Source organism: Panthera tigris, chromosome B3, assembly GCF_018350195.1.
Source record: "Panthera tigris isolate Pti1 chromosome B3, P.tigris_Pti1_mat1.1, whole genome shotgun sequence".
Taxonomy (NCBI): Eukaryota; Metazoa; Chordata; class Mammalia; order Carnivora; family Felidae; genus Panthera; species Panthera tigris.
In genome coordinates this window covers 49,061,532-49,205,710 of record NC_056665.1, presented here as the reverse complement: position 1 = coordinate 49,205,710, position 144,179 = coordinate 49,061,532, and the positions used below count along the sequence as shown (strand labels likewise).

General features: G+C 38.2%; 2 protein-coding genes and 1 non-coding gene across 7 annotated transcripts; 1 reads left to right on the top strand and 2 right to left on the bottom strand.

Moving 5' to 3' along the window:
* Positions 1 to 45,533: 45,533 nt before the first annotated feature.
* RSL24D1 (ribosomal L24 domain containing 1) lies at positions 45,534 to 61,730 on the bottom strand. The gene is made up of 6 exons (XM_007081863.3): positions 61,577 to 61,730; positions 56,991 to 57,104; positions 55,183 to 55,255; positions 49,739 to 49,802; positions 47,895 to 47,980; positions 45,534 to 46,487 (listed from the first exon to the last, which is right to left on the bottom strand). The coding sequence occupies exons 1-6, from the start codon at positions 61,655 to 61,657 to the stop codon at positions 46,414 to 46,416; spliced, it is 492 nt and encodes a 163-aa protein (XP_007081925.1). The 5' UTR covers positions 61,658 to 61,730; the 3' UTR covers positions 45,534 to 46,413.
* A 3,886-nt stretch (positions 61,731 to 65,616) lies between these two features.
* On the top strand, positions 65,617 to 65,722 carry LOC122239799. Its single transcript, XR_006219185.1, has one exon. It is a non-coding gene; the product is annotated as a U6 spliceosomal RNA (small nuclear RNA).
* Positions 65,723 to 67,937: 2,215 nt separating this feature from the next.
* RAB27A (RAB27A, member RAS oncogene family) lies at positions 67,938 to 142,575 on the bottom strand. Of its 5 annotated transcripts, XM_042988810.1 has the most exons (8): positions 142,491 to 142,575; positions 125,812 to 125,926; positions 107,378 to 107,543; positions 97,582 to 97,756; positions 89,497 to 89,582; positions 87,205 to 87,308; positions 80,811 to 80,934; positions 67,938 to 69,391 (listed from the first exon to the last, which is right to left on the bottom strand). In XM_042988810.1, exons 4-8 carry the CDS (start codon positions 97,732 to 97,734, stop codon positions 69,193 to 69,195), a joined length of 666 nt encoding a protein of 221 aa, XP_042844744.1. In that variant the 5' UTR covers positions 97,735 to 97,756; positions 107,378 to 107,543; positions 125,812 to 125,926; positions 142,491 to 142,575; the 3' UTR covers positions 67,938 to 69,192. The 5 variants fall into 5 exon arrangements, with proteins under 5 accessions (XP_042844744.1, XP_007081926.1, XP_042844743.1 ...); XM_007081864.3 differs by lacking the exon at positions 107,378 to 107,543; XM_042988809.1 differs by lacking the exons at positions 107,378 to 107,543; positions 142,491 to 142,575 and adding an exon at positions 126,502 to 128,363.
* Between the last annotated feature and the right edge of the window lie 1,604 nt (positions 142,576 to 144,179).

Here is a 144,179-nt window from a genome sequence, read left to right as displayed (position 1 = left end):
CAGTTCATGGGTTTGAGCCCCATGTAGGGCTCTGTGATGACAGCTCAGAGCCTGGAGCCTGCTTCAGATTCTGTGTCTCCCTCTCTCTATGTGTCTCCCTCTCTCTGTGTCCCTCCCTGTTCATGCAAGTGCGTGCTCTCTCTCTCTCTCAAAAATAAACATTTTAAAAAATGTACCCCTACTTCATGCCCTTTTCTGTCTACCATCTCTCAGCCTGTGTCTGTAGCTGTGGGCCCTTATTTTCTGCACAGAACACACGAACTTTACTATTCTCCTCCCAGCAATGGAACAAATATAAGTTGCCATATTCAAACACTATTCCTATAGATCAGATCTAAGGAATGTCTAATATTTCCAGTAAATCCTTCTTCGACCAATGGAAATTACTCACTTTGGGCTGGACCAGGCCCTTTACAGAGCTTGGTGATCCAACCTTGCTAATGATTGGGAGTAGGGAAACTGAGGTAGGGGGCAGATTCCTGAGTTTGCAGAGGGATAGGTTTAGTCCAGCCCCCCAAAACTCCTGCACTAAGCTGTCCAGGTGTGTGGTAAGCAGGAATCAAGCTGCTGAGGATGGGAAACAGACCCTGTCCCTTCTAGTGTACCTTTCCCCTGTGTTTTGAGGATCCTTCCTGCCTGTGAGCTTGTTCTTCACGGTGGCCACAGTTAAGTTCTCTCACCCCACTAGCTTGGTTACAGGGTCCTCACTTGGGGGAAGGGGAAACTTGCCCCACCTCCTCCCCATCCCTCTGGATCTGTCACCATTTTGAACCTTTAACACCTGCCAGTAAAGATTGTCTACACTAAAAAATAGAAAAGAAAATTTGCTGTAGCAATTATTACTGCGAGAGAGTCTGAAGGTTGGGGAAATGAAGGGGTGTTGAACTGGGAAGACCATAACTTGTGACAATGGGTGTAAATTTAGGGAAAATATTTTACTTAAAAAAAAAAATACCTGAAAAGTGGGCTTTGCAGACAAGAAAACCCAAAAGCATTCTTTTTTCCAGTCTGTATCAACCAAAGTATAAGTCCTTGAGTTCTGGCTAATGCCCAGGTGGTGAGAGGCTCCATGCTGTTTTTTGGGGGGAAGGAGCCTGCATGCTTCTGACTAGTAGCTGTGGAAAGGTGGAATGTACTGCCTTTTTCCAGGACAATTCCAGAAGTAAAGAAAATACAAAAATTTGAAAAAAAAATTTTGAGGAAAACTGCATCACTCGTGAGCATCATCCTTGTTGGAAATCATTTCTGTCCTCAGTTTAGGCAAAATAAGAATAGCAGCTGAAGGCTTAATTTCTGGATCTTGTACTTGGATCTTGTACAACTCTGGATCTTGAACTGGCTTCTATTTTACTTGAATGGTAAACTCCTCTCCTAAACCAAGTTCAAATGGAACCTTAAGTCACCTTTCTTATGACAACCCTCTTGGTAGCTTGGTTTGGTCTGGGTCATCCTTGCTTTGTACAAGATTGTTCTTTGGAGGCAGGCTTGATTTCAAAGGCACAGATTCTTCAATGAGTGCAAGCAAAGTAGGAATGTTCTGTTGTTTCCCTGAGGCACCAGATCTTACAGCTGGGATTCCACCTGCTGCATTTATTTCAGTATCTAAGCTGCTGGACTCAAAGCCATCCCAAGCCACCTCTTCGATGTTCAAGTTAGGGGGGACATGGAGGCATCATAGGGTTCCATGGGACAAATCTGTATGTTGACAACTTTGTTTTCAGGTTCCTCAGGCTCACTCCCATCAGACCACTCCTCAAAGTTTTTAGAACTTGATGGGGAGTTTTCACTAACTCCTGAGGTACTTTTCACCCCTGAAAGTCCATTCATGGGAAATTTCATAGGCTGAGAAAATTGATCACCTTCTGGGGATAGGTCCGCAGTTTTAGTAAAACTTGGGGCAGTGAGTTTGAAGATCTTGGTTCTTTATTCTCCCACAACTACTTCTGGTCCAAGTAAAGACACCAGCACTGCTAGGCTGTGAAGAGTAATCGACACAATGGAATAGCTGGTATCACACAGGCCCAGTAACACCTGTGGCAAGATGACCCCATTGGATGAAACAGGATTTGAATTGCACTTTGGGGTTTTGGGGGGCTTGGGGGAGGAGAGTTTCCAGCATTATTGAGATATAATTGGCATATTCTGTAAATTGAAGGGGTACAACATGTTGATTTGACATACTTACATATAGCAAAATGATTACCATTGTTAGCTTTATGTAATCTTCATTGCTTCTTTGTGGTGAGAACACAAGACCACTCTTTGCTACTTTCAAATAACAATGCAGAATTACTAACTACAATCATATCAAGTTAAAACTGGATGTTGGTACCCTTGGACCTCCAGCCTACTATTCTACTTCTATGAGTTTCACTTTTTAAGATTCCCTATGTAAGCGATACCCATACAGTATTTATCTATGTCCGACTTACTTCACTTAGCATTATGCCTTCAAGGTCCATCCATGTTGTTGCAAATGGCAAGATCTCCTTCTTTCTAATGGCTGAAATAAATTTCTGTGTGTGTATGTAACTATCTTCTTCACTCATTCATTCATTAGTGAACACTTGGATTGTTTCCATATATTCACTATTATCAATAATGCTGCGATGAACAGGACAGTGCAAATAACTCTTTGATAACCAATTGTCCTTTCCTTTGGATATATACTCAGAAGTGGGATTGCTGGATCATGTGGTAGTTCTAATTTTAATTTCTTGAGGAACCTCCATAATGTTTTCCATTGTGAGTGCACCAGTTGACATTGCTACCAACAGTACATACCAGCTACCTTTTCTCCACATAAAACACTTGTCATTTTTTTCTTTTTTTTAATTTTTAATGTTTATTTTTATTATTTCTGAGACAGAGAAAGACAGAGCATGAATGGGAAAGGGCCAGAGAGAGGGGGACACAGAATCTGAAGCAGGCTCCAGGCTCTGAGCTGTCCGCACAGAGCCCGACACGGGGCTTGAACTCACGGACTGTGAGATCATGACCTGAGCCGAAGTCGGATGCTTAACCGACCGAGCCACCCAGGAGCCCTTTGTCATCTCTTTTTCGATGCTAGCCATTCTCCCAGGTGTGTGGTGACACCTCATTGTGGTTTTTTCTTGAATTTCTCTGGTGATTAGTGATGTTGAGCATTTTGTCATGGGTCTGTTGACCATCTGTATGTCTTCTTTAGAAAAATGTCTATTCAGTTCATCGGCCCATTTTTAATCATACTAGTTTTTGGCTAGTGGCTTCAAAGATTTCCTTATAGATATTGGCTCTTAGCCCCTTATTCCAATACATGGTTTGCAAAATTTTTCTCTAGTTTGATAGTATGCTTTTTCATTATGTTACTAGTTTGTTTTATTGTGCAGAATCTTTTAAATTTGATGTATTCTTACTGGGTTTTTTTCTTACTGTTTTGCTGTCTGTGCCTTTGCAGTCCTATCCAAAAAGTCTTTGCCAAGACCAACATTGGAGAGCTCCTTCCCTGTTTCTTCTAGGAGATTTATAGTTTCAGGTGTTATATTTAATTCTTGAATCTATTTTGAGTTATATATTTTTCTTTTTTTCTGTATCCTAGGAGACCTCATAATGACCAAATCTCAAGCACATGAAATAGGTAGTTCTGTGTCAAGCTGAGGGGCAAAAGTAGAAGACCAGAGTCTTACTTCTTTCCATGACACCTTTAACTTCAGAAGCTATACCAGCAAATTAACATTGCAGTCTTTGCCAGGTTAGGAGTTGAGAAAGGGGGAAGACAAGAACCCAATTTGTCTGTTTGCTACTTAGGATTAGGGTAATCTTAGAGGCAAGAATAGGAAATAAAAATAGAACAGAATGTACATCTACATTTCCTCTTCTTGTCTTTTTTTGCCCACAGTATATCTCTCTTGCAGCTTCCTTGATGACAGAAAGTTCCTCACTCCCTCCCTTTCTTCCTTATCCATGAGGCGTCACACCAGTTTTCTAACTGTTGACAGTCCAGGGGAAGGAGGAAAGGAGAGTAGGTGGAGGAAATGCAGTCTTGGGATTAAACTCTGGGAAACAAAAAAAGCATCCCACTAATTACCTATGTATGGGGTTTTTCCTTTTTACTTTTTTGACATTCCCCCCTTCACCCATCTGTCTTGAAATAATTTTTTGAGTGATATAAGACAGGGATCGCATTTTATTTTCCTGCGTGTGGTTTTCTATTGTTCCTAATACCATTTGTTGAAGAGACTGTCTTTTCCACAGTGGATGTTGCTGGCTCCCTCATCAAATATAACTTAACTATATATGTGGGATGATTAATTCCACTTTCTCTATTCTGTCCATTGGTTTCTTTGTCTTATTTTTATGCCAGCATCATACTTATTTAATTACTATAGCTTTGTTTTATAGTCTGAAATCAGGAAGTGTGATGCTTCCAATTTTGTTCTTTCTCAGGATTGCTCTGGCTATTTCTGGTCTTTTTTGTTGATGTACAGATTTTAACATCTTTTTCTATTTCTGTGAAAGAAACGCCATTGGAAATTTTATAGGGATTGTGTTGAATCTATAGATGGCTTTGGATAGCATGGATATTTTAACAACAGTAAGTTTTACAATTCACAAACATAGGATGTCCTTCCATTTGTTATGTCTTCTTTGATACCTTTCCACAAAGTCCTCTGGTTTGTCACTTCTTTGGATAAATTTATTCTTCACTATTTTATTGTTTTTATGCTGTTGTGAATGGGATAGTTTACTTTAATTTTCAGATGTTTCGCTGTATAGAAACCCAATTGATTTTTAAAAATTTTTTTAAGTTTATTTATTTTGAGGGAGACCGAGAACAGCAGAGTAGGGGCATAGAGAAAGGGAGACAGAGGATCTGAAGTTGGCTCTATGCTGACAGCAGAGAGCCCGATGAAGGGCTCTAACTCATGAACCATGAGATCATGACCTGATCCAAAGTCAGACACTTAACCTACTGAGCTACCCAGGTGCCCCAAAAAGCTATTGATTGTGTGTATTGACAATTATATCCTGCAACATTACTGAATTTACTGATTAGATCCAATCCCAAAAAGCTATTGATTGTGTGTATTGACAATTATATCCTGCAACATTACTGAATTTACTGATTAGATCCAATCTTTTTTAGTTGAATCTTTGGGACTTTCAACATAAAACATCATAACAGCAAATAGTGAAAATTTTACTTCTTCCTTTCTGATTTTGATACTTAATATTTTCGGTCTTGCCTGATTACCCTAGCTAGGACTTGTTCTTCATCTTAAAAGAAACGCTTTCAATTTTTCTCCATGAAATATGTTAGCTGTGGGTTTATCATATATGCCCCTTAATATGTTAATACATGTTCTGTACTTAACTTGTTGAGGGTTTTTGTCATGAATGGGTACTGTATGTTGTTAAAAGCCTTTTCATAGCTACTGAGATAATTATGATTTTTATCTTTTATTCTCAATGTGGTCTATCACATTTATTAATTTGTGTAACTTGAACCATCCTAGTATCCAAGGGATAAATCCTACTTGGTCATGGTATGTATTCCTTTTTTTTTAAACTGAAATGTAGTTGACAAACAATATTAGTTTCAGGTGTACATATAGTGATTCAACATTTACATACATTGTGAATTACTGCATAGATCTTAGCTAGCATCTGTCACAATGAAACGTTGTTGTATGTTATTAACCATATTTCCTATGCTGTACATTGTATCCCTGTGTCATGTTTAGTTTATAACTGGAAGTTTGTACTTTTTAATCCCGTCTTTATTTTCCCCTTCTCCTCAACCCCCACCGCTCTGGCAACCACTAGATAGTTCTTTGTATATATGAGTCTGTTTCTGTTTTCTCGTTTGTTCATTTTATTTTTCAGCTTCCACATGAGTGAAATAATATGGTATGTCTTTCTGTCTGATTTATTTCACTTAGCATAATACCCTCTGGGTCCATCCATGTTGTCACAAAGGAAAAGATTTCAGTCTTTTTTATAGCTGTGTAATATTCCATTACACACACACACACACACACACACACACACACACACACACACAAACACACACACACACTCCACATCTTCTTTATCCAGTCGTCTATCAGTGGACACTTAAGTTGCTTCTCTAACTTGGCTATTGGAAATAATGTGGCAGTGAACACAAGAGTGCATATGTCTTTTCGAGTAAGTGTTTTCATTTGCTTTGGATAAATATCCAGAAGTGGAACTGCTAGATTATATGGTAGTTCTATTTTTAATTTTTTGAAAAACCTTCAATGTTTTCCATAGCAACTAAACCATTTTGCATTCCCACCAACAGTGCGTGAGGGTTCCTTTTTCTCCACATCCTCACCAACACTTGTTTTTTGTCTTTTTGATAACAGCCATTCTGAAAGGTGCTGGGTGATAACTCATTATGGTTTTGATTTGTATTTGCCTGATCATGAGTGATACTTAGCATCTTCTCATGTGTCTTTCGACCACTTGTATGTCTTCTTTGGAGAAATGTCCATTTAGGTCCTCTGCCTATTTTTTAAGTTAGTTTGTTGACACTGAGTTGTGAATACCTTATATATTTTGGATATTAACGCTTTATCAATTATGTCATTTGCAAATATCTTCTTCGATTAAAAGTTTTACCTGTTCTTTCTGTTGATGCTTCCTTTGCTGTGCAAATCTTTTCAATTTGATGTAGTCCCATTTGTTTATTTTTGCTGGTCTTGTCCTTGACTGGGGAGACAGATCCAAAAAATACTTGGTAGACTGATGTCTAAGAATTGACTGCCTATGTTTTTTCCTAGTAGTTGTATGGTTTCGGTCATATTTAAGACTTGAATCCATTTTGAGTTTATTTTCACACATGGTATAAGATTTTTTATATATGATCCAAGGTCACCTGAGTGGCTCAGTCAGTTGAACATGTGGCTTCAGCTCAGGTCATGATCTCACAGTTCATGAGTTTGAGTCTGACATTGGGCTCACTGCTGTTAGTGTGGAGTCCACTCAGATCCTCTGTACCCCTCCCTCACTTGCACTCTCTCAAAAATAAACATTTTTAAAAAAGAATTTTTATATGTGGTCCAGTTTCATTCTTTAACATGTCATTGTCCAGCTTTCCCACGATAATTTATTGAAGAGACTGTCCTTTCTCCATTGTATGTTCCTGCCTTCTTTATCGAAGATTAATTGACCATAAAATTGTGGGTTTATTTCTAGATTCTCTGTTATGTTCCATTGATCTGTTTTTGTGCCAGTACCATACTGTTCTGATTACTACAGTTTGATAGTATAGTTTTGAAATCAGGACATGTAATAACTTGAGCTTTGTTCTTTCTCAAGATTACTTTGGCTATTTGGGGTCTTTATTCTGTACAAATTTTACAATTATACATTCTAGTATTGTGAAAAAGGCCATTAGTATTTTCATAGGGATTGCATTAAATCTGTAAATTGCTTTGGGTAGTATAGGTATTTTACAATATTCCTCAAATCCATGACCATGGGTCATTTATTTGTATCTTCAATTTCTTTCATCAATGTCTTATAGTTTTCAGAGTACAGGTCTTTGCATCCTATTGGTTAAATTTATTCCAAACTATTTTATTCTTTTTGGGGCAATTGTAAATGATATGTTTTCTTAATTTCTTTTTATGATAGCTCATTATTAATGCATAGAAATGTCACAGATTTATGTACATCAACTTTGAATCCTGCAATTTACTGAAATAATTTATTAGCTCTAATAGTTTTTGTGGAGTATTTAGGATTTTCTATATATAGTATTGTGTTACCTACAATTAGTTTTATTCCTTCCTTTTCAATTTGAATGTCTTTGATTTCTGTTTCTTATCTTCTTGCTAAGACTTAAGGCTAAGAGTTCCAATATTATGTTGAATGAAAGTGATAAGAATGCACCTTGTTGTCTTATTCCTGATCTTAGAGGAAAAGCTTTAAGATTTCATCACTGAGTTTGATATTAGCTGTAGGTTTGTCTTTTACAGCATTTATTATGTTGAAGTGTGTTCCCTCTTTACCCATTTTGTTAAAAGTTTTTATCACAAATAGATTTTGAATTTTACCAAATGTTTTTTCTGCGTCTATTGAGATGATCGAATGATTTTTATCCTTTTAATTAATACAGTGTATCCCATTGACTGATTGGAAGATAGTAAACTATCATTACAGTCCTGTAATAAATACCAGTGGTCATGATGTACAATGTTTTTAATGTATTGTTGAATTCAATTGGCTAGTATTTAAGTATTATTGCATCAAAGTTCATCAGAGATAGTGGCCTGTAATTTGGGGGATAGGGGTCTTTCTCTGGTTTTGGTGTCAGGGTAATGCTAGCCTCATAAAATGACTTTGGAGGCATTCCATTCACTTGAATTTTTTGGGACTAGTTTAAGGAGGGGACTAGATATAATCCTTGCTTAAATGTTCGGCAGAATTGACCTATGAGGGCTCTTATTTATTGGGATTTATTATTATTATTGATTGAATTTAGTTAGTACATATCAGTCTTTTAAGATTGCCTTTTTCTTCCTGATTCAGTCTTGGAAGATAGCGTGTTTCTAGGAACTTATTCATTTCTTCTAAGCTATTCCATTTGTTGGCATATAGTTGCTTGTAATAGGCTATTATGATCTTTTGTATTTCTGTGGTGTGACTTATTTATCCTCGATTTATAATTTTATTTGCACCTTCTTTTATTCGTAATGACTCTAGGTTAAGTGTTACCAATTTTCTTTTCAAAGAACCGGTTCTTAGTTTAATTAATATTTTCTTTTTTTTTCTTTTAGTTTCTATTTCACTTATATCTGCTCTGATCTTTATTCTTTTCACTAACTTATGGCTGTGTTTGTTTTTCTTTTTCTAGTTAATTTAGGTGTAACTTTAGATTGTTTGAGATTCTTCTTATGTCTTGAGGTGGGCTTGTATCACTATAAACTGCCTCCTTAGAACTGCTTTTACTATACCCCATAGATTTTGGACTGTTGGCATTTCCACTGGTTTCAAGGTAATGTTTTATAAATTATTATAGATTGAAGGAGACTATAAAAGGAGGGCAAGGCATTTGATGATTAATTGCACAGCTAAAGGACGATAATATGTTGAACAATTTTTTTTTCTTAACAGCAACATGTTTAGATTTAATTTCTTCTCATAAGATGGCTACATTTTTTGAGTATAGTTGGCAGACAATGTTACATTAGTTTCAGATGTACAACTTAGTGATTTAACAAGTTTATACATTATGCTATGTTCAACACAAGTATAGCTACCATCTGTCCCATTATATCATTATTACAATATCCTTGACTGTATTCCTTATGTTCTGCTTTTTATTCCTGGGACTTATTCATTCCATAACTGGAGACCTGTATCTCCCACTCCTCTTCACCCATTTTCCCCAACCCTGCCCCCAGCAACCATTGGTTTCTTCTGTGTATTTATAGTTCTGATTCTACTTTCTCCTTAGACATTTTTTACATTCCATTTATGAGTGGAATCATATGATATTTGTCTTGCTCAGTCTGACCTATTTTGCTTACCCTGTAGGTCCATCAACGTTGTCTCAAATAGCACAATATCATCCTTATTATGGCTGTGTAATACTGCATTGTGTGTATATGTGTGTGTATACCACATTTTCCTTATCCATTTGTCTAATGATGAACCCTTAGGTTGTTGCCATGTCTTGGCTATTGTAAATAAAGCTGCATAAATACAGCGATGGATATATCTTTTGGAGTTAATATTTTCCCTGGATAAATACCCAGTAGTGGAATTATTGCATCTCGCAGTATTTTTACTTTTTAATTTTTTGAGGAACTTCCACACTATTTTCCACAGTGGCTGTACCAATTTACATTGCCACCAACAATGCACAAGGCATCCTTTATTGTCTACATGCTCGCCATCACTTGTTTCTTGTCTACTTTAGCCATTACAACAGACGTGAGGTTAATAGCTCATTGTGGTTTTGATTTCCATTTCCCTGATGATAAGGGATGTGGAGCATCTTTTCATGTGTCTGTTGGCCATCTGTATGTCTTCAGAAAATATCTATTCCAGTCCTCTGCCCATTTTTTAATCAGATTGGGGTTGTTTTTTGTGTGTGTGTGTTGAGTTGTATAAGTTCTGAATATAATTGGTATACTAACCCCTTTATCAGATATGTAATTTAGAAATCCCTTCTCCCATTCAGTAGGTTTTCTTATAGTTTTCTTAATGGTTTCCTTTGCTGTTCCAACAAATAATTTTTGCTTTTGTTTTCCTGGTCTTGGGAGACCTATCTAGAAAAACGTTGCTATGGCTGATGTCAGAGAAATTACTGTCGGTGTTCTCTTCTAAGATTTTTATTTTTTCAGATACCATATTTTGGTCTTTAATCCATTTTGATTTTACTTTTGTGTATGGTGTTAGGAAGTAGTACAGTTTCATTCTTTTCCATGTAGCTGTCCAGTTTCCTCAGATCCATTTATTGAAAAGACTGTCTTTCCCCCCATGGTATATTCTTGCCTCCTTTGTCATAGATTAATTGACAATATAAATGTGACTTTATTTCTGGGGGGGGTCTCTATTTTGCTCCATTGATCTAAGCATCTAATTTTTGTGCCAATACTATAGTGTCTTAATTACTACAGCTTTGTAGTATATCTTGAAATCTGGAACTGTAATATCTCCAGCTTTGTTCTTCTTTCTCAGGATTACTTTGGCTGTAAAAAGTCCTCTGGGTTCCATTCAAATTTTGATATTACTTGTTCTAGTTAGTTTTATGGGGGAAAAAAAGCTATTGGTATTTTCATAGGGATTGCATTGAAACTGTAGATTTCTTTGGGAAATTTGGGCGTTTTGACAATATTCTCTGAATCTATGAACACGGAATTTTTTTTTCTGTCATCTTCAATTTATTTAATCAGTGTTTCATAGTCTTCAGGGTATAGATCTTTCACTCTCTGATGAAGTTTGTTTCTATGTATTCTTTTTGGTGCAAAAGTAAATAGTGTTCTTAATTTCTCTTTCTGTGACTTGATTATTAGTGAATAGAAATGCTACTGATTTCTAAGTATTAATTTTGTGTCCTTACACTTTAATGAATTGTTTGATATCTTCTGGTAGTTTTTTGGTGGAGTCTTCAGGATTTCCTGTGTATAGTATTATGTCATCCACAATAGTGACACTTTAACTTGTTCTTTATCGGTGTGGATGTCTCATTTCTTTTTCTTTTTTTTTTTTTTTAATTTTATTAACCTTTACTCACTTTTAAGACACAAAGAGAGAAAGAGCACGCTCATGTGCGCCTGAGTGGGGGAGGGGCAGAGAGACAGGGAGACACAGAATCAGAAGCAGCACAGAGCTGTCTGAACAGAGCCCAATGTGGGGCTTGAACTTACCACAAGATCATGACCTGGGCTGAGGTCGGATGCTTAGCCAACTGAGCCACCCAGGCTCATTTCTTATCCTTGTCTGATTGCTGTGGCAAAGACTTCTAGGACTATGTCGAATATAACTGGTGAGGGTAGACATCCCTGTTTGTTCCTGACCTTAGAAAAACTGTTTTTCACCATTGAGGATGATGTCAGCTGTGGGGTTTTAATACATGGCCTTTGTTATGTTGAGGTGTTCCCTCAACCTTATTTTGGTGGGTTTTTATCATGAATGCATGTTGAATCTTGTCCAGTGCTTTTTCTGAAAATAGTGAGATAATGATTTTTGTCATTTGTTTTGTTGATGTGGTGTATCATCATGATTGATTTGCAAATATTGAACCATCCTTGCACTCCAGGAATAAATCCCACCTGATAGTGGTGAGTGATCCTTTTAACTTACTGTTGTATATGGTTTGTTACTAATTTGTTGAGGATTTTTGCATCTATATTCATTAGAAATGTTTGCATGTATCTTAATCAGAAAAGAAAAATTTCTCTTTTGTAGTGTCTTTGGTTTTTGGTATCTGGGTAATGCTGGCCTTATGGAATATATTTGGAAGCTTTCCTTCTTTAGTTTTTGGAATAGAGAAGAATAGGTATTAACTCTTGTTTAAATGTCTCATAGAATACTCGTGTGACTCTATCCGGTCTTGGACTTTTATTTTTTGGTAGGTCTTTTTTTTTTTTTTTTTTTTAATTACAGATTCAATTTCATTACTTGGTATCAGTCTGATGAGATCTTACATTTCTTCCTGGTTCAGTTTTGGAAAATTGGATGTTTATAAGAATCTATCCATGTCTTCTAGGTTGTCCAATTTGTTGCCATATAGTTTTTTGTAGTATTCTCTTATAATCCTTTGTATTTCTGGGCTGTTAGTTATTCTTTCTTGTTTCTGTTTTTATTTTTGAGGGTCTTTCTCTTTTTTTCTTGATGAGTCTGGCTGTTTGTCTTTTCAAAGAACCGGCTCTTGGTTTCATTGGTCTTTCTTTATTATTTTTTTTCCCTCTACATCATTTAATTCTGCTCTGATCTTTATTATTTCCCTTCTTCCACTCACCTGGGGCTTTGTTTGTTCTTTTACTAGTCCCTTTTGGTTTAAGGTTAGATTAAGCTTTTTGTTTGTTGAAGTAGGCCTGTATTCCTATATACTGCCCTCTTAAAAATGCTCTCACTGTGTCCGAGAGATTTTAGATTGTTGTTTCATTTTCATTAGTCTCTATGTACTTTTTTATTTCATGTTTGATTGTTTAATTGACCCCTTTGTTGCTTAATACCATGTTTAATCTCCACGTGTTTCTGAGATATTTTCTAGTTTTTGTGATTTATTTCTTGTTTCATACCACTGTGATCAGAAAAGATGCATGGTACAATTTTAATCTTCCTAAATTATCAAGGCTTGTTTTATGGCCTAATAACTGATCTATTGTGGAGAACATTCTATGGCACTTGAAAATAATGTGTATTCTGTTGTTTTTTGATGGAGTGTTACATAAATATTTGGTCCAATGTGTCATTGAAAGACCTTGTTTCCTTACTGATTTTCTGTCTGGATGGTCTATCCATTGATGTGAATGGAGTGTTAAAGTCCTCTACTATTATTGTATTACTATCAATTTCTCTTTTTATGTCCATTAATATTTGCTTTATATATTTAGGTGCTCCAGTGTTGGGTGTGTAGGTATTTGCAATTGTTATATCCTCTTGTTGGCCTGATCCCCTTATCATTATGTAATACCCTTCTTTGTCTATCATTAGAATCTTTGTCTAAAAGTCTATTTTGTCTGCTAAAAGTATTGCTACCCTAGATTTTTTTTCTGCTGCCTTTGCATGGTGAATATTTTTCCATTCCTTCACTTTGAGTCTGTATGCCTCTTTAGATCTGCAGTGAGTTTCTTACAGGGAGCACGTATATGGGTCTTGTTTTTTTTATCCATTCCACCACTCCATGTCTTTCGGATTGGAGCATGTAGGCCATTTACATTTAAAGTAATTATTGATAAGTATGTACTTAGTGCCATTTTTTTAAATTTGTTTTCTAGTTGTTTTTATAGTTCTTTGTTCCTTTCTTGTCTTGCTCTCTTGGTGATCAGTGAGTATCTACAGAGTTTTATTTGGCTTTATTTCTCATTTTTTGTTGATCATAGGTTTTGGGTTTGTGGTTACATGAGGTTTGTGTATAACATACTAAGTAAAGAACAGTCTATAATAATTTGATCATTTAAATTCAAACACATTCTTTAAAAAAAAAAAAACTTCTTCTTCCCCTTCTCTTGCCTTTTTACTCCCTTCTCCACATTTCATGTATATGTTGTTAAATTTTATATCTTTTTATTCATATTTTCCTTAGGTCTAATTATGGCCATTTCGACTTAAAGAAATCCCTGTAATATTTCTTGTAAGCCTGGTTTAGTGGTGATAAACTTCTTTATCTTTTATTTGGTGGGAAACTCTTTTTCTCTCCTTAAAATCTGGGTGACAAGCCTGCCAGGCAGAGTACTCTTGATTGTAGGTTTTTCCTTTCAGCAATTTGAATGTATCCCTTCCTTGTGGCTTGGAAAGTTTCTGCTGAAAAATAGGCTCCTAGTCTTACAGGTTTTCCCTAATACGTAAGTTTTTGTCTCTCTTTTGCTGCTTTTACGATTCTCTCTTTGGGGGCGCCTGGGTGACTCAGTCAGTTAAGTCCCTGACTTTGGCTCAGGTCATGATCTCACGGTCTGTGAGTTCGAACCCTGTGTCAGGCTCTGTGCTGACAGCTCAGAACCTAGAGCCTGCTTCGGATTGTGTGTCTCCCTCTACCTCTCTGTCACTACCCCGCTCACACTCTGTCTCTCTCTTAAAAATAAACATTAAAAAAAATTTTTTAAGATTATCTTTATTTTTTCACATTTTGATTATTAACATTTTTAATTATCATGTGCTATTGTGTTGAGCGCCTTGGGTTCATTTTCTTAGGAAATCTCTGTGCTTCCTGGACTTGAATGTTTATTTCCCTCCTAAGGTTAGGGAATTTTCAGTTATTATTTCTTCAAATAACTTTTCTATACCTTCCTTTCTGTTCGTCAGGAATCCCTATAATGTGAATGTTCATTTGATATGGCCCAAGAAATCTCAATCTATCCTCATTTTTAAAAATTCTTTTCTCTATTTCCTTTTCAGTTGTGTGCCTTTCCTTACCCTGTCTTCTAGATAGATGAACCATTCTTCTGCATCCCCTAATCTATTGATTCCCACTAGTGTGTTTATTACAGTTATTCTTAACTCTTACGGGTTCTTTTTAATATTTGTCTCTTTTTAAAAATTTTTTAGGGTTTATTTTAGAGAGACACCAAGTGCAAGTCGGGGAGGGGCAGAGAGAGAGAGGGAGACACAGAATCTGAAACAGGCTCCAAACTGAGCTGTCAGCACAGAGCCTGACATGGGGCTTGAACTGAGGAACAGTGAGATCATGACCTGAGCCAAAGTTGGATGCTTGACTGAGCCACCCAGGTGCTGTGTGATGCTGTCTCTTAATTGAAGGTCTTACTGAGTTCTTCCATTCTTTTCTTCAGCCAACTATCTTTATGGTCAGTACTTTAAATTACTGTGATTTAAATTGTGATGCCTCCAGCTTTGGTTTTCTTTTTCAACGTGACTTTGGCTACTTGGAGTCTTTGTGGTTCCATACAATTTCTAGAATTGTTTGTCCTACACCTGTGAAGAATGCTGGTGTTATTTTGATAGAGATTACATTCAATGGATACATTGTTTTCATAGACAGTTTAAAAATATTTGTCTTATCCATAAGCATGGAATGTCTTTCCATTTCTTTGTGTCTTCTTCAATTTCTTTCCATGGTTTCTTCTTGCTTTCGTGCCTTATAATTTAGTGACTTTCCTTATTGTTATATTTTTATTCATTTTTTAAATTTTTTGTGTACCTTTGTGATTTGTGGTACCATAGGGTTCATACATAACATCCTGTGTATTTAACAGTCCATGTTAAGTTGATGGTCACTTAAATTCAAGCACATTCTTGTTTTTTAATGTTTATTTACTTATTTCGAGAGAGGACACGAGCAGGGGAGGGGCTGAGAGAGAGGGAGAGAGAGAATCCCAAGCAGGCTCCATGCTGTCAGCACAGATAGAGCGCTTGACCCCACAAACTGTGAGATCATGACGTGAACCAAAATCAAGAGTCGGATACTTAACCAACTGATCCCCAGTTCGAGAATATCCTAAAAGCATAATATTGTTACTTACCCCCCCACACACAACGTTTTGTTTTTGATGTCATATTTTACGTCTTACTTTGTGAATCTCTTGACCTATAAGTCTAGATGATTTTGCTACATTTTTCTTTAACTTACATACCAGCTATGTAGGTGCGTGTACCACTACCTTTACTACATTATCTTTTGCCAGTGAGATTTTTTTTCTCTCATAATTTTTTATTTCTATTTATGGCCTTTCTTTTCCTTTTAAAGAAATCCCTTTAACATCTCTGGTATAGCTGGTTTGTTGTTGACAAACTGCTTTAGTTTTTATTTGTCCAAAAAATTACTTACCTCTCCTTCATACTGCATGATAACCTTCCCAGGTAGAGAATTCTTGCTTTAAGTTTATTTCTTTCAGCACTTTGAATATATAATGCCACTCCCTCCTGTCCTGAAATTTTCTTCTGAAAAACAGGTCTTAGGGGGTTCCCTTGTATGTAACCAGTTTTTCTTTTGCTACTTTTCAGATTCTCTTTAACTGTTAGCACTCTGATTATAATATGTCTTGGTGTGGGTCTGATTGGGTTCATCGTATTTGGGATCTCTGTGCTTCCTGCACTTGAACAGTTGTTTCTTCCACCAGGTTAGGGAACTTTTCAGACACTATTTTATCAAATGAGTTTTCTGTCCCTTTTTCTTCTCCTTCTGGGCCCTTAAGATATAAATGTTAATATGCTTGATATTGTCCAAAGGTCTCTTAAATTATCTTCATCTTTCTTATTCTTCTTTTTGATGTTCAGGGTAGTGATTTCCACTACCCTATCTTCCAGATCACTGATGGCTTCTTCTGCATCACCTAATCTTCGGTTGATTCTAGTATAGTTTTCATTTCGATTATTGGGTTCTTCATCTGCGATTGGTTCTTTTTATATTTTCTATCTCTTTGCTGAAGTTCTCACTGTGCTCTCTTAGTCTCTTGAGTTTACTGAGCATCTTTATAACCATTACTTTGAATTCTTGATTTGCTTATCTCCATTTTATTTAGTTATTTTTCTTGTGTTTGTCTTGGACTTTCTGTTTGGAGCATATTGCTCTGTCTCATTTGGTAGCTCTGTTTCTACGTGTTAAGTAAATCAGTTACATCTCCTGATCTTAAAGAAGTGGCTTTATGTATAAGGTATCCTGTGGGGCCCAGTAGGATAGTACCCCCCATTCCCCCAAGCTAGGTGCCCCAGGAGTGGCACTTGTATGAGCTGCATGCACCCTGCTGTTATGGCTGGGCTGCTATTTTTCAGACTCAGTGATGTGTAATGTTGTCCCACAGCAGAGGAAATATGGCTGCATAGTCTACCTGTGACTGACAACAGCTCTATACTGATAAGCAGGAATGGATTCCACCCTGAGAGGCCCAACTTTGTTACAGTGGTACTGGTGTGTAGTGCTGGCCCCTGGCTTGACTTTCTATAAAGCCTGGCTGCAAGAATTGTAGGCATATGGTGGATAGGGCAGGCCTCTGGCATGGCTTGCTGTGAGGCCTGGCTGTGTGTGTTAGGTGTTCTGGTGGGTAAAGCTGGCCGTTCCAGACCAGAGGCACTTGAGAGTGTCTCTGGTACTGGCAGAGGCCACCCAGCAGGGCAGTGAGCTCCCTGGTGAGAGGGGCCCTGAGACAGGTGGGCAGTGTGTGCATGGTATGGCATGGGAAAACCAGGGCAGAGTAAGCAGTGCAAGCACAATAGACAGTGTCAGAAAAGGTACTGCTAGCACTAGTCCAGCTAGTTAGAAGGAAAGTGACAAAGGTGCCCACCAATGCTTCCATGCCCAGAGTATGTTCCAACAGAACCCTAACCCTCTAGCCCACATCCTTAAATTAGTCACTGGATCCTCTTCACATGTAACCCAGGTGATTTTCAAACTGTAGTCTCTACACAAGGACTTGGAGAGAGTAAGATTGTGTGTACATCCTCTAAAAGCAGTCTCCATTTCCTATTGACCTCTGGCTCTCTCAAACAAAAGCCCTATTAGTTTTCAAACCCAGAAATTATGAGGATTCATCTTCCCTGTACAAGACTCCCAGGTGTGGAACTCAATGTAGAGTTGGGAATGCTTGTTCCTCAAGGAGGGCCTCTATGGTTGTGCTATGCCTCCCACTTGTGTATCACATGCTGGAGAAGCGGGTCTTGACTAAACCACTCCTTTGCCCCTTCTACCTGGCTTGACAATTTTTTTCTTTATATCCTTAGGTGTGTATGATGTGTGCTGCTAATCTTCAATTTGTTGTCAAACACCGTTCTATGTGTAGTTGTAGATTTTGGTGTGTCAGGTAGGGGGAAGGAAGGAGCTCAGGATCTTTCTACTCCACCATGTTGATTTTGCTTCTCGTCTGTGGTCTTTTAATGAGTCCTTAAGTTCAGTCTGCTAATATTTTATTGAGAATTTTTGCATCTATGTTTACCAGGGATATTGATCCATAGTTTTCTTGTAGTGTTCTTATTTAGCTTTTGTATTAGTGTAATGCTGGTCTCATGAGTTTGGAAGTGTTCCCTCCTCTTCAATTTTTTGGAAAATTTTGACAAGGATTGGCAATTATTTTTTGAATGTTGAGCAGAATTCACCTGTGAAGCTATTTGGTCCTGGGGTTCTCTGTGTTGGGAAGTTTTTGATTACTAATTTAATTTCCTTACTCATTATTGGTCTGTTCATGCTTGCTATTTCTTCCTGATTCTTGTAGATTATCTATTTTATTGACACATAATTGTTTTTAATTGTCTCTTATGATCCTATGTGTTTCTGTAGTGTCAGTTACTGTTTCTCGTCTTTCATTTCTGACTTTGAGTATTCACCTCCTTTTTTCTTACTCTTGTTAAAGGTTTATTAACTTTTTTTATCTTTTGATAAGCCAGGTCTTACTTTCATTGATCTTTATTGTTTTCCTGGCCTCTATTTAATTTATTTCTACTCTGATCTTTATTATTTACTTCCTTCTAACTCTGGGCAATTTGTTAGTTTTCTAGTTCTTGAGGTATAAAGTTAGAATTTTTTTTAACTTGGGTTTTTTTAAATTTCTTAATGTATGTATTTATCACTATGAACTTCCCTTCAGAGCTGGTTTTGCAACATCCCATAATTTTGTTAAGTTTTATTTCTATTTTCATTCGTTTTGATTTCTCTTTTTATTTCTTCTTTGATCCAATGGTTGTTCAGGAATGTATGGTTTCCACAGATTTGTAGATTTTCCAACTTTCTTCATGTTGTCAATTTGTGTTTGTTTTGTATTTCCACTGTTTTTTCCCCTCTGTCTCTACCTACTTTCATATGTTAATTCCCATGGTGGTATGCTCAGTTTCCCCTTTATTTGTCTTTTGTGGATATACCATAAGATTTTTGCTTTGTCATTACATTGTAAGTTACATAAAACAGTGTATTTTACACTGATAGCAACATATCTTTGAAGACCTAGAATGGCTCCACCTTTTTGCTCCTTCCTTTTATACTAATGTTGTTACAATTTACCTCTTCTTAGGTCATGTATTTGTTAACAATTTACAGTTATTTTTACTAGTTTTTGCCTTTAACTTTTATACTACAGTTAAGTGATAAACACACCATCCTAACATAGAGGTACATTTTTCTATTTTCACCTTTACCAGTATTTTGTGTATTTTCATGTTTTCATGTGGCTGATGAGTGTATTCATTTCATCTTAAAGAGATCCTTTAAGCATTTCTTACGTGGCAAGCCTGGTAATGAATTCCCTTGGTTTGTGTCTGGAAAGGCCTTTTATTTCTCTTTCAGAGCAGAAGGATAACTTTGCTGTATAAAGTATTCTTAGCTGGAAGTTTTTATTTTCCCACATTTTGAATATGTTACTCCACTCTCTGCTGAGTTGTAGAATTTCTACTGAGAAGTCTGCGATATCCTAATTGGGTTCCTTTGTAGGTTACTTTTTTTTTTTTTTTTTTTCCTCTGACTGCCTTTAAAATTCATTCTTTATCATTGATTTTTTACAGTTCCTATATAATGGTCTTGGAGAAGTTTTTTGCCCTGAATAATTTTTGCATTGAATAGGATGTTGTATTAGTTTCATCAACTTCTATGTCCACTTCCTTCCCCAAGTTTGGCAAATTGTCAGCTATTATCTCTTTAAATAAACTCTGTCACCTTCTTTTCTTATCTTCTCTTCTGGAACCCCAATTACTCAGAATTTTCCCATTCTGATGGAAACTGATGGCTCTTGTAGACTTTCTTCACTATTTTAAATCTTAGTTCCCTTTCTTCTTCCAACTGTATTTGTTCTATATTCCTTCCTCCACGTTACTTTTTTGTTCCATCTGGTCTGCCCTGCTGCACATGCTCTATATTGCATTCTTCATCTCATTCACTGAATTTTTCAGCTCTGTAATTTTTGCAGTTTGTGTGTACATAAATTTTACATTTATGTTTTAATGGGTTTATATATATTTATATAAATTTTCATATTTTATATATTTATAAAAAAATATAAAATTTCAGTCCCATTGGTAAAAAACTCCTTGAGTTCATTAATTTTATTCCTGATTTCATTGAATTGCCTTTGGATTTTCTTGTCACTCAGTGAATTTTTTAATAGCTATTTTGATTTCATAAGTTAGAACACATTATCCCATGCCTTTGAGTTCAGTTGCTAGAGTGTTATTTTTTGTGATAACACATTTCCTTGATTTTTCATATTGTTCATAGTTATGTGCTGCTGCTTTTGCATTTAAAGTAGCAGACACCTCCTTAACAAAGCTTTTACACTTTGGTTCTTACATTCATCATGCTGGCTATTAGAAACATATCTTGTATATTCCAAGAGGTGGTGCTATAGCTCAAGTTTGTGGTTTCTCCCTTTCCAATTTCTTAAGCACATTCTGTGTCTGTTGGAGCTCACTCTGACATACAAGGATGCAGAGAGTAGAGGGAGGTGTGCATTTAGTGTCTGAGGCTTTGGGGGTTCCCTGCCCAAGCCCTTTAAGAACTGGTTCTCCGTTCACTATAGCCTTGTGAATCTTGTGGGTGCAAGTCCCATTGGCTTTCAAAGCTAGGTGTTTGGGCGCCTCTCAGTTGCAGGTATTAAAAATTGTGGTTCCAACTTCAAACACTTCATTCTCAGGGAAAGTCTCAAAGTTAAGAGTTCATTCCTGATTGTGGGTCACCACGCCAGGGATGGGGTGTATGGCAAGTTTGTGTCATACTCTCCTACTTATTTCAATGTGTTTTTTTTTTTTTTCCTCATTCACTTGATATGTAGGAGTTGGAGTTTTATTCTACAGGAAACTATTATATATGTAACTGTAGACTTGGTATCTCCATGGCAGGAGGTGAGTTCAGGATCCTTCTACATTGACATCTTGGTCTACAACTCCTTCATTCCTTTTTTTTTTCCTTTTCCTTTTTGCTCCTGTGATGGGATGTTTTCAATAGATACTTTCAATTCGTCTGTTTTCAAGCTCATTGATTCATTCTTTTCAAGTATGATGTTGAAACTTTCTATTGAATTTTCAGTTCAGTTATTATATTCTTTAGCTCCAAAATTTATGTTTGGAACTTTAGTTTCCCTTTGTGGAACTTCTCATTTTGTTTTTGTATTCCTGATATCATTGAATTGTTTATCTGTGTTCTCTTGTAGCTCTTCGAGCATCTAGAATAATTATTTTGAATTCTCTATTAGAAAAACCCTGGATCTCCACTTCTTTGGCACCAGTTAGTGGAGGTTTACTGTAATCTTTTGATGGAGTCCTGTTTCCCTGATTGTTTTTGAACCCTGTAGCTTTGCATAGGTGTCTGAACATTTGAAGCAGTCATCTTTTCCAGATTTTCTCAACTAAGTCTTTTGTAAGGGAAGACTTTCACCTGTGGGTAAGGGCACACTGGAGCATGTTGTGACCCTGGCTCTGGTGGTGCAGAGTACCAAGTGCAGGGGCATGTGGCAGCACTGGGTCTGGGGGAGTGTGTTGTCCCTCTACTGAAGCTGCTAGGGTGCAGATCATCAAAAACTGCATGGTTTTATAAGCATTATTGGTGTCTGCACTGGCTGCAAGGGCTATTAGAGTCCTCAGTGGTACCTCCTGGTCCACCAGCTATGGATCAGAGTAGGCAGCAGTGGTGGCTGGAGCTGGTGATGTGCACACACTGAAGTGTGGAGGCCAACTGCAGGTGCCTATATAGTGTCAAGGGCAAGTTGCAGACACACATATGGTACTGGGAGCCAAGGAAGGCAGCAAAGGCTAGGGCCAAATGTGGGCATGCTAGTAGCTGCAGGTGCCCTGGATATCATGAACCAGCTGGCTGCTGGGTCTCAAAATGTGTGCATGGCAGTGGAGACCAGTTATGAGGTGTCTGGCCAGGCCCATGCAGGTGTGCAGCTGGACAGACTAGGTACAGGTGCAAGCTAGTAATGGAAGATAGCATTTTATCTGAAACCACAAGTGTCTGGGAGACCATGACTGTTGGTGTGCTCTCCCCTGGCTGCACAGTCTCCCCTGCAACCTGTGTCCTGCACTGAAAGACAATAATGGGGGTCAGGCCGGTGCATAGCTAGAAGGGCTAGCCCTGAGTGTGCACACAGCAGTGGGGAGACATTCACAGGAATCTAGGCTGGCTTCTTGCACTCACACAGCCACCGAGGTCTGGAATGGCTGCCAGTACAGCTTCTGGACTCCAGAAAGGGCTAGGGGAGAAGTTAAGAGTAGAGAGGGACTCAGGCAGCTGGAACCAGTGAGGGGAAATATCTGTGAGACAAAAGGCAGTGAAATCTTCAAGGAGTCCATAGCAGCTGTGCTGGCTATTAGTTTCTTTGGTGGTGAAAGCTACCAGATTTGTCTGCAGAGCAGGTCTTGGGGAGTCACCATCACTCGTGCTGTGTAGCTTGTACATGCAGCTTTTGCTTTTCTTCCTTGTTCCTAGCCATCTCTATACATTTCAATTTTGCCAGTTGGGAGTGGCAAAACCAATGCAGGATCTTCTTGTGGTGCCTTTGAAAGGCTGGGGAAGCTGGTCCCTCACTCTCTAAGGGAGGAGAACTCTTCCTAGCTGAGAAGTTGACTCTTGGTGCTAAGCAATGCCACCTTAGGGAATAGGGTGATGCAGGCAAAATGAAGCTGTTGTCCTGCCTCCTTTTCTGCAGTTAGTCTCAAATTTTTATTGTACTGTGTTGGTAATGTTTCTTAAGTGGGTTCCAAAGCTTTCTCAGAGCTGTTGGTATTCATGAATAACTGTCTAATTGTTGATACTTGTTAGGGAACAGAGGCTGGGGTCTCCTACACCACCATTTTGGTGACATCACTCTTGAATCCTAATATTGAACAATGTCACATCACCTGCATTATTTTCAATTTATTCAGTCTTTTCCACCTTGGTCAGTGCCTGGACTGAGGGACTGCATCTGTAAGTACTGGATCAAGCTTCCTTGCCCCTAGTGGAATCTTTCCGATCTTCAAAAGAAGTCCAAAGTGACTTTGGTTGTAGTCAGTAATAATTAGCCCAAAAATTACCAACTTGATTTGTCTTTTTTACTCTCAAAATCAAGGTGACAGGTGCATTTTCTTGGCAGTTAGCCAGCCCTTCCAGTATCATTGTTCTGTCTCTGGTAAGCATGCAGTTTGGGGTCTGAGATGAAAGCCCTGATGATTCCATAATAACTTTCTGAGGCTGGAATTCTGACAGTATTTTGGGAAGGTTCCATTTTGTTTTCCTGTGGGTAAAAGCTTCCAATATGCCAGATTCTTGGGCAAATAAAGGTGATCAAAAATGAGTTTCTCATCAGTATATGGGCAAATGTATACCACTTTACTCTCCATCACTACTTCCCAAAAGAACAGCCTGTCTTTTTAAATAACTGTTTTCCATGGCAACTGCTTGCACACTACCAATGTCATGGTAGTCCAAAGTTGGGCTGAGAAAACTCACAACCCTTATTCCCAAATTATTCTCTCAAGCAGCACACACAATCCCTGGCCACATCAGCCTTTTTATCCCTTCCATAGTGGGGAAAAGCCTATGAAAAGTCAATGAGAACAGTTCATTCAGGGGCTTTTTGTGCTAATGTTGGGGGAAAAAAGATCAAAATATTTTTACAAAGCAGTAGAATAATCCCTGAAAAATTCTATACTTAAGCACAAAGCCACTTAAGCACAAAGCCAGTGCTGAAATCCCAGTACAATGAAAAGTTTCCCTGTAATGTTGGTTCACACATCAGAAGCTAGAGGAAAAACACTGAGAGATAGTTTTTTTGTTGAAAGAATAATTTTTCCCTTGGTAGAGCTGAAAGTCCGAGCAGCATTTCGTAATAGAGCCTTTGGGAATGATTTGAAACAAAATAAGCTAACTTCATAAACTCATTCATCATTCAACAGTATTTATTGAACATCTACTGCATACCAGACTATATGGGGATTTATGGAATTTCTAAATATGAATCAGCCCTGTATCCTTAACTATAGCAATCTGGCCAAACTGTTTGAAAAGGAAAACAATAGCATTAGCAGCATCAATATAATAGTTCCTATTTATTAAGTACTAGGAACTAAACTACATACTCTAATTCCCAAACAAAGATTATGCCAAGAAAGTACAGATGATAAGAGATTCTGACATTTGTCCAGCATATACACAGCTAGTGTGGAGTAGAGTCAAGGTGAAAACAAAGCCACTCTAACCACAAAGCCTATAACTTAACACCCTAAGACACACTCAGAGAAAGCACACTGGCAGCTCTAAAGAAAGAGAAATTATTTCTCTGCCTTTTTGTAACTTGGGGGTATTAGAAACTATGTTTGCCTAGCCTTGGGGTCATTTTTATGTAAATTTAACGTAAAACTTTCCTCAGCTGAAGAATGAGCCCAACACCTTACTTGAGTTTCTCAGGGCTGCTTACAATTTTAGGAAAAGTTACCCTTTGCATGAAACCTGTCCTGAAGTAATCAGTCTCACCCTAATCTAGGCTGCTACGTGTCCTATTTGCCCACTGCTCTATCTCCTTCCCCGTTGATGGGGTTAAACCTTTACCATGTGATTCCCATGGAAAGAATATTCTATTCCCACTGACCTCAATGATTGGTCTGGTTGGTTTCTGTATCGATATATGAATGAATCAGTCTACTCTGGGCATTTTCTCTACCTCAGAAAAGTACTTTCCTACTAGGCATTAAGTTGGAATAGTGTGAATGTAGTATTTACCATCTTGTCCAACACAAAGAGCTGAGAAACAGAGTGAAGGCACTCTTAATATCAGTGCAGCGTGGACCCCACATACTGAGACTAACTACACACCTGGTCTTTTCAGAGCTCCAATAAATGACCTCTTCACAACCTTAGTGTAAGTTGGGTTTCTTTTACTAAAAAAACACAAATTATGAATAATACATTAGTTGTCTATAGATGTCTTTGATGATGTGTACCTCATCACTAAATTTTGCTCAATATCAAAATATGCATGTTTGTTACTTATATTGCTGTACTAATTGTGTAGTTATAAAGAATACACAAAAAATACATATTATAAAAGGTTGATTAAAAGCTAAATATAAATAAAAGCTTTAATGTTTTCTTTCTGAACCCCTTTGAACTGCAAAGCAAAGCCCCCAAATCGACATATTCCACATTAGAGACCACTGCATGAATGAAGACTGGTCAAGGTTGGACAGTGCTGTGAAGAAAATCAGAGCTCATGTCTTGAAAATGGAGCATTTTCTATTGGCAATGTGCTCTGTGGTGATATTTTGATGGTGGGTGATGGAGATCACTGGTAAAGATCAAGGATACTGAACCTTGAGAGACTGGGGAATTTATCGAATAGAATAATGACTAGCTCCATAATGTCCTCCACTTTTCAACACCATCATGGAAGCCCTCTGCACTCTCCACATGGAATTAATTACTTTCTCATAAATCAACTTTGGTTCCCATCACATTGTATCCTAGCTAAGTAACAGCCCTCTATCTCTTTCACCTAACTTTAAGTATTTTAGTCACATTTCACTAATCTCTGCATCCCTAATGATTGCTTAACACAGAACTGGGAAACTTCTGTGGTGAACAAATGTATGCATTACACCAGCTTCAAGCGAGAAAAAGAAATGAATTTAAGGCTCTTGCCTGGCAAGAGATAAGATAGTAAGAACTGTAATGTATCACTTCTCAGATGAGAGAAATTCATGTTGAGCTGTATATAGGTAATTTTAAACCTTTGTATGGTAATACCTACAGCCTGAGTCTACTGCTTCAAAAAGAGATACCATTTCCTATGCTTTCTCAATGACTCATTAAAACAGATGATGATAATAGCAAACATGCAGTGTATGTGATAAGCTCTTTACATGGACCAACCAAAAAAATAAGTGCTATCATCCCCAATTTACATATGTGAGAACTGAGACTTGCATAAGTCAAATAACTTGACTGAGTTCACGGAGTCCGGTGCCCAGTAGAACTGTGACTTCAAAGCTGTGCTATATTAGAGCTTTCATTTTTAAAGCAGCTCTGTGTCCTCTAAATTGACTTGGCTGCAATCCCTCTCAATCTGGGTCCAGAATCTAACCCCTGGATCCTTACTGGCTTTGGCTCCATTTAACCCTTTTGCAGACAGTTTGTCTGAGCTGCTCAGCCTGACAGCACAGCACCTCTATGCAGTGCCACTCTACCCAGAATTCTGATTCTAGCAACTCTCTACTGCCTCCACCTGGCACCTAGAAGTACAGATTCCACTTTAGCCTAAGTAATTGCTTACCACCACTTGTCCAATAGCCATGTATGTAATTAAATTTCCTAGAAGCCAAGTCAATAAAGTAAAAACAGAGGAAATTAATTTTTATATATTAACTTAACCCAATGTATCTAATGTATCCAAAACACTGGAATGCCCAAAATTTGTTAACGAGGTAGTGTACATTCTGTTTTCGAGCAAAATCTAGTAGGTATTTTATACTTACAGCACATCATAATTTGCACTAGCCACATTTCAAGGACCCAGTAACTACATGTGGCTAGTGGCTACCGTACTTCTACATTTTAGCCTTAGACATTAAATCCATTAGCAATGTGTGCTACCGCATCAAATTGCATTATAACAGAAATCTACTTGAGAGTCAATCTGATATAGTGAGGAAAGCACAGGCTTCATAGACAGTCTCAAATTCATATCCCAGAAAAATGATACAAACAATTGGTAAAGTTTTTTGTAATAATGAAAAGTGAACATTTGTTTAAATTTCCCTCAATAGGGTAATGGATAACAAATTGTGGTATATTTCCTCAATGGTATATTATACATCATTTAAATCAACTAAATCTACATGTGTGCAGAACATGGATGTAATAAAAATGTTTAGTGCAAAAATGTATTATATAATAGGATGCCTTCAGTATGAGACCACTTTTAAAAGTTTAAAGACGTGTAAAAACCATTGGGAATAGTGGTTCTCTGGGGATGGAAGGAGGGAAATGGGGTGACCGTGTGAAAGGGGAGACTTCAACGGTATTTGCAATGACTTGAGGAGGAAGAGGAAAAAAATCCTAAGACAAAAACTTCAGCAGTTAACAAATGTCTACATATCAAGAAGTCCCTTAAATGAAGAACACTATATGTATATCCTCTCTCTCAGCAGTTTTAAGAAAGCAAACCCAGTAACTACAATTCTTAATCCAGAAACTTTTGTAGACAGGCTTCTATCTGAAAATCAGTTTTCCAAGGTAGCCCATCTTTCCCCAAGGGAAACCCATACTTCAACACTGGCTTGGAGAGGCACAGAGAGACAATCACTAACTATTGAACTTAGCATCTAGACAAATTTAGGAAGAAACGCCTTTCTAAACTAATCATTTAAGTTAAATGCAGCATGACAAGAAGTGCCTTCACGGTTGCTCAGTCTGTAGGATTTCTACCTGGATCTGTATAAAGTATAACAAAACTTACAGTAACTAATGCAAAATTGTCATGAAGCCTTGGGAATTAATACAGTGCTTACAGAGGATTTATTCTTGGACACATTTTTGTTAACATCTCCTAACCCATCTGTGCTTCTACAATGAGGCTTCTAATGATAAAGTCCTATGACTTTTCCACTTGCTCCTGTATTATACAAAACTGTGTTGTTGTTTTTCTGCCTGATTCCAGTTCAATTTAAACACTGATTAAATGGGAAATAAATTACTGTGTTGAAAGTATTGATGAAATCATCAAAAACTGGCACTTACCCATGGAAACAAATCATCTACTAATGAATTAATTGTATGCTTTATTTGGGGGTGAGAACGTTTGATGTGATCAAATGAAGTGCATACACATTCTTAGGCCCTCAACAAGCGGTTATGTTACAAGAACGATAAACTAATTTCAAGACGCTTTTTATAGCATGTAGGCTCTAGTTGGAAAATAAGGAGTCCAGTGAAAGAGAAAATACATGCTCTACCTTGCCTACTTGATAATACTTGTCCTGCTAAGGTAATATGACTTTTAATTAAAAAGAATGGAGACAGTTAATTCCCTGGTGCATAAAACATGCACATTCAAAGTAATAAAAATCTTGAGAAAGTTTCTGAAAAGATCACAATAGCTTTCCACAAACCAGCATGCCACTGGCCGTGGGTTCTTTGTAGATAAAATTCGAGCATTTCTTAGGTATTTTATGGTCAATCTTTATTTCCATGGTGGGCTAACAAAGAGGTGGCTAAATTAGTAAGCCCATTTAGATCCTTAAATATATATTAAAACAAAAAGAGACCATTAACCATACCCCAGCTTTTCTGGACATGAGCCTAGATTGGATATGCCAGAGTAGAGTTATGAAAGTTGAGGCATTCACTGTGCACCCTCATTTTTCTGGGACCTGTGCTGAGGGATGACAGACTCCTCTGACTTACTCAGAACATAACCCATGGATTCTAAGAACATGCTATTAAAAACACAAAACAGATAAATTCCCTGGATGGACAAAGCCCATTATTAAAGCAGGCGAGTATATCAACCCTTGTAGTGGGAATAAACCAGGACCAAACATAACCTGGGTCCATCAGAATCAAGGCCTCACAGATATAGGCAGCCAGGTGTGCACAAGCCAGAAGAACAATTAGAAATAACAAAAATACCCTAATTTTTAAAGAAAAGCATCCCCAGGCAGAGATAATAAATCCAAACTTCATCACATTTTAGAATACTTTGTTTTCTAATTATAAAATTAATACATTCTCATTGAAAGCAAAATCCAAAGAAACAAAATAACATTTAAAAACATCCATGACCCCGGGCGCCTGGGTGGCTCAGTCGGTTGAACGTCCGACTTTGGCTCAGGTCATGATCTCACAGTCTGTGAGTTCGAGCCCCGCATGGGTCTCTGTGCTGATGGCTCAGAGCTTGGAGCCTGCTTCGGATTCTGTGTCTCCCTCTCTCTCTGACCCTCCCCCGCTCATGCTCTGTCTCTCTCTCTCTCTGTCAAAAATAAATAAAACATTAAAAACAATTAAAAAAAAAAAATCCATGACCCTATTTATCCAAAAGGTACTTGTTCTTTAAATGCTGTATATAATTAAAAGCACAGTTTCTCAACTTGAGCACTATTGTCATTTTGGACCATATAATTCTTTGTTGGGGGTACTGGTCCTATGCACTGTAAGATGTTCATCAGGATCTTGGCCTCTACTCACCAGATACTGGCAGCACCACCCCAGTGTGGCAGTCAAGTGTCTCCAGGCATTGATAAATGTTCCCTGAGAGGCCAAGTAGCCCCCAGTTCAGAACTACTTTTAGGAGAATCACATAAAATTGTGAAATCAGCAACTTTCACTTAATATATTGTAAGCATCTTTCTGTGTAATTAGAAACATTTCTGTAGCATCCTTTTTAATGGCTTCAGAATAGTCTATTACATGATATACTATAATTTATTCAACTGAGATTTAATTGATTCAATTAGTCCTTGTTTCCAATGTTGTGCTATAATATGATGAAGGTCTTTGCACATACATATTTTGTCACATAACTATTTCCTTAGAATATATTTCTTAAGATTTTTGGGTCAAGGTTTTTTAATTTGATTTTTTCAACTTCATTTTAAAATTTTTGACACACTTTGCCTCATTTTGTTTGAGATGAGTGTCAGCCTTTACCTGGGACACTTTTTCCCACCCAACTTCATGAGTATAGGGATTGATTTCCATCTATTCACTACAATACACAGTGCCTTGAACAGTGTCCAACACATAGTACTAGCTCAATATTTTTTAAATAGATAAGTGAAAGAATGGCAGTTAAAACTTCAAACACCATGTAAATTACTAGTTTTGAAAATTACGTTGTCCAAAAAGAGCAAATTTGAGGTTTATCCTTAAATAACAAATAAGTGATAGGTGTATTTTGGCTTCAGAGAAGAAGGAAGAATATTAAGAAGAGGCAGATTAAAAGTCCAAGACTTGAACCCTTTACAGATCCAAGTTTACAGTGGGAGAGAAAAGATTTTTGGTGGAGGTAGGGAAGTAATGAATTATTTATTGAATCCCCCCTAGTTCTGGATGTTCTTTAGAAGACTGTTCACTGCCTTCATGACTATACAGCTTCCTTCCTGGGAAGGAAAAAAAAAAAAAAAAAAAAAGACAAACTGGTTTCCTTAAATATTTTCCTAAGACTAAGAAACTTGGAAAATGTTACTTTAACTAAATATTTGTCTTGTGATGGAAACATTCCAAAATAAGATAGAAGAGTTAATCTGAATTAATACCCTGTACTTGTTTGTATCTAATTAGTGGATCTTGAACCCCAAAACCATTGGAGAAAAAACAAATCTAGTTATGAAAGCATAAAAACTGTTTCAAGTAATAGTCCATTTTGCAGCTATGTCCACCCACAGATGGTATAATAAACTTCTCTTAGAATAAAAACCCCTCAAGGTGCCTGGGTGGCTCAATGGATTAAGTATCTGACTTTGGTTCAGGTCATGGTCGTGGTTGGTGGGTTTGAGCCCTTCTTTGGGCTCTGTGCTGACAGTGCGGAGCCTGCTTGAGATTCTCTCTCCCTCTCTCTCTGCCCCGGCCATGCTTGCTCTCTCTCAAAATAAATTTTAAAAAAATGTACAATAAAAATCCCAACTCTCTCCACTTTTACATCCCCTTCTCTTTGAAGTAGGTGAGTTTTATTTTTTGTGATAAGCTACACCATGACAGAAGCACAAATAGAAGGGCAAGAATATGGTGTGTGCCTCATTTAAGATTCAAGGAGTCCTAGCCAAGATGTTCATAATTGGGAGAAGTAAAGAAGATAAAATATGTACATCCTGGCAAATGGACCATACCATCTATACCATCTTCACTGCTTTATTCCAAGGTCCAAGGTCACATTGGTCTAACAGGATATTGATCAAACTCAGTAAAAAAAAAAAAAAAAAAAAAAAAAAAAAAAAAAACCTAAGATGATTGTTGTTAAAACTTGGTGTAAAACTTGGTGTAAAAACTTACGTAATTTTTCAAGTACATACATTTCTTAACTGTTGATGAACTTATACAAACATCATGCTAAGAAATACCTCTTATTTTGGAGACCTTTGCATTAATTGCCTAAACAAAGAATCCTAGATGTTATAGATGGTAGTTCTCAACTTTGAGAACATTAATATCACCTGGCAGTCTTTTTTTTTTTTTTTATAGCTGGTGAGTTATAATTAACAAAATTGTAATATATTTAAAGGGTACAACCTAATAGATTTGATACATGTATACACTGTGAAGACTCCCACCCCCCCCATGGAATTATTTATCCTGTTTTGTGTGTGAAAACATTTTAAGTACTACTCTTCTAGCAAATTTCAATTAAATAGGGTTATCAACTATAGTCACCATGTTTTACATTAGACTCTCAGAAATTACTCATCTTAAAACTGAAACTTTGTACTTTTTGACAGACTTTGCCCTATTTCCACCCCACCCCACCCCACTCCCACCCCAGCAACCAATTTTCTACTCTGTTTCTAGGAGTTGAAACTTTTTGTATTCCCTTACTGTTAATATTAGATTCCACATATAAGTGATACCATGCAATATTTCTCTTTCTTAGTCTGCTAATTTGACTTAGCATAATGTCCTTCAGGTCCATCCATGTCGTCACAAATGTCAATACTTCCTCCTTTTTATGGCTGAATAACAACACAGTGTATATAGATACATGGTTACGTTTTCTTTATGGAATTTCTCTATGGATAAATTTTCTTTATTCATTCATCATCCATCAGTGGACACTCAGGTTGCTTCCATGTCATGGCTATTGTAAATAATGCTTCAATGAACATGAGAGTAGGTATCTCCTCAACATAATGACTTTATTTCCTTTGGTATAGACCCAGAAGTAGAATTACTGGATCACATGATAGCTCTATTTTTACTTTTTTGAGAAACCTCCATAATGTTTTCCATAGAGACTGCACCAATTTACATTGCTACCAACAACGGTTGCCTTTACTCCACATCTTCACTGGCATTTATTATCTCTTTTCTTGTTTTAGAAGAGCCATCCCAGTTGGTGTGAACTGATACCTCATTGTAGTTGTGAGTTGCAGTTCCATGATGAGTAGTGATTTGAGCATCTCATCATGTTCCTGTTGGCCACCTGTATATCTTCTGTTGAGAAATGTCTATTCAAGTCCTCTGCCCATTTCTTAATCAGATTTTTTTCCATTGAGTAGTATGAATTCTTTATATATTTTGGATATTAACCCCGTATCTGATACATGATATACAAATATTTCCTTCTTTTCAATAGGTTGCCTTTTCATTTTGCTTATGGTTTCCTTTGCTGTGCAGGAGATTTATACTTTGATATACTCCTGCTTGTTTTATTATTGGTAAAATAATACCAATCAGTATTGGGTGATTGCTTTGGGTGTCAAATCCAAAGAATCATCACCAAGTCCAGAAGCTTACCGCCTAGGTTTTCTCCTAGGAGTTGTATGTTTCTGCATCTCTTGTTCAGACATTGAATTCATTTTGAGTTGATTTTTGTATGGAGTGTAAGACAATGGTCCAGTTTCATTTTTTGCAATGTGGCTGTCAAGTTTTCCCAACACCATTTATTGAAGAGACTGTCTTTTTCCTAGTGTATATCCTTGGCTCCTTTGTGAAAAATTAATTGACCACACAAGCACAGGTTTATTTCTGGGCTCTCTATTCTGTTCCACTGATCTATATGGCTTTTTTTTTTTTTTTTTTGTCAATACCATACTGTTTTGATTACTATAACTTAGTAATATAATTTGAAATCAGAGCATAATGTCTCTACCTTTATTCTTTATTCTCAGGATTTTTTTGATTATCCAAGTATTTTAAAAAATATTTAAATATTTTAGGATAGTTTATTCTATTTCTATGGAAAAATGCATTGGAATTTTGACAGGGATTGCATTGAATCTATAGACTGCTTTTGTTAAATTAACATTTTAACAATATTATTCCAATCTGTGACTATGTAATATTTTCCTATTTACTTAGGTCTTTTTAATTTCTTCATTCAACGTCTTATAGATTTCAGTGTACAGGTTTTTAATCCATTTTAAGTTTATTTTTAGGTACTTTAACCTTTTTGATGCAATTGTTTTCCTTCTGTGACAACTTCATTATTAGTGTATAGAAACACAACTAATGTGTATACTAATTTTGTTTTCTGCAAATTTATTGAATTCATTTATTATACCAGTGTTTGGGTGGAGCCTTTAGAGTTTTCCCTATGTTCCATGTCATCTAAAAATGGTGACAGTTTTAATTCTTCCTTTCCAATTTGGATGCCTTTTATTTCTTTGCCTTGCTTAATCACAGGCTAGGACTTATAGAAGCATGTTGAATAAATGAGGTGACAGCAGACATCTGTCTTGTTCCTAATCTTAGAGAAAAAGCTTTTAGCTTTTCGGTGCTCAGTATGTTGTTAGCTGTACACTTATCATATATGGCCTTTATTATATTGATGTACTTGCCCTCTGTACCCAGTTTGTTGAAAGTTTTGTCTTAAATGGATGTAAAATTTTGCCAAATGCTTTTTCTGCATCTATAGAGATGATCGTACAATCTTAATCCTTCATTTTAGTAATGTGGTGTAAGCATTTACTGATTTATGGATAATGAACCATTTCTACATGTTTGGGATAAATTCCATTTGATCACAACATATAAACCTCTTAATATATTATTGAATTCAGCTTGCTAATACTTTATTGAGGATTTGTATGTCTATGATCATTAGAATTATTGGCCTATGATTTTCTTTTCTCCTGGTGTCCTTGTTGGCTTTTGTATCAGGGTAATGCTGGCCTCATAAAATGAATTTAGGAGTGTTCCCTCTTCGTTTTTTATTAGAGCTTAAGAAAAATTAGTATTCTTTAAATGTTTGGTAGAATTTAGCAGTAAAAATATCTGTTTCTGGGCTTCCTTGTGTCAGGATTTTAATTACTAAATTAGTCTCTTTACTCACTATTGGTCAGTTCAGATTTTCAGTTTCTTCATCATCAGTTTTCATAGGTTGTGTGTTTCTAGAAACTCACCCATTTTCTGTAGGTTATCCAGTTTTTTTGGTAGATATTTGTTTATAGTATCTTTTATAATATTTCATATTTGGTGGTTTGTATGTTACTGCATCTTTCATTTCTGATGTTGTTTGTGTATTCTCTCGTGTTTTCTTAGTCTAGCTAAAGGTTTGTCAGTGTATCTTTTCAAAACACCAGCTCTTTGTTTCACCTCTTTTGTTGTTTTTCTGATCTCTATTTCATTTATTTTTTCTATGATCTGTGTTTCCTTCCTTCTGCTAACTTTTGGTTTTGTTTGTTCTTTTTCTGGTTCCTTCAGGTATAAAGTTAGGTTGAGACCTTTGTTGTTTCATGATACAGGATTTACCACATTGAACTTCTCTCTTAGAAGAGCTTCATGCTGCATTCCATTAGTTTTGATATGTTGTATTTACATTTTTATTTGTCTCTGGTATTTTTGTTTGTTTTCTTTCTGCTTTCTTCTTGGGCATATTCATTGTTCAGTAGCCTGCTATTTAATCTCCACATATGAATTTTTCCAGTTCACTTGCTGTAATTGATTTCTAGTTTCATACCATTGTGGTCAGAAAACATGTTTTGTCTTTCTATTCCTGAAATCATTACACTATATGTTCACTAATCGATTTAAATTTTAAAAATATTTTTTTGATCTGATTTCAGTCTAAAATTTATAAGACTTGTTTTGTGGGGAATCTGGGTGGCTCAGCTGGTTAAGTGTCTGACTTTGGCCCAGGTCATGATCTCATGGTTGGTGAGTTCGAGTCCCTCATTGTGCTCTGTGTTGACAGTGTAGAACCTTGGGATTCTTTCTCTTTCCTTCTCCCTCTCTCTCTGCTCCTCACTTGTGCTGTCTCTCCCTCTCTATCAAAATAAATAAATTAATAAACTTTAAAAGCAAGACTTGTTTTGTGGCATAACCTATATAATATTTCCTGTAGAATCTTCTATGTGCACTTGAGAAAAAATTTGTATTCTGTTGCTTTTGAATGGAATGTTCTGTGTAAGTCCATCTGATCTAATGTGTTGTTTAAGGCCAATGTTTCCTTATTAATGTTCTGTCTGATCTATCCATTGGTGAAAGTCCCCTAGTATTACTGTATTGCTATCTATTTTTCTCTTTAGCTCTCCTTATATTTGCTTGATTTATTTAGGTGCTCCTATGTTGGACAATTAGATACTTCAAATGTTATATCCCCTTGGATTGACTAGATAAACATTATATAATGATTTTCTTTGTGTCATATAACAGTGTTTATCTCTAAGCCTATTTAGTCTGACTATAAGTATAGCTACCCCAGCTTTCTCTTGGTTTGTTTGTATAGGATATCTTTTACCATCCTTTGACTTATAGTCCATGTGCGTCTTTACATCTGAAGTGAGTCTCGTCTTGTTTGGATGGGTCTTGTTTTTTATCCATTCAGCCCATCTATGTCTTTTGATTAGAGAATTTGGCCTGTTTACATTTAACTTCTAGGTATTTATTGTCATTTTGTTCATTGTTTCTGCTTTGTTGTTCCCATAGTCCTTTCTTCTCTTTCTCTCTCCTTCATGATTTGGTGACTTTGTTTACTGGTTTGCTTAATTCCTTTCCCCTTAACTTTTTGTATCTAATGGAGATTTTTGTTTTGTGGATTTGTGCATCTATGATTATTAGGATTACATAAAAAAATTTTAAGTCCATTTTAGATTGACAACTTAAGTTCAAACACATTCTAAAATTCTTTACTCCCCATACCCCTACAATCCATTTTTGATGTTGAAATTTACATATTTTGATTATGTGTATCTATTAAGTTATTGTGCTTATGGTTATTTTTGTCTTTTAAACATACTAGCTTTATAGGTAATTATCCCCCACTGCTACATGAGATCTGAATTTTGCTGTGTACTTACCTTTACACATAGATTTATACAGATAGAGATTCATACTTTGATGTTTTCCTGTTAGTAATTAGTACCCTTTCATTTCACCTTAAATAAGTCCCTTTAATATTTCTTATAAGCCTGGCTTAGTGGTAATAAACTCTGTCAGTTTTTATCTTTTTCTTTATATAGGAAAATCTTTACCTCTCCTTCAGTTCTCAAGGTCAGCTTTGCCAGGTAAAGTATTCTTAGTTGGTAATTTTTTCTTTCAGCACTTTGAAAATACTATGCCACTCCCTTCTGGCCCATGAAATTTCTGCTGGAAAATCTGCTCATAGTCTTGTACATAACAATGTTTTTCTCTTGATGCTTTTAAGATTCTCTCCCTGTTCTTAACTTTAGGCAATTTAATTATACTGTGTCTTTGTGTGGTTCTTTGAGTTGATCTTATTTGGAGCTCTCTGGTCTCCTTGCCCTGGAGGTCTATTTCTTGCCCTGGATTATCAGTCACTATTTCTTGAAATAACTTGTCTGCACCTTTATTTTCTCCTTCAGGGACCATTATAAATGTGAGTGTTGATCCATGTGATGTTCTTCTGTAAGTCCCTTAAGCTATCTTCACTCTTTTCGATTTTTTTTATTGTAGTATAATTAACATACAATGTTATATTAGTTTCAGGTACACAACATAATGATTCAACACTTTTATACATTACTCAGTGCTCACCGATAAACATAGTCAACATCTGTCACCATACATTATTGCAATATTACTGACTACATTCCCTATGCTGTAGTTTTCATCTCTCTGACTTGTTTCATAACTGTAAGTTTTATACCTCTTAATCATTATCTTTTTAACCCATCCCTACCACTCACCTCCCCTCTGCCAACCACCAACTTACTCTACTTAAGAGTCTGTGTGTCTGTTGGTTGGTTCAGGTGTTTGGTTGTTTAGATTCATAAATAAAATCATATGGTATCTGTCTTTCTTTGACTTCTCTTAGATAATGCTCGTTAGGTTCATTCATGTTGTCAATAATGGCAAGATCTCATCCTTGCCTATGACTGAGCAATGGTCCACTGTATACACATACCATGTCTTCTTTATTGATTCATTTATCAATGGACATTTGGGTTGCTTCCAAATATTGACTATTGTAGATAATGCTGCAATAAACATAGGGGTGCATATATCTTTTGAATTAGTGTTGTCATTTTCTTTGGTTTATATCTAGTAGTGAAGTTACTGAATCATATGCTAATGCTATTTTTTGAGAAACTTTCATGTGGCTTTCCACAGTGTTTACAACAATTTACATTCTAACAGTGCATGAAGGTTCCTTTTTTCCCACATCCTCACCAACACTTGTTTTATCCTGTCTTTTTAATAATAGCTATTCTGACTTGTAGGAGGTGGTATCACATTGTGGTTTTGATTTGCATTTCCCTGATGGTTAGTGATATTGAACCTCTTTTCGTGTTTCCATTGGCCATCTGGGTCTACTTTGGGAAAATGTCTTGATACTCTGTCCATTTTTAAATCAGATTATTTGATTTTTTTTTTTTTTTTGGTGTTAAATTCTTCATATATTCTGGATATTAATCCACTGTCAGGTATCATTTGCAAATACTTACATTCACTGAGGCTCCCTTTTTGTTTTGTTGATGGTTTCCTTTGCTGTGTGAAAGCTTTTTATTTTGGTGTAGTCTCAATAGTTTGCTTTTGCTTTTGTTCCTTTGCCTGAGGGGACATATCCATATTCTGAGGGGTGGGTTGTTTTGGAAGGGCGTCCGTGTATGGTATAAGAAAGTGGTTTGGCTTCATTCTTTTACATACAGCTGTCCAGTTTCCCCAGCACCACTTATTGAAAGTCTGTTTTTTCCTCATTGTATATTTTTGCTTCCTTTGTCATAAACTAATTGACCATATATGTGTAGGTTTATTTCTGGGCTCTCTATCCTTTTCCATTGATCTATTTGTTGTTGTTGTTGTTGTTGTTTCCTTTAAGCACTTTGAATATATCATGCCACTATCTTCTAGCCTGGAAAGTTGAGCTGAGAAGTCAGCTGATAGCCTTATGAGGTTTCTCTTGTGTTTTCTTTTGCTGCTTTTAAGATTATCATTACTTTTTGCCATCTTAATTATTATGTCTTGGTGTGGACATGCTTGGGTTAATCTTAGGGTCTCTGTTATTACCTGGATCTGGATATCTGCTTCCTTCCCCAGATCAGTTTTCCACTGTTAATTCAAATAAGTTTGCTGCTCCCCTCCTCTCTTCCCCTTCTAGTGTCCCTATAATGTTACTGTTAGGGTGGTGTTGCTGAGTTACCTTAACCTATTCTCATTTTCTTAATTGTTCAGCTTGTTTGCTTTCCATTACCAAATCACTGATCCATTCTTCTGTATCCTCTAATCTGCTCTGAATTTCCTCTAGTATATTTATTTCCATTACTGAATTCTTCATCTCTGATTCTTTCTTATATTTTCTCTTTGTTGAAGTTCTTACTGAGCTCATCTACTGTTTTCTTGAGTCCAGTATCTATATGACCATTACTTTGAAACAGAGATGAGCAATATGCCGTATCAAGAATTCATTTGGCTCCCTTGCTGTGACTTTGTCTTGTTCCTTCATTTGGGACATATTCTCGGTCTCATTTTGTCTGTTTCTATGTATTAGGGAGATCAGCTATGTCTCCTGGTCTTGAAAGTAGTGACCTTGTGTAGAAGTCCTCTGGTTCCTAGTAGCACAATCCTCCTTAGTTACCAGGACCAGCACTCCGGGGATGTCTTCTATATGGGCTGCATGTTCCCTAGTGTTGTGGCTAAAGCGTCTGACTTCAGCCCAGACTGCTGCAAGGACCTGTTTGCCTGATGTGGGTGCACTCATCAGTTTGGGCACTGGGCAGGGTTTGGTCCCTATGCTGTTGAGAGCCCCGAATGAGGTGGCCATGGGCTTGTAGGTAGGTTGGGCTGCCATTCAGGCTACGTGTCTGCAGTTAGCCTCTCTGCCACAGTTCTGGGGCACTGAATGGCAGGACTTATTTTCTCCACAGCCAGCTAGGAGGCTCAGCTCCTGGAATAGCAGGCACATGGGTGTGTGAGGTTGGTTCTCCCTCTCCCCAAGGCAGGAGTCCCTTGGAGTAGTGCCAGCCTCTGCCAGGGCTGCCTGCAAGATAAGGCAGACAGAGCAGGAGCTACTTCAGGATTATTCAAAATATATTTGTCTGTTTTCATTTTCATTGACAATGTTGATTTCTGCATCTTAGGTAAAATAGCCACATCTCTCAATCATGACAGAGTATCCTTATGTAGGAGATGAACATCTATCAGCCTCACCTCGGATGCTTTCCTAATTGTCCAAGCTCCCTTCTTCCTTGTTGGTAGCCTCCAGCTGAAGCGGGACCAGAACCTATCCCAGTGTGTCCCAGAGTGAAGATCTCAGTCATTCCTTAGATGCAGGCTGATGAGAAGTCAGACCCTCAGGCAATAGATGAGCAATATGTGATTAAGCCCCTTCCAGGGAGACATTGGGAGCTGGGCATTTTTGCCTGCTTCCTCTACTCTGGGCCCACATGTATGTATAGCTGCAAGTGACTACTCCTGTGCCTGTGAAACTTGAGAATGCAAGTCGCAATACTAGTTGATCCATGGGCAGGTCACTTGGACAGCAGTGCAAAAGCTGGGGCACAAATGTGTGTACAAGTTTCTTCCACAATGACATTAGCAACTTTGGACTGTGGGGAGACAACAGGAGAGGTATCCACCAGTTTCCTAGATGTGTGTTAAAGGAGAAGTCTGACCAGCAGTCAGCAGTTTTCAAAGTACGCAGTTGGGTCCCCTTTTAGTTAAAAAAACAAAAAACAAAAACGGGGAGATGGAGTGGGGGGCACCTGGGTGGATAAGTTGGTTGAGCATTGACTCTAGATTTCAGCTCATCATGATCCCAGCCAAGTTCATGGGATAGAGACCTACGTCAGGTTCCACACTGAGTGTGAATCTTGGTTAAGATTCTCAGTCTCCCTCACCCCTCTCCTCGGCTCATTCTCTATAATTAAATAAAAATCAAAAATTTGAATATGGGTAATTCTGCCTGCTCCCTTTATACTGGGCCCAGGAAGGGCAGCCCTTGTTAAGTGTTCACATACCAGTAACTACTCTTTTGTTTGCTACAGTCTTGTACCCAAGTGTCACTGGTGTTCAGTGCTAGGTGTTGTGGGGACCTGTCCCTTGGGTGAGCATCTTAAAAGCTAGGGCACCAGATGTGCATTCCAAACCCTTCACTCCTCAGGGAGAAGATAGGAGTTGTGGAGTTATTTCCTCGTTGCATGGTCTTGGACCAGGTTTACTGGAAATGTGTCTCAGCCTTTCCTACTCATTTCAATGTGGCCATTTCCTCATTCAGCTAAGGTATAAGTCACCTAGCTAGTTTCTGGATTTTCTTCACTAGTAACTGCTCTGTATGTAACTATACATTGTGTGTGCATGGGAGTAAGAAAGTTGAAGAGGCTACTATGGTGCTGTTATTGGTCAACCCTTAACTTGGTAGCTTTTTAAAAAATACCAATGTCTGGGCCTAATCCCAGAGATTCTCATTTAATTGGCCTGGGACAGGGCTCTGGCATTGTTAATTTTATGGCTGGCCCATATAATTCTAATGTGCCAACAAGTTTAAGACCCACTCTCTGCATGCTACTATAGCTGTCCTTTAACAGATTTGACCCAAACCTTCCTGGATGCCTAATCTCTAGTGGGGATTTCCCATCTAACCAAAGGAAGTAAAATCACTTGATAGGACCCACGTTATTTCTGAGATTCCACTTAAAAGTGGGAATGACATGTTACCATGTATGCTGTACATTTTGAGAAGATGATCTGAAGATTTTTTTCCCTTTCAGTTGTTAAGACAGCTCAAATAGCCTCCTGGGTATCTTCAAAAGCCACCTCTCACCTCAAATGAACCCTGAAGCTTATCAGCATCATAACTTTCACTCCCTAGGACTGTTGGCAATAATCCCAACAGTCCTGGAGAATTTTAAGAACTGGCAGAAGAATAAATACCTATTAAATTTTCAAAGTCCTATAAACTGTAACTAGATGAAGACAATTCCCAATGATTCAAATTTCTCAAATATAACATAAACTAATTATTTTGTTGCTAAATGAGGCAAACAATGCCTCATACACAGCAGACACAAACATTTCAAAACCTAATTGATGAACACTGAAATCGCTCATAAATAAAAGCAGGTGTTGGTAAAATTTCAAATTTTTTAGATAGGATTAGCATACATTTCAGGGCCAGGTGAATATTTCCTTCAATAATTAGAAATTACACTAATTACAGGCATTACTATCCTAATTTACTTTAAGACAATAAATTTCAAAAACATTTCATTAGATTTGCTGTCTTAATTACACTCAAGCTGGGACAAATGATCACCTGTCAGTCCTACACACAAAAAAATTAAACTCCATAAAAACCTATCCAGTTCTCCAGAACCCCTTCTCTTACTTGATAGATTTTTTGTTTCCCTTGAATTAGTAAACATATATTGAGCACCAACCATGTGCCAGGCATCATACTAGATGCTATTCAGAATACCAGCAGGTGACTGACTCAGTCAGACTGAGCTTAATTCTAAGCTCTGCTAGTTGTTAGTGACATGGATCACACTATTCAATCTCTCTTAACCTCAGGTTCCTCATCTGCAAAATGAGGACAGACTTAAAGGGTTGTGAATATTCTAAGATAAATGCAATGTACCTGTCGGTAATAACTGGCACTAGATTCTCACAACTCTGGAACTAGGTAGTACTACATGTTTGTAAATGTGAGAACAATGGTATTGAGAGGTTATTACCTGCATATGTTCTCCTTTGAGATGTTTTTCCCTACACAATTTTTATTTCCGTTGTCTATTCTTCTAATGTATTTTCTGGTAGTTCTTCTTGTGTACATTCTAAGAAATGGGGGAAACTGTATTAGTACAAAGTCAAAAGCTAATAGCCGTGGTGTTTTGTCAGCATTAAGAATCTGAGGGCTGAAGAGAAACTCAGTGAACCATGCAATGTAAACACCTAAAATTTAACAAATAGGAGTATGTTGTACTATGCTTCTGAATGGCAAATTCTTTGAATCAAGTAAACTGCCTTTAATACTTGCTCACTCCCTCCCTGTACTGCATTCCTTGCTATCAGAAGAGGAAATATGGAAGTCTCATTAAATGCACACTAGAAAACTGTGTGGAATAACTGACTAGAATGGCATACTTTTCACTGGTGTTCCTAAGAGTCCACAGCTTGCCACCAAACTAAACATATTAGCACTTTACTGTAATAGACTAAAGCAAGTATTTAAAAGCTGTCATTCTGAAAACTGAGTTCCTCAAAATACTAAAGAGCCTGTCTCTTATTTTTTGTTTGGTTAACATTACTTTGGAACAGTACTCTTGAGGTATTAATAGATTCTTCCCAATTCATTGTCCTTATTTATGTTTTTATACTCTATGACTGCCATAACAATAACAGCTTATGTTCAGTCCTTCGTAGGATTTCCTGACATGGGAATGCTCCAGCCAAACCCAGAAATGCAGGTTGATCTATCGCCACTAAAGAAGTAGACCTAAGCAAAATCTGGTATGCCACCCAAGGCAAACACTGCTCTTAAGCAAGTCTTCCTAACAGATTTGATTAATGCTGAAGTCACAGAATGCTTCCTTTCTTAATGCAGCTCACTGCTGGTAATTTATCTTTTGTATCTTTGAAGTTACTGGTTATTTAAGAAAACAAAAAACAAAAAAAACCGTCCAGTAAACCTAGCATGTAGCTACACACTAATTTTCCACTTAGTCACAACTATCAAGCATCTTCCAGGCACCAGGTACTTAATATGTGCCTGGGATAAGATAGAAACCATCCCTGGACCCTTGGAGATTATGATAAAATGAGCTGCCTGGATTTGCTGAACAGGATGGAGATGTCTATTAGTCAAGCCTTTATCACAAATGTTGAAAAGGAATCTATTAGCAAGATCAAAGGGCAGCCACAAAACTAGAGGTTACAGAATGAGATACAGTAACTGATACCTTAGGGAAGGTTACAAAGCACAAATATCACCTTCAATCCCTATATGATGGATTCAGTTAAGTTATAAAAGCCAAGAAAAATTTTGGAGCAGGACAGCTTAAGCCAAAGGCTCACCAGTGGCACCAGAAAGTAGAGATTCTTACATTCAGAACATGAGAATATATTCTTAAAAAGTCACTTCTTCACAAAGAAATTCAACTGACCAAAAAATTCAAATCAACGTAAGGCTAACTGATACTCAAAACAAAAACATGCAGGGCAAAATGTGTGAGTTATATTTTCAATTCTGTTATATGTAAAAAAAAAAAGAATATAGAAAGAATTTTCCAAAAGCAAAAGACTTTGAAACTGTGTTCTCTTTTTTGATAGTGACTTTTCCCCCTTATCTTTTGAACACTTTTAATTCAGCAGGCTACTGTGCTAATTTTTACCAGGTAGCATTCATTCAATATTACAATGTATACTATACATCTGTATAATTAAAGTCTGATTTTTTTCAATCTCCTTTTAAAATGTAAGAAGGATTAGTGGGGGGGATAAACTGTCTTACATAAATTAACCCTTGATATTATGGGTGACAATTCACTGTTTAAATCATGAGCTGACAAATCGGAAATGGATTTCCCCCTCCCAATCTTCCTAACAGAATGGGGAATAAGATGCTCTAAATAACTGATTTTTCTAGGTGAAATTAAAAGTTAAAATTAACATTTTAAGCCCTACATAACTCTGGCTTTGTGGACTAAGTGCACTGTACCCAATTTAATGACAGCTATCCCCAAACCCTAATACCCTCCACCTTTCTCCCAAGGCAAAGCCCATTGCCTGTAAGTTTTGTGTGGTCACAAAGCCAATCCTAACAGCTAAGAATTCAATACTACCTATTATGGGAGTGGCCTTGAAATGATTATTTTGCATATATTACCTGGATCCTCATAAAAAATCCTGTAGTCATACTATCATTTCCATTTATTCAATGAAAAAACCAACACACAGGTTGAGCATCACTCAAGTAACTTGTACAGTCCTCTCTTAGAGCAATCACTGGGACTTAAGACAGTATCTGAAGCTCCAGGTAAATCCCTTCTACACATAGGCACTTGCATGAATACAAAACACTGCCTACTCCATCTATGTGATAAGAAGGCAAGTTACCTAAAAATTCTTCCAACTAGAAAAGAAGACTGCTACTTTGTGGAATGTTAGGAAAGAGGCCAGTCCTTATGGAACTTATTTCTATAACATAAACATCTTTCAAGGTTTTCTATTTTTAAGAAATAAGACTTAATGAGTTTAAGTAAATTCTACTCCCAGGGTGGAGCTCGAACTCACAACCCCAACATCAAGAGTTGCATACTCTACTAAGCCAGCCAAGTGTCCCTTAATGAGTTTTTTCTGCTATCCTACAAGGTTTTATAAGGCAAATGTGTAAGCAAATTCTTTTCTATGACTTCCAAAGTTATATTACCCTTAAACAATTGAAGAATACATAAGTTCTATGAAGCAAAAGTCAGGAAAATTTTATGCTTTTGTGTTACACTAACTGCCCAGCAGAGGTCTCAATCAGACAAACAGAAACAGCACTGTACCATGCCACTTCTCAGGCAACATTTTAAAGGGACAACTCAGTCATAGAACCGTACTTAAAGAGCTGCAGAGGAGGGAAGGGGGGAACGGTGGCATCTGCATCCATACAGTTTATAAAGATATCTGGGATCTCAAAATACTATGAATTCCTGACAGTTAGGAAGAACTGATACTGCATCTCAAAGTTTAATAACCAAACAGTTCTCTTTTCAGCTCAATTTCCCAAATTGATGGTCTCAGGGTAGGAAATCTGACAGTATGTGATCTTAAACATGTTGATTTTTTTTTAATTTTTTTAATGTTTATTTTTGAGACAAAGCATGAGTGGGGGAGGGGCAGAGAGAGAGGGAGACACAGAATCTGAAGCAGGCTCCAGGCTCTGAGCTGTCAGCACAGAGCCTGACATAGGGTTCAACCCATGAACTGTGAGATCATGACCTGAGCCAAAGTCGGATACTTAACCGACTGAGCCACCTGGGCACCCCTTAAACATGTTCATATTAAAACAAACATAAATCTAGTATGGAGTACAAACTTCAAATAATTTAACAAATGTCTTTGAGTTCATATATCAATTCCCCTAATTGTTTTATCAATAATGTTGTCTACCAATGACCCATATTTAACAAATAAGAACACAAGGGCAAAAATCACACTGGAATTCAGATCTTTGTCCTGAACATTTGTCCAGTGATCACTTTTTCCCTAATACTGAAGTAAAAATTTAGCCATTACTTTATAATTTTATAACCCTAAGATTATAATTTATTCTAAGTTCTGTCCTTAAAAATGTGAAAAGTGAGTTACTTAATATCCTTAAAGTTGCAAAAAATGTATAAATATAAAAACATTATTCAGTATATATTTTTCTTTAATTGTATTTCCTACTTCAGTACTATGTGGGAGTTATTTTCTTCCTGCTAACGAATAGTTTTTTAGTAGCTTTTAAACAAAAAATATGAACTTAGGTCCAAATAATTTGTGACACAAAAACCGTAAATTCTATTATCCAAAAACAATTAGGAGCTTTTTAAATGGAACCACACAACATCCTAAAAGGCACTGGGATTCTTCCACTTTTAAACCACTGCTAAGCTGGGAAAAAAAATCTGGTTCTATCAGGAATCTCAGAATTGAGTGTTCTCCAAAATGAAAGTATAGAGTGCCATTTCAGGAAAAAGCTATTCAGCTCTCACCTCCAACATAATTAGGCTTCATATACTCTTCTAAGAAACCGAAACAAATACTGAAATCAAAATAAAAGATTACTTAAGGCTAATTATCATACATACAGGTTGTTTTAGTTCCTTGTTTTAAGCCCCCTTCTATAATATTAATAAAGTAAAATTAATATTTTACTGCAAAGAAAATTTATGGCTAGGGATATGTAAAATATATTTTTGTCATTAGTTCTTCCGTAGTGCCATAATGGCACTGCATAGTGCCATTACCCAAATGGCAGGAACATTTTATGTCTACACTTCACTTCTGTATTTACAAAGAGAAGTTGCATGACTTACATAAATGTAAGTATCAGTGAAGGTTTAACAATGGAAATGCAATCTAACATCCATAATATCTGATATTTTACAGACAGCAATGAGCAACGTAGAAGAGATGTATTTTTAAATACCTTTCATTTGAGTGACCTTATGTAAAATATAAAAGATCATTTAGAAGTTCTTGGTCTCCTAAGGAGATTTTCAAATGCACTAATAGAAATAGTGAGATCTTTAAGAAATATCTTCCATGTCCACATCCTGTTGTAATTTCTGCACCATTTTTTCTTCCAATTGCTTTCCTTTGCCTTTAAAAATAAATTAAAAAAAATATATCAATCCACTGTAACCTTGCAGAACACTTACCAACATTTTATAAAGGATCTTAGATGGTTTAAAATAGCCAATTCTAAGAAATTTAAGAATAGTAACCAAACCCACACAGGTCTTATGATATGTCATACATAAAATAAGCATTCCATACACATTTATTCATTTCACCCTAACATGCATTTTAAATATGAGAGAACACAGACCCAGAGACGGATAAAATTGTCCCATATCATTCAGTAAGCCCAGTAAGCTCAAGAGAGAATTTGAACCCTGGCCCTCTGGCTCCAAGGTCTCTGTTCTTTATAGTGTACTTACCTACCCTAAGAGGGTTACCTAAAAAGTTACATAACAACAGTTCATTACCGTTGTTCTGGGTGTAAGTTCACATCGTCTATATGTGAAACAAATGCTCCAAGATTTTGCCTATTTTAATAAAAGTTGGTACAACAATTAACTCGTTAAATACTTATCTATTCAACATATAGTTACAGAATTTGACCTTAGTAAGGTTTCGACATGGAATCATTCACAGGAATTAACTCTTGAACTAAATCTCACCAAAATTTCTCTCCCTTCAGGTAATCTGCATAAGTAAATCATATAACAGATGGTATTTGGTGCCAGCTGAGTGAAGACTGGTTTTCTAGCACCACAAAAGAAACTATGCACACAAACAACTGCCCAAATGAGTGACTATAGGCAAGTTATATAAACTTAAAGAGAGGGGCGCCTGGGTGGCTCAGTCGGTTAAGCATCCGACTTCAGCTCAGGTCACGATCTCACGGTCCGTGAGTTCAAGCCCCAAGTCAGGCTCTGGGCTGATGGCTCGGAGCCTGGAGCCTGCTTCCGATTCTGTGTCTCCCTCTCTCTCTGCCCCTCCCCCGTTCATTCTCTGTCTCTCTCTGTCCCAAAAATAAATAAACGTTAAAAAAAAAAAAAAATTTAACTTAAAGTTTTAATACAAACAGTAGTATCAGAACCCAGAAAGCTAAGGAACAGAAGCTCAGACTCAAAAGGCCTGGGCCTCTGTATTTATCCTAAGCTGCACAATTCCCATACCAACCAAAGTTGGAAAACCACTAATAAAAAAACACTTATTTAATAAAAAGTATGAAATAGGCAAAAATCTATTACATTAATACTCAAATATGACTAGCTTATGGAATACAAGATTTTTCTGAAGGGAAGAAAAACACCATTTGCAATAAATTAGAACTGGGCAATACAATGAATAAATTATAAACAAAGTCATATCATAAATGTGATATTTACATGAAAAAATGCCCATAAAAAGTTGACTAGCACCCACTTAACCCGACCACAACAATCCTGACTCTTGATTTCTCTACTGAAAGAGAACTTCTGTGTAATACAGCACTTACCGGCAAGAGGGGCACGGATAAGATGAATGTTTTGCTTGACTTCTTTGATGTCCTGAACTTTCTGTAATTCTTTATTTTTCTTTAATCTAGGACACAACACATAAAAGCCAAAACTAGTTACTCAAATTTCTTTAAAAGACATTAATTCCTAATTTATCAAAATAATTTTAGCCAGGGATTAGCAATAAGAACTCAAAATTATTTTCTAGCTCCTAATTAGCTTAAGAAATTCTTACACTACCACTGATTCATTGACTGTATCCCTAGTACTTAGGAATAAACTGGGGATTAATATATATTTGCTTAGTGAATGAAGAAATGTGATTGAAGAATTAAATGTCAGACATCAATGTCTATTATACGGATATAGTGCAAACCTCTCAAATGCTAAAGTACCTAGATCTTTTCTCCTCAAACGAAATAGTCTCTGTGCTAATTTTTCTGATCAGTAATACAAGAACACAAAACACATGTATGTGAGACAAACATGCTAACAGACTAGTTCTCAAACATTTAGCTTTTGTTTCTATATCACTTTAACATTTTTTTAAAGCCAGAAAGCTGTCGACACATGCTTTTCTATGACAAACTAAATAGTAATGTGATCAAAAACAAATGCTCCTGGGACACCTGGGTGGCTGTCTGTCAAGTGTCCTACTCTTCATCTCATGGTTCATGGGATCTAGCCTGGCGTGGGCTCTGCATTGATAGCATGGAGCCTGCTTGGGATTCTCGCTCTCCTCTCTCTACCCCTCCCCTGCTTACACGTGTAGACCCTCTTAAAAAAAAAAAAAAAAAAAATCCCTGCTCTAAAGAAATAGCCAATTCCAGGCCAGGTAAGTATAAGATGAGGCCACATCTTCTTAGCCATCAATCAAGAAAGCACCCAAAGATGAGGAAATTGACAATGAAATGGGACCCTGCCTGAAGGGATGCCCAGTAGCCTATATGGAGCACTTACAACATCAAAATAAATAATGACAATTATCACCCCTTGAATACCAGAAGAATCAATGAATACACACAGATACATGAATAAAGGAATACATTTTGAAACTGGAAAAGGGAAAAGCTCCTTTATATGAGAAAGACAACTAATAAAAGAAAAAATTACTGAACCAGGTACCAGTTTGAGGAACTTTGCAGAGGGTCAATGTTTTCCCCTAAGATATGTACTGATCAAAAAGAAAGAAAAGAGCTTTTCAATGGAGTGGAAAAAACTGGCAGACACCCCCTTAACCGAGTGATCAATCACTTGAAACAATATGTGGCTCCTGCTATATGTGTCCTTATGTATAATCATTTCTATGATACTCTGGCCAAAAGTACCTAATCTGAATCTAATCATGAGGAAAACATAAGATAAACACAAACTGAGGAAGATTCTATAATATTAACTGACCTGTATTCTTCAAAAATGTCAATGTCATTTAAGAGGAGAAACTGTCCAAACTAAAGGAGCTTGAGGAGATAGGACCACTAAATGCAATGCAAGATCCAGGGTTTTCTGTTGCTACTGGAACTGGTGAAATTTAAATAAGGTTTGTAGGTTATATAACCATATCATTCAATGTTAATTTTCTGATTTGGGTAATTATATGATAGGTATCTAAGAAACATGTTCTTATTTTTAGAATATATACATAGAAATATACTCAGAAAAAGGGTATCATGTCTTCAACTTACATAGAGACAAGGACAGAGTAAATGTGTCAAAATGCTACCAGAATATACAAGAGTTCTTTATACTATTCTAGCAAGTTTTCTGAAGTTATGTGAGAAAAATTTCCCTGGATTTCTACTAGTAATTATTTTTTCAAGAGTTACTCTACACATGTTCATACCTGTTCATTATAAATTTAGCTTGGCGTTTCTGTTTGATCTCTTCAACTCTCTTCATTGCATCAACTACAAAAAAAATAAGAGTTACATATTTTTGCACATTCAAGCAAGAACTTTAATAATCACTTTATTCTGACTTAGAAATGGCTTAAATGAAACCCTCACTGCACAAACAATCCCTACTAAAATAGCTGAAGAAGGTAGGTACTCTTAGAGTTAACAGTGATGTCAGCTATCTTTCAAAAATACAGCTCTAATTTTTATTTTACAAAAGTCTTTACTGCTACTAAATTTTCCTTCTACTTTAAACCAGCCCAAACTTTAAGAATTTGGATTAAGGGCAACAAATCTCATTCTTACCTTGTCCTCTCCGTTAATAAAAAAAAAAAAAAAAAAAAAAAAGGCACCATTCTGGTAATAAATACTACTTTTTCCTCTAAGTGCCTGGGATATGATCTGCACATGATGAATACTGGTAGAATGAACCAATCAATTTGCCATGTTCTCAACCACTAAAATCCAATAGTTTTGGGAAATGTGTGGAGGGGCTAAATCAAACTATGCTCTACAATCTACATTAGCACTAAGATTAAGACAAACCATACATGTAATTTGACATTTTCTAGCAGCCACATTTAAAAAGTCAAAATCTAGTCATGTATCTTGTTTTTATCCAATATATCCAAAATACTGTCATTTCAACATAATACAAAAATTACTGAGGAATTTTATGTTTGTTTTCATATAAAGTCTTCAAAAACCACATATTTTACATTTACAGCAAATTTCAGGGCACCTGGGTGACTCAGTTAAAAGCATCCCACTTCGACTCGGTCATGATCTCACAGTTCATGAATTCAAGCCCCGCATCAGGCTCTGTGCTGATAGCTCAGAGCCAGGACCCTGTTTCAAAATCTGTGTCTATCTCTCTGCCCCTCCCCTGCTCATGCTGTCTCAAAAATAAATGTTAAAAAACAAAAAAAATTTTTTTTAAATTTACAGCAAATCTCTATTCAGAATAGCCACATTTTAAGCGTAACCCCTGTGGTCAGTGGCCGCCAGACTGGGCAACACACTCCCAATCTAACAACTTCTACTCTGTGGATCTGAAGAATAGCAGGATATTCAAGTAATCTTAAAACATCACCAATATACTTTATAAAGGATAAAATACAGTAAAAAAACCTGTAAGATGCCACCTTAAACAATGATCAAAGTTAACACAGCCAGTAATAAGACCAATGGACAGCAGGAGGTAGCTCCTAATAGGACACAACGATAAGAACTCAGCACCCCATCTATGGTATTCCAGCCAAACGTCCATTACCCAAATCTAACACTGAGGCAGTATCAAACAAAAGTCAATTAAGGGACTTTATACCAAACACTTGACCCATACTCTTCAAAACCATCAATATCAGTGCACGTGGGTGGCTCAGTTAAGCATCCAACTTCAGCTCACGTCATGATCTCACAGTTTGTGGGTTCAAGCCCCACATTGGGCTCTGTGCTGACAACTCAAAACCTAGAACCTGCTTCAGATTCTAGGTCTCCCTCTCTCTTGCCCCTCCCCCACTCATTTTCTGTCTCTCTCTCCCCCAAAAATAAACATTAAAAAAATTTTTTAAATCTGTCAGTATCATAAAATATAAAAACTTGGGAACTGTTTCAAATTCATAGAGACCAAAGAGACATGACCTGTACTATTCCTCCACAGGTCTAAGATTAAATGATAATACTGTACCAATGTTAATTTCTTAATTTTAAAAACTATGCTATGGTTATTTACAAGAATGTTCTATTTTTCAGGAAATACTCTTTCTACTAAACTACTTAGGGATAAAAACATTACATATGCAACTTAAAAACTTCAAAATATTATAAAAGGAAAACAAAGGACAGAGAATGGTAAATTTAATAACATTTGAGGAATCAAAGATGAAGGATATCAGAATTCTGCAGCTTTTCTGTTCAGTCTAAAAATATGTCAAAATAAAATCATTTAAGTGTAATCTGGGGACCAGCCAACATTGATACCACCTGAAAGCATGTCAGAAATGCAGAATCTTAAGTCCCACCGAGACATGCTATATCGCAATCTGCATTTTGACAAGATCCCCCAAAGGTCTCATGGAGCCACTGGTATTAAGATAACGTCTACATGAATAATCTAAGACAGAGTCAACTTTAAATCTGCTCATGCTAAATATATAACTATTTTCTTTCTTTACTTTCAACAAAAATATGGCCAAGTTCTGGTACTCAAAAGTATTTCTATACCTTAAAGCTACTCAGAAGGGAAATAAAGAGCAGTGGCAGGTAGGGGCACCTGGGTGGTGCAATCAGCTAAGCGTCCAACTCCATTTCATCTCAGGTCACAATCTCAGGGCTCATGAGAACAAGCCCTACTTCAGGCTCTGGGCTGACAGCCTGCTTGGGATTCTCTCTGCCTCTCCCCCTACACACACATGCATGCTTTCTTTCTCTCAAAATAAGTAAACTTTTCAAAAAAGTGGCAGGTAAATCCTCTCCAAAGAATAAGACACTACCTTTCCAAATATTGCAGAAGACTGAAAAATTTTTAATGTAAGAAACACCTGATTTTTTTTTAATGTTTATTTTTCTGAGAGAAAAAGAGACAGAGAATGAGCAGGGGAAGGGCATAGAGAAGGAGACACAGAATCCAAAGCAGCCTCCAGGCTCTGAGCTATCAGCACAGAGCCTGACATGGGGCTAGACTCATGAACAGCAAGATCATGACCTGAGCCAAAGTCGAACACTTAACCAACTGAGCCACCCAGGTGCCCCAGGAAACACCTGATATTAAAATTGACCTGCAATACAAAGACCTGAAGGATAAAATACAAACTTTTCTTCCTAGGATTCTTGTTTTTGAAGTTCTCCTGCTGTTTCTGTGGACACCAGCATCTTAACAAAAGTTGCTCAGTCCACACCTTTCCACAATTCAAAAACGTAAGCAATGAATATAAAACTGCCAACAGATTAGCTTCAGACCTGATGATACTGAAATAGAGGGTGTGGGGAATCAACAAACCTTTTAGAAGAGTAACATATTTTTTTGGAATACTACTAAAAGTTTTTATTAACTGTGCAGTAGGAAATAGTTTTAAGTTCCAAAAGACTCATACTGTCTACTGAGAAAGTTTTCTACGAAAAGTCTACTTTTAGGATCTCAAAAGGAAAGGATAATAGAATCTATGTGGGGGGTGGGGGGGGGTGGGGGGAAAGGAACCCTCAATAGAGCACTGCTGCTTATAGAATTTACTTATGTAGGGGTGCCTTGGTGGCTCAGTAGGTTAAGCGTCCGACTTTCTCAGGTCATAATCTCATGATTCGTGGGGTCTGTGCTGACAGCTCAGAGCCTGGAGCCTGTTTCAGATTCGGCATGTCCCTCTCTCTGCCCCTCCCCTGCTCGCACTCTGTCTCTGTGTCTCAAAAATAAATAAAAAATTTTTTAAAAATTTACATATGTATAAATAAGTGGGGCAGTGACTGATAACATATGAACCAGTTACTGTGTAAGAGAAACAATAAAATAGGAATACTCAGTGAAGTGCATCAGAAGAGCAGGGACTATATGTGCCCTCTTCATCTTTGTATGCAAGACTAAGTACTTATTGTTAAAATACATGAAGTCTTACGATACACAATTGTATCTTTCAGGAACAGTGTTAATAACAGGAAACCAGCACAGAGGGTCATAGTAACTGAATATCCACAGACAACTAAAATATTCACCTGTTTCAACATCAAACTGAATCTCCACCAAGTAATAGTTATAAAATATGTAAAAATGATCTGGAGCTGCTATTCTCAAATAGTAACAAAGAAAATAAAGTCCAAAATTAAATAAAATTCAATGGGATATAAAAATGCTTTCGGACCTTCTAATAACATCTCTGACAAGTTTGTCTTTTAGAATCATTTTAAGAATTCTTACCAAAAATTTGTAATAATGCATGGTGATGGATACCTAGACTTTGTCATTTCACAATATATATAAGTATCAAATCATTATTACACTGTATACCTGAAACTAATATGTTCTATGTCATTTATACCTCAATTAAAAAGAATCCCATTAATCTCTTTAGAAATCCTTGAGTTTAAATCAGCATTATTTCCTTATCAAATAAACCCAGTATATTCAACTGCTTTCCAGAAATTAACTCTTCCTCTAATTGCAAAACAGAGGGAAAGACCTTATTTAAAAGAAACAAAACACCAAGGTTATATGGAAAGGCAATTCCAAAACTGGAGTCTAAATTCTTCACATAGTCCAGAAAGATAAAGCTTTAGAGAGTGTCAAATACTACTACAAAGGCCCCAATTTTTCAATTCCTCCCCTGAAGTGTTGTGACTGGGCAAAAGGTGATGAAAAGGATGCCCTGACTATGATCCATTCAAGACTGATAAAGTCTACAGGACCCCAAGCCCTGGAGACTTCTAAATAACAAACCAACTATATCACCTCCACACCCAAGACTATATAAATGGTTAAAGAACACGTAAGACAGGCATGGGGAGAAGAAAAGTCAGGGACAAGGACCTCAAACATACGCAAAGGGTCATCTACAAGCTAACTTAAGAAATTTAGTTTTACTACATATGGCATTTTTTTTTTCACTAAAGTCTCTGCCTACTTCAGGAAAAAGAGGGGAAAAAAAAGACAAGGACTAGTTACCATTGCTTTTAACTTCAGCAGCCTATAGCTCCACTTATACCTAAGTCATGCACTTAGAAGTTCTGTTAGAAAATGTAATTATCACCTTAGGTGCTACACTTTTTAATTTTACAGAAGCATTACATTTTGTAAAGTATACCAAATGTTTATATCCCTAAACTAAATTATCTAAACTTATAAAGTGTGTTAGGTTGGGGCACTTGGGTGGCTCAGTCAGCTAAGCATCTGCCTCTTGATTTTGGCTCAGGTTTGATCTCACAGTTCGTAAGTTCAAGCCCCACATCAGGCTCTGTACTGACAGTGCAGAGGCTGCTTGGGATTCTCTCTCTCTCTCTCTCTCTGCCCCTTTCCCCACTCAAGTGCACACAGCATGTGCACGTTCTCTCAAAATAAATGAAAAAAAAAGTGTTAACTTTTGTGTATATTTTAACTATGCCACACTCACCCCAAAAAACTATTCTCCACTTCTATTTTTTCTCAGATTTTTAGGTATTTTTATATCTGTGTAGGCACTTCAAATCATATCTAATAATTACATTATTTTTATAATGCATGTATCAGCCAATTCTGAAAAGGATTTGGGGCAGTTTATAACAAAAGATGCAAGTACAACAGAACTAGTAAAACAAAGATAAAGAATAAAAGCTAATCAATGAAAACATTTAAGCAACATAAAACATTAAATTCAAGGTAATATCCCAAACAAGTCTCTAAAATTCCCGGTATTCCTTTGTGACTTACTAGTTTTATTCCATAGCTCTCGCTGGTATTTAACAGGTTCATTTCTACGTTTTTCAAATTCAAATGAATTATCCTGTAAGAGAGGGAAAAATAATGGTTTTAAGGGAGATACAGAGGAAGCATTACTTAAAACTTTATTCTCCTTTTCACAAGGGTTCCAAGTATTTCAAACCATGGACACATATTAAGATTTCCCCAGGGTGGCCCCAGCAAACCCAAGTTTTCATACTTTTTCTCCTTTTCACACCAGATGTATAAGACAGCCCTACTGAAAATACCAATCTGTACACCAGTGATTCTTAAGAGGACATCGGGAGGAAGTAGTATTAGCCCCATCCTTCAGAGGGGCATATAACAATCAAGGAGATTATAAAAAAACTGAAGAGGTCTCCCTAATTTCCAGTTCCTAGATGAGACTCACAGGCAGAAAACTTTCTATGAGGCTGAACCATATGAATTACTACTTTTCAAGGATCAAAATGAGTCAAACATTGAGAATTTCATATGGTTCAACCTAAAAACCTATCATGTATGTTCATATATCTCAACACTTATATACCTTTGTTATAGCATAAAGCTATATAACTACACATCTTCAAATAAATGTGGTGCTACTCTGCATGACATAATTCTCTCCCAGAAATTCTTCAGGTGCCCTTTAAATGTACTTGGTATTTTGACAGTTAATAATCCTATTTACCTTAAAACATGAGAAACAATTTTAGAAAAGCTATAGTTCTCTTAGAAAAACTATAGGTATGTTTCTTAGTTTTCAAATTTATGTGAGATAGGCACATGGAACAGCATTAACTCTGTATTTACCTATTTCATTTATATACACGTGACCTACTCAGTCACAATAACCTCAGCAATGACAAGGTAACTGGTCACCAGCAGATGACTGTGACTGGCATCCACTCTTCATTCATGCAGTTGTCACTTGCATTTGAAGTGCTAAGTTTATTCTCATCCATACCAGAAATCATTTTTGTGACAATAATTGTGATTTGGCTTTGCATCTTGTCAAAATACATCCTCCTCATTCATGGAAAACGAGGAGTATTAAGGAAGCCAGGAAAAGGCTTCACTGCAATTGCTTAGACACTGCCCTTAAGGAGTAGAGAGGTGGGAAAGTCAAACAAGGAGGGAAGGAACAGTTTAAAGGTCTTCCTCCCTCAAAGGAGGCTTATGCAGCAGCTTTCACCTCCTCCTTTATATGGGTCATATGTGAACTAGCTTCACCAGGCCCTTATACCAACTCAGTACCAACAACCTGATGATGGCTGACTCATGCATGATATTCTCTCACCCTTGATTATCCACTATTCCTCCTTCTACCAACACTATTAACTAATTTCTCTGTTCTCAAAGTCCTGTAAGGAAATCCAGAAACTGATAAATGAGTCTACTACAAATCTTTTCAGAACCCTTAATGTTGGTGATGAATCCTTTAATTAATCTCTTGGCTTTGTCTCAAAATCCTTGAGTAGCAATTTTCAACTTCATCTCAATCTATTTAAATGATTTTCCTTTTTGTTTGCAGGAGCTAAAAAATGGTTTTCTGAGAACAAGGAAAATCACGTTCAAAAAATGAATTAGGAATTTTTTTCCTTTTCAAAATTCTACCGATTTATCGTTTTTAGGATCATGTGAGAATTAGATTATTAACAGAACCAAACCCAAATAAATCACTTACCAATTCTCATCACAGGAAGCCTTGTTATAGTTAATTAAATTATATGCCCTCCCCTGTAAAAGTTAAAATTTTAAAAACCGTAAAAATTCCATTGAAAGCTAACTATACTCACCACTGTAAGCTCTTTACCAGCTGCTTTACGGAATGCTTTAGTCCACCTGACCTTGCGAGGATTGCGCTTCTTTTTAAAGTTTTTATGACACTTGGATTTACAGAATCTGAACACCTATAAGAAAAGTTAAAATAGTGGAAAGTCAACATTACGATTTTTTCTATCGTAGGATGTTACCCCTGCCCAGACAAAATATACTGCAAAGTCTGAAAAATGACAATGGTTGTACTCACAATTTCTTCTTACAACACCACTTAGAAATACATGTAGACATGTAAGATTAAATGTAAATTGAACTATTTTTTGACTAAAACCTGACTATCAAATATCACAGCTAAAGGCTAAGGGCCCCCAAAATAATATGGTTAAAAAACTACCAGTCATGTTTATAGATTAACAGTAAAACCTTACAGTCATCTTAAATAAAAAATGGTATTTGCAAGGAAAGTCACTTATTTAAATCCCTGCCCACTTAATAATAATTCTCAAAATTCACTTTCTATATACCTCAATGTGGGAGGTGGGGGTAGTTTCAAACAACTCCTGTGAATCCCTTTTTGTTCTTTCCATCCTTTTTGTTAAAACCACAAAATAATTTCAAAAAAGCAACTAACTGGCTACAGATTTGTTTTCTAAAATATGTATTCATAGTAGGAAATTCTTCAATACTCTAATTCTCCACCTTCATCCCAGAAGATATTATCCTTTAACAGTGCTAACTTAAAGTTTAATGATGCTTCAATATGCCCGTGAAATGGCTAATTAGGACTCATTATAAGTCTAAAATGCATATTTTGTTACTTTGTAATGTCTCCAAACACAATGCAATTTGTATGTGTACAGGAAATCTGAGAAGAAAAAGTACTACTTAGGAGTATATGGATCTTGGCAAAGAAAATTAAGGTGAATCATCACACCTAGAAGATGTGACCTATCTTCTAGGTCTAATTAAGCATAAAAAAGGTCAAAATGAAGTATAAACATTTCAAATTTTGTGTATACATCACAAACCTGCATATATATCACAAGCCAAAATACTTTTCTTTTTTTTAATCTTTATTTATTTTTGAAAGAGAGAGAGAGCGCAAGCAGGGAAGGAACACAGAAGGAGACACAGAATCCGAAGCAGACTCCAGGCTCCAAGCTGTCAGCACAGAGCCCAAAGCGGGGCTCAAACTCATGAACCATGAGATCATGACCTGAGCCAAAGTCGGATGCTTAACTGAGCCCCCCCAGGTGCCCTGCCAAAATACTTTTCATTTTATGTACACTTTGTTCTATGGGGAAATTCAAGCAGGTCCCTATATACACTAGAACACAGTTTTCTTAGAAATAGTCAATACTAGGGTCGTCTGGGTGGCTCAGTCAGTTGGGCATTCAACTCTTGATTTCGGCTCAGGTCAGGATCCCAGGGTCATGTGATGGAGTTCCACACTGGGACCGAGCATGGTGCCTGTTGGGATATTCTTTCTTTCTCTCTCTCTCTCTCTCTCTCTCTCTCTCTCTCTCTCTCTCTCTTTCTCTGTGTGTGTGTGTGTGTGTGTGTGTCTGTTCCTCTGTTCCTCCCTGTCCCCTCCTGGCCCTCCCTCTCCCTCCCTCTCACTCAGAAAAAAAAAAAAAAAAAAAAAAAAGCCAATACTAATTTAATCTGATCTGGGTCAGTACCTCCTTGAGAGCCCTCTCCTAAGAGACATGGGTCAAAACATGCCTGTATTATTGAATAAGTTTCAAAGCAAGTAGAAATCTAAGAATACAATGGATCTCCTGGAGTACCCCACCATGAATTCATATCAGTAATTTTGTATTTTTAGCCCAAAGGACTTTTACAGTAAAATCCTCCTACATTTAATGCCTACTAGATAACTCCTAGACAAGTCCCCATTTCTGAGATACACCTAATGAGAGGTTTGAACTTGTCCTGGATCTCCTCAATTCCAAACTGAGCCAATGGAAAGTTATACATAGAGAAGTCTATTTGAACTCTGTATCTAATAGATGTTAACTGAAAAGCACAATAAAGTACCTGAAAAGACTGGAATCAATGGAGCTACGAAGGGAATTCAACCAATAAGAAAGATCTACTATGTGTCTGATATTACCAGGTACTAGGGATACAAGAATAATTAAAACATCATACTCTATCTTGAGAAGGTTAGGACAGCATTGGAATAAAGTCTCACTTTACAATGAAGAGATTGAGATCAGGGTAGGGCATAAACAATGGGATAAAACTATATACAATAGTCATACGTAAGTAAAATGGAAATATAAAAAAAGGAAGTGGTGGGTGAGTAGTGGATGGATTGTGAGGCAAAGCTTCATAGGCTCAAGTTTCCCTCTTAAGATACTCCTCTATCATCCTCAGTCTTCAACAGGCAGATTAAATGATCTAATACCTCAGCTTCAAAGTTCTTCAACTCTTAAACTCCACTGACTGAATACTTATTAAGCACTCATTAAGGGTGCATGTATTTTTTATGTTTGAAAAGTATATAAAAATATGGAATATTAACACTAATTGTACCCTTAAGAAAATACCTAAGAAGCGTAAAAGGGGAGGTCTCTATGAAAAACAGTCCCAGGGAGCCTGGGTGGCTCAAGTCGGTTGGGCCTCCAACTTCAGCTCAGGTCATGATCTCACTGCTCATGGGTTTGACCCCTGCATCAGGCTCTGTGCTGTTATCTGGGAGCCTGGAGCCTGCTTCGGATTCTGTGTCTTCCTCTCTCCCCCTCCCCCATTCACACCTCTCTCTCTCAAAAATACACAAACATTAAAGAAGGAAAGAAGGAAGAGAGGAAAGAGGATGGAAGGAAGGAAGAACAGTCCCAAAAGCTAAGAGAAAAAAGGCAGAAAAACTATTAGAAAGCTATAAAAGTAACAAGTGCCTAATATGAAACCAGAGTGGGAGGCCAAAAAGAAAGCAAAGACCACTAAACTTTGCAGAGCCAGGTTAAGACTTGGTAACTAGACTTGGTAACTAGATTAAAAAAAGGTAAAAGTTTCAAAGATGACTCTCACATTTCTAGCAAAACTGTCTAGGCATATGACAGTAGTATTAAATGAGAAAGCAAAAAAGATGTGAATTAGGAACTCTCAGTAACCTCACTGTTTGGTACAAACAGGATTTCCCTATCCAGTGGAAAATTCAGACTAAAGCAAAGAAGGTACAGATTTGGACATCATAAACACAGAAAAAACGAGATTCCTATCTTCCTTAGTGCTTCAGGGCCTCTGAGTCTTATATCCCCAGCCAACTCTGTTCTTGTCTTCCCTAGAGTAAGCTGGCTCGCAGCCAATTCAATACTGTCCTTGCTAGCAATACAGACTTCATCACCATGAACTTCCACTGTGTCTGCCAAATCAACACACAACTCTAGATAGCTCCCATGGTCTTTTGTTCTCATTCCTATACCCACCCGATAAGCCCTGCGGGGCAAAAACCGTAAAATTATAATGACCAGATGATCTACAAAGCCATATTGCCCACTCTGAATTAAACGCCAACCTAACGATCATTAAGTTAGTTGCTATAAATTTTTTATCATGTTCCTGAGAGCAGGTATTCAAAATCTTCTACACGTTCTTTCAAGTTCCCAAACCTAGTTTTGGTCCCACACTTTCAGCAAAAACCCCTTGCTCCTAATTAATGACGTCAATATCTTCCATCTATAATAGATACAAGGTGATGAAGCAGAAAGTGTAATTCCTTAGCATAACAAAGTCACCTGTTAAAATATAAAGTCCTAGATCCAAATGCTGAGAAATAATATGTTAGAGGAAAGAGATTCATTCTGATGTAAGAAAGCAAATTCATGTATTATTCACAAAGTCTTTCACAACCAGGTCTCATAATTATGTTTGTATTTTATGTTTATAGATATATCTTCTTATGTAGACTTACATATATGTGTATTTATAGCCTTACCCCAGGCCTGGATCACCATTTACAAGTCACTTCCCTAAAGAGATTGCTTCGCTGTGCCTCTCTTCAACTGTTCACTCTTCCACCACCTAGAATTCCCTCTTCTCACTTTTTTATGCAACATTCAAGATCCAAGATAAATGTCTTTCTGAGCCTTTTCAAATACGACCCTCCCCAACTCACCTCCAGCAACTTCGTAATACATAACTACTACTAGGCCATATGCAGCATTTCTATAGTGTTACGGACACTCCCAACTCTTATTCATCTCTAGGGGCATAGACCCTAGCAATGATGCTTGACTGGGCATACATTCAACAAAGTTTACTTAATTCAAGAACTCCACCCAAGTACAAGAGTGACCAAACAGCCCCCACACACCCCCAGACTACATCCGAAGCTGTCTAAAATAACTCGGGGACCTCACCGCAGCCAGCCTCGGTCAAGGGTCGCCTGGTGTCCAGCTCGGTTCGGGACACCAGGAAGGAGAAACTCCGCAAGCGGGAGGTCGAGGCCGGAAGTCCTCACAAAATCATCCCCTTGTGAGGGCAGCGCGGAAAACGCGAGCCAAACGCCCCAGGTGCAAAGGAACCACGCGCTGAAGCGGCGTTCCTCACGCCCGCGGGAGCGTCGCAGAGCGCGCGCCAGTCTTGCCGACCTCACCTTGCAATCATTGCGGACAAACATCATGCCGTGGCCGGGGTAAATGGGCCCCGAACAGAAATAACACTTCTCAATACGCATGTTGAAACCGCGTGAGCTCTCACAGACGAAACGCCGAACTCGAGCGGAAGTGACGCAGCCCGTCACAGGAAGTGGTTCTCTTTAGTACCCGACCCCGGAAATAGTGAGCATGCGTCGGCCCTGAGGGCCCTAGGAAGCGATCCGAACGTGACAGCGCCTCTCAGCGGCAGCGTGAGCAAAAGCGCTGCCGTTTTGCGCAGGCGCAGAACTGCAAAGTCGGCTTGGTAGCCTTCACTGTGGGAGGTGGAACGTGGCGGTACGCCGCCTTAGAAACGCTGTTCTCACAGCGGGTCGTTTTCCTCTCTACCATACCCTGTAACGTCAGCATTTACTCCTATCTTATGTGATTTGTTCTTTGTCCCTGGCCGACTCTCCACACACTGGAATGTCTTTAGGAACTCCTTAACACTGGGACACTGCCTGCCCCAGACCTGCCACTGACTGGCTTCCCCAGAGTACTTGCGCTGTGGCAGAGAGAACCTGCGGCCTCAACGCTAGGACCCAAGCGGTCGAGTCTCTGAAGCTCAGAGAACGTTACCAACAATTTTTGAAAGACTTGTGGTGATTTAAACCTTTTCTCCTCCCTACCCCCTTTTAATTAATACGCATGTGGTAAAAACATTTTAATAGGAAACTAAGGTTCCCTCCTCAGACCTCGAGACTTCTCCACAGTGGCAATTGGTTTCTTTTCAAGATTTTCTGTGCATAAACATGTTTATTTCTGTGTGCGTGTGTCTCTTTCTTCTTTTGAACACTAATGAGCATCCTATTCACCGTTTTCTGCACCTCGTTGTTACCTGTCTCCCATTATTGGAATAAGAGCTCCATGAGGACAAGGGTTCTTGTCGTTTTGTTTACAGCTATAGCCCACAATGATGAAGTCTTGGGGTGATGGTGGGGTGATCCGGAGACAACGGCCAAGAAAGAATTCTTGAAGATGTCTTTGGTGCAAAAAGGTGATTTTATTATAAAGCATGGGGACAAGACCCATGTGCAGGAAGGGCTGCACTGGGGTGATAGGTAACTGATTAGATACCCTCAGGTTGTGAAGAGGTTAGGGATAGAGTAAGTCTCCAAGGTATTTTGGAAACAGGGTTTCCAGGATCTTGAGGGATTAGCTGTTGCCAGGGAAATGCCATTTATTACCGGTTAGTAAAACCTGAGTCACGGAACCATGGAAATGTGTATCAGAGGGGCATAAGCCTGGAGTATGATTGACAGCATGTATCTTGGGAGTTGAGATAAAGGAAGTTTTCAAAGGAATTTTTATATGTTAAAGTAGACTTACAGGATCCTCAAGGTTGGAATAATGTTAAGCTAAGATTCTCTTTTGCCCCTAGCAAAGTGTCATCATCAAGGCAGCTGAGCTCCTACTGGGAGGTCACTCTGCCTGTTTCAAGAACTAGTCAATGGGAATTTAATTTTTCACTTGCCTTAGTTTCCCACATTACCATGTCAAGTAGTTAAACCCTTTCCTTTGTTCTTGGGTAGCCAGGAGTATCCAAGAAATATCACATACTCCACCAGTGAACAGGGGGTACTGTTAGCCTTTATTTTGCCCTCAGCTTGCCCCACACTCCTCATTAACAATACCTAGAAGAGTTCCTGACACATATATATTCTATTATCAATGAATATTTAACATTCTTTTTCACCATTTTGTATAATATGCAATTATATGAAGATATCATTTTAATTGGTTGCTTATTGATAGACATTTGTTTCCTACCTTTTGGCATAACAAGTATCTTTATATTACTGGTGGGAGAGTCAGCATTGTGTGAATGGAGGTCTCGGTTCTTGGACTCTCCTCGAGAAATATTTATCTGAGGATCTGCACTCCAATAAAGATAGCCTGGAGGAATGTAGTGAGAGGAAAGCAGTTTATTAAGGGCAGCAGTTTATTAAGGTGGGAGAGCAGTATGGCCCAGAGGTGGCAACTGCACTGAGGCTAGAGGGGTCCTTTCTTTGTGTATAAGCAGTCTTAGGTCACAGAGGGAGAGGTCTCTAATGGAGGCTGCTTCCAATCAGTTGGGAAATTCCTCCCACAGGTTGTGAGGGGGAGTTTTTGACCCTACAAGGTTTGTACCAAAACATTCATTGCAGCCTCCCCCCACGCCCCCCCCCACCCAATACTTCACTCTCAACCAAGAGACTGAAAATTATTTTATCCTTATTTACTCTTCTGCTCTTATTCCCATCAACAATTATAGAAGAGCCTCACCAGTCCTCACAAGCTATTTACACAATTCCTTCCCAACTCTCAGTTTTATCCTGCTATTTGAACAAGAAAATTCCTGCCCTTCTCACTTACATGGTCACCCAGCTTCCCCTTCTTACCTTTAATGTCAGAGGCCACATCCCTCATCCATGTTCTTAATACCATACCCTAATGTTTCCTCTGAGACTTGTTTCAACCTATGAGCATATTCAGTGTTTCACATTAGATTGAATGGACAAGTAGCCAGTCTCCAAAGTTTTTTTTTCTTTCAAATTATAACAACAGAAAATATGAGAAAGGAAAGATATGTATTCTACATCCAATAAGTTGAGCTAAAATCTTAAAATACTTCTTTACATTTATCAAGCTTGAGACCTATGATTCCTGAATCTGAAAATAGATGTCTTTTATCATTACTGAAAACTCCTCAGCTCTTTTCTTTGCATGTATTGCCTCTTCATTTATTTTCTCTAATTTCTTCTTCTAGAATTCCCATTGGACATAAATTGAAGCTTTTATCTTTCCTCTATATCTCTTCTCTCATACTTTATCTCTGAAATCTATATAATTTTCTCTGACCTGGTTTCTAGTTCAATAATTCTCTCTCCAACTGTGTCAAACTTGCCATTTAACTTTTGACCATTAAGTTTTCAGTATCAATCGCTACATTTTTCACAATGGAAATTTTTTTCATTCAGATCAATATTGTAGCTATAATAATGACTTCTTTTTCCAGATGTTTCAATTCCTTTTATGTTTGTAATTATCTTACACATTTTTACTTTGTGGTCCACATCTGATTACTATATTATTTCAAGTCCTTAAGTGTAAAATATTGCTGTTTTTGGTTTACTGACCCTGGGTCATGATTGAGGATGAGGGAGTGGGCAAGGAATGGGTTTTTATTCATAATTGTGAGTTCATCCTTAGTAGAGTGTTTTCTGTAAGAGTCCTGTAAAGTGTGGGTGGAGATGTTCCCTCTGAAAAGATTTTGCTTTGCTTCTACCAAGTAGTCCAGAGGAATTACCAACCAAAAATCACATTTTTATGTTAATTTCTTAGCTTAGCCATTCTGAGACAAAAAATAGGATAAACTTGAACCGCAAACCTGTGTAAAAGGTTATAAATTTTTCAGGAGATACTAAAACATAGACTGGGCCCTGGCTTTCTGTGTGTTTGGGGATGGGGGCATTCTCCATTCCAGTGCCCTACCTCCACCATACCCAAGGCTTTCTCTCCTAATGGCAAGTAGTCATTAAAACCAAGCACCTTACTTGGATCCTGAGAAACAACAGAAGACCATGGAGGAGGGGAAGAGAAAGGAAAAAAAAGTTAGAGAGGGAGGGAGGCAAACCCTAAGAGACTCTTAAAAACTGAGAATAAACTGAGGGTTGATGGGGGTTGGGAGGGAGGGGAAAGTGGGTGATGAGCATTGAGGAGGGCACCTGTTGGGATGAGCACTGGATGTTGTATGGAAACCAATTTGACAATAAATTTCATATAAATAAATAAATAAATAAAATGTAATAATAAAAAACCAAGCACCTTGACTACTAATACTGACAAAATGAAACCAAAAGCAAACCACACTCAATATCAGGTTGTTCTAAATTCTCTCTGTTGCTGCCATTGTTGTTGCCATTGTTTTTGTCAGTTTTGTGGGGGAAAGGGAAAGTTGCAGGATATTTCCCTTACTTTGAGAGACCAACACTGTATTTAAAAAAAAATATGTTCATTAGTCCTCTCTTCAGCAGCACATATAGTAAAATTGGAACAATACAGAGAAGATTAGCATGGCCCCTGTGCAAATCAACACGCAAATTCGTGAAACATTCCATATTTTTTATAAAAACAGGGAGGGGGACAAAACAGAAGAGACTCATAAATATGGAGAACAAACTGAGGGTTACTGGAGGGGTTGTGGGGAGGGATGGGCTAAATGGGCAAGGGGCAATAAGGAATATACTCCTGAAATCATTGTTGCACCATATGCTAACTAATTTGGGTGTAAATTTTAAAAAATAAAAAATAAAATTAAAAAAATAATAAATTATAAACCACAATACTCTGAAAAAATATGTTCATTATATTTTATACAGCATTATTTAAATGTTTTAGAGTGGAAGAATTTCCCAGTTATATAGTCACCAATGTTGCCAAAAATAGAAGACCTGGAAACACCATACAGAAATTTCCATTTTATAAAAATGCCAATCAAAACACTCCTTCTGGAACATTTCTTGGATTGTTAGTGATCTTGACATCAACTCCAAAAGATCAGAATGTACTTCTCAGATTTCCTAATTTCTCATAACCAATATAGACTTACAGATGAGCCTAAACATTTTTGAAGCTGTTTTTATTTTCAAATTCTACTCCTCTGTTTTTGAACATTGACTCCTTTTTGAAAACTTGTTCCCTTCTGCCGCTGCTTAAGTCCTTTATGCAGTCCACCAATAACCTACTATGTGCCAGGCCCTTTTCTGTGTAGTGACAACACAATTTTGAAGAAAGCTGCCCGAGTCCCATTTGTCATGGAGTTTATGTCTTAATGGATGGAGACAAACATGTAACTGAATCAAGTGGTGCTGAGTGACATATATAAAATCAAAGCAGGTAACAAGGAAGAAAGCAACAATCTGGTTGGGGCCATGAGGACAAGTGACTGCTATTTTACAGAAAGTGGTCATTAAAGTCCTTTGCACAAGGTGACACTTGAACCGTCTTAAAGGATAGGAGAGTCACACAGATATGTGGAAGACTAGCTATTCCAGATCAAGGGAACAGCAAATATTCCTGAAGCAGGAACACACTTGACTGCTCCAAGGAGACCAGTGTGCCCACAGGATAGTGAATGAGGGGGACAATGACAGAAAATAAGGTCAGAGTCCATCTCCCCACATATTCTTTCCGTATCCAATGATGATACCCCCTTCCTGATGTCTCTTGCATCCATCTCTCAGGTATAATATTAATTCAGGCCCTTACCATCCTTGTTTTGCTCACCAGAGACTGGCCAGTACAACACTGCCTGCACTGTAGGTGTTCTATAAATGTTTGGTGATAATGTACTTGAATTACCTTCTCCAGAACCTGTTGTCTTGGCTGGCTCCTCATCAAACATCTAATGAAATTTGTATCCCTGAATTTAGTTTTCTCTAGTATTCTAACTTCTTCTTTGAAACTTTACTGTGATAGGAAATGAAATTATATTCACACACAAACTTGACTAGACTACTTTTTAATTATAAGCTTAATTGGCACAAAGTTCACTTAAGATACACTTCACTTTTACACAATCTTATAAATAGAAAAATACATTGATGCAAAAAAATATGTTACTTCAATAGCAAATTCAAACAAGTGATTTCCCAAGAGAATACAGGTTATTTATTTCAATAATTAAAGATAGTTCCTGCATGTGCACTCTATCATGTATATGTTTAATTGTGTATTATAGATAAGGCCAATGGGATATGTAGCTAATTGCTCATTTGGTTCTTGAAAAAGTGAAACATACAAATATTGTCTTCTTTTTAACTATATATAAAATGCTGCCTGATACGTAGCAGTAAAATTATAATTCACCTCACTGAAGTCTTACGGCAACTTTAAAAGGCACTGCTTGTGATTATGACCCTGCCCTTGTAATGTCTGAATCTTCGTCTCACTGAAATAACACAGTTCAAATGCACAGGACTCAATGACTTCTTCAGTATTTAAAAGAAGTCTTCATTTCAAGACTAGAAATATGTAAGATGTTAGTAACCACAGCTAGGTGTTTTAAAGGAGCTGTGGGAGGGAACTGGCAAAAAAACAGGATACTCAATAAAAAACTATTTGAAAATTACCATATAAAAGTAATTACTTTCCATCACTGCTGTATTTTTATCATTACAGTTCTTCCAAGCATTTGCCACCACAAAATACATTTACTTTTATTCTTTGTTTAAATTACAATGAGTGATATTTCTTCCTAAATAGCGACTAAGCTCTTTGGAACTTTTAATCTAATTTCTTTAAACCACTTTAATAAATAAGAATTTTCCCCTATTGACCTTTATAAACACCTGCCATAAGGCATATTTTAAAACTACCTTGAATTTGATATGAAGACTGTTAAGCATTACAGAGGAATCCATGAGCTTGGCAAGACCCAGCAAGTGCAATAAATGCCTGTGATCTCAATAAAAAATACAGGCTATAGAAGGCTTCATTTTTCTTATATTCAGCTATAGTATAACTGCTTAAATACAAACATCTTTTATCTACCAAATAGCAAACAAACATTTTATGTAATTAAAAACTAGTTCCTTCAATTCCACCAATGTAAAAAATAAAACAAATTGCAAATATCAATGACATAAAGCATGATGGTGAGACAAAAGATTAGTAGTTCATAAGCTAATTAAAACTACTGTCTGAGGATGCCAGAACAACATTATAAATATGAAGAAAAAGCAGCTAAATGTTTACTTATCACAAATAACTTCAGCATAAGCACCAGCTATGTCCAAATGTGGCCAGCACATAAGCCAAATATAAATGCACAGGTCACAGTGAAATAAAGCCATAAAAATCTAATTCCCTGATCCTTCGATCAACCCTTCAGAGCAGTGGGAATATAGCAGGGAGCTAGAAGCCCCACTTCAGTTGCTCATGCTATATTAAGACACCCCTGACCTCACCCCCAATTCCTTACCTACCAAGAGTCAAAGCGAGTGTATAACTGGTCAATCCAGTTTATCCAGAGTCTATAGACATAACCATAATTTATCCTATATTCATTTTAAAGATAATATTTATATAAATACTCACAGATATTGAACTGACATTTGTATATATTCTTAGTTAACATTCAAGTGGTTTAGATGGCATTCTACAAGGTCACCTACAGTACAAGTATGGTTTTTTAAATTTGGATTAATTGTTTTATAATTGTACCTAAGATTTTAAGAGTTGGACTCTGGACTGATCTATATTAAGGCAGGTGATGGCATCTTTAGTCATTCTACTTAATAAATGCACTCTTCTGTAACCACAGAATCCTCAATTCTTGACTGATCTACTGTCATGGGCTAAAGTTTTATAAGGCACTTTTGGCAATGTGAAACATTCTCACAACTCTCAGGCTGAATCTTAAATATTTACAAAGCTGAAGCAAATTAATTTTGAAACCAGATGCTTTAATTGACAGCTCTAATTGGGACGGTGAGAAGCAGTTTGTACACGTCGGTTCATCTCTCTCTGTGCCATGTATTACACACAGAGAAGATCACAGACCCTTGAGTTATTGTGTAGCTCACTGGACTCTTCAGCAGCCACATATCCCCTTCTCCTTTTCTTCATTCAAGTGATCTGTGGAGGTGTGACCATTGGATCGTACCACTCCTTCAGGAATCCAGGATTTGTCTACACACCGTTCCATTCGCTTCATTATCAGGTCCAGGAGCATCTCGATTGCTTGGTTTATGTTTGTCCCGTTGGCAGCACTAGTTTCAAAGTAGGGGATTCTGCAAGACAGAGACAATTCAGGTAAAAACATGTGGAGGGAAAAGAAAGTGACCTTTGCACTTTATAATTCAACTTCAAAAATAAGTGGAACATAAATATACAAGAAAATAAAAATGCTTTATCACAACAGAGTACATAAAAAAGCAAAAGAAGACAATAATATAATTAACACTGAATTCCTAACAGAGAAGAACCTCTGGAAATTTTTATTCACATTTCACAGATGATTTTTTTTATGTTTATTTTTGAGAGAGAGAGACAGAGAGAGAGACAGAGAAGACAGAGTGCAAGTCGGGGAGGGGCAGAGATAGGAGACACAGAACATGAAGCAGGCTCCAGACTGAGCTGTCAGCACAGAGCCTGACATGGGACTCGAACCCATGAATTGTGAGATCATGACTTGAGCCAAAGTCAGACACTCAACTGACTGAGCCACCTAGGTGTCCCCCACCCCCCATTTCACAGATGATTAAACAGAGGCTCAGAAAGATGAAGTAATTTTCCCAGTTTCATAAAAATACAAAGTAGAAGAGTCAGGATTTAAATCCACAGCTGCTTGATTCCAGTGAAACCAACTCAACCATTATGTTTAACTGGTTCCAAATTAATCTGCTTTGTATGAGGATTTCCAAAACAAATCCCTTCGACTGCATGCTGCACATGCACTGACAGTGGAGAAAAATGCACGCTCTCTGGCTGTGTTTGTCAAAGGCTTTGCCACTTGTCAATTCTAGCCTGTATTCTCTGGTCACAAACTTGAAGACATTCTGATTTCTACATCACCTCAGAGTTTCTCAAGGACATCAGTCTTTGTTTACCCAAGGACCTGTGATATATGTGAAATTTTTAAATAATTCACAAAACATAGTTTCTAAACTATTAAGACTGCTTTTCATATAATCTTGAGAAAGGAGTCTTCTTTTTTCTTTTTTTATTTCTTTTTTAAATTTACATCCAAGTTAGTTAGCATATAGTGCAACAATGATTTTAGGAGTAGATTCCTTAATGCCCCTTATCCATTTAGCCCATCCCTCCTCCCACAATCCCTCCAGTAACTCTCTGTTCTCCATATTTAAGAGTCTCTTATGTTTTGTCCCCCTTCCTGTTTTTATATTATTTTTGCATCCCTTCCCTTATGTTCATCTGTTTTGTAACTTAAAATCCTCATATGAGTGAAGTCATCTATTTGTCTTTCTCGGATTTTGCTTAGCATAATAACCTCTAGTTCCATCCACGTAGTTGCAAATGGCAATATTCATTCTTTTTGATTGCCAAGTAATATTCCCTTATATATATACAACACATCTTCTTTATCCATCCATCCATCAACGGACATTTGGGCTCTTTCCATACTTTGGCCATTGTTGATAGTACTGCTGTTAAACTTTGGGGTGCATGTGTCCCTTTGAAATAGCACACCTGCATTCCTTGGATAAATACCTAGTAGTGCAATTGCTGGGTTGTAGGGTAGTTCTATTTTTAATTTTTTGAGGAACCTCCATACTGTTTTCCAGAGTGACTGCACCAGTTTGCATTCCCACCAGCAGTGCAAAAGAGATCCTCTTTCTCCGTATCTTCGCCAACATCTGTTGTTGCCTGAGTTGTTAATGTTAGCCATTCTGACAGGTGTGAGGTGGTATCTCATTGTGGTTTTGATTTGTATTTCCCTGATGAGGAGTAATGTTGAGCATGTTTTCATGTGTCAGTTGGCCATGTGGATGTCTTCTTTGGAGAAGTGTCTATTCATGTCTTTTGTCCAGAGAAATGAGTCTTCTTTCAGTGGCCACCTTGTATACATTTGAGTTAGTTCTTGAAACAGGATTAATCAACTGCCAAATTCTTCCTGCTTCTTAGTAAAGCCATGAAAACAGTGATAAAACTGTATTTCCTCAAACTATCGATTCCATTTCCACCATTTAGTAAGGAACCTGACCAAAATGCTCTGAGATATAACAACTGCAAAAGAAAGTTGTTTGAGCACCTCTGTGGGTATTGCAATTGAGTCTAGTTAAATGTTCCTTACATTTAGAGGGACTTTACAATTCTCCATCAGTATTACTTTTTTTGGAGAATATCTTTGTTTTCCTGTGTTCTCCTAGTATGTTAATGCCACATCAGTGACTCTGATTACAATTTCAGTTCCTCTTTTATTATTTCTTGGCTAGGAGCAGCTTCCACCTGAGAGCTTTTATAAATATATATATTTTTAAACTTCCTAGTGCTTTTACATCAAAAATCAAAAGAAGACAATAAAATAATTGACACTGAATTCCTAACAGAGAAAAACCTCTGGAAATTTTTATTCACATTTCACAGATGATTAAACCGAGGCTCAGAAAGGTGAAGTCATTTTCCAAGTTTCATAAAGATACAAAGTAGCAGAGCCAGGATTTGAATCCACAGCTGCGTGATTCCAGCTTGATTCCAGTTCTTCTCACAGCTGCTTTGCTTCTCATGTCACTAAGATGCCATAGTGGGGGAGGGGGGAAGCGCCTGGGTGGCTCAGTTGGCTAAGCATCTGACAACTCTTCACCTTGGCTCAGGTCATGATCTCACCATCCTGAGATCTGAGATCGAGCCTGCATGGGCTCCTTGCAGGGGCTTCTCTGTCCCTCTCCCCCAGTCCCTCCCCTCCCCCTCTCCCTCTTCCCCACCTCCACCACTGCCCTCGCAATGTTGCATGTACCCCCTCTCTATTAAAAAAAAAAGGGCAGCAGCAGTACAGTAGGGGGTACATGTATAGGAATGGAAGGCTATTTCTCCATATGATTCCTCATGAGGCTGTCTTGTTATCTGCACACTTCCTGTAGGAGCTGATAGGACTTGCAACTGGACCTCTGCACTTCTCTCCTGCTCCAGGCTAGCTCTTAAAAACTGGTTGAGGAACTCTCCAATGAACATTTATCCATCCATCTGTGAGTACTACGAGACACAGTTGCTCTACTGATTCAACCATGTCCATGTTCATACCCCTCTGTATCCTGATGCTAACATACCTTAATCAGGAAACAGTATGCTGGGCAAATTACATGTTCTTAGTGTTTTTAAACCTGCCTGGCAACACCTTTGCTTACTGTCAGTCTTCTTAATTCCATCTTCATCTGTTGCCTTATCCATAAAATGAAGATAATGCGTCTCTCTTTCCCACTCCCCTGGTCACATGCAATATTTGATGACCAAGTGGGAGGAGTGCATCCTTTGTGGGGATTCAACAAATATTTATTTATTGAGCACTTATGTTATTGAGCTGAATCACGGGGACAGTGTGTGATGCTGCCATTGTTGTAAGAATGGAATATAGGTTGAGAATTCTCAAAATTTAAATATTTACATTTTCTTCATCATGCTTCTTCTTAACTACACCATGAAGAATCATTTAATGTCTACAGAAAATTTCTCATACTTAAAAGAAGGCTTGGGGCACCTGGGTGGCTCAGTCGGTTGGGCGTCCGACTTCAGCTCAGGTCATGATCTCACAGTACGTGAGTTCGAGCCCCATGTCGGGCTCTGTGCTGACAGCTCAGAGCCTGGAGCCTGCTTCAGATTCTGTGTCTCCCTCTCTCTCTGCCCCTCCCCTGCTCATGCTCTGTCTCTCTCTGCCTCAAAAATAAATAAAAACATCAAAAAAATTAAAATAAAAATAAAAGAAGGCTTAATCATTCTACCACCATTCAGAAATATACTGTTTCATGGAAAAGCAACTGAAAAATTCATCATTCCCCCCAAGAATAATGAGCTGAAATTGGAAATACAAAAAGAGAAAAAGAGAGAGAGAAGGAGGAGGAGGACGAGGAGGAGGGGGAGGGAGAGAGGGAAAGAAACAAAGAAGGGGGAATAAAACTGGTTGAACAGAAGAACTTTCTTGTCATCATAATGCACATCTAATTTTTTGAAATCCCCTCAAAATCCAATGTAAATAGCTTTCAAACTCAGGTCCTGAGCTCCAATGAATTCAACTGAATCTCTTAAGCTGTTTCTACTTTCCACAGTTTTTCCCTCTTGCTCCTGAAAATTGCTTCACAGTTATTTTTGAGGCATACATGAAAATCATAGTTGAAAATACTTTTAAGAACTATAAAATCTATGCATGGAAGTTGCAAACATCTTTGACAATGGTTAGGAGCCATAACCTCTGAAGCCAGCCTGCCTGGATTCGAATCCTAGTACAACCTCTTACCAACTATGGAACCCTGACAAGCCATTAAACTCTGTGCCTTACCTGCTTCATCCATAAAACTAAACACTATCAGCATTGTCTTATAAGGATTAAATGAGTTAACATTTAAAGCATCTATATCATAATCTGACACACAAGAAATGTGTCATTTTTGATATATGTGTCCCTGATAAATGTTTCTTATTTCTAAGGCAGAAATAGGTTAGGTTACAAAAGTTTGTTTGTAATTTTGTTGTTTAACACTAAGAACACATCATCCCATAGAAACACTGTCACTGAGTCATGAGACAGTCATAACTCCAAGAGACCTGAGCAGCATTATCAACATTAAACTCTCAAACTATCTTAAAACTACTGATTTAATCCACAATGTACCTGATCTACAGAACTACCCTAAATCCTAGTACCTGGGACCATGCTATGCTTCCTTCCTACATCAAGGATGGCTCACTCGGATCCATCCTTGCCGGAGTTCTTCATGCCCCAAAGCATCTGCCTACCTTGAGTCCTCATCAGATCCCTAATTCCCCCAAGTGATATTCACCAAATGCAGAGAGAACTGGACCTTATTTCACTGATTAATACTAAGATAGAAATGATTGATGCCTCTAGCAGATCAATAAGCTATTGTCTAATATAGTTGCTAACTTAAATATTTAATTGGTAGAACTTCAAGGTATATGAATTAGGTTACAAACTTTCAAGTCACTCATGTTGATATAGTACATCTTTTAATAAGATGTACTTTAAATTTTAATTCCAAATTCAAGCAACACCATCTCAGTCAAGTATATTTTTTTGCCATTTGTGAAGCTCCAGGTCATGGGACCAGGAGTCTGGTTAACAACCTTAATCTTTAGACTAATCATTCAGAGTCTTCCTTAGAAGACTCTGGGGCAATGAGGTTTTTGTTTCTACAGGAATAAATGACTGCTAAAATTCACTCCTCTCTGCTCTCTGATAGTTACGCTGCCAGAGAAGCAAATGAGATCCACAGAGAAGACCCTGAAATAAGACTATCTTTCCACAATAAGTGGTGCTCCAGAAACAGAAATGTGCCTTTGAGTTCACATTTGAAAACTGGACTGTCTTGCTTGTCCTAAGGGCAAAGATGAATCTAGTGGAAGCAGTTAGTACTGTTTTTATGTCCGTATCTTCTTGATGTTCACTTTTAGAAGGCATTCAGGCTACATTATCCAAACACTTCTCTATATCTGAAAAAAGGATAACCGTGGTTCATGGGGTCATTGCGGTAAGGAGAAATTGAGATAATACATGTAAAGGGCTTACTTAGCACAAGCCTAGCATCCAAAAAGTGCTCAATAAATGATGATCTAATGGGTTTTTTCTACTCTAAGAATAATATTCTGCTTTTCCGAAAACTTATTAAGCAAAAAATTTTAAAAATTAGCTTAAATTCAAGAGTATCAATTCCCCTTTTAACCACAGAAATAGTGATATTGTCCCTTCTCTCCACATGGTGGTGCTAATGTAGCATTACTAGAGGCAGTATTACCAAACTTCTGAAAAAACCCTGTGCAGCTACCTGTGATATCAGTCCAAAAATAACCACTCAATAGTCATTTGGAATGCATGCAGAATCCAATTTTGGTATATTTTTTAAAAGAAATAGATTAATCACAAATTTTAAAATAAATAAAATGAGCAAAATGGCTAACTACTTCAAATCAATGAGGGAGGGTATTATGATCATTTACAGTTGTTCACCAGGATATCAAGATCCTGCTCATGCCATAGATCAGGATCCACATCAGGCTGGTTTCCTTTCTACTACTTATTTCCACAAAACTAGAAGACCCTAGATTACAGTTAGAGGTTGTCAAAAATGAAAGCAAGTATATTTGAGGGTTCTTTCAAATGGTTCTAGTTATTTGGCTCCAGTATGGATCCAGATATTATGGAGAAATTTTTTACTAAATTACATAATTAGTCTCACTACTTTTCAAAGTCTGTTGAATGCTAAATGAACAACCATGTATAAGAAAGGGCTGGTTTATGGACTGTTTCAAACTAGGAGGTTGTGCCAAATAAAATCTAGATCCTGTAATGAGTTGTGTGGGGTTCTGAAAAAGTTTGCATGTTTAGTTTCAGCTTATGTGTGTGGTTTTAAACATGCCCAATAATACATCATTATATCTTGTATAAAGGAAGTATGTCATTAAGTATGCAAAGAATCAAATTATTTGACATCAAGCTATTCATACCACATTTCATCTAGTTCAACGCACAAAGGACACTAAGTATGCTCCTGAGCTAAGCCACTTGAACCCCAGAAATAGCCTGTACTCAATAATGTTGTAAATAAATGTTTTTAACACATCTTTTAATCCAGAAACTCTTCAGCAACTTCCTCATCAATAGCTCACAGCCTCCAGTGGGGAAAAAGTTGTCTTAAATTTGCTGCCTTTAAGGAAGTAGATCTTAAAAGTTCTCATTAGATGAAAAAAATTGTAATGATATGTGGTGATGGATGTTAACTTATTGTGGTGCTCATTTTGCAACACATGTATCAAATCATCCCATTGTACACCTAAAACTAATACAATGTTATATGTCAATTATTACTCAATTTCAAAAAATTGCTACCCGTTCCTCTGTAGGACACATGAAATATGTACATTCAATTTTCACTCCTTCCTTGTAGTCACATTTTTTTCTATTTCTTTCAACTCTGAATCACGAACAAAAGGGTTGTAATGACCACCAACTAACCTGTGTGAAAAAAGAAGAGTCTGGGAGGGTATTTGGATGCAGCCATTTTTACTCACAAAGTCCTTGCCTGCCCACTTGTGGTGGATACTCTCTCAGTACCAACCCCAGAGTCCCTTCCCAGTCTATACCACAGCTGATTTAATCAACTGTGAAAGAAAAACATTCCTCTCTAAAACATGGATTTTCCAATGATGCGTCATTGAGCACATTTCCCTCAACCATCCATGGTACAGTAGACAACTGCTTCACATTCTGTGCATAATGATTTGTCCAACTATACTGTCAAGGAAAATATCCACCAGCATGCACGTCTGATAGTAACCTGACATCTACGCCAGTGGTTCTCAAAGTGCTATCTTCAGCCACCTGCAGAAGCAGCATCGGGGGATCGGAAACAAATTTCTGGGTTCCAGCCCAGATCTACTGAAACAGAAACTCCTTGTTGGGGGTGCCTGGGTGGCTTAGTCTGTTAAGCATCCGACTTCAGCTTACATCATGACCTCAGAGTTCCTGAGTCCAAGCCGAGCATCAGGCTGTCAATGCAGAGCCCACTAGGGACCCTCTGTCCCCTGTTCTCTCTGCCCCTCCCCCACGCGCGCACGCGCGCGCGTGTTTGTGTGTGCGTTGTGTGTGTGTGTGTGTGTGTGTGTGTGTGTGCGCGTGCACGCACAAGCTCTGTCTCCCTCTCTCTCTCTCTCTAGCTCTCCCTCTCTCAAAAATAAAAAATATATATATATTAAAAAATAAAATAAAGAAACTCCTTGGGACCCCAGCATTCAGGTGATTCTGAACCGCACTACACTAAGGCTTGAAATCCCATAGTATCACCTCAAAGAGAATGTTGCCAATACTGGATTCTGCTTCCTCTTCTAACATATTTGACTTTGTAGCTATTTTTTCAAGTGTTTCAGCAACTGTAGACTGTAATTGTTTTGACTGGCAGCAGTACAAGTTTGAGCAAACCTGCTTTACTCTTTTCTCTGACTGCATTGACAATTTTATTCAATATAACATACTAGAAAGTATTATTTTGCATTTGTTCTAGACAAACCTAAATATTATAGGGAATTACAGGTAAACGGATTATTAATCTACTAAAAATAAAACTTCTGATATTCTTCATCATGCATTCGATTCACCCTTTCCATTTTTGGCTACCCCATGAAATCCTTATTCTCAGATCTACTGTCCTCGCAGACACAGACTTATGTTCCATATTTGTACTGTAACATGGTCTTTATTACGTTTTCAAAGTTTTTCTAAGACAAAGTCTTTCTCCAAATGCATGTATATTTAAGAGAACCATTTGTGAGCCAATGATCCTTTTTCAGGAACTGGGGAGAAAAGGTAGCACAATAGGAACAGAAAATGCAAATTTATCAAATATACAAATGATATCAAGATGTATCATAAACTGTACCCTATTTTATGACTTTTAGCATAGAGATAAACTGACCAACATAGCCCTTTAGTACAGCCAATGAAAATGTTAATGATTAAAAATGAAAAAAAGATTCTGTGAAAATAATCATTAAACTTAGATGTCAAATTTATGAAATGCATATGCACTAAACTGTTTCATTATAGCTCCTCCTGAAATTGCCAAAAAGCCTACAGAACTACATTTTATGCTTCCTAATTCCTAAGAAAATTGTTTCCATTCCCTTCCATTCTTCTCCAATAGATTCCATAATCTTATGTGCTAATCCCTTCTCTCATTTTAACTTAATTCAGAAACTTTAGACTGAGTCCCTCTTATGAAGTACTCCCCAGAGCTTGTGAGCTGGACACAGATGAAAGACAATCCCTGTCTCCCTACAATCCCAGATTCCCCCTACAGACAGAAGGCAATGTTGGGCTCTTTGATACCAGGGAGGATGTGGAATCCTGAGAACCAGAACAGAGGAAATAAACAAAAGGCTGAAAAAGCCCAGAGGGGGGAGAAGTCAATCCTGGCTCCCCTCCAGTACTTGAGAACATACTTGTTGGATCTAGCTAGCTCCCCTAGATGCCCTACCTCTTTTGGCTTCATTCACATACTTCTCAAGAGCATGGTCTAGGTCCATGGTTTCCATTGCTTCATCGCTCACTTCCTCCTCACCTACTTGCAACATAGCTTCCAGGTCCCAGTTTCGACACTTCAGTATTCTCATTGGTATCTGGCCCTCCCCCTTTCCTTTGCACTACATTCATTACAGGAGTGCCTCTCAAGAATAGATGAGCATATCAGAATCTCCTGTGGGGCTCTGCCAGCCTCCACCTCAGAATCGCTACTCCAGACCAAGTGTGTCAGAAGCTCAGAGGTGAGGCCCAGATCTGAGTATTTGTTAATAGCACCAGAGGTACTTTTAACATGACAATTAAGTGGAGAGCTTTTAAAAGACATCAATGTCCAGGCCCCTGCCTGTGGTGGTTTTGTAACAGGTCAACTTGGTTAGGCTGAACATTCCCCAGAATTTCCTTTCTAGTTAGGGTAGATCACAGGAGAGATTTGGGGGATATTGGGGGGTGGAAGTAAAGCAGCTGCCACCCCATAGCTCTCATACATTGTTGCTCACCTTCTGGCTCATCTCGTTGGCGTAAACCAGCAAACACACCTCTACCTGCTTCACCTTCCCCAAGATCCTCTCAGTTTCTCCAGCTCCTGGGCCAAGTGAGTGTGCCTAGCTCTGTGCCAAAGGTCCCTGGCTTCTCTAAGCTATCCACACCATCCAGGTCAGAGGCAGCACGTACTGACATGGGTTTCATGTGTCATTATGGGTCCTAGATGGTGTTTCCTGGTGCTCTCTCTCATCTTAGACCCACCTTCCCTTCCTGACTTCCTGTCCTGTGGACTTCAAGCTTCAGCATTAGAAACAACACTTTACAGAAACTGTTTAACCAGCTCCCACAAATCCCTGTAACAAATTTTTTAGGTATAGTTTTCTTCGATTGAATCTTGCCTAATAAACTGCTCCAGGTCAATTATTTCAGAAGCTCAGAGGTAAGGCCCAGACACAAGCATTTGTTAAAAGCTCCTCAGATTTTTTTTTTTTTTTTGTATCTAAATAAAGATTTTGAGAGAGAAAGAGCATGCGCACAGGAAGGGGGGAAGGGCAGACAGAAAGGATCCCAAGCAGGCTTTGTGCCAGCAGTGCTGAGCCCAATGTAGGGACTGAACTCACAAACCCATGAGATCATGACCTGAACCAAAACCAAGACTCAGGATACTTAACTGACTGAGCGAACACAGGTGCCTGGCTCCTCAGGTGATTCTAACACAGTTAAGCACCATCTATCCTACAGTGAAAACCTCCACACCCTACTGCAAATCTGTGCCAGGGTAAGCTAATATAGTTGATGGGAATACACACAGCTCCTCAGCCCCACCCTGCCTTGCCCCACCCCTAGAATTAAGAAAGACTTAAAATCCTGCTCTGCCCCACCCTGTCTCTAGTCTTTCCTCCCTCCATTTCACCCCACCCACCCACCACCCTAGACTGATATAGACAAGTACTTATCACATGCTTCCATGTTCAAAGGCTTTCAGCAACTTCCTGTCCCCCAGGAGATTAAGTCTACTCTCCTTATCTGGTATTCAAAACTGTCCCCAGACTCTGGCTTCTTCCCGCCTGGCCAAACTATCCTTCTACTCCCTTCCCAATGTGACCCCTATCCTCCAGTGTTTTCTGGTCCTCCATCAATCCAAGGAAGAACAAAGCAGTTGTCACAAGTAAAAAGAGAAAGTGCCTCCTCTGGCCTCCTTGGAATCTGCCTAACAACCAGGACCAGTAGCATCTCCTGCACACCACACCACCTCTCTCTCTAACCTCCCTTCGTTCTCAACTCCACTTGCTGCCTCCTGCTTACATTAAGGGTAATTAATGCATACACATTTGAGTTCTCATTGTATTAGAGGGAGAAACAAAGTAGAGCACAAATTCCTTTGTAGAGGTGCCCTGACATGTTTAACAAGCGGAGGCTAACCCCTTCTTTCATGGCCAATTAATGCTGTTGCTACTGTGATCCTATTCCGGAGCTCAAGGAAGACAGTATTTAGATGATTCTCTACAACAAAACCACAACCTAAACCAAGGGGATCCTCACACTCCTCTCCCAGCATAGAAATTTCAAAGCCAATAGGCCTGCTTGTATTCTGGGGCTCTCTACAGCAGCACATGAACTGGCTTTGCAATTTTTTTGCTGAATAGAGATAATTTTCTTATCCCATGCATCTCCTACTTGCATCTTGGGAAAGCAGCCTTATAGAATTAGGGCATTTGCACTCAAATGTGTCTTTCTTCAAACACTATGAGATTGAGAAAATGGTACGGAAAGAGTAAATTAAAGCCCTCACCCAGTGTTTTTCCTATATTTTCACATATTAATATGCAAAGTAGGTATTTATACCTCCCAAGGCTTACATCCGAGTGTGCTGATTTTTTGCTTTTGTATTTTCTATTACCCATTCATGTGCTAATGTTTGAATTGGAAATGTTTTCTCTAGATTTCTCCACAGAAACACTCACCCATATTTCTCTGCAAGTCCTCTTGCTTCTTCCTCTTTTACTACTCTCTGGTCTTCTAGATCACTCTTATTTCCACATAACACTATATCTGGGTTTTCACAATATGCATGCATTTGTAGCTGGCCTATAAGAAAAATTATTATAGGAAAATAAGTGTACGGTCAATGGAAAATATATGTAAGAGTGCTTCAAAACTGTAAATGGATAGGGAGACATAAATGATATAATGCTTTCAAAAGCATTAATAACCTAATCAACAAAACCGAATGGATGGGACAGATATGTAAAACTTATCCTTAAGTTCATACCTCACCTTATTTAAATATCAGAGAGGAGTGGGATAAGTTGCTAACCCTCCAAAAGTATGTACGTGCATGTGGCAACCACGGGCATACACCCATGAGGCTATCTTTCTGTTGAAGGCCATTTGAAAAATACTTGGAAAATTTTAGTACTTATTGCTAATCTTAAAGCTCTGTTTTTCCTATGGTTTCTTTCCATGCAACAACATTTTTAAGAGAACGGTCTTCATACAAACTAGCTTGTTTCTCTCTGAAATGTTTTTCACATTTTTCTATTATCCTAAAGCAGAATCGATTCAATTAAAATAAACAAGATACAAGATTGAGAGAAAATTTAGAATAAATAATAAATGATTCTGTCACCAGAACCAAGAGGAAGCAGGAGACTATAATTCTTATTCCATAGCTTTTATTTCTTTTCACCTGAAACCCGTAAATAGGCATAATTTTAAAAAGCAATTAAACAAATCTTATTTCTTATTCATCACACCCCATAACAAAATTAAAGCAGCCAAAACTTTCACATTAAGACATACCTCAAAGTTGGTATGGCCTATTTTTATCATGGTTAACCAGAATAGTGTTGACATTTTAGTTCCTCATTACAAAGTCATGTTCATTATATCTTATCAAGAGAAAATCTAGTCGGCAAGCATTCACTGATCATTAACATAGGCCAGATACTTGGTGCAGAATTTCAGAGCCCTGGCCTTTGCCTTCAAGGAACAATCGGGCAACAAGGCCTATACAGGCAAAACCAAACTGTGTTTCCACTGACTGCCATGCCCTTTCTTTCCTCCAGGCTGGTACACATTCTGTCCCCATGTGCTTGAACACCCAGCCACAACCTTCCTTCCAGGAATCTTGACCATTCTTTTAAGACTTGACTCTCAGTTACCTCTACTGTGAAACCTTTCTGGTCTCCAGAGAGTCTCTGTGTTCTATTAACCCATGTGTCCAGTGTCATGATTACGAACATGAACTCAGAACAGACTGTGTCTAAGGTTGAATCCTGGCCCGCCATTTACTAGCTGTGTGACCCTGACCAAGTTGTTTCCCCATCTGTAAATGGTAATAATAATGGTACTTACTTCATAGGGTTAAGGTGTGGATTAAATGAGTTAATTCAGTGATTCTCCAAGAAAGGTCCATGGACCAGCAGCCTCACCATCACTAGGGAACTTACTACAAATGCAAATTCTCAGATCCCACCCCAGATCTATTGAATCAGGAATGCTGGATCTGGGGCCCAGAATCCGCGTTTTCATAAGCCCTCTGGGTGATCCAGATGCACATTTGAGAACCACTAAGTTAATCTTTAAAGCATTTAGAAGTGCTAGGTGAGTATTACCAGTAATGATGTTTAATAGTGTTTATTTTGGAGACTCTGGTAAGTGTGATTATTGGCGATTTTTATTTCTTCCTGATTTTTCTACAAACACTGACTTACTTATATAAAAAGTAAAGTTATCAATTCTTTTAAAAATCTCACTGAAGAAAAAGGCAAATACATAAAAACCTACTACAACCTACTATGCTAAAAATCCTCAAAGTAGTACAAAATAGAAGCTAAGAGGAAAAAAGTTTAATACAACTACAGTTATCACAGAAAATTTCATGGAGGCCATAATTTCCCAGATTTTAAAGAGTAAGTAGAACTCCAACCAGTTTAAAAAAGGGTGGAGTGGGGGGGGGGGGGGTAGAAGGGGCTTTTCCCTGAGGTCCAGGAAGACAGATGAGTGAATCCAACACTGCCTGATTCCTTTCAGATTTCGGATTTAGGCTTAGAGGACTCAGCTCTCTGTTCAGTCTCCTGATTCAGCAGGGCTCACCTTTGTATGTATCCCCTTCCCAAAAGGGCATGGAGAGAATCGGAGTCAAAAGAAAAGGCACTGCCAGTACAGGTCTGGAGAATCAAAGGGAGGACACAGACCTCCTCTCCCCAGGCTAATCAGAGTCCAGGAATCAGCTGTTTAATGCAACAGTACCTTTGTTCTGATATGTACCCCACCCCCCAAAAAGAAGAAATGAATGATCCGTGTAATACTCAAAATGCTAATGGAGGAAAAATAAAACGTATACATAATAAATTTTTATTCCCAATTAAGATTTGATACTATTACTTCTGACCCTGAACATTATAACTTTCTTTTTTTTAAAGATGGGTTGGGGGGGGGGAATATTTTCCATCGAAGATATGAAATCCTCAAAATGTATATGTTTTCTTTACCTGTAAGAATTCTTTTACACTATAAGGAAAACAAAATAACATGCATACATTGCACATAATTTCACATAACTTTGTTATTTACCTAATTAGCTAAAAAATCCAGATAGACAAGATTTATCTGTCTCAGAGTTTCCATTTCTATCAGTGAGCAGGGGCAGAGAGAGAGGGAGACACAGAATCTGAAACAGGCTCCAGGTTCTGAGCTGCCAGCACAGAGCCCGACGTGGGGCTTGAACTCACTAACCGCAAGATCATGACCTGAGCTGAAGTCGCATGCTCACCCAACTGAGCCACCCAGGCAGCCCCAGAATTTGTTCTAACGATACTGAAAAGAAGATGAGAAGCAAGGTCTGAAAATAAAGGACTAAAAATAGCCACCATCATTCAGCTGTAAGAGAAATAATGAGGTATGCAACACGGGCATTAACAAAGTCAAGTCCAGGAAGCATAACTAAATTTGGGGAAACTATACTTAAAATATTAAATAGCTCTTCAACTGGTAATGATCAATTTAGTTGAGAAAGTGCATAAAAGGCTACTGAACTTGGGGCGCCTGGGTGGCTCAGTTGGTTAAGCGTCTGACTTGGGCTCAGGTCATGATCTCATGGTTTGTGAGTTCCAGCCCCTCCACCCCCACCCCGTCAGGCTCTGTGTTGACAGCTAGGAGTCTGGAGCCTGCTTTGGATTGTGCGTCTCATTCTCTCTGTGCTCTGTCTCTCTCTGTCTCTCAAAAATAAATAAATGTAAAGAAAAAAATTTTTAAAAGCCTATTGATCTGAAAGCAAAAATTCCATGTCCTCAGAGAAGTCAACTACTATTTAAGGCCCAGAGTCCTCATCCTAAAATAAAGACATGCCACCTGCCTGAATCTTCTCCCAGAGCTTGTGAGGACCAGATACAAAGTATGGGAAAACCTTTTAAAATCACAATACACCACAGAAATTACTTATTTAAAAACTGGTTCTTAAAAACAAGGTTTTCTACTATCAAAATCACAGCCAATGACCCTTTTATAATACCAAAACACCAAGTTGTTTTTAAATGGTAGGTATTTTTTTTTTGTATTCTGATTTAATGGTCATGTTGTATTTTTTAACATTTAGAAACATATTTAATAACCTCCTCTAAAACTCTGCTATATTCAATATTAAAGACATTGATTTATATTTCCAGAATTCAGTTCATTTGTTCCTTGCTTCCTTCCTTCCATAAATACATAAAAAGCACATTTAATTTCTACTGTATTCTAGGCAACATGCTTGGTGCTAAAAAGACATACACAAATCAGAGTTTAACAGATTCATGTAAGAAAGACATGTTAACAAGTATAGCAATTTAGCATACATCATAATAAAAATATGTACAAACTATTATGGCAATTTAAAGAAGAAATGCATAATATTGCATGGGGGTCATGAAATTTACATTTAAGCAAACACTCTGAAAATAAGGAGATGCTTCCTCATGAGACATAGGAGAAGGGCAACTCAGTGGTAAAAATGAAAGTAAAATTACAGAAGCAAAGATCAGTGAGCCATCAGCTGAAGATGAGAATGACAGCCAGTGGCACATTTTGAAGCATCTTGTAATGCATGTAAAATATCTGGTACTTTATCATGGGCCACAGGAAGCCATTGAAACATTTTAATGAGATCATATTTATCTTCTAGAATAATAATTCTGGCAGCCATGTGGAGAGTAGATTTGAGGGAGATGAAACTAGAGTTAAGACAACAAATTACGATATTAGACTAGGTCAGGTAAGAAATAATGAAAATCTAGTCTAGAAACTGTCAGAGATAGACTTGTGAACCATGGGTGTCATGCTTAAGAGCATGGTCCCAGGAGCTATACATTCACTTACTAGCCACATAATCTTGGATAAACCAGTATCTTTCTGTCTCATTGTGCTTGTCTGAAAATGGAGCTAAAAGTGTTAATGTATATTAATGATTTAGGATAGTATTCAAGAGATCTTATTCATTAATATTAATGTTAAGTACAAGGATCAGGTTTTTTTGTTGTTGTTGTTTTGGTTTTATTTTATTTTATTTTAACTTGTTTTTTTATTTTTTTAAATTTACATCCAAATTAGTTAGCATATAGTGTAACAATGATTTCAGGAGTAAATTCCTTAGTGCCCCTTACCCATTTATCCCATCCCCCCTCCCACAACCCCTCCATTAACCCTCAGTTTGTTCTCCATATTTATGAGTCTCTTTTGTTTTGTCCCCGTCCCTGTTTTTATATTATTTTTGTTTCCCTTTCCTTACGTTCATCTGTTTTGTCTCTTAAAGTCCTCATATGAGTGAAGTCATGTGATTTTTGTCTTTCTCTGACTAATTTCACTTAGTATAATACCCTCCAGTTCCATCCACGTGGTTGCAAATGGCAAGATTTCATTCTTTTTGATTGCTGAGCAATACTCCATTGTGTGTGTGTGTGTATGTATGTATGTATGTGTGTATGTATATATGTGTGTGTGTGTGTGTATATATACACACACGTGTGTGTGTGTGTGTGTATATATACACACACACACACACACACACACACACACACACACACACACCACGTCTTCTTTCTCCATTCATCCATCGATGTACATTTGGGCTCTTTCCATACTTTGGCTATTGTTGATAGTGCTGCTGTAAATATTGGGGTGCATGTGTCCCTTTGAAACAGCACACCTGTATCCCGTGGATAAATCCCTAGTAGTGCAATTGCTGGGTTGTAGGGTAGTTCTATTTTTAGTTTTTTGAGGAACCTCCATACTGTTTTCCAGAGTGACTGCACCAGCTTGCATTCCCATAAATGGTAGGTATTTTTAAGTAACCATTTTTATTTTAAATATTTGGATGTTAAGAATTTGACATCACAGTATTCTTTAATAGATTTTTCTAGTCTAAATTTACACTAATACCATCAACAGATAAAAGTGTACATTTGCAAACTGTTATTTGATCAAGTAGCAGGATTTTAAGTGGCTACTAACCAATCATTTAAGAGATTAGGATCTCTGCAAAGAGCCAAGATGAAGGTGTGTGTGTGTGTGTGTGTGTGTGTGTGTGTGTGTGTGTGTGTAGTACTGGTGACCATTTTTGCAAATGTAATTCTAGAGTCTTCCATCATGGGTCTTCCTGCCCAGTGCTCTGGCCCTAAAGGCAGAAAAGGGACCTCGGAGTACAGAAGAGACATGGAGCTGGGGGTATGATCTGCAAAGCCTTCAAAACATATTTATATCTATGTGATGTATGTGTTAAGCCCTGGGATGATACAAGTCCTCACAGTATACGACAGGCAAGCAGTACTTAAAGATTTATCTTCTCTGGGCTTCTGTCTCCTTATCTATCAAATGGGGCTAACAGCACCCTCTGTGGAAAAGCCAAAGTGATTACATGCAAAGTGCTGCCATGTGCCTATAGGATAAGAAGTACCCAGCAAAGGGGTGCCTGGGTGGCTCAGTCAGTTAAGCCTCTGGCTCTTGATTTCAGCTCAGTCATAATCTCACAGCTTGTGGGTTTGAGCCCCCCGTCAGGCTCCACATTGACAGAGCTTGCTTGGGATTCTCTCTCTCCCTCTCTCTCTCTGCCTCTCCCCGCCTCTCCCCTGCTTGCTCTCGCTCTCTCTCTCTCAAAATAAATAAACATTTCTTTAAAACACTTATAAAAAAAAAAAAAAAAGAAGTGGTGAGCAAATCAAAGTTAACATTACCAGGAAAAGCACAGAATGTTAGTTATCTTTGCTCCTAAAGTAAAACCTTAGGAGCTTCTCCAAAACAACTTGCACCAAAAGTAGAATATAAGAGGGCATTTTATTATGGGAAGTGGGCAGTGGGAGACAGGGAAACAGTAACACTTACTTATCCAGTTTCTGACATTGAGGAAACTTTGCTCATTTGTCAGATCAAAAAGCAGAAGAAACCCCATAGCATCTCTGAAGAATGCTGTTGTCAAGCTACGAAACCTAGGAACATAAAAGCAGATTGGTCACCTAAATCATGGCCTCACTCCTGAAATATAAAACTAGCAGCAATTCCCTCAGCTCTTCCAATAATTCATCAACAACAAATTAGGTGTTTAATAATGTGCCATAATTTCTAATAACTTCACATTATACATGTATATGGTACCTCTTAACTATACAAGATTTAACAAAGTGTGCTATAATAGATCATTTTATCAGTATAAAGGTATATATATATATATAATCAATGATATTGGGTATCTTATAAAATATGGTAAAGAGATATCTAGAGCTAGAAAGAATATTTCAAAACATACTGATACTTTCCAAAAATTATATTTGGAATTTTCTTTTAAAATAAAAACAATCTTGGAGCACTTAGGTGGCTCAGTCAGTTAAGCGGCCAATTTCAGCTCAGGTCATGATCTCACAGTTTGTGAGTCTGAGCCCTGCAACAGGCTCTGTGCTGACAGCTCAGTGCCTGGATCCTACCTTGGATTCTGTGTCTCCCTCCCTCCCTCTCTCTCTGTGCCTCCCCTGCTCGTGCAGTCTCTGTGTTTCTCTCAAAAATAAATAAACATTAAAAAATTTAAATAAAAACAATCTTATAGAGAACTGATCGTTACCTGAGGGGAGGTGGGGGAAGAGATGGGTGAAATAGATTAAGAAATTAAGAATACATTTCTCATGACGAGGACTGAGTAATGTATCGAACTCAGTATAGTGTATTGCTGAATCACTATATTGTATACCTGAAACTAATTTAACACTGTATGTTAACTATGCTGGAATTAAATGAATAAAAATAAATAAAATAAAAACAATCTGTTTAAGTTTTTAAAAATTAAAAAAAAGATAATGATATTCCAAAAGTGTATACTACAGTTATTTATCACTTACATAAGTTTATGTGTTAATGGAGCATGTGATTTGAAAAAAACAGTCTGCTGGACAGGGACCACAAGAACTAGCTCATGATACATTAGTCTGAGCCAAGAATGCACAGTACAATTAAGACTTAATTAGGCCAAAAGCAATGGTGCCTGCTGTGTAGGTTTTCCTTGTCCTGAGAAAGTTCAACTTGACCTGACATTGCAATGGGTTCCATAACCTTTTAATTTCAGTGTCTACAGAAGTTTAATAACTGAAAAACATTTCTTTGGCTTCAAGATGGGAGTACTATTGACTCAGTCCCTAGCCTTTCTTGGTGCTCTCTTCCAAGGTTCTATCCAGCTGTATCCTTTCTCTCTCCGTTTCAAGTCTGTTTCCATTTTACTTTCATGCAAAGCCTGCAACTGACAGGCATAGGCTCTACAGAAAAGAATACTGACATGAATTTGTCATCTAATATATTTTAAATTTTCTCAAATATTTCTAGTGAACATTTTTACAAAAAAAAGAGTCCTTATCTTTTAGAAATACCTACCAAAGTAGTTATAAATGAAAAAATCTGATATTTGGAATTTGCTTAAAAATAATTTAGGAGTGGGGGTAAAAAGAGGTAGAGGTATAAATTAAATGAGATAGGCCATAAATCGATGGCTGTTGAAGCTGGGAAATGGGTACATGATTTTATTATACTATCCTTTCTAGTATATATTTGAATATTTCCAGAATAAAAAGGTAAAAAACAAAAGAATACTTCAAGAAAACTAGAGAAAACAGCAGCTTTTAGCTAACTTAAAGAAATTTTTATCAAGATTTCATGTGACTTATCTTGATCAAGCAACCTCTGACCATATGAGTTAATTCCAATCAGATTTTCCATGAGGTTTGAACAATCAAGAATAATGCATGCAATTCTACAATTGTCTTTGTGGCTGAGTAAACAGCAAAAGTAAATGGTGGAAAGTGTCTAAGCAAATGAGTAGAACGAGAAAGGAGGAGGAAGAAAGAGAGAGGAGGGAGGAAGAGGAGAAAGCAGGAAGAGAAAGAAGAAGAAGAAAGAAGAAGAAAGACCGTAAGTAAGATGGTCTATTTTGAAAAGGATTCATTTTTCTTCTGTCGTTGTATAAAGGACACATCATTACCATCTCGGATTGATAAATTTCCTGCTAATTTGGAAGTATGTCTTATCTAAGTACAAATCAACCAATCAGCTGGCCTTTTCCTGCTCAGGCACTGTATGAAGAGCATAGCTGGTTTTCCCTTTCCTCCAGTAAGAAACACATAACTGAAGGTCTCATACCTCTCCTGCCCTGCTGTGTCCCATAATTGCAGGTGGATTCTCTGACCTCTGCCAATGGCTCCATCTGGCCCATTGGCTCTGTACACCTAAAATAGCAAAACGAAAAAGAAAACTTTTGAGGACACTACTCTTCTTACTTTTCTATTCAGTAAAACTCCCATAAGCATCTAGACTCAAAAAAAACCCCTCTGGAATACAACCTTGTTTGTATGTTATTCCAAACAATTATCTTTGGGTAATACAGTAATTTGTAATAAAACATAAATATACACGTTATATATTTTTATAAGTATATTATGAAATATATATAAACATCACATAATATGTATAAATGACAATAATCTGGGGAACTTGGGTGGCTTAGTTGGTTGAGCGTCCGACTTCAGCTCAGGTCATGATCTCACCGTTCATGAGTTTGATCCCCGCATCAGGCTCTCTGCTGTCAGCACAGAGCTCACTTTGGATCCTCTGTCTCCATCTCCCTCTCTCTCTCTCTCTGACCCTCCCCCACTTGTGCATGCACGTGTTCTCTCTCCCTCCCTCTCCCTCTCTCTCTCTCTCAAAAATAAATATTAAAGAAAGAAACAAAACATTAATCCACTCACCTTTCCTCAAAGTTCCCTCAGGTCACTAGTTTCAGAAAATATTACCTTTCTATGATTTTTCCCTATCCCATCTTTAAAAAGTACTCTAAAGCAATTTTATAGGAAGGACATCTTAAGATCTCTTCCTCCATTACAGCAATGAAACACTGGCCAAAAATGTCAAAATCCACTTTTTCTAAACTCTGAGAATTAACAAAGGCTTGCAACATCCCAAGAATAATCTATTCCATAAAAATGGCTGAATATCAGTAAAAACAGTAAACTTTGTGCTGTGTCAATTTATCTTATTCCCATCCCAATCTCCCCAGCTCCTTAGTAGCTTTGAAAACCAACAGATGCATAACTATGGTGGCTGTGAAAACCATTAGCATAGTAGCCACTGAAAGGAGGCAGAACAGGTTTGGAGCTCTCCAAGTCTCATCCCCAGAGAACCGTCTGAAAGTTACCTGTAAATCTCCATTCCCAGGCCTTCACTTGACTTTGCCTGACTCAAAGCTTGCTCTATGATGATAACCTTACCCTTAGGACATTTGTTGAAAACAATCAGCAGCAATTATTTAACATCACAGCTACCAAAGGCAGCAATACCAACTGGGGCTAAATCTAACAACAACAAAAAAAAAAACAAAAAAAAAAAAAACAGGAAATGAGATGTCCATAGGGAGACTTGAAAAGCTCCAAAATGTTCCTTGGAATCTACTAGGCCACTTTCATGTATAGGACCATACATATGCTTGGAAAAGACTTGAAAAGACCCAATTCTCTATGGCTGACTTTGAGACTCTCTCAAGCAGGAAATGAAGGCTAAGGCAGAGTTGTAAACTGCCTGCAGGAACATTAGGCACATGTCCCACAATGGGTGCATGCATGCATATACACAATCTGTTGGAAAAGGCTGATAGACTTACTGGTTCAAAGAAACCTGTCCACTCATTGGCTTATCACTAAGTTAACTGAACAGAGACTTCAGTTAACTTCAGCACTAGAATTAGTGCTGGGATAGAATTAGTCCCGGGATGTCACTAAATAAACAGCAGGAACAACAGCAACAAAAATAAAGAGCAAAAACAAGAAACTCTTAGGAAAGGGGAAGAATTTGATTGCCAGGTTTTATCATTTAAAATGTCCAGTTTTCAACAATGTTTATGAGACACACAAAGAAACAGGAAAGTATGGCTTATACACGGGGGGGGGAAGGGAGTGAAAAAATCAACAGAAGTCATCCCTAAGGAAGGCCAGATGTTGAACTTACTAGACATAGACTTGAAATCAGCTATTATAAACATGTTCAAAGAACTAAAGGAAATCTTATCTAAAGAAATAAAGTATGAGAATAATGCCTCATTGAATACAGAATGTCAATAAAGACATAGATACTATAAAAAGTAAATAGAGATTCTGGAGTTAAAAATACAGTAAGTGAAGTGCAATATTCACTAGAGGGGCTCAATAGCAGACTTGAAATGGCAAAAGAAATAACCACTGATTTGAAGAGACAGGTCTGTTGAGATTATCTAGGCCATGGCACAAAAGGAAATAGAGTAAAGAAAAATGAACAGAGTTACAGAGACCTATGGAACCATCAAACATACCAACATATGCAAACTAGCAATCATATCCAAAGAAGACAGAGGCAGAAAAAATATTTGCAGAAATAATAGCCAAAAACATCCCAAAATTTGATGAAAAACATTTGTCTTCACATTCAAGAAACTCAGTGAGCTCCAAGAAGGATAAATTCATGGAGACTGACTAGACATATCATCATCAAACTGTCAGAATCCAAAGACAAAGAGAGAATCTTAAAAGCAGCAAGTAAAAAGTGTTTCATCACATACAAGCAATAGAGGCCAAAAGGCAGTAGGAGGACATAATTAAAGTGCTGAAAGAATAAAGACTAATCAACCAACAATTCTATAGGCAACAAAGCTTTCATTTAAAATTGAATGATTAATTAAGACATCACCAGATACACAAAAACAGAAAATTCATCACTAGCATACTTGCCCTATAAAAAATAATAAAGATAATGCTTCAGGCTAAGATAAAAGGACATTAGGAAGCAAATAAAGTCCATAAAAAAGCAAACAGCACCAGAAAGATAACTACATAAATATAAAAGAAAGTATAAATGCTTTTTTGTAATTCTTTTCTTCCATCTGATTTAAGTACAACTTCATAAATAAGTACAAACCTGTTGATAGGCACACAACATATAAAGTTGTAATTTGTGTGACAATAACAGTGCAGAGGAGGGAGTAGGAAATGAAGTCCTATATAAGAACAGTTTCATTATAATATTGAAATTAAGTTGGTATTCATCAAAACTAGATTGTTATAAATTAAGATGATAATTGTAATGCTTAGTGGAACTATTAAAAAATAATTCAAATATAGTAAAAATAATGGCAAGGGAGTTACAATAGTATACTAGTAAATATAGAACACAAAATAAAGTAGTCATGAAGAAATTGAGTAACAAGAAGAGAAATAAGACATGTAGAAAACAGGGACACCTGGGTGGCTCAGTCAGTTGAGTGTCTGACTTGGGTTCAGGTCATGATCTCATAGTTCATGAGTTAGAGCCCCGCATCAGGCTTGCTGCTGTCAGCACAGAGCCCACTCTGGATCCTCTGTCCCCTTCTCTCTCTCCTCCTTCCCCGTTTGTCCTCTCTCTCAAAAATAAATACATAAATGCATAAACACATAAATAAATACCAGAAAAAGATACATAGAAAACAAGTAGCAAAATGGCAAACATAAATGCTACTTTTTCAGTAACTATATTAAATGTAAGTGGATTAAATACTCCAAATAAAAGGCAGATATTGGCAAAATGGACTTGAAAACATGATCCAACAACGTACTGTCTACAAGAGACACATTTTAGATTCAAAGACACAAAGAGGCTGTAAACAAAAGGATGGGGAAAAAATACCATGCAAACAAAAACTAAAAGAAGAGCTCGAGGGCTATACTAATATCAGAAAAAAATAAAATTAAAGCAAAAATTGTTATTTATCATTTTATAATGATAAAAAGGTTACTCCATTAAGAACATATATGAAGAAAAAGGGAGAAAAACAAGCTGACAGTAATATTGAGATATTCCAATACTCTACTTTCTGTAATGGACAGAACAAGTAGGCAGATGAACAAGGAAATACAAGACTTGCACAACACTATAAATCAAAGACATGACAGACATCTACAGAATGCTTCACTCAACAACTGCAGATCATACATTCTTCTCAGGTACACACAAAACATTCTCAAGGACAGGCCATATGTTAGATCATAAAACAAGCCTCAATAAATTCAAAAGTCAAATAATACAAAATGTGTCTCTAACCACAATGGGTAAAATTAGCAATCATTAACAGTAAACCAAAATTTGGAAAATTCACAAATATGTGGAAAATAAACAACACAGTCTTAAATAACCAATAGGTCAAAGAAGAAACACAAGGGAAACTAAAAAATACTTTTAGTATTTTTACTAAAATACTTTTTTACTGTAGTTGTAGCACAACTACAAAAAATGATCAAATGAAGCTAAAGCATTGCCTAGAGGGAAATTTCTAGCAGTAAGCACCTATATTAAAAAAGAATAAAGATTTCTAATAAATAACTTTCAACTCTAAGAAACTAGAAAAATAAGACAAACTAAACCAAAAGCAAACAGAAGAAAAGAAATCACAAAGATTGGTAGAAATGAATTGTCTTTTCTTTAAAAAGGTCAACAAAATTCATAAACCTTTAGCTATATTGACCAAGAATAAAAATAGAATACTCAAACTCTTAAAATCAGAAAGTTTTTTAAAGATCTCTGTATCTCCAGATACACTAAAAAATAATAAAAATTTAAATAATTAGAAAAATTTTTAAAGGACAAAACTACCAACTTTACATTTATAAAAAGATTATAAAGTAATACTCTGAACAATTGTATGCCAAAAAATTAGATAATCTATAATTGAGAAATTCTTAAACACAAATACCAGAAATTAACTCAAGAAGAAATAGAACATCTAAATAGACATATAACCAATAAGGAGACAAATAGAGTTTTTGTGGAATGGCCAGGCACAAATGTCTTCGCTGATGAATTCAACCAAATGTTTAGAGGAGAATCAACACCAATCTTTCCCAAACTCTTCCAAAATAGATAAAAGGTGGAAATACTTGACTTATTTTATAAGGCCAATATTATACTGATACCAAAACCAAAGATATCATGAGAAAAAACAAAAACGATAAACTACAGACAACATCCATTCTGAGTATAGACACGAAATATTAGCAAACAGAATCCAACAAAATATAAAAAGGATTATATGCCATGACACAGTGAAATTTATCACAAGGACAGCAATGTTGATTGGCCTTACAAAAATCAATCAATACAACACAATACACCATAGTAGTATAAAGAACAAAAATCACATGACCATCTCAATACGTGCAAAAAAAACCTTTGAAAACATCCAACGCCTTTCATGACAAAAACACTCAACAAATTAGAAATAGAAGAGAATGTCCTCAACTTGAAAAACTGCATCTATGGAAACCCCAAGAACTCACATTATACGTAACGGTGAAGGTCTGAATGCTTTCTTTCTCCCTGAAATCAAAAACAAGATGAGGATGTTCTTTCTCATCAGTTCTATTCAACATTTTACTGAGGTTCTTGCCAGGGTAATTAGGCAAGAAAAAATTAAAACTTATCCAAATTGGAAAAGAAGAAGTAAAACAGAAGATGACACAATCTTGTATATAAAAGATCCTAAGGAATAAATACATACACACACACACACACAATTAGAATTAATAAACAACTTCAACAAGTACCCAGTGTACAAGATCAGTTTACAAAATAAATTGTATTTCTATACACTGGCAATGAACAATTCAAAATGAATTAAAAAATTATTTCAATTTACAATAGCATAAAAACAATCCATTGAGCGTCCAACTCTTGATTTTGGCTCAGGTCATGATCCCAGGCACAAGCCCCATGTCAGGGCTCCATGCTGAGCGTGGGGACTGCTTAAGATTCTCTCTCTCTCTCTTCCTCTACCTCTCTCCCCCACTCATACTCTCTCTCTAAAATTAAAATAGTAATAGTTTTTAAAAACAATAGCATAAAAAATTAAAATGCTTAAGAATAATATTAACAAGGGGCGCCTGGGTGGCGCAGTCGGTTAAGCGTCCGACTTCAGCCAGGTCACGATCTCGCAGTCTGTGAGTTCGAGCCCCGCGTCAGGCTCTGGGCTGATGGCTCGGAGCCTGGAGCCTGTTTCCGATTCTGTGTCTCCCTCTCTCTCTGCCCCTCCCCCGTTCATGCTCTGTCTCTCTCTGTCCCAAAAATAAATAAAAAACGGTGAAAAAAAAAAAAAGAATAATATTAACAAAAAAATACTTAGAAAGCTGCAAAACATTGTTGAAAGAAATTAAAGAAGATCTAAATAAATGGAAAAACATCTCATGTTCATGGATCAGAAGGTGTAATATTGTTAAGATACCAATATTCTCCAAATTGATCTGCAGATTCAGTGCAATCCCTACCAAAATCTCAGCTGGCTTCTTTGTAGAAATTGATAAGCTGACCTTAAAATTCAAATGTAATTGCAAGGTATCCAAAATAATCTTGAAAAATAAGGACAAAGTGGCTAGACTTTGACATGCTTCCCAATGTCAAAACGTAGTACAAAGCAGAAGTAGTCAAGATAGTGCTGGCTTAAGGATAGACATCTAGATGAATGGAATAGAATTTCAAGTCCACAAATAAGTATTTTTATTTATGGTCAACTGATTTTCAACAAGAGCACCAAGATCATTCATAAGAGAAAGAACATACATAAGAGAAAGAACTTTCAATAAATGCTAATGGGACTAGATACCCATATGCAAAAAAATAGAAGCTGGACCCCTATTCACACCATACACAAAATTAACTCAAAACCTATGGAGAATGAATTAATGCCTGAAGGAGGGTAAACTGGAAAAGACTGCTAAAGGGCATGAGGTTTCTTTTGGGGTGGTGAAATGTTCTAAAATTAGATAGCAGTGATGGTTTGTACAAATGTGAATGTACTAAAACACTGAGTTGTACACTTTCAATGAGTGAATTTTATGTTATGTAAATTATATCTCAATAAAGTCATTTTTAAAATACAAGGTTATAAAATGGGAATTGATAGATATAATCACATATACACATGCTGATTCTACCAATTACATGTCAATACTAAAATTTTTATAAAATCCTGTTCTTACTCAGTGGGCCTTTAAGACTCTAGCAGTGGAAAAAAAGACCTAGGGTGACTAAGAGGGAATGAATTCATTTCCTCTGGAAGACAGAGACCCTGTATCTTTTCCAGGAAGAATATTCCCCATTGAAAGATCTTTGTTATTAATCTCCTGACCCCTTGTGGACCTGCTTCATGGTAAGGGTTGATTTTTCAGCAAGAAATGTAGTTCACAGAGAAGACCATCTTCTCTCTGCAACTCTAACACAGTGACTTCCTGCCCTCCTCTCCATCACCAGAATAATTTTCAGTCCTGTGGTTCCTTAAATGAAAGAGCCCCCTCCTTCAGTGTTCTGTAGAACCTCCCTGTTCCCTTGGTTACTTCCCAGATCAAAACGCAATACTGGCATTCTCACTCCAACTCCAACCTCACCCTTCTGGCAGCAGTGATGAATTCTGCCACTTAGTGGGGTTGAATTAAGAAAAAGGCCATTAAAAATGACATCAAAGGGGGAAGAGCATAGCTCACAAAACAGGAGTATCAGGGTCAGGGTGGTTTGTAGGTTTCATAACAAAGTTAGACAAATGACTGTGAAGGTCCAGGGAAAGACACAAGCCGAAAGGGTGTTCAAGGGAAAATTAAAAGAAATCTTCACTTTCGTCTCCTTGGTTTTGTTTTCAGAGAAAGAGGTTGAGTGCATGAATGTGGGAGAGGAGTGGAGGGGAGGGAGGGGGGGGGAGGGGGAGAGGGGGAGAGGGGGAGAGGGGGAGAGGGGGAGAGAGGGGAGAGAGGGAGAGAGGGAGAGAGGGAGAGAGGGAGAGAGGGAGAGAGGGAGAGAGGGAGAGAGAGGGAGAGAGGGAGAGAGGGAGAGAGGGAGAGAGGGAGAGAGGGAGAGAGAGAGAGGGAGAGGGAGAGGGAATCTCAAGCAGGCTGCAAGCTCAGCACAGATCCTGACATGTGGCTAGCTCCCAAGACCCTGGGATCGAGATGGGAGACCAAATCAAGAGCCAGATGCTCAACTGACTGAGCCACCCAGGCGCCTATCTCCTTGGTTTTATATTAAGTGTTTTTCAGCACAACCTTCTAAATCACGTTGCCTAGATTGAACATAATGCATTTTCATATGCACCCTTTACTGGTATATTCCAAACTTTGTCTTTCTAATTCCTAACAAGTAGACTAAACAGAAAGGCAAATGTTGACTCAGATATTTTTATATAGAACTTACCACTCTCTTTTCCCTGAAATCAATGCCCACTGTTGTGATAAATTTGGAGTTAAATTTGCCATCTGTGTACTGGTAAAGTACACTGGTTTTCCCCACTCCAGAGTCTCCCAAAGCTAAAAACTTGATGAGGTAATCATAATCTCCATCAGACATAATGAAGAACTCAGTGGTTCACCTGCAAAATACAAACAAATGCATATTTACGAAAAAGCCATTAGGAAATATTAGAATCTTCCATGAATAAAGTGAGTTACTTTAATATCCAGCTCAATAAGTACTATGTGACACCTATATGCCTAAGGGTTCTGTGAAGAGGATTAGATATTACTGCCCCCAAGGACCTAATATTTTGCTAGATGAGGTGCTACTGAAATAACATTTTAATTTAAATTTAACATGCACATTATAGTACTATCAAGACAAAAATTCCAGGTGAGAATGAAAATCAAGATAACCACTACCAAGTCTTTTTTTTTTTTAATTTTTAAAATATTTATTTTTGAGAGGAGAGAGAGTACAAGCGGGGGAGGGGCAGGGAGAGAGGGAGACACAGAATCCAAAGCAGGCTCCAGACTCTGAGCTTTCAGCAAGAGCCTGACGCCGGGCTCAAACTCACAAACTGCAAGATCATGACCTGAGCCAAAGTCAGACACTTAACTGACTGAGCCACCTAGGCGTCCCCAACCACTCAGTCTTACATACAGATCCTATAAAACAAAAATTTTAAAAAGAAAAGAGAAAGGAGAATGTTACAGAAATAATAAAAATTAGGAGTGCACATGATTCTAACCACAACCACCCCCTTCTTTTTCAGAGTCTCCTAGCACTAGATCCTTGGCTTTTCTCTTTTATGTGGACATCTAGGCAATTTCATTTATCCTATTCATTTTCAAATGTCACTATAGTTAATTCCTTCAAAGACAATGCTAAATTCACAAGTAAAATTTGGCTTGCAGCTTCTTTTATTTTATTGTTATTATATATTGCAATTAGGTCAGGGCTTTGCTAGAATTCACTTCTCCCTTGGGAACTGAGTTCCAGATTTGGGCAGTCACTGTTTAGAGACCATAGTTCCATTACAAAGGGTTCACCTACCCGTACTTGCCTTGGTATTTGAACAAGAAATGCTACCAATTCAGGTCTTCAATAGTAACTAAAACAAAAGTCCACCTTACAGAAGAAAAATTCTGTTTTTACCAGCAAGACCTAAACATGGTTATTTTTATCCTTTGCAATCAGCACTCTTCATGATTTGTTTTTATTCTCTAAATATATTCAAACTACTCAAAATACCAGTCCAACTGAAAATGTAGTCTGCCTCCAGGGAAAGCTTATTTCTTTTTATCTTTGCATTTATGATACCAATAAACCGTTCTGAAAATCGGAAAAATAATCAGCTATACCATTACCACTGACCACTCTACCTGCCCATTCAAACATGCATACTTACCCATACACACACATCAAATGCCTACATTAGATGCTGATTTTCCTCTCATTATCCACTTTCACCCAGCCTCACATTGAGAAACTTTACCACAATTCTCAATGCTTCCTATGGAATTATTTCTATAGATCCTTAAGATTCATAAAAGCTTAAGCAAGGACATTTACTGATTTTCAAGGGTGCCTCCCCCACCCTATCCTCAATTTGATGACTCACCTTATGGTCAAAAATCCTGAATGCCGACCCCCAAGAGCCACTGCAATTTATTTCCTCATCATGCCTTAGCAAAGACTGTGACCTCATATTCAGATATGGCTGCTCAGCTGATAAGGGCAGAGCCTCCACTAACATTCATAATTCTATATGCACACTATAAAGAATGATACTTCACAGATGATGACCTTCCTATGTTATAGCTTCAGTATGTACAGGTTGGTTGCCAGTATTAATGGTACATAACAGAATTCCTCTCCAGAAGATGACCAATAGGGTACAAATAGTTTATCACACTACAGCATCTCATTTGGCTCCCAGTGATTCATTAGTAAGAGCTAAGAATTGAAAAGCAGGTCTAGATAGTGTTTAATCATTTTAGAGGTTCCCCTCAAAATGAATGACCAAGCAGAAAGCAACTCCGAAGTCTGCAATGATAACAGCTATCTTACTTCTTTATTTTTAATTTGAACAAAGGTTGCTCATTTCTATATCTGTGTTTTTACATCATTTAAGGTACAGAAGAAAATGTTGTCATCAATGGCATCACTCTTCTGTAATTCTCTAAATCCACTTGAACGGAATTCAAAGACAGATGAAACTACCTCTGTTGCACCAAAATTTAATGTGTTTAGTTATCATGGGACAACAGTCACACAGATAAGTCTACAAATGCTCTTTGTGGGTTTCGTTTTCTATTCATGTTGACAGCAATACATAACAGTTTATTCACAAACCAAGCCATCATAAATGAAGGTATTAACAAACCAAATACCACAACTAAAGGTATAAAAACCACCATCACTACTAATCATAGTTTGCAGTCTTCAGATCATGCCTCTAGGTAATTATTTTCAGATTAACAAGGCAGATAAAGATCCAGACCTTTCACTCTCTGGGTTCAGTTTTCCAAAGGATGAAAATTAGAACCCATAGAGATTAACTCATTTGCACAGTCTAGCATATACATCTCCTAACGCCAAGTCCAATGTCCACTCTATCTCCAAGCTTATTGTTGTTACTCAAGTTTCTACAAATGCATGTTGGGCTTAACAGCGACTGGGTACGATATTGTATAAGGTCGCCCAATAGGAAACACATGACCTCTGAAGTCCAGCAGAGCCAGGCTGAATCCCAAGTCTCCCACATGCCAGCTATTCAGACATCTCTTCACCCCATTCTGGACAGATCAGACTGTCTCTGAAGACCAAGAACAATCTCTGAAATTGCCCCTGATCAGCTCAAGACATATTTCTAGCACAAAGTATTTCTGACTGGTTCAGAGTCATTTGCTGAACTAGATCACTTAGATCTAGTTCACAACATAGATCACTTTCAAACTAATTCTGATCTTTTTTGGCTGGTTTAAAACATTTTCAACTCATTGTAAATTGATATGTCTATTGCAAAAGAGTTATGACCAGCTTAAAAACAGGTTCAAATCTGTATCAGACATTGCAATCCATTCTAATAAGCTCATACTTGTTCTAAAAAAATATGAATGCTTCATTCTAGTTCAGAATCAAAGAGTTGAGTTCAGAGTCCACCTTTTTACTGACCTAAAGCCACTTTGGCTAAAATTAGGTATATCTAGTGAACATTACTTGGGTCTGGTTTGAATGGCTCACACTGCTTCAAACTAGTTTTACCTAGCTCTGTAAGTTCTGACCTGGACAAGTATGTTCTGACTGGTTCACATTAGGTTTGATTGTTTCAGAGTGTATTTTACTGAATCAAGTTAGTGCTAATCAGTTAAATCTCTCCAACTAAAAGAGTCATACTTGCTCTAATTTTATCAAACTTCTTGTAAATTAGTTAATGTCATCTATAATATGTTTTTTATGGTCTTAGATGGATTAAAAACTGGCTCAAACTAGTCCAAGTTGATTTATCAGATGTTCAAACAGTTTAAGGCTAGAAATGTAAAATGATAAACAGAAGCACAAAAAGCAATGGTTTGGTGCTTTACACTTACACTGAACCAACAAACTTAAATTTTTACTTATAATTACCTCAATTGTATGTGTTGGAGAATAGAGAACAGGTTGGGAGAAAGGAGTACTGGCACACTGACAGAGAATACGATAAACAATAGGAAGAGGTGTGATGAGTGCCAGAGTCTTCCTTGGTTGAGAACTCACCCTTCATTTTATCTAAGGGACCTAGCAGCAAAACAGTGATCCATGATCCAACAATAAAATAGAGATTTCAAGTTGAGGAAAACCTTCATCAAATTTGGAGGCTATGTAAAGTGTGCCCTAAATTGGTCACAATGACTAGGCTAGTCTGGGTTAACAGAGACCAGAATTCTAAAAAGGAAGGAAGCTGCAAGGAAATAAAAGGACTCAGGAAAAGAGGCAGGCCTTCAAACTGGTAACAGATTTTTCAGGGTTTGGGCAGGGTATATTGATGGTAACAAGATTCTTCTCTGAGTTTGCAGTTATTTAGTTAAAGCCTAGAATTAATGGAACCATTCCATCTTTCAGCAGAAGATAATTCTAGTGCTTAGCAAACTACAAGCACAAACACACATGTGCTTATTACCACCAGATGAAGAAAACTTAACATTAAGTTTCAGCTGAAAACATACAGTGCAGAATTTTACATTTGGAACACCCCAACAACATTTTGTGCAAACTATTTGCAGTCAGTATTCCAAACTACCGATGCTTCAGAAGCCAGTTCATGAAAGCTCTTTCCAATTGAATTGCTCTTGCTAAAAATGGGTTGGAAGCCCACACACTAAGTATTTTATAATCTTTATCACAGCCCTAAAGGCAGGTGCTACATACTACACACACTTCTTCCCTCAGAAGGATCTCAGTGCCATTCTGTCATGGATGTCCCAATGAGAAGATGAGTAAGTGGGCCTTGGGCAGTCTATCTACATGCTAACATGGGCTCAATTCCAGCACATTGCTGAGAGATAGGAAAAAGTAGAGGTTAAGAGCATGGAATCTAGAACCAAACTACCTGGATGTGAGGTAAATGAGGTGGACTAGAGATAATTGTGTGAAAACCTTTCATTAGCATCTTCTAGCAACATCACAAATGCACCATCAACACATTTTAGATTTGATGAAGCAGTAAACCTATCTCAGAGGGTTATTGTGGGGACTGAGCTAATGTGTACATGAAGAGTTTAGAACAATGTCTGGCACCGAGTAAATCCTGTATTAGTATTAACTCCTATTAGCGTCATCATATCGCAATCTAGCTTCCAACAGTCAATATGCAGGCAATATTCCTTTCTTAGAACTGTAAGAAAGAACTATGTCCCTAAAAATTAATGAAAAAGAAAATAAGGATCTATGTATGAAGAACACTTGAACCCAAAAATTTCACTTCTTTAAACTCTAGATCTCCTTCAGGAAGTAGCATCTGAAATACCTCAAGGAAGTGTCTTCTAAAAAGTCAAGAATGACCCTAATTTGGGACTTGCAAAAGACTTTCTTACTCAGTTCACTTCTAACTCTCCTCCCTACACAAATATTTTTTCACAGGGCTCTCCACCCTCACTCATATCAGATTAACAATAGAAAGCAAGAAACACCCACTTCCTCAACATTCACTAAGTGGTGATAATTGCCTTCTGAGAGAAAGTCAATGGTCTTCTTCCTTATTTAAAAAAGAAAACATACTTTAATTGTTTTTCAGGGAATAAGATAGGAGAGTGGTTTTAGTTAAGAGCAAAGGAATTAGATCCATTTCTCTCCCTCTCTCCCTGCCCCCCACCACACACACAACCTTAGCCCAAATTCTCCATAAAGCTTCCTATTAAAGTCAATCATAGACTCCAACCTTAGGATCTCCTATCATTTGGCAGAATCATTCTAAAACTATTCCAGATAGGTCAGCCATTTCTTGAAAGCCAAATTTTCCCTCTATCACCCATATTTAGTACAGAAAGTAAAAAAAAAAAAAAAAAAAAAAAAAAAAAAAAAAAAGAGGGAAGGATAATATTAGTTGAATAATCACCATGTGCCACAAACAGTACTAGACATACATGATTTTATCAGGTCATCATCCTTAAAGAAAACTCAATGGTCTGTATAAGAGTTATAATACATAAAGAGTGATATTTTCTTAATATGAGGGGAAGTAGGCTTGGGTTCAGATTTTGACTCTTTGTGTGAGACTCCTTGCTCTTTAAACCTCCATTCTTCCAACCATAAAGTGGAGATAATAATGGCTATTAAGTGACATTATCTACAGAAAGCTTTTAGCATATTGCTTGGTCTGTGTTAAGAGTTCAATAATTGAAACTTGTCTTTAGCAATACTATTCCAAATAGTCTCATCAAGTTTTCAGCAAGGCATGTCATTTTACAATCTATTCTTATTTAACCCAGTACCTGAACCTTTAGAAAAATCATAGGAAACATTCAATTTAGGTACAATCACTTATGAGGTCTTCATCCATCACAAAATCTATCTTGGCATTCCAAACTAACACTAAGTTTTATCTATGTGATTTTTGGCAGTTTCAGAGCTGGAGTGTTCGTCAGTTGAATATTTTAATTTCCACAAGAGGAAACTGAACGAAGCTCAGAAAAGACAAGTGAATAATACAAAATCAACCAGCAGGTTAGATGTGGGACTGAGCTAGATCCCTAGTCTAAATTCTAGCACTGTATCCTTTTCTAACATATCATGATTTTTGTTCTCTCTGTATTCCTTTCCTTCCTTAAAAGCCAGGAACCTGTTACAGTGGCTTTGATTCAGGAACCAAAGTCTTCTGTGGTGCCAGCTCTTACAGAGATGAATTGCTTTATAACCAAGGCTTAGACTCAGAGAAGTTGGGATAAAAGGCCTGTACTTCTGCGTCTCTGTCACAAAGCCCTTCCTTCTGATTGGTTCCCCCAAGAAGAGAAGTCAGAAACTGAGGGCTTGTCTGCCTCTTATTGGTCATAGTAAATCCAAGCAATTAAGTATCTTGATACTTGTACCATCTCCTGTAAATCCTTTCTTTAGGTCTTTCTTCCTTGTGGTTTCAAAGTGGAAACAGCATAAAAATCATGAAGTTTTTCATTTCCTTACAAACTTGTTTGGTCTTGAGCTTAGTACTCTTCTCTCAAATCAAGATTATTTTCTGTAGTGCTGCCTTAAGTTCTCTGTAAGGATACTTCTGGCTCATTCACTCTCTCTTTCATTCATCAAATATTTATTGACTGCCTTTTCTGTGCTTGGTGCCTGAGCACAATGGAGAGCCAATACTCACCATGGAAATCTTACACTTTTAGACACATCCTAAGGTATATTCTTCTAATGACTATACCCACCTCTATGGTTTTTCAAAAAAGCCAATCCTCGTGAATATTTTAATCTTCCTTTCTAAACATAACACAATATGACATCAAAATTCATATCCCCATAGTACTTTTTCCCTGCCGATATGTGCACAAGCCACATGTGTGGCATGCATATAAAGATGCAAAACGAAGAAAAATGTGAATCTCAACAGAGAATAAAGAGAAAACTTAAAAAAAAAATACTTATTTTGAAAGAGGGGGGAGGGACGGAAAGAGGACAACAGAAAGAGAGAAAATCCCAGGCAGGCTCCACGCTCCGCATGGAGCCTGACACAGGGCTCCATCTCACAACCACAAGATCACAACCTGAGCCAGTATCAAGAGTTGGACGCTTAACTGACTGAGCCACCTAGGTGTGCCAATAAAGAGAAAACTTTTAAAAGAGAAACGAGGTGTATGTACAGAATTTTTACTGGAAAATATTTTGAACTTCTTAGGTTAATAAAATATTACAGTATTGCTATAGAGCTTATGGATTCCACTTGTCTTGCCCAAAGTGATTTCTATGTAGAAACTGGAGCATATGAATGTAACTATTTTTCTGATAAAGCATAAAACATCAGCATTTTGGGGAACTCTATCGCCTCATGTTCTGTCGTACATATTAATATCCCCTTATCCAAGCATTCATCTAGATAAAAATGTTCACGTACCAATGACTGGCATAGAACAATAAAGTCTATCAGTGTTTTTAAATTTTAATGTTAAAAATCAGGAGGCTTGTCTTATTTTGTTTTGTTTATGGAACCACTGTTGACCCATTCCTGGCATTCTGAAGCACAAACATAATAGAAACAGCAGAAAAAGGAAAGAGAAATCATACAGAGTGAGGCAGGGTAGAAAACGCATTTTAAGATGTACCAAGATATGAGTGGGGTCAACTTGTGTTTACCAAATAAGCCCTGGCTACAACGGTCTCAGACCATTGCAATTCCTACATCCTGGAATGAAACACATCCACTCTCACTACAGAAACAACATGTGTACTGCTCCATTTCCACAAGAGAAGACAGCCTCTGCCTTCCATGTACGTAGGCTTCCTCTTCTCAATTCCTTGTCTAAGTATGAGGAGATAGGTTTCTGCCCTCCTGAGTAGTAGCTGGTCTTGTTTGTGAAAAGATCTTGGGTAGAGAGAACTAAGTAGAAATCTAACAGCTTTGAAAAACAGAAGGAAATTGGAATCTAGCTCTTCCTTGACACTTTATTGAAGGATGAGTTTGATTTTATCTAAATTCAGAATATTATAAACTGCATTAGATATTCACCTATCACCTATGATTCATACATACATTCCTATCAATACAGTGTTTTGTAGAATATCATGGATCCATCCTTAACAGTAACGGGAGATGTCCCTGGCTAAAAATCTAAATTTGCATATCATTTGGCTTAATATTTATAGATGCACCTGCTACATAGGAATATTCCATTCTCCTCATTTAAACAAAGTGAAAAGACTGACTTATAGCAGATGGTACTATTCCGGCATAGCAAGTTATCCAAAGAAAAAATAAAGTGATCTGCAAATACCATGAGATTAAATACACATTTCCAAAAACTTGCAGGACATCCAAACATTTCCTCATTTGTAAAATCTTCCTCTAGATATTTGCAAATTCTTTATGAGTATTAAAGAGAAGTATTAGGGTAAATAAAGAATAAACAGTCTCAATCCAGGCGTTGACCCATTTCTGAAATGTTACCATCATTTCAGTATGTGAGCAACATAACCCAGTAAACAAATACAAGCAACTACACATTAGGAAAGAAGGGGACATTGGAATGATTCTTGAAAGTGGAGAGTGTTCTTCTGGAAGACCATTGTGGAATGATTCAAATGAAATTCTGGCTTTTTTTTTTTTTTTTTAATTTATGGAGACCATTGATTCATTTACTTAAAAGAGTTTATTGCTTGAATCTCTTTTAGGATCAAAATATGAGTGTTTGTAGGAATTTATGGAAAGTAAACACTGGGTGTTATATTACTTATGGTTGTGATAAGTAATTCTTGTTTTATAGAGATACAAGGTAACAAGGAAAGGGCACACTGTAGAATAGGTCGTTTGTAAAATATAGGCCATACTATGGCAATAGGAGTGGCTGTTTGGTTTGCTGAGTAATATCTCAAACAATGTGAAAGCAGCCCCATAATGGACACAACCATATGTCACTGCAATGTCCAACCCATGGCTAAATGTGCTTCTTAATGACACCATGAAGCTGGAAATTAAGACTCTGAGAGAAGTGAAAAATCTGTAAAGTCTACTCCGACACAGAGGCTGCTTTTTAAAAGCACATAGAAGATGATGTTAACAAACACTGGAGTCAGGGTCTCCTATATTCCAACAACAGGATGCCACCACCTACCTGTGTAAAATAAGTAGCAAAATGCCTAATAGCTATCAGTAGGTCACAGCTCTCGTATGATTACAACAGATTAAAGCTTGAACAATGATCTTACAACTTTAAGCCTGGTACTTTTCCCACAATACCTTAAGAATGACACTGAAAACTTTATAAAACTCTCCAAGAATGGAGTGAAAATGTTTTCCAAAAATAGAAAAGGAGGAGTGACTTCAGCTACTTGGAAGGTGGGCTATCTGCAAGTCAACTGGCTGACAGAAGGAATTCTGCTGTCGCAGGCTAAATGATGGCATTTGGCTGTGTCGGAGTGCCACCAAATTCTGGGCTTGGACTCAGAGGCAGAAATACTACGAATGACAGTACTGCTACCCCAGCCAGGACTGCAAGGATAAAAAAATCACGTAGACTTGCAGGAGTTGATATTGGAATATGCATTTCCAAGGTCACAAAACACACAATACCTTTACATTTTTCACCTAGAAATGGAGTCAGTGGTGCTTCTCCCAATACTTGTCCTCCCAGAACATGGGACATGTGTGGTGAGGCCTTTGACCAGCACAGCCTGGCTCTCTCGCCTCTCACCTGCTTCAAGTTTTTCGTGTACTGCAACACAGCAAAGGTGTTAATCTGTCAGGAGAAACACGCCAAATCAAGGAGCAAACAACTTTAATTTGTGAAGTAGCAATGATGCTTCTTTCATTCCAAGAAAAACATTAGGATAGAAAAAATTTAGGAATTAGAAGAAGGAAGACCTGTTGAGGATCACTGTCCAAATAATAAAAACAATTAGATAAATATCCCTGAGTTGACAATAACTGGGGAAGTGAAGAGCTCCATTATCATTGCCTTTTTTTAAAAAATGAGAATGTGAGCACTCTGTATTATTCACCGTGTAGGTAAAGTGTGTCCAGAATAAATACCACTCTGCCCTTCCAGATCCAGCCAATTACACACTAGGATATTATTTTCAATGTTGTTTATAAGGGTGATTTTTACAGTATAGTGAAAACATTTCACTGATTTCTTAAAGGACAGGGACCATACTTTAACTTTTCTGTGATGACCTACATACTTGCAGGAACTGTGAATGTTGGGAGCTCCCATCCCACATGCCCTACTCCAAAGGCTAAACTGAACCCTTGGTTTGGCACACAGATGCTTACAATGGTTACTAAGATGTTCCAGATATGGTTCCACTTATCCTTTGTCCTACCTACCCCACATCCTCATCCCTGCTGACCACATCAGAGCTTGGTTGTTCTCAGCCCCCAGGAATATGCTCTTTGGGTACATGGTGGCTTATTAACACACACAGGATTCCATCACTTCATAACTGGTTTTCTTTTCCACAGTCTAACATCCACCCTCAACCACCCCCCATGTTGGGTTCTAACAGCCCTGTTTCTAATAATTACCCCTGTGCCGTGACCTCTCTACTCTCTTTTCCCCTTTCTGGCTTTCCTGTCTCTCATTTTCAGGTACTTTTCCCCAACACCAATTTGTGTGTGCAAAAACTGACCTTACACCAACAATGCCAGTCAACGAATGCACATTTCCTTATAACACAGTGAGTTGCCATGTTAACTTCAAGGTATTGGACCCTCTCAGTAAGCTCAAGTGCTGCTGTGTCTTCAAGGACTTCTACTTTTGCAATAAGGAAAAGAGATTTGCCCCATCTATTCCTGGGAATAGAGCCATTTCAGGAACATAAATTCTTCTCAGTACTGCGCTAGTTTTGGTTTTCCCATAATGTTAATGAACAGGCAACATACTGATACAAGTCCATCCTGAGTTTAAACAGCTGTAAATATTCCTACCATATACCAACTTTCTTCTTTTAAAAAACGCTGCTCCGTTAAGGAAACTATCAACAAAATAAAAAGCCAACATATTAAATGGGAAAAAACTTTTGCAAATCATATACCTGTTAAGGGATTAATATGCAAAATATATAAAGAAGTCCTACAACAAAACACCAAAAAACAAAACAAAACAAATAATCCGATTTAAAAATGAGCCAAGGACCTGAATAGACATTTGCCAAAGAAGACATTGAGATGACCACCAAGTACATGAAAAGATGTCCATCGTCACTAATCATCAAAGAAAATGCTAATCAAAACCACAATGAGATATCACCTCATACCTCTTAGAATGATTATTATCAAAAAGTTAAGACATAGCAAGTGTTGATGAGGATAGGAAGAAAAGGAAGCCCTTGTACACTGTTCGTGGGAATGTAAATTGGTGCAACCACTGAGCAAAACGGTATACAGCGTCCTCAAAAATTAAAAATAAATCATATGACCCCATAATTCCACTTCTGGTATTTGTCAAAAGAAAATAAAAACACAAAATCAAAAATATATATGCACCCCATGTTCACTGCAGCATTGTTTACAACATTTAAGATAGTGAAACAACATAAATATCCGTCAAAAAATAAATGATAAAGAAAATGATATCGATACACACACACACACACACAAATATAACACACACACAAAGGAATACTACTCAGCTATAAAAAAGGAAATCTTGCCATTTGTGACAAGATGAATGTACTTTGAGGATATTATACTAAGTGAAATAAGTCAGACAGAGAAAGACAAATACTGCATGATGTCAGTTATATGTGGGGGAAAAAAAACACCCCAAGCTCATGAATATAGATCAGTGACTGCCAGAGGCAGGGAGTGGAGGAGGGCAAAATGGGTGAAGGAAGTCAAAAGATACAAATGTCTAGTTATGAAATAAATAAGTTATGAGGATGTAACATACAGCATGGCAAATACAGTCAATAACATTGTACTGCATATTTGAAACTTGCTAAGAGAATAAATCTTAAAAGTTCTCATCACACAAAATTCTATCACCATATATGACAGGTGGTAATAAGACATACCATGGTTATCATTTTGCAACATATGCAAAAATTGAAAAGTTACGCTGTATACCTGAAACTAATACAATGAATGTCAATTATACCTCAATTTTAAAGATTTTTTAAATAAAAAATTATAAAAAGAATATTGAAATAGGCTCAGAAAATCAAGCTATTTCCTGATGGTTTAGCACAACTCAAACAATGACACGAGGATTCTCAGCCTTGCCCATTGGGTGTCAGTAAGTTACAGACAGCTGGTTATAGGTCTTTTGGGTCCTTCTCAAGTCTACTTTCTACAGTAATATATTTAGAACATGTGTTCAATTGTTCCCTAAAAAGTATCATATTCTTTAATAGCTGAATCAAAAGGAAAGAAAAGAAACTCACCCAATTGACAAGGTCTAATCGGATATACTTCTTATGGATTCTCAGGAAGTCTTTCCTTGTTCCACCCATTCAGTATGCAGTCTTGGAAAGGACTGTTTGCATTTCTGTCAGCAGCTGTTTATAGAATGGGGTGTGCCTTGGATTTACTTATGCAAAAGGACCGAGAAACTACAATGTACTTGCAACCATCCAGCCAATTTCTAAATTAACCTGTCTCATCACAGTTGGCTGTTTAGCTACTGCTGTTGATTTCTAATTTTATTGCATCTTGGGTCAGCAAAATTGTTCTGCATAATATCAAATTTTGAGGGATTTCTTAAGTTTTATGAATGTTCCATGACGGTTTGAAAATGATCTATATACCCTGTTAGTTGTATGCTAGTTATGTTTTTCAATCTGATATTACCTTTATTTACATTTTACTACTTTATCTGTTTCTGAGAAAGGTGTGTGAAGAAACTGGATTTTTCTTATGAAATAAGTACAAGATAATATCTTAAAGAAGATGAATATAAAGCATCATACAAGAACAAGGCATTGAAGTCCTTATTCATGAGGCATTCAATCTGTGGCCTTTGTGTTATGTAGAACACTGAGATCCATGGAGGTACTTTAAGAGTTCTGTAAATTTTTATTCAAAGGTCTGTTTTACCTTTATCATTATTTTTTTGATTTGGAATAAAAACTCGTATAGTCACACAAGTTATATAGCAGATTTAGAGACATCCAAATTATTCATTTATACTGCTTGCCTAAGTTATTTGCTTCTGTCTTTAGAGCATATATGTTACTTGAAATATCTATAAATGTGTTATTAATGGAGAAGGCTGTAATTTGCACTACGCTTTTCTCTCCTTTTTCTTTCTCTTTTTTTAAAATTCAGAGTAGATCCCTGGGTCCACTCTTGTGAAATTATTTAAAGAGGCATATGTGAGCCACTCTCCGTACATGACAGCAAGGCTGAGGCACATCTGTTTAGCATGTTTGCTTCCATCCCATTACAACAGTCAATTGAGCAATAAAGAATGAACACAATATGTTGCATCAAAACATTTGATTACAGATCACTGTAGAGATGATTTTATGTTTGGAGAGCTTCTTGTTTGACTTCTATAAATATGATTGAGCTATTCTAAGTTTGGGTTACTTCTTGCCTATTGCAGATTAGTATCTTCACAACCTGTTGGATACTCCTGCACAGGGTCTCAGAAAACCTACATCAGGTCATTGCAGTAAACCTTTCACTACCTCAGAAAATTGCTTTGGTCCAGCCAGTTGCAAACTGTCTTTAGCAAGTTTCTTCAAATGAAATCTTACATGGCACTCCATTATACAAAACCAATGAAAGTGGAACCATTCTAATAAGATGAACATGATACCTGACCTCCAAAGCCTGTGGCCCCCACAAGGACTATCAAGAGCCCTTTGCACACATTTGGAAACCAGTGAGGAAAGCTCTACCTTGCACCCAACTGAATCATCTCATTTGCCTTTGTACACAAACACTTCCTGTCTGCCTAAACACCTTAGATCGACAACACATTTTTGTAAGGCCTGCTAGGCTTTTCTACTGAACATCTCCTTAAGATGCCACCTCTCAAATCTCCCCCACTTACCACATTCTTAGGACTCCTCTCACCTGGGAGGGAAAACCTAAAATATACTGGGTGTCACTGATGAGAACTCCAAGTAGGGGTACCTAAAGCTTGAGAGAATTAAGGTAAGCCGGTAAGATAGAGTCTTGGAGACAATGATCATTGGGTCACTTACAGGAAATGAAGGTCTATGGGTCTAAGTCTAAATAGTCCTGGAAAAATCCACACCAAACTGGCCAAAAGTGAACAAAAAGGCAGCACCCGTCACACCCCACCTTGGGACAGGTACCAGTGTCCTTGAAAATGAGAATTGTTAGATGGATGTTTATAACCAGCTACCTTGGTGATCCCTTGCTAATGGGACTAATTGGACGCACTGAGGCCATCAGAAAATATATCCAGATTAGTCTCAACAGACTCAAGAAGCTATGCTTGGGGTGGAACCCTAAAAAGTCAACATATGTTTAGAGGAACATAATGAAACAATGAAATGGCAAACTTAAAATAACTGATCATGTATTATTTTGTGCTATATCCAAAGCCACTTTATACTAAACTATAACCAGAGTAGCATAAAAAGGCACAAAGTTTATTTTTAATAGTGATAGAGAAAAACTGAAAATTCTCTCTAACTTTATTTTTTTTCTATTAATTCAGGAAAAATTGCTAGTATTATATTTTATCCACAAAATGCTTTGTTCCAGCTAATGGCTATGTCATGAAAACGTTGCTACTTTAAACTATTCAAAAGTTCCAGGGAAGGAAAAAGGAGTGGTGGGAAAATGGGAAAAGAACAACTTCTTATGCTCCCTGAGCACACAGGCTCATGTGTAGGTGGCACAGAACCAATTCAAGACACAAGGGGCTAAATACAAATGGAGGTTCCCAGACAGGTGGTCAAGGTCACATCAAAGTCAAACACCAACAAAGTAAGAAACAGATCAAAAAGGAGAGAAGTGGTTTATGGATTTGTGGAAGAGTGTCCCAGGAATTCAGGAGAACATGTAGTCCTAGAGACTGGAGAGACATTTTAGCTAATTACAGACAGTAGGGACAACACCTAGAAAAGGCCTTCAGTAGTTGCTGTTTTATCAAAAACCTGCGAGATTACCTTCTAAGTCAGGGCAATTTTTTTCCATCTGGTTACTCTCTCCTGTTAGCCCATCCAATTTCAAAGGCTCCCTAATTGTTCCAACCAGATTCCTTCACTAAGTTTCCTCTTCCTACCTTGGGCATATGGAAGGCCAAGCATCCAGATTACCATTTGGTTCCCCAAAGCCATACCTGTCTTTGTCATCAGCCAAGCCTAAGGGCACTATGGGAACCAAGTCTCTGTTCTCTCACTAATATTTTAAGGCAGGAGTCTAAATATATAGGGGCTAAAGTGAGTAGGCACGATGGTCACTCAGAAAAAAATCTAGAAGACCTTGTTTAAAAAGGAATGGATAAAAAAAACTCAATATAAATTTACTAACACAAAATAAAAATGTTGACTGTGAATCAGCAAGAGAACAAGTCAATAGGGTAAAGAGAATTATAGACAAGAGGAGCATAAAGCACATGACAAAATACCATGAGAATGTAAGTATCCATGAATTTTTAAGAAATTGATAAGCAACAACTTTAGAAATTTTTTTGAGTGCTTGGAGGACATTAAAGAAACAAGTGATATTAAAATTTTTAATGATGATGAAATGAGATTCTACATATATGAGAGGTAACTGTAAAGTAGTAAGAAAAAGTTTTTATAAGCCACCATGACAATCTCACAATTCCATAATCATATTTTAATAAGTCAACTTTTTAAATATAAAGTTAACTTCCACATACCCACAAGTTTGACTGTAAAAGTTTTTAAGTTGAATGTTTAGACCTCAGGAATTATGCTTCCATTAAAAAAAAAAAAAAGACAAAAAACAGTGTTACCAATGGTATCCCTTTTTTTTTTTTTTTTAGTTTATTTTGAGAGAAAGAAAGAGGGAAGGAGGGAGGAAGGGAAGCAAAGAGAGAGGAGCCTGAACTTGCAGCTCCAACTCACAAACCATGAGATCATGACCTGAACTGAAATCAAGACTTGGACACTTAACTGACTAAGCCACCCAGGTGCCCCTGGTATCCTTTTTAAATTAGAACTTTCCCATATACATTTGCACATCACATAAAAATACAATTGCTGTATAGGTATCAAGCATTGAAAATAAACTAAAACTTCTAACAGTAAACCCCAATGATATTAATCAATTTTTAATGAGAAATTACCTTAAAAATTCATATATGAATGTCACAGAAAAGGTTTTACATACTTACATTTCAGAGTCTACTGCGTATAAATTACAATTTCTGATTTGAAATAATTTCCCTTAATTGCTGGCATCTCTGAGTAGTTGACATACACATTCCTTCAGCTCCTATTAAGTAATTCTACACTGTGGACATTTTGACACAGGAAGGAACAGATGTTAAAGTTCTATTACTACTAATCTAAAATGATTTAATTTTATGTTCCCTTAAGAGACAGAAGCTCATAAAAGAACATGTGTAGGCTTCTACCATCAGGACATTGGACATCTTTCATATACATTCTAGCAGAAGAGGTTTTACATTTTATTCAGATGCAAAATGCTACAGAACTCAGGAGATGCAGTGTGATTTCCAAACCAAAATGTGGGGCATGTGATGTTAGTGCATTTTTGTGATCCTTTTGAGAAAAATTAATATAGTTTAGAAATATAGTTAGGTTGTCCAAGTAGTGGAATTTCTGAACCATCTCACTAATCTATGGGGCAAATGCACAAGAATATGTGAAATGAGAAAGTCCCAGAGATATCCATGGATTTAGTCATCACAACACATCTCTATGCACAGATGATGTTTGATTATTTGAGCTCGCTTCTCTTCTGACACCAGGGCTCAGGGGTGAGGCCCTACTGATTGCCATAGAAGGGAAAACGGAAGGAAAGTTGTTTTAAAGGAAACATGCTTACCTATATATCCCTTTTCTCACAGCCTCAGGTAGTAAAGGAATGATCACAAACCAAGCCAAATGCTTCTCTACCCACTCCACTCTCACCCTGGAAACCTGTCTTCATAACCCACATCCTACTCTGGATATTTCTTTAACCAACATTTTCTCAATTTGTATGAGTGCTCTATCTGCTTAATTTGTATGGGTATTATGCTACTTCTAAGTACTTCTCTCCTTTCTCATGAAAGTGTCTAAAGTCTTCAGCAAAATTGCACAATTCCTGAGGATGGTCTTGTGTATTGCTGGTCTACCACCCCTCATCACCAGACTGACAACAGGCCAGCTGTCGCCCAACTGCTAATTATGTCTACCATCTGGCTTTCTCTAACAGCCTCTTCCTTCCTCTGGTTCCCTCTGTTCATTGCTGATTTCATTCAGGGGTGACTCAAAAAGGGTCTTGGAACTCCAGTGAAAGCTGGTCTTTTTTGGTAAATTAAGTTGTATTTGTTTTCAACTTAACCATACCTAACTTCTATGTTGCCCAGTACTGTGCTAGCAACTATGAATGGCATGAAAGAAATATGTGACCCAGCCACTCCCCTCAAGAAGTTGGTATTGGAGTGAGGAAATAAAATGAATTCATTTTCAACACAGGAAAAATAAGATTATCAGGAAGCAAAGTGTCTAGTATGCCACATAGACCACCCAGCACAGGACATCAAAAGTGCAAAGGGCATAAAGTCAGAAGACCTGAACTCTGTTACATACTTCCTTGCTGTATGACCTATGGCAAGTCACATAACCTCTCCGAGACTGTTTCCTCAATATGGGAATATTTATCTAGCAAGATTATTGTTGGTATTAAAGGATACATTACATGAATGTATTTTATAAACTATAAACTTCTAGGTACAGTAAGATGGTGGTTTACAAGACAAGTAGACTCTGGGAGGTCAGAAAAGGTGGGGAAACTATCTGGCCAAGGCTTCAAGCAGGAACCAGGGCCTGAGCTGAATACCTTCCAAGCCAAGAAGGATTTAGTGAGGTGGTCAGGAATAGGGAAGACCGTATGTGTGGTACAAGGGCATGGTCTGACTTCAATTTAACAAGTATTGAGAAGCCCTGTTAAATACTGAAAAGGCTACAAATAAGACTAAGAAATAATTCTTCACCTAAAAATTTAGTCAGAGAGACAGAAGACAAGTAATTATGAATTCAAAGGAATGCTTAAGAGATAATGTGTCAAGTTGAAGAGGGCTGAACGACTAACCTGTCAGTGGATGGGTTTCTAGTTCTGGCTCTGCTACTATCTCTAATACTATCTACTACCATCCCTCTCTAGGCCTTGTTTCCTCAAATATCAAATAAGGTTTCAACTCCATGGTCTCTGAGAAAACATTCTATTCTCTGATTCTAGGTTCAGAGTCCAGGGTTTCGCCATGACAAATGAGAAAGATAAGTGGACTCATGGTAGCAGCTGTCCCTTGTATCACTTCTCACTCTTTAAAGATGAGAGCCTAGATAGAGGCACCAGCAGTGCCTCCCACCAGCAGTGGGAATGAGATGGAAGGAGCCCAAGAGACATTAATTTAAAAATATAATGCAGCACCACAGTGGGTTGAAGAGAAAGCAGCAGACAAAGCACTCCAAAGAATCACAGTGGGTGAAGTAGTGTTGCAGACAGAAAGAGGCCATTGAAATGGGGGAAGGGAAAAAGTTGGAGTGGACATAAGGTTTCTGTGGTGGGGATCAGGTTTTTGGAGGGGAAAGATGATGAGATTTGGATTAGGAAAGTTGCACCACAGAGAAATGCCAAAATCCCTCTCCATTCCCTATGGTCCCACATTTATGTCTGTCCTTGGTATAAAGGCAGAAGAACCAATGGTGAAAGGTCAAAAAAGAAGGCCAGGCCTGTACCCACCACAGGAGAGGGAACACATAAGACCAAGGATCACAGCAGGGATTCTCAGCCAAAGAAAATTACATGGAACATGATGGCCAGTCCCTGCTGTTCTGACAAAATTTTGTTTGCAGACATCATGCCCCTGTTGTATGGTACTTTATCTGGCAGGGAGTAAGGGAAATATCAGGGAAGACAGCTGGATGTCACTTTGCCTCCACCACTTTCTCTCCTTCGGGGAGCCATCATTAAGGCATCTGCTCTGTTTCAAAACTCAGACCTTGCCCATCATCATATACCACTCATCTGACTACATGTCGATGAAAACACACACTGGCCAGAAAAAAACACTTAATTTTCCTTCAGCTTCTTTCTCTTCCTGTCTCACTTGGCTTGCAATTATTACCGCTTTTACCGCTGATGTTGAGAAATGACATGCCAAAACCCTTCTCTAATTACTTAATGCCTGTGGGTTTTCAGATGAGAATTAGCGGAACTAAACCATATCCTCCATGTTTTTGTTCTCATTTGGAACAATATTGTATTGCTATAAATATGTGTGTGCACATCTCCTGATACATGCTAGCAAGAGTTTGTCTAGAAAAGTGTTTTTCAAACTTTTCCCTGCTATTTGTATGACAAGCTGGAGCAAATGCTCATGATCAAAGGCAACAGATTTGGGGGCTCCAGCAATGCCAGAATCTACTCACCCATCCTGGGGGAAGAGGGCTTCAAATATCTCAACCCATCTCAGCCAATTCAGGGCATATGAGAGAGGAAGCTCTGCTCTAGGGTAAACACCAAAAAGTCAAATTCCTGGGACTTGGGTATGTGCCTGCTCAAGAATACAAGATAATGCCAAATAATCGTCCAATGCAGTTGTTTTACACTCCCAACTTCACATCTTCACCAAGATCTGCTGTTTGTTGTAAGACTTTTCAAAATAGTAACATACTGTTATCTAAATTAGCATTTCTCTGACTGCAAATGTCGTTGAGCATATTTTTTAATTTGTTGGCCATTCAATTTCTTCTTCTGGAAACATATTTATGTCCTCTCCGTATTTTTCCTCTGGGTTATCTTCTTATGGACTTGCAAGAGTTCTTCACATATTCCAGATAGTAGTCCTTTGTCAGTTACAGATGTTGCAACTATCTTCTTCCTGTTCGTAGGTCATCTTTTCACTTTTTTAATGGCTCTTTAACTGGTCAAAAGAAATCCTTCTTTGCCTAAAGTGATAAAGATGTTCTTCTACATTATTTTCCTAAACATGTTACCTTTCACATTTAAGTCTGTAATCTGTTGAAAACATTTTAAGGTATATGTAGGGATCCAATTTCATTATTTTTCCCTGAAGGATATCTAATTGTCATAGTACCATTCACTGAAAAAAAAGAAAAAACTATCCTTTCCCTAGTGATTCACTCTATAAGGGCTTGTTTCTGGGCTCTTTTGTTCCTTGATCATTTTTACTATCCCTGGGCCAATGTCACAAGGCCTTAATCACTATGATTTCATTAAACAGGTATCCCTCAACTTACGATAGGGTTATGTCCTAATAAACCCCTTGCAAACTGAAAATATCTCAAATCACAAACACACTTAATACACCTCATCTACTGAACTTCAAAGCTTAGCCTAGGGGTGCCTGGGTGGCTCAGTCAGTTGGGTGTCCGACTTTGGCTCAGGTCATGATCTCACAGTTCATAGGTTCGAGCCCCGTATCGGGCTCTGTGCTGACAACTCAGAGCCTGGAGCCTGCTGTGGATCCTATGTCTCCCTCTCTCTCTCTGCCCCTCCCTCCCTCCCTCTCGCTCTCTCTCTCTCTCTCTCTATCAAAAATAAAATAAACATTTAAAAAATTAAATACAAAAAAAGTTTAGCCTAGCCTACCTTAAGCATGTTCAGAACACTTTCATTAGCCTACAATTGGGCAAAATCATCTAACACAAAGCCTAGACAAAGCCTAGTCTATAATAAAATGTTGAATATTTCATGTAATTGAATACTGTACTGAAAGTGAAAAACTGAGTGGTTATCTGGGTACAGAATGGTTTTAAGTGTATCAGTTGTTTACCCTTGTGAATGTGGCCAAGTGGGAGCTGAGGCTCACTCTGGCTACCCAGCATCAGAAGAGAGCTTCCTACCACATCCCTAGCCTAAGATCACAATTCAATATTTAAAGTGCAGTTCAACTGAATGTGTATCGCTTTCACATTATAAAGTCAAAACTCCTAAGTCCAAGCATCCTAAGTCAAGGATCATCTGTACAACTTAGTATCTGGGAGGTCCAGTCTCCTCCACCTTACTGTGGACATTCTTAACCTCTCACACTTTTATCTAAGTTCCTCAAAAACCCTATGAGAATTCCGATTGGTACTGCATGAAAAATCTATGGATCAAATTGAGAAGACTGACATATTCACAATATTGAACATACCTGTGCATGTACATTTTACTGTTCCCATTTATTTAGGCCTTCTTTGTTTTTAAAAATGCTATCAATAAATAAATTATCTTCATAAAGACTTTATAAATCTTCAGACTTATGGATACTTTATATTTTTGTCACTATTATGACATCTTTTAAAAATGTATATATCTTCTATATGTTCCAGTTAGGATGTCCCAAAGTATTTAATAGACAGTCCTGTCTTGATTCTAACATTTTACCATTAAGAATAACATTTTCTGGGGCACCTGGGTGGCTCAGTCAGTTAAGAATCCAACTCTTGATTTTGACTCAGGTCATGATCTCACGCTTCATGGGTTCCATCCCCACATCAGGCTCTGTGCTAACTGTAGGGAGCCTGCTTAGGATTCTCTCTCTCTTCTTCTCTCTCTGCCCTTTTCTCCCAGGTGCTGTTGCTCTTTCCCTCAAAATAAATAAATAAATAAATAATTACATTTGCTATAGATTTTTGGTAGATGCTTGATCAGGATAAGGAAGTTCTCCATCTATTCCTAGTTTTCTAAGAATAAGTATTACAAATGAGTATCAGTTTTATCAAGTTTGTTCTGGCATCTATTGGGAAAATTATGTAATGCTTCTTTCAATCTGGTGTTTATTTGTAATTATGCAAATTATGTAATGCTTCTTTTAAGCAAGTAATTGACAAGCTTTTGCATTTATTGTGACTTTGATCTTTCTAGTTGTTTTTTTTTTTTTCTTCTCTAACCTTCATGATTTTTAAATTTATACTCTCTACCCAGGTCATTCTCATCCTGGGAGGGGTACAGGAAAGGCCATAGTTCTCAGAGTCACTCATATTTATTTGAAAGAATAAAAAATGAAATATCTAGTAAGTACCAGGTATTTGAGGTGATTACCCAAAACTAATCTTCAAATGTAACACATAACATTTATATAAAGTTGCTCTTTTGAAGCTAAATAAAAAAAGTTTACTTAAGATGCAGTGTCTTAGAGGCAGAAGTAATTATTATAGAAAGTTTTTCAAGTGAAATAGTGTTTCACTCCCTACAGAAATATCAGAAAGTCATTAACTACCTTTCAAATTTTCTTTTCAAAACTATTATTGATTTTAAGCACTAGAGCTCAAGCTCCCCCATTATAACTCACCAATTAGAGGTATAACATTTCAAAAATAGGCATTTTAGAGAAATACAAAATGCTACTTATATACGTTCTATAACTCAACATTATCAGTCAGAGGGGTCAGGCCATGCCTCAAAACCGTGGTTCAGAATCTAAGTAAGACTAGCCCCAATGATGATATAGTACAAACAATGTGGAGACAGAGGGGAAAATATTGGCATTTCCTCTTGCTTAAAGCTGGGGTGGCTCAGTCGGTTGAGTGTTTAACTCTTAATTTTGGCTCAGGTCATGATCCCAGTGTCGTGGGATCAAGCCCCACATCGGGCTCCAGGCTGAGTATGGAGCCTGCTTGGGATATTCTCATTCATTCATTCTCTCTCTCTCTCTCTCTCTCTCTCTCTCTGACCCTCTCCCCCACTCACATTCTCTTACACTCACTCTTAAATTACAAAAAAAAATAAATAAATAAGGTGGGGTGAGCAAACCTGATTTTTTGCCAGGCTGCATCAAGAGGGTTTGTACCTCTAGAAAAGTCGGAGCAGGTTCTGTCTTTACAAATGAATAAAGAGTCCTATAATCCCTTAATAGGTGAGTACCCACTGCATGCTGTGCAAGGTGATAGAAATGCAAATAAGACAGATACAGCACTTGCCCTCAGAGAGTTTACCATCTAATAGAAGACAGGGACGACCGAAACAAGATGCTAAGTATGGTTATTACCTATCGTAGGCATAATGGAAGGATCCCATGAGATTAACACTTAACCCTGATATGGATCAGGTGGGTTAGGGAAGGTTTCTGAGAAGTAGATGAGGGGTTTGGGGACTTGGGATGCAGAAGTTCTCTAAGTACTGTGCAGTCCTAAACAGTACATATAAGGCTAGCATTCTCTGGGGAAGAGCACTCTAGTCCAATGGTGTAGAACAGGAGAGGAAAAAAAAAGCTGAAGGATCCATGGACCCCCATCCATACACTGCCCCCATCCTACCCCACTGCCCATATACACATACAACCCAGGAGGCTACAGTTAAAAAAAAAAAAAAAAGACAAGGTCCTTTCCAGATACTTGGAGAAATGACTGAAGATGAGTATCAAACAGGTTCCTCATCTTTCTTGCCTCGGGCTATGCTTGAGGCCCTACCCAAATCTGCCATCTCCCTCTGCTAGTAAATGAGTGATCATATCACTTTGAAACTACATTTCTAAATTCTACAAATTCTAAACTCTATTTAGGATGGCCTATGCAATTATCCTAACATCTCTTTCATTTAACTCCATGAAGTGCATCTATTTGACCAAGGATGTTAGACAAGGTATATCTAGAAATGAAAAGGGACACTTATGCAAAAGAAATAGAAATCAGCAAGCAACTCTGTAACAAAGCTCTAGAGTCTTATTTCTAATAAAAGCACATTAAATATCACAAAAAAATATAGTATTGGAGTCTATACCTGACTCTAAAGAGCTCCCAAGCCACTGCCAGCAGTGAACAAGTTTTACAACAGCATTAAAAAAAAAAAAGTGGGTTTTCATTTGGTGATTTCTACAAACCCTTAATCACTTTTAGTTTTTACACATTTTTAAGAACTATTAAAGACTAGACAAGGGCAAAATCTATTTTTTTTAAACAGAACATTTAAGTGTTTTAGAGAAAAATAAACTTGGCTCAACTGACAAATGTGAACGACAAAAATTACAAAGCACAGGAGGATATGGGGAAGGGTAGTACTACTTGGGTCAGGTATGGAAGTACTTCCCAAGAAACTCCACAAAATGTCCCTTACATATAACTGAAATTAAATGAAAAATGACATACATACCAACCCAAAAGGTGTTAATAATCTCAAAATTTGATAAGTAGAATGGCCTATGGCAACAATCAAAAGGTATACCAGAGAAGCTTGAAGTCACTGAGGAGGGAGAGCTGGTTCTGATGATTAAATTCAGGCAGCAGCCTATAAGCACCTCAGTTTAAACATCATGCATTTAATAAGCAAGCACTGAGAACATGCCATGTGCTCACCACTATGTGAAGGACTGAGAACATTGCTCTGGAAGAATAATAGTCTAAAAGAAGCACTCTGTGGAAATGAACAGTAAAACATTCAGTGAACAAGATGCAATGTTTCAGTGAAACAAGAACTGTAATAGAAATATGCACAGTATGCTGGGTAGGTGGGAGGGCTGGGGCAGAAAGGGCTAGAAGGAGAGCCCAGAATGCCTCGTGGGGGAATCGGGAAAACTTCGCAGAGCAGCATCCAAGCCAAGGACTAAAATTGGTACACAAAGGGACAAGTGACACAAGTGAAGGGACAAAAATCACACAGTTCACAGAAGGATGTGGTAAAGGACTTCACATGGCAAATAAGCATCACCCTTTAAAGATAACAGAAACTATCAACAAAATGATCATTGATGCCGATCTGAAAGGTGCAAATCACTGTTGATGGAATTAGCTAAGGGCTGTCTGGCATTCAAAGTACAAAACCAGACAAGGCCTACAGCCATGAAAGGGGAGCAAGTCCTGGGTGACAGACAGTCTGAGAGGATGGGAGTGGAGTAGAAGGCATTTGTACTTGCAGAGGTATAAGGAGAAGGGTATGGTGCACTTAGAGGACCTAAGTAAATGGATGGCTAGACCAGTGCATGGGGATTGGAGGAGGTGCCCAGACAGAGGTTACAAAGGTGGGACAGACTCTGCAACCCCCTAGGCCTGCCTGAAAGGAGTCTTCCATAACATAAAGAGTCTGTGTTATCATCTGGGCAATGGAAAGCCACTGAAGACTTTTGTGAAGGGGAGGAGCATGAGGTGTGTGCCTTAGAGAGATCTTTCGGACAGCCACGCAGAAACTGGGAATATACAACATAGGGTCAGGAAGGGATGGGAGAGGTAGGGATTTGACTTCTGTCAGTGACAGTGGGAATGAAGAGGCAAGGATTAATTCAAGATATATTTATGAAGTAGAAAAATCAGTTTCACTTCTCAATTGACTGGTATAGGAGTTAACCCAAACTTTTCCTTTGGTAACAGAATGAATGCTATAATCATTAACGAAAACAGGCAAAAACAATTTGAAATAACTAACGCTGAGCACTTTTCTAAGCCCTTTAAAATCCCGACTCATTTAATCCTCACAACAACCTTATGAGGGCTCTAATTTTCAGATGAGAAGACTGATACACAGAAAGGTTAAATAACTTCTCCAAGGTCACTCAACCAGTAAGCGGTGGAGCCAAGATTTGAACGCAGACACACTCTACTACATTGCAGAGGACCAATTAAATGTCCCTTAGACATGATGGACTTCCAGGGAGTTGTGTTTAATTGGCATTTGGAAAACAGAGTAAGGTTCCAAAGAAAAATCAGTGTTAACAAATGGATTTTAGAGTGATCAACAGAATTGATTTCCTAAGGCCATAAGAGAGAGAAGACGACTCTTGAGAATAGAGACCAAGAAGGACACTAGGAAGGAGATTTTTTTCAACAGTAGTCCATAGTCACCAAAGTACAGAGGTGCCAGCTTATAGAAATCTGGACTTCCTCCTTCTTGTGAAAGCAGGGATCCATCCAATCTAGCATTCATAGCTAAATGTTCCCTGCTCAGATTACATCAGAGAGAAGAGATGCCTAATAGAGTATGAAATGGGGAAAACCAAACAAACAAACAAAAATTGATGCACTCCGCTCTTGGAAGGATAAGCTGTATCTGTATTTCAGCAAAGTGACTCCTGCCTCCAGAGAACCAGCAGTGATGCAAACTCATCTCCTGAGCAGCACCCTGATCTCACTCATGTTCTCCCAACCCTCCAACCCTCAAGGAACCCACCACTGCTGAGAGGACAGGGCCCCAGCCATACCGCAGCAACACCAGGAGCACAGAAGCAAGCAGGAAGACGTCCTCTTGCAAAGACAGAACAAATGAATTAAGGCTTCTGCGAAAATCAGCTTTTGTTTTTAACGGGCTTTATGTGACTCATCAGCTATCAGGTATGCTATGCCTGGAGCTCTATCTATAAATCAACCCAGTTCAGAGGGAAGAGGAAAGGAATGAAAGCAAAAGTGAACAGATATCTCAGGAAGCTTTAATCCTAAACAGAGAAAACAGAAACAGAGGGAAGTGGCAAGCATCTCCTCTTTGAGCTCGCAGGTACTGAGGGTCTAGAGAGGGCAGAAGCTGGAACATCAGCAGAGTCAGCCCTGGGTTCTGGGACCTGCTAACACATGCACAGATCTTGGTTGCTATGGTGCCATCCTGCAGGCCGCAAGGTTTCATCAGCATTTTCTGCCACAGTTCCTGTCTTGTGGGCGCAGCAAGTGAAAAAGAAAAAAACTGTTGTTTGTATTCTAATGGCTTCTGGGTCACTCAATACTGGAAAGGACAAGGAGAAAGCAGTAAGAGACAGAAAGCAACCAAGATGGGGATAAACTCCTTTGGAATGTACTAAATCCAACCTGGATGTTCTATGGATAAGACGCCTCATGAATAAACTCTCCTCCCCAAGATATTTTTTTATTTTTTTGTATTTATAATCCAAGAATCTAGACAGAGAAAGTCAACTTTTAATCAAGGTTCTTTCCCACGGTGATGTGTGATCATAGGAGCTCTGGATTCACTGCTAGGAGAAAAGCTTGAACTTGCAGCAAAGAAAACAAAAGAAGGTGATGGTCAGCACCCTGGAGCGGAGGTGAGGAGACTGCCTTGATACCAATCAGCTGCATGACCTGCATGTCTGTATCCAGGTTCCTTCTTCACAGAAGGACACACAGAGCGAAGGCTACAAGATGAGACACAGGGAGACTTGGCCTTCAATAAGCCAAGGAGGGGCTTGGAACAGATTCTTCCTCACAGCCCTCAGAAGGAATGAACCCCTGCTGACACCTGGACCTGACAGAATAAAGGTCTGCTGTTGGAGCCACCCAGTTTGCAGTGCTTTGTGACAGCAGTCCTTGCAAACTAGTTCATATCCAGAAGTAGAGAGAACTGTGTAAGCAACTTCCCAGCAGACCTGTCCCCAGATCTTTCACTCCTGTATACTATCACTAAGCATCTCTAAAATATATGGACCTTTCCTTACATAACCACAATGCCACTGCCAAATCAAACAAAATTAACATTCGGGGGCAAATTTAATTTATAGAAGAAATATACCTTATACAAAAACACGTCCTTACATAAAGCTTTCCTCCATTAAAGCTATTAACAATATTAACAACAAAATCCCAATAAGCATGAATGTTTGTGAATAAAACCCTCAGAGGATGAGCAAGACTCTGGAAGCAAATTCAAGTCCTTAATCAGCTCCCTTATTCAATATATTAACTGAGAAAAAAACCTTTGTTACTTTATTGAAGCACAGAAAAGAAAGGAAAAATGCAGTCAGTATTCATACCCATTCTCTGGTAATGGAAAATGCAACTTTCAAACCACACCCCCAAAATTTAGCAGGTGTCTTGAAGTCTTCGGTTTAAAAAAAAAAAAGTTAATATGTGCAATGGTATTCTATGTCAAATTGCATATACTCTAAGTACAGGAAAATTGGCCTGGCAATTTTCAAAACCTCTCCAAAAAAAACCCAAAAAACAAAGATAAACACAAAACTATACCTGATGGAGTATAAATCGTTGGGTGTTCTTCTAAAACTTTAGAAATGCTGTTCCCAAACTTCAACAATTAGACAACTTCCAATTACATGTCCTCTTCAAAAAGATTACTTTTTGTCTATGTGATGTAAAGAGAAATATTAAAGTCAGAATCGTCTACTTATAAAAGTTTTTCAAAAGAATCTTTTGAAAAGCAGTCTGCTCCATCAACTTTCAAAATCAGGCATCTCTGTAAAAACCCACAATCCAGCTAATTAGTCTCAGCTGTTTGTCATATGGCCTGCAGACCAGTCAAGTGATTTTGCTCCTTTCAAGCTTACTAAAACCCAATTCCACTGGCCTTTCAGCAGAAGGCAGCTGTATTAACCTCTTCTAATGTAAGAAGACTAGTACGAACTCTGTTTTCTTCCAGTCAAAAGACTAGAACATTTGTTTTCTTGAGAAAGAATCTTTTAAAGTATTGCATTCTCCAGGCCCTTAAAAATTATACTAACACTGTTTCTTCACAAATTCAATGCCTGATCCAAACAAGCAACACAGGAGATCAAATCCAAGTGGCAGAAAGTATGGGGCTGGATGATTTACCAGCCTCCGGCTCTTGGCCTCCAGACTCATAAATAAAACTGTCTACTGAAGGGTCCACCCAGATTTCTTCTAGCATTTCAAATTCAACATGTCCTTCCTTCAACTTACCTCCTTTGCTCTTCTTTCCCAGACTCTGCTTTAGGCAGCCTTCTCTGACTGTGTCTTGAGTAACACAATCCCAACACCTACCCAGCCAGAAATCTGATGGTCCGAATTGACTCCTCCCTTCACTTCCCCTCCCACTTCCATCTGGCCACCAAGTCCCAGGGATCTTTCTTCATCCCACCTTTATTCCAAGTTTTTATTTTTTCTCATCCGGATGGCTATGATCAACCACTTACTTGGTTTTCTGGCCCCATTGATCCATCCTCCACACCACACCAAAATGATCTTTCCAAACTGCAAATGGGTAACCATCACTCTCCTCTATAAAACCTGTCAATGACTCTCCACAACCTCCACAATGGAGTCCCTACTTCTTAGACTTCTGCTTTCAGTATCACCTACAATTCCTGGTCCCCGACTCCAGCCACAAGAACTATTTATAATTCTCTAAAACCTGTGGTTTTCAAAATGTGAAATCAGTATCATCAGCATCACCTGGGACATGGTTAGAAATGCACATCCTTAGGCCCACCCCAGGCCTACTGAATCATAAATTGTCAGGATGGCCAGAGGGTCTGTGTTTTAACAAGCCCACCAAGTGATTCTAATACACATTAAACTGGGAGCCACTGCTCTAAACCATCCAAGCTTGGTTCATCAAGACATATAGCCCTTTGCCTCTTTGTGCCAGCAATGCTAAGTTAGATGCCTCTTCTCTGTGCTTATGGTTTCCTAGAGCTGGTCAACCCTGTATGGTGACATCCAATTTATTTTGTGTTGGTTGGTGAATATCTTGAAGACAAGAATTGTATCTTCTTTAGTTCACTCATCCCACAGTCACTTGCTGAGCATATACTTTCACTGGGTCAGATGCTGGGCATAAACTAATTAATCTATCCTTTGCCTCTAGGGGAAGCCACCCTCTCACTTTGGCAGCTTGATGTGTGACTGAAAACTCAACCTAGCCCATCTATAAAATCTTATCACCAACCTCAAGAACTGTGGGCAACTAAAAAAGCCTGAACATAACCAGTCTGACATCTCTCGTGGCAAATGGCATGGAATTTTTGGTTCACATCTGATATTGACTCAGATTTACAGACATGGTTTATTAAGGGAGAAAAGGTACATTTTCATGAAAACTTACTCCTCTATATTATCTTACAGCAACCTCTAGAATTCAGAGAATAATTTATTAAGGTAATGTACCAAGACTTTTAAATCCCAGATTAAAACTCATTAGAATTAACTTATCCTAACTACAGTAGGAGTTGAGTAAAGTTTCATATTAGCACTTCTCAACCTTCAGAATGCATAGGACTCTCCTAGAGATTTTGTGAAAATGCTAATTTTGATTCAGTAAGTTTGGGTAGGGCCCATGACTCTCCCTAACAAGCACCCAGGTGATGCCCAGGTAATACTGATGGTTCTAGTCCCAGAAATACACTTTGAGTATCAAGTAAAGCTTCCATTTTTTATAGAACTATTGATCTTCCCATTAGAGCAACACAAACTTTTTTTACCTCCTCTACAGTGAAAGCTTTCTGAAATGACTTTGACATCAGGATAAAGATGGCACACTAAACACACACCTTAGTTCTGCTACCTCCCCAAATCTCATTAACATAACGATAAAAAGCTGGGTTTTATTCTTTTAGACACAAACAAAGACAAAGTGAGTGGAAAGAACAGTTACAAAATGGGGAAGCTAGAAAGTAAATGGATAAGAGGTAACTGAACAGCAGACCTGGGAAAGGTGGCCCCTTATCTGCCACTAGGGAAAGCCAAAAAGGAACTCATCACAGATTCTGTAGAAACACTCCCGGAGGTAAAGGGAGGGTAAAGTTAAGGCTAAAAACAGTGGAAGTCTACTTAGGTCCTAATCCTCTAAATACTGATATACCTCCACCCCTGCCTACATACTGGAACTTCCAGAATGCAGGCATTCTCCACAGGCAGGTGGTTCAAATGTTCTTCTCTGGAGAATCTGCCCAGCCCCGGAGGGAAGGCCTAAAGATAAAGACAACAAGCCCAGGACATACTGATCTGACTAAAACTATTTCGTAACTGTTGAGAGGAGGGACGGAAATGGCGTACATGTGTGGTAGAGGCAGGCGTGTGTGGTAGAGGGAGGTGGGGAAATGAGTTAACATTCTCTTCTTCCATGGTAAAGTGTCTAGGCATAGGCATTTAAATAATGCCTAAAACTGAAAACTGACCACAGAAATATCAGTATGTCATTTAGAGACAAGGGATGTAACTACCAGCAAGAGTCATCTTACTAAAAAGAATTGAAAGCAGTCATCTCTGGGGAGCAGGAAATGAGCTGGCGGGGGTGGGGAGGAACTGATGTTTTTTTTTGTAACAGGCCCATAGCACTATTTCCATGTATAACCTTGATAAAATTTAAAAAAATTAATTAATACAAAATACAGTAGTACACCGACCCCATCCATGGTTTTGTTTTCCAGGGCTTCAGGAATGTGGGGTCTGTAATGGCCCAGAAGCAGATGATCCCTAATGATTCGTCAGTAGGCCAATAGTTGCCAAATGCTACATCACAAAGCCTATGTCATTCACTTCACTGCATCTCATTGTATAGGCATTTTATCATCTCAAATCATCACAAGAAGGATGAGTGCAGCACAATAAGATATCTTGAGAGAGAGACACCATGTTCACATAACTTCTATTCAGTATATTGTTATAATTGTTCTATTTTATTATTACTTATTGTTGTTAATCTCTTACTGTACCTAATTTATAAATTAAACTTTATCACAGGTATATATGTATAGGAAAAAACATAGTATATATAGGGTTTAGTACTATCCACGGTTTCAGCCATCCATGGGGGGTCTTAGAACATATTCCCCACAGATAAGGGGGGGGAACTACTATAAAATGTAATGTCCATGCTTTAATTTTTTTCTTAGATAATTCAGGACATCACAATAAACACCACTGACTTGTGCTATCTCCTCAGCATCTAGGACCTACAATGAAGCAGGATGTTGAGGATCTGGGCTCTGGAGACTTTGAATCTCAGCTTTACCACTCACTGGCTGTGTGACCTCTCTGTGCCTCAGTTTCCTCATCTGTGGAACAGATAATAATGGGATTATTTTGCAAAAACTGAATTATGTGATACCTATAAGCGCTTAAACTAGTGTTCAGCACATAGTGCTCAATAATAGCTATTTTTAAGGTATGTTTTCCCCTGTAATAAATGCCTCCTAACCACTGCATTGATTTCATCTTTTACTCATTTATACTTCATTCTCCTTGCTCCCACCTTCAGCTAGATGTCCCTCACCATAGTAATCCCTGTGCCTTTCTAGAATAACCCCTTCTCCTTCCAGTGTTCAGTTTCTAATTGACAAGGCACCTGGAAACCAAATAATCAAGCTTATTAAAACTGCATGTAAAATGGAGGAAACTGGGCGCCCAGAAATGTCCTGAAAACCTCTCTGTGAGGCAGATCGGCAAGTTTCAATATGAGGCATCTGTCTGACCCCTCAGAACCCTTTGGGCTTACTTCCTAACTATCAACTGTGGGTCAGTGCACTGGGTGACACTCAGGGTAACCAACCACCTCAGTTTCCCCAGGATTATCTTAGTTTTAGCACTGACAGTCTTGTACCCCTGCACACCTCAGTCCCAGCCCTGAGAAGATTACCTAATCCTTCTGAGCTTTCTTCATCATCTGTAAAATAAAGGATAATATCTACTTTGAAAGTCTGGTGAGAATTAAATGAGAGAATGTTTGTATACTTCCTGACACATAACAAGCTCTCAATAAGTGGTAGCTCTAGCTACTGTACTAGTTACATATTATTATCCACTCTAATATCAGTGGCAAATCATTCTTAGATACCTACCCTGTAACTTGGTTATTTTCTTACTGGCAAAAATAACTTGCCTTATATACAGTAGATCTCAGGAGACTGAAATGTGTGCTTTTGTGAATTTCCTTCTGCCCTTGCCCTACACAATTTTATTTTAGGAACTAAGACATATTAGAGAAATTTAGTATTTCAATATTGCTAATTTCTCCACTAGGCAAAGTCCTAGGAGGTTCTTGCCATCTTTTGACACATGCATCTTTTTTATACTATGGGAGACCTGGGGTATTTATGTCAGTAGCTGCTTCCAAACCTATGGACCAATCAGCAAGCCACCCCACCAAGACAGCCATCAGGCATCACACCTGACATTCTTTTTAATTTGCATCTTACTTTTTTCCTTCATAATGGAACCAAATCACTCAGTGTCCTAATGGATTGACAACTCATTCATTAAATATGCCAACTCCATCCCTGAAAAATAAGGGATCTATGTTATCATCAAACAGATGAAACACCATTTCTGACCTCAAAAGCTGAAGCAACTCATTATTCAATAGATATTAATTACAGCCTGGAGGAAATTGCTCACAACTGTGTACCCCATCAACACAAGGGTGAAGTTGCTATGAGAAAAGTTGCACAGTTTGGGTAGATAACAGGAAGGATCAAGTTACACCAAACCAAAACATGGCCTGTGAACCCTGTGAGAGGTAGAGCAGAAATGTAAGACACTACTTTATACTGGCTCCCAAACTCCCTCCTCCCATGCTCATATTGTTCTGCCAACATCCCTAACAAGGTGCCCAAGGCCTGTGAGTGCATGAAACACTGGAGACCCACACAATCTCATCAAAACCTTGAGGAGCACCCAGTTCCAACCACTGGGGTTGGAGCCAGGACAGGATTTCACCAAGCATGGTCTGAAGCCCACTGATAGCAGAATCACCTAGAGTACTTCATGAAAATCCAAAGTCCTGGCTTCCATCCAGGCCTCTAAATTAGGATCTGAGAAAGAGACTAGGGAATTTACATTTATAAATGCAAGCTTCCCAGGGGATTCCCAGTTATCTATAATAAAGTTTGAGAGCAGCTATTCTAGGGAGACAACAGAGAGCAAAATGCACAATTATAACTATAATTGTGTCAACCTGTAGGGAAGATCTTGTTTAACCTCTACCAGCCTCAAATTCCCAATCTGTAAAATAAGGATAATAATACTGACCTAGCAGAATGGTGGTGGGAATTAAATGAGATAAGTAATCGCCTCAAACATGGTTCCTCGCACACAGCAGGTGCTCAATAATTAATCGCTCCCCCTCCTTTCTTGTGTATGTCATTCTGATGAAGATTTATAACACTAGGCCCTGTTTTGAATAAATGTCACCAAAGAAAGCAGATGACTAGTTTTAGTTGAGGCCTTGATGTTAAAGAGTCACCAACTAAAAGGCTGAGGCCAGCTGCTTTAACTAGAGGTTGGACCACAAAATGTACCTATGGACAGTGGTTCTCAAACTTGAGTGTGTGTCAGAATCTTCTGGATGGCTTTAAAATAACAGACTGTGGGCCCTGCCTCCAGAGTTTCAGATCCAGTAGGTCTGGACTGAGAATCTGCATTTCTAATACGTTCCAGGTCACGCTGATGGTGTTGGTCCCAGAACCACACTCTGATGGTCATTCTGCAGCCCCAGAATCTGAAATCAAATTGATTTGACACTTGGTGGTAAAAAAGGAAAACTATGCTGTATGCATTTCCTGTGTGACACCAGACTGCTTAGTTACAAGTAAATAAAGAAAAAAGTAATAAACCAGCAATTTCTGAAGTGGTATTGCCTCTGAACCTGAGAATCTTTGCTGCAATATTTTGCGAACAGCAAGGAGAGAAGCCTGGGAGATTTGAGTGCCATCTCCCTGCTCACCCGATGTGTGACCCTGAGTAAAGCACTTGATCTCTCTGAGCCTCAGTTTACTTACCTGGAAACAGGGGTGGGCTCAGTCACTAGCTCCCAAACCTGGTCATATACCATCAATCATTTTGGCAGCATTTAAAATTTTTTTCATGTTTATTTATTTTTGAGACAGACAGAGTGTGAGCAGGAGGGGGACAGAGAGAAAGGGAGACACAGAATCCAAAGCAGGTCCCAGGCTCTGAGCTGTCAGCACAGAGCCCAATGCAGGGCTTGAACCCATGAACCAGGAGATCATGACCTGAGCGAAAGTCAGATGATTAACTGACTTAGCCACCCAAGAACCCCAATTTTGGCAGCATTTTAAAGGACACATGGATTCCTCAGTCCTGACTGCAAACTAATGAATCAGTATTTCCAAAGGAGAGACTGAAAAATGTGTGGCTTTGTGTGAGTATGTTTTAATAAATCCCCCTGTGTGATCTTCACAGGCAGCCAGTTGTGAGGAACCATTACCACGGTGATCTTTCGGGCCTCTTCCAGCAAGATATTTTTGATTTCTAAGTCCCTGTGCCCTGAGTCTGTGCTTACCAAGTAGCTTTCTTCTATTATATTTGCTCCGCATGGAGTTTTACTACAGGAAGCAAGTACATTAGTTCTCAAAGAATCCAGTCTGCTTAACAATTCCAATTCTCATGTATTAATAAACTACTGTTCTAGTTTCAGTTTAAAGAATAAAATAAAGGCCAACAGGTAAGAAATACAGGAATTTCATAGGACTGAATCTGTAAAGCAATCTTCTCTAACACCAACTGCTTGCTTTCTGTCATTCATTCATTAACTTAGCATCTGTCATGTACCAGGTATGATTCTAGGTGTTAAACACATAGTAGTTCACAAAACAAAGTTCCTGTCCTCATTGAGAGAACATTTTAGCATGCAAAGAGAGACAATAAATAAGTGAACATAAGGATAAAATAATTTCAAACAGTAATAAATACCATGAAGACAATAACACAATCATAGGATAGTGAGTGACCAGAGGCTACTTTTAATAGTCATCAGGGTGAAAGTCATCACCCACCTCTTTTTTTTTTTTTTTTTTAGTTTATTTATTTTGAGATAAAGAGAGAGAATGTGTGTACACACGAGCCAGTGAGGGGCAGACAAAGAGGGAGAGAGAGAATCCCAAGCAGGCTCCACGCCGTCAGCCTGCAGCCTAATGCAGGGCTCAATCTCACTAACCGTGATATCATGACCTGAGCCGAAACCAAGAGTCGGACACTTAACTGACTGAGCCACCCATCTGCCCCCATCACCCACCTCTTTGATGGGGTAATATTTGAAATTAAGTCTGAATGATGCCAAGGAAACAGTCACATGAAGATCTGGAGAAAAACACATTGAGGGCAAGACGTTCTGAAGAAGGAATGTGCTTGGCATTTCCAAGGAACAGAAAGGAAGATGAGGCTGAAAGATGAAGGCATAGGGATGAGCTGAGGTCATGGAGTCCAGCAGGGCCCAGATCATGGAGACCTCTACAGACCATGGTCAGAACATTTGAACCTTATACCAACCGCAGTAGCAAATAGCAGGGAAATTTAAAAGAGAAGGAAGATATGATCTGATTTAGATTTTTAAAGATCACCAGCTTTTTGCAAGGAATGGTCTGTGGCAGAAGCAGGGAGTGGGGGGGCAAGAATGGGACCAGAAAAGCAGCCATATACAGAAGAAATGATGGTGGCCTTTAACTCACAGCTGGCACATACCCATAGCAGGCACTCATATGTTTCTGGACAGCTTTAACTTAAGTTAAAATCATAATATACCTGGGTGGCTCACTCAGTTAAACGTCCAACTCTTGGTTTCAGCTCAGGTCATGATCTTACATTCGTGGGTTCAAGCCCTGCATTGGGCTCCATGCTGAAAGTGCAGAGCCTGCTTAGGATTCTCTCTCTCTCCCTCTCTCTCTGGCCCTCCCATGCTCGTGCTCTCTCTTGCTCTCTCAAAATAAATAAATAAACTTAAAAAAATCATAATATACTTGTTTCACTTCCTGTGATATTTCAGAACAGTCAAGGAAAGACACTGGTTGTTAAAATTCTATCGGAAAGTCACTTCGTTTAAACAACAAAACAACACAATTTTGTCTTGCCCATCTTACACCTGGTTACAATCAAGAATGATTACCATAGGGACATGGAAAGAACACAGTGGAGAAACAGCTGACAGGCCTGTCTTCTAGAACCTTCTCTGTCATCAATCTGAACCTCTTCTGAATCTCTGAGGTTAGCTGGTTTCTAGAGTGCTTACCAGCCCTTGAATTACGTGATGCTGTAAGTTTAATAAATGTGGTGTCCTTACCTGGGTGGCAAAATGGGCTGATGACTCAGGGTAGGGAGTTTCTGTTGTTGACTTTTAACCTTTCAGAGAAGCTACAGTTAATGAAGGTGTTAATGAAGACACTGTCCACTCTTACACTTTCCTTAGAAAACCCTAATGTCCCAGGCAAATCTGAAACAAGGGTATGGTTACCGGCTGGAAATTTGGGGAGCAGACACTCTCAGTCAGCTGAGAGCTCATCATGCATAGGTGCAAGAGCACAGGTCTCTGAGGAATTTAGAGGCCAAGACTTCAGTCACAATGCTGTGGGTTTCTAGCAGGCTTCCACCTATGCTGAGTCATGTGGCAGACTTGCTACTGACAGCTGTCCCCACAGGGTCCATTCCTCTCAAACGGTCCACCTGGTACTTCTACAAGGATCTCCTCCCATGTGATCCCTGAGGGCAGTGGTTTCTCAGTCCAACTGCACATCAGAATCCTTTGTGGGGACTTAAAAACAGTATCAATACCTGGGCCCTATTCCACATTTAATGACTTAGAATCAGGGTAAGGGAGAGGTGACAAATACAACAATGGTGGAGTCATGCTTAGTTAACTTTACGTGATGGAGAGAACATGTCAGTCAGGAAACTGCAGGCCAGGGAGATTCAGTGATTTGTCTAAGGCAGGGCTTCTCAGCCTTGGCACCATGAACATTTTGGGCAGGACAATCCTTTGTCCTGAGGGGCTGTCCTGTGCCTCTATCCATTAAATGCCAGTAGTAACCCCCCAGCTCTGACAACCAAAACTATCTCTAGACATTGTCAAGAGTCCTCAGGGGAGGAGGGGGTCAAATCAGCCCTGAGAACCCCTGGTGCAATATCACATAGTAAATTGTCAGCCATATTAGAGACTAAAACCCAGCCTATTAGTTCCCAGCTATGTTGGCTCCTCCACATTCACACAGGAGTTCCAGAACACAGGTATGAGTCACTCCCTGAAGAAGCACCAAAACCCACTTCATCGCTTTCTGTGCCTAAGCAGAGCAGGGCGATGGAGACTTGACCTTGCCCCTGACAATGGAAGCCTAGTCAGGAACAGCCAGTAGCTTGTTTGGCCACATTTGGTCTCTAGTAACTGACTGGAACAATGCCTTATCTTTTCAAGGGCTGCTAGACCTTTTTACTCATTCTTGGAGTCATTCCCTTGTAGTAGTGAGATTCATTATGAAAATTAATCACATTGTAAGAAACAAAGAAATCCTGATCACCACCATAGATTAAATTTTAAAATTCTTGGGTATCTAAGGGGCGCTTGGGTGGCTCAGTCGACTAAGCATTCAACTTCTGCTCAGGTCATGATCTCACAGCTTGTGAGTTTGAGCCCCACATCAGGCTCTGCACTGACAGCTCAGAGCCTGAAGCCTGCTTTGGATTCTGCCTCCCTCTCTCTCTCTGCCCCTCTCCCGCTCTCACTCTGTCTCTCTGTCTCTGTCTCTCTCTCAAAAATAAATAATAAAACATTCAAAAAAAAATTTTTTTTAATAAAAAAATTAAATGCTTGGGTATCTCAAAACAACATTTAAGTCATGACCTATTTCTATATGTCTTATTCCTCCCCATATTAGGGCTAGTATAACAAGAATAAAAATGCCTTATCATAAAGTTTAGTTAGCTGAGACCCTGTCTTTGTTCTTAATGATACAAATACACAGGAGATAAGTAACCAGTCATACCCAGATAAGATTTGACCAGCCAACCATGTGGTGGGATCAGGGTAGGATGGATGAACTGCAGTTAATAAAAATGAACAGATTTTTCAGTCTCTTGGCAACCAATTTTATTATTATGCTTTGACCTGGCAGCTGGTAAGGCTTTATATGAATTAATCAATTAACCCATGAAAAAACAAGATTAGTGGCTCTGAAATATGGCATTCTAGTGGCAGAGGAAGCATGTTCATTTTCAAAGCTGCTTTCTTAAATAGGTACACATAAGTTTTAAATAATAAAAAAATAACCCAGTGTTTTACAACAACACATCTCTAAAGGGTAAGTCACCTCTATCTATCTAATACATTTGTCCTTACCATATATCTTCCATATTTGTTCTGCCACAAGGCCAGGGGGTGAGAGGTTTCATAGGAGTAGGCCACAAAGCAAGCAGGTTGTCAGTAAGACAACACTTGGTTGTTATGGACTTAAAAAAGCATCAAAATATCTTATAATAAAAAATTTTAAGGGACAAAAATATTAACAAGACCTCAAAAGGAATAAAAATACATTGAATGACAAGCTTTCTGGCATTGTCACAGGGATTACAACCAAATGGTGGCTTTCAACAGTCATACGGATCTCAGAGAAAAGACAAGGGTGTCTCATGTGCCTGCCACATTTGGATCTGGGGACTGGAAGGGACAGCATGATAAGGGAGTGATCATGGGAGAGTGACAACACAAGTGATTAAGGGTGGGAATTGTTGAATCACTAAATCGTGCACCTGAAACTAATATAACACTGTATGTTAACTATACTGGAATTAAAAAAAAAAGTGATTAAGGGTCAACTTGAAAATCTAGAAAGAAGAAAGAAAGAAAGAAAGAAAGAAAGAAAGAAAGAAAGAAAAGGAAAGAAAGAAACTTACAAAGTAACAGATATCTTATGGAAGACATTATGCAGTAGACCAACCACTGTGCCTGGAATTTCAGTCCTGACTCTGCCACTAACTCTGTGATCTTACAAAGTCACTTAATGTCTGCGGATATGAATTTCCTTAATTACAAAAGACTAAAGTAAAACTCAATCTTCTTCAACTTCCTTCCATTTCTTATACTCCTTGAGTTTATGAGTCCTCTCTGTCCTTAAAGATTTTATTTTTTTAAGTAATCTACACCCAACTTGGGGCTCAAACCCACAACTCTGAGATCAATAGTCACACACTCCACCGACTGAGCCAGCCAGGCACCCCCTCTCTGTCTTTAAGATAAACACATGTATGGTCACCAGAACGAGCCATAGCTCAGTCATTGTTTGGACATTATCATGATCAATGCATTTCCTACACATAAACATGGGTTTACCAGACTAGAGTTACCAGATTAAATACAAGATACCCAGTTAAATTTGCATTTCATAAAAACAAGTTTTTGGGGGGCACCTGGGTGGCTCAGTCAGTTGAGCGTCTGACTTCAGCTCAGGTCATGATCTCACAGTCTGGGAGTTCGAGCCCTGCATCAGGCTCTGTGCTGACAGCTCAGAGCCTGGAGCCTGCTTCGGATTCTGTGTTTCCCTCTCTCTCTGCCCCTCTGCTATTCATGCTCTGTCTCTCTCTGTCTCAAAAATAAATGAAAACATTAAAAAAAAAAACAAGTTTTTTAGTATAAGTATTTATGCAACATACTTATAGTAAGGAACTATTCATTGTTTATTCAAGATGCAAATTTTTTTTTTTTACTTGCTAAATCTAGCACCCTACCTCCAACCCCACATCAAAAGTTCAATTTTAAGAAACAAAAGTCTGATTCCATATATGTGAGTACTTCTGAGGTGTCTGAGGCACTAAATGGGAGGACTTCTCAAGAATAACACATAAGGAGGGGTGCCTGGGTGGCTCAGTTGGTTAAACAGCTGATTCTTGATCTTAGCTCAGGCCTTGATCTCAGGGTCAGGGACTCAAGCCCCATGTAGGGTTCCATGCCAAACACTTTTATTTAAAAAAATTTTTTTAAAGAGTAACACACATAGAGACAAAAATAAATAAAAGGAGAAATAACTTTCAACTTTCTTTTTGAGTAAGCAAGGCATCAAATTTTAGTTAACAGTAAATAAAATATGAGTGTTAGTAGACCTCAATAATACAAGAAGAGAATGTGGTGTGCCTTCTGTGCTGCATGACAAGACAGGAGGCCAAACAAGCTGGATGCTCACTGCTCCACATATCTCCCTCTCTGGACATAAAGTTAATTACAAAGCCTTTATCTCTTCCTCCAATTCAGTGCTCAGGTCTGCTCCCAAGGTAATCAGCTCAAGGGAAACCAGATCATAAACTTAAACTTCCTCATCAAGAGGCAGAAGAATAAATGTGATCCAAGCAAAAACTGCACAAGGCATAAAAAGCGAAATCAGTGAAAGGGAAAAATTACTCTCTTCAGAAGGCAATCTTGTTTTAATAATGGCAACACAATCTTGCTTCCTAGGAGTTCACATTTGTTTTTAATTTAGCTTTATTGAGGTATAATTGACATATAAAATTCCAAGACATTTAAAGTGTACTTCATGCTTATTTGATGTATGTTTACATTGTGAGAGGATTCCCCCCATCTAGTTAGGGGCTCAGACTTGAAATATGCAACCTCTGTCTTATTTTGGGGGGAGGTTTCAAACATAATTTATTAGGGAAAATATATTTATATATATCCCAAGTATATGTAAAAATAATCCTTTTCCATATTTTGTAAATATAGATATAGTTTAAATAATTGAAGGTTGATTCAATTTTTAAATAACTTATAAGATTAATTACCATACTCTCTAGGCGAAGTACTTTAATTCTCACTGAGAAATGGCAGCAGGAAACCCTGTTCAACTGTAGCCAACATTGATCTATCAGAAGAAGCAGGATAAGATGAACTAAAACAAGATATTTATAGCTATTGGCTAAAAAATTAAATGTATGGACTAGAAGTTTCCAATGATAAAAATAAATCCAGGTTTATTCATTAACTTACTGGTACATTCAGCAAGAGTTTATTATTGAACATTTCTTTTATCTAAGATACCTTGCAGTATAAGACTCAAAAAGTAAGCCAAAGTCATGCTCTGCCTCCAGGATATTACAATCTAGCCATAAGACGTGTATGACAACATATACATAAACAGTTTCCAGTCTAAAGTAGTTAGGTAATTAAATGCCAAAATGTGTCTCAGAATTGCAATTTCAGTTAGAAGCCAGAGAAGGATTAATTCACTATAGTGCAAAATATTCATCAAGAAATGAATTCCATTTTCTTGAATTTGAATTCAGCACAAGAAATGGTATCCCTGGAGACAGGTACTGAATGCCTCCAGTCTGCCCAGCTACAGAGAAGAGGGCTCCCCACTGCCACTGTGATAAGAATCCAAAGCTATTCTCTTGGGGGGAATAGGAGGATAGAATAGGGGAGACATAGGAGATGTTCAAGTAACTACAGACATTGCTTCTCTTAGGTGAAGTGTGAAGGAACAGAGAGGAAGCAACAGTAGAATGATCTCCATTTCTCAGTCTCTCATTCCCTTTTCATTCTTTCAACACATATTTTTTCACAGCTTAATATGTGCCAAAAAACCATTCTAGGTGCTATGCACACCATAGAACAAGACAAATTCATGATCTTCATGAAGCCTATTCTAACAGTGGGAAACAACAGTTGTGTGTGTGTGTGTGTGTGTGTGTGTGTGTGTGTGTGTAATGACAGTGCTATAGATACTCTAAAGAAAAGAAAACTAAGGTTTTCTTAGGGGGCAAAAAATGATAGGTGGGGTGAAGGATGCTATTTTAGATGGGATGGTTCAGGAAAGCCTTTCTAAAGAAATGATCTTTGACTTGGATTAAATGAGTGAGAAAGCCATGCAGACATCTGAAGGAAGAACATTCCAGGCAGAGGAAAGAGCAAATGCAAAGGTCTTAAGGTATGGGTGAAGCAGAACAAGCAAAGAGGAGGATAATGGAAGATGAAGCCACACACCACATCAGAGGCTTGCAGACCATGATGAGGATTTTTTTCTTCTGAGATAAAAAAAAAAAAAAAAAAAAAAAAAAAGCAACTGGACAGTTGTGAACAGAGGAGTGAGTGGCATAATGAACTCTGGCTGCTATGTTGACTGTAGAGTGGTGACGGTGAAAGCAGAGTGGCCCTGCAGGAGGCTTTTGCAGTAATCCAGGTGACAGAAATGATAGGATCTTGGTAGAAGCAGTGGAAATGGTGAGAAATGGTTTTTATCCCATATATATTACATTTTCTCAAAGTAGAACCAGTGAGATTTACTGAAGGATTAGAGGTGGGAATGAGAAAAAGAAAGGAACCAGGTGACTCCAGAATATTTAGTGTGAGAATCTAGAAGAGTAAAGTTGCCATTGACTGAGATGGGAAAGACCAAGTGGAAGCAGATTTGGGAGGGGGAAATCAAGAGTCTGGTTCCTAGAGATTGTGGCGCACTTCAAAACCCTTAAAATCTGTTCTAAAACCAAAGATACCGATATTGAGAAGCTGATCTTAAAATTCATATGAAAATTCAAGAGACCCAGGACAGACAGAACAATTTCAAAAAAAGAAGAACAAAATGGGAGGACCTCACACTTCCCAACCTCAAAACCTACTACATAACTACAATAATAAAGATAGTATGATACTAGCATAAGGATAGACAAATAGATCAATGGAATAGAATTAAGACTCTAGAAATAAACCCCCGTATGAACAGCCAACTGATTGTCAATAGAAGTGCCAAGACCATTCAAAGGGGAAAAAAATAATATTTTCAACAAATTGTGACGGGAGAATTGGATATCCACATGCAAAAGGATTAAATTAGACCCCTGCCTCACACCATACACAAAAATAAACTTAAAATGAATCAAAGATTGAAATATAAGAGCTAAAGCTATAAAACTCTTAGAAAAAAAACACAGGCATAAATCTTCATGACCTTAGATTCGGAAGTTCTTTCTTAGATTTGACACTAAAAGCACAAACAACAAAAGAGAAAATTAATTATACTTCATCAAAATTAAAAGTCAAGGCAAGCCATGTAATTTAAGAAAGAAAGGGAAGAAGAAAGAAAGAAAGAGAGAAAGAAAGAAAGAAAGAGGAAGAAAGGAAGGAAGGAAAGTTAGAAAGTAGGTGAAAACTAACAGAAAGAATGATCTTCAGTCCAGTTCTTTCAGCATTTTATTAACCTTTCTTAAGTTCTAATCATCTGCAGAACAGTTTTCCAGACTGTTTTCCCTCTAAAGCGAGTTTTTAAGAAGGCAGAAAACAGTGAAGGGGACAGCAACAATGGACTACCAAGAAATTAAATCAGCAATAATTACAGAAATCATATAGCATAACACTACTCCCCCTTCCCCAACTCTGAGCGATGAGCCAAACATAAAGTGAAAATCAATGGAGTCATAAAAAACAGCTGTTAGCCCAAAGAGATAAGGAAGAAAACCCAAGGCAGAACATTCTGAGGCCATGTGGCCAGCAGGAGCCAAAAGGCCGGGAAGATGAAGTTAAGGGCTCACAAGGTTTCCTTCATTTCAGGCCTGACTTTGCTTAATTGGTGATCTACTGGGAGAGAGATAAGGATTTGGCAATAGTTACCAAAACCTGTCCTTCAGTCCTACCTCCAGTCAAGACCCAAGGGCCTGTCACCAGGTAGGGTTTTTGGTCTGACTGACAGGAGAACCTTCTAGCACCCAGCCAGTTTGCTGCCCAGACCCTCACCAACAAGGGTGTAAAGACGTTAAGTAATCAAACTGAAAACAACAGGAGGGAGGAAGAACTATGGGCAGTGCAGGAGGTCTCGGACTTTACTCCTCTCCTGCCAGAAGTTTCCTTCGACACTGACGGGGACGCTCGCGCCGGGTGCCACCCGGAGGTGACTTCAGCCCCGTGCCAACCTGTAACTGCACCTAGGCAGCACGTCGCCCAAGCTGTCCCCCACCCCCGGCGGTTGTCAACGTAGGGTCTGTGCCGCGCGCCTGCGAGAAGCAAAGCAACTTTTCCGGCAGGCTGACCCCCAGAAGGGGGACGAGGAATCGCAGCCTTCAATGCCAGCCCCAGGGCCAACCCAGCCACTCGCCGGCTACCACGCTCTGCCCTCCGGGTTGAATTGGAACCCCTCGGACGCCGGGGACCCAGCAGCGCCTCCCAGACCTCCCGCAGCCGCCCTGCTCACCTGGCTCCACCTCACTGTCCCCACGCAGCTCCTCTTGCGCGCGCTCCGCGTCCACCCGTTGCCGGCCCTTTTTGGGTTCTCGGCGGGTATTTTCCGTCTGGCCCCACATCACTTCCCGTAGAGGAGAGCGAGGTGGGGGCGGGACCTCCTCTCCACCCTCCACCTCCCGCTTCCTCTTGTCACCTCAGGGAGCACTCCCGCCCGACCCCGCGAGGGCGCTTTGAGGGCTCCTCCTCGCACGCCTCTCCCAGGCCCGCAGCACCTGCCGCACCTACGCCTGACTCCTCTCGTGAGCCACGAAAAGGCCCCCGCACGCTTCCTTTGGCCCATATCAGGTCTCCACCGCCCTTTCCTGGAAAGTGTGAAACCTTAGAAAGTTGTTTTCGTATTGAGACACAGGGGTCACATTTACAAACTTCTCTGGGGCCCGCGAGCTGCGAGGTGTGCTTTGGTGACTCTCGCCAAATCTCCTCCCCCACCAAAGCCATGTTCTTAAAGGTGTTTTCCAGGGCATCATATCAGTGTCTCCACCGTAGTAGCCAGGGGGGTGCGGAGCAGCTGCAAAATCGGCCCGAGGCGGGGTTCCCGAGGCCCGGTATGCTCCTGCTCCGGGTGCTCCCAGGTCCGGCTCCCCGGGGCGGGATCTGCGCCGAACATCCCGGTCTGCCACTGTCCATCCCGCCTCGCCAGCTCCTCACTCGGATCGGCCTGGACCTGGCCTTCCTGGGGCAAGGGAAAGCTCTGGGATTCTTGGAAATGACGCGATAGAGAAAAAGTAAACTCTGGCAGGAATAAATATATTTCTGAGAGGAAATGACAAACGAGGTCTCTGTTCATACAGTCTCGTTCGGATTATAAAATCACTCTAAATTTTAAGAGAGAGCAATTCGTTAAAAAAAAAAAAAAAAAAAAAAAAAGGCAAACTACAGCACAATAAAGAATAGCAGCGTGAGGAGAAATCTGCGAGCCTTTGCTGCCCCCCAGCGGCTTCCTTATTTCAGCGCGGACGGGTTTATGTGCCCCTGCTTGGAACCTGCAGCTGTGAAGCCGGTTCCCCACCAGACTACCACTCAGAGGCAGCCAAATTTCTCCTTCAGTGGCCTCGGGGTATGGACAGTGGCCTTTGGGCTTGCCTCCGTGGGCTCTTCAGGCACAGCACCTCGGAACCAAATAATTCCACTTCTAAGCAGAACCAAATGATTGAAAACCCTAATCAAGCTTCTTTTACCTTCTGTTCCATCTCACTGATCTGGGTCTACTTCCACCACAAGTTCAAGCCATTCCAGGCCCACCTGCCCAACCCCATCATGCTTCCAGTCTGTAGCTATTCACAGACTGCACTGCAATATAATTAGCTTCTCAGGTATGTGTCCAATGGACAAAATCGCTTACAGGACAAACCATATGGAATTGTGAAATATTGAATATGCATCCAATCTAATATTTCTAGGCAAATTTAGCAGAGTAATCTCAAAGTTAGAGATAACAGATTTCATCATAGGGTGATAGTGTCAAAGGACGTTCCCCAGGTAAGAAAGGCCATCATACTAGTAATTCCGGAGGCTAAGACAGGAAAAGTAGCCCCGTGTTCATGTGTAAAGGAACAGTCCTGGGAGTTACTGATCAGCTAATAATTGGAGGACCATCAATGCAGCAACTGCTAATGGCTGATATGATACAAGGAGAGTT

Bases quoted from the DNA above. Each gene is read 5' to 3' on its own strand.
- RSL24D1 (XM_007081863.3), bottom strand. From the start codon at position 61,657: ATGCGTATTGAGAAGTGTTATTTCTGTTCGGGGCCCATTTACCCCGGC. The intron at 49,803-55,182 runs GTAAGTCACAAA...TTTTTTTTGTAG, and splicing joins AGAGCTATGGAATAAAACTA to TTGATGCAATGAAGAGAGTT. The intron at 47,981-49,738 runs GTATGAACATGT...GTTGTGTCCTAG, and splicing joins GCTAAATTTATAATGAACAG to ATTAAAGAAAAATAAAGAAT.
- RAB27A (XM_042988810.1), bottom strand. From the start codon at position 97,734: ATGTCTGATGGAGATTATGATTACCTCATCAAGTTTTTAGCTTTGGGA. The intron at 89,583-97,581 runs GTAAGTTCTATA...TTGCTATTTTAG, and splicing joins ATTTCAGGGAAAAGAGAGTG to GTGTACAGAGCCAATGGGCC. The intron at 87,309-89,496 runs GTATGAGACCTT...TTATGTTCCTAG, and splicing joins GACACAGCAGGGCAGGAGAG to GTTTCGTAGCTTGACAACAG.